At 45.2% G+C, this 144179-nt stretch overlaps 1 protein-coding gene and 1 pseudogene across 8 annotated transcripts; one reads left to right on the top strand and one right to left on the bottom strand.

Annotated features, from left to right (window-relative positions):
- Nucleotides 1–31528: 31528 nt before the first annotated feature.
- Nucleotides 31529–131926, bottom strand: PAX2 (paired box 2). 8 transcript variants are annotated; one of them, XM_051619380.1, is made up of 11 exons: nucleotides 118795–118897; nucleotides 114843–115011; nucleotides 113349–113546; nucleotides 85049–85134; nucleotides 82862–82981; nucleotides 61398–61573; nucleotides 59412–59538; nucleotides 46496–46705; nucleotides 42773–42874; nucleotides 37809–37895; nucleotides 31529–36463 (listed from the first exon to the last, which is right to left on the bottom strand). In XM_051619380.1, exons 1-11 carry the CDS (start codon nucleotides 118835–118837, stop codon nucleotides 36342–36344), a joined length of 1440 nt encoding a protein of 479 aa, XP_051475340.1. In that variant the 5' UTR covers nucleotides 118838–118897; the 3' UTR covers nucleotides 31529–36341. The 8 variants fall into 8 exon arrangements, with proteins under 8 accessions (XP_051475340.1, XP_051475334.1, XP_051475337.1 ...); XM_051619374.1 differs by having other exon boundaries at nucleotides 114843–115008; nucleotides 118795–118859; XM_051619375.1 differs by having other exon boundaries at nucleotides 36363–36482; nucleotides 118795–118859.
- Nucleotides 69676–69856, top strand: LOC127384990 (uncharacterized; annotated as a pseudogene).
- Nucleotides 131927–144179: the final 12253 nt, after the last annotated feature.

Genomic DNA, 144179 nt, shown 5'->3' with positions numbered 1-144179 from the left:
TTCTGTGTAGAAGGCCACATTAAGGTTTGATAAGGTTAACTACATTATTTTAGATATTACTGAACCTGCACGTTAAGAAATGGGGTTTCATCAGGAAAAAGAGGAAGATGAGCAGAAAGCAGGGGAAGGGAAGGGCACAGAGGCTTGAGTGACTCGGCCAGCGCTGCTTGCCAGTGGGGGGCGGACTCGGGATCACAGGCTGTGTCTCCGGACACGCAGGGAAGTGCTGAAGCCGACAGCCCGCGCTGCCTCCCTGTCAGCCCATCCCTGGGCTTGATGCCAGTGGTCAGTCTGGGATAGAAGCAGGACTGTTTAGAAGCTGTCATCGCCCTTACAAGTCAGTCTTGTGAGATGGAATTGGCTCTTTGCTAGAATCTAACACCTTTAGGTACAGACTTTAAAAGGAGCAGCTTTGTGGGCTGTAATTAAGACTCTAGAAAGGACTTTTTTCTGATGATTCTTACAGCTCACCCACAGCAGGTTAGATGAAGGGGTTAATAGGGTATTATTTCCCTACAAAAGCCCTGACGGTGCATTTCCTCACAGCTTCCCTGCCAGGCTTGGCCTAGCTCTGTGGATCAAAGGCTGGTTATCACTAATATTGAGCTGTTGTAACCTCTGTCCCCTTTGATTAAAGTGGTGCTGCTGTGAATTTCTCGGTTAATCATGCCTTGACTCACAGGGTCAGCTTGCAACTTGGCAAGTTCACAAAACTACAGTGGAGGACAGAAAGGTAAAATGTATTATGCAAATGCAATTACCATGGAGTCCAACTCCACCCGGCCCAAGACTCATGCTACTGGAGAGGCTGGAGGCAGAGAAATCAATAGCCCATCCTTTGACAAGAGGGAAAGGGCAATGGAAAAGGAGACACTTCCCTGAACTTCCTGCACCACTGAGGAGTTTAGAATTTTGAGAACTTTGAAGCCTCCAGGAAGGCACCCTGTGTTCAGAGGAGAACATGTTCTCCCAGACATTTTCCATCCCTGGGAGCTATGATTTATATTTTTTCCTTGGACTACATTGAAAAGGAAGCTGTCAATGGGTTCAGGACCACTAACTCTGCTTTCCACTCCACATCACTTTCCAGAGCCTGAGGATGAGAGGAATCAGCAGGCATTATGACAATGTGGACCCAATTTCAAAGCACACAGTAAGATAGACACCTAAGTGACAAGGTGTATATGCAAGGCTAAAGATGAAGGCTTGAGCCCCAGGAAGGCCATAGTGTGGGATGTGAAAATCAGCACAGTTGGCAATGAATTAGGTTAGTGAACACAGCAGCCTAGCCCTGTTTTGAGGCTGCTGAGTAAAAAGAGGTCAGGATTGTTGAGTCTCATTAAGAAAATAACTCTTTCCTGTTCTGTGCTTTGTTTTCCCTACCTGCACTTGGGTGTGATGGTATTGCCCTGCCTGTAAGAGATCCTTAGCACTCAGGATAAGGGTTAGATTTATTTTTTTTTTAGGAAGGTACCCTATTCTTAGTAGCATTTCCTTAGCCCCTAGAATTGCCTACTGGGCTGTCTCCAGGCGTATGGTAAAGCCATATGTGCACATGGAGATTTTAATGGTGTAGAGGTACCAGTATAATGTATCAGTGAGGCATTTCTACCATGACTGCAAAACTGAGCTGTATACTTTCCTACTTAATCCAAGTGAAACAAGCTACAACTATAACTCAGGTTTTGCCATTTTTACTGCATCTTCGGGTGGTTTTGCCAACCAGCTATTGATCAAGATGTAAACCTTAGCTATCCAAGTTGCTCCATGTATGTAGTCTAGGAAAGGTCTATGCAGAGATGTGAAACCACCATTAGGTGTGGCAAAGCAGTGGAGCTGTGGTTACAAACAGCTCAGCAGTGCAGCTAGGAGCAGAACTGTGTGCTCAGAGGTCCTGCTCCCCCGTGCCAAAATTCCTGCTTCTCCTGGCCCTGGCTGACTTTAGCAGTGGTACTCAGATTTAGGAGGTTCCCTACAGACAAAGGGAATTTGCTGTTTCCCCCGGCCTGGCAGAATCTTTCCTTATCAGTTCATGTTCTGTCTGTGTCCCAATCTAATCTGCGAAGTCATCACATTCCTACGTTCCTTCCTGCTCTCAGGGCGAAGGAGGAATTTCCCGGCACTGCTGAAACCTGTTGTGCTTTTCGGCTGTGATGGCGAGAAGAGGGACGGAAAAGAATGAGATGTTTCTAGGAAGACTGGTATTGATGAACGTGGGTGAAGGTGGCACAGAGGGATGTTTCAGCTCCGGCTGTGCTGCAAAGCAGGCAGGCTGAAGTGGTGAGCGGAGGTGAGGGAGCAGGCAGCGCAGGGCACGCCTCTGCTGCTGCAGTGCGGGTCTGAGCAGAGCGCCGAGCACAGAGGGGGAGAGGGGGATGCTGGGGGAAGAGTGAGCACGGCAGGGCATTCTTGATCAGACCCACTAATTAACTGCTTGTTCTCATTTTATTTACTCAATTTTTTTCTATCTTTGCATCATTTGTTTCCCTGTTCAAGTGAAACAGTGAGGAACTTTTTAAAATTTAAATTCAGAAGTGCTGGAACTGAGCTCCTGCTGGGGAAAAAGTCCTGGAGCTCTGCTGCTGGTGGCTTTTGGGAATAGATGGCAATGTTTTACTGTCTCTTGCCCTCTTCCAAAGGCAGGTACCATCCCCTCTGTTGGGGCACGTCTGTCATGATGTTACCAAAGCTCACAAGCATGGGAACAGAACTGCAGTGCCTGCTGCTATTTGAAAGATCCCTAAGCTTGAATTTTAGTAGGTAACACATACAGACATCTTCCCATCCTGGGTTTTTCTTCACTTCATATCTATCTTTTCCTTGTGTCTTCTCAATTATTTTACACTGTTTTGTTGTTTCAGATTCCTAACATAATTATTCTATATTTTTTGGAGATGCTAAAGTTATTATCTAGATGGGTCAAAGGTGTGATATGGTTCTGGGAAGCTTTTAATTAAAAATGAGTTACATGCCTGCAGTCTCTTTTTTTAAAAAAAAACAACAACAAAACAAACCGAAGCTAAATTACATCTCTTTTGTCAGAGTGCTTTGGGAAGATAATGCAGTGCTGCTCTCCACATTGCATGGATTGCATTTCTCCCATGTCTGGGAGAAATGGTTCACCTGAGGTCATGGGATAAGCTCGTTCTAGAGTTGGGATGTGAGTAAGCAATCCTGGTAGTCCATCTGTTGTATCTTATACCTTGTTTGTACAGCAAATGGGTTTTACTCCAGCTTCTTTTTTCCCCTCTTGTGAAACTCCCTCTGATTTCTTGCTCAAGCCTCCCAAGAGAAGAGACTGGCATTGTGCTGTGAGCTGAGAATTACCAGTGTGCTCAGGTCCAGAGTGAGTGCCTTCTGTGATTCAGTCTAAGGACGAGTAGCTTCACTGTCCAGGAAGGAGATAATGAAACACCACAGTCAGTAAGACTGCTCCCCTGTCAGGACTCAGTAGGGTTCTGTAGAATGAGAACTGCAGCTTGAAATTTCCCTGTAAACTATGAACTAATATAACTGAAAGAAAGGGTGTGATGGGCCAGAACCAAACTTCTTAAGTCTCTGCATCTTACCCCACAGACATTATGTAAGCAAAAGTAAGGACTTTCAGCCCAGATGAATCTTCCAGCACCCCTTCTGTGGTTTTCTTTGCAGAACTGGATCACTTGATCTATAAAGGACCTAAATGAAATTAGGCTCCCCAGTCCTTTTGAAATCCAGTGGAAGATGGGCATTGCTTATCCTTCACTTAGTTTAAAAAATCTCTAGCAGTGACATACAATGGGCTCATCAGGGCAGGCTTCTTTGAAACGCCCAATGCCATATTTCTTCAGTCATTAGTATCTGATCTGTGCACTACTGGATCCCCCAGTAGTGTTAATGTGGTTGATTCAGCTGCAGGTAAGAGGTGGAATTTCTGAAATGGCTGGAGCACATGGTAGGGTTTTTAGACCTGCAGTGGTTTTATGTATTACTAGACATGCAGGAGAGTTGTGCCTGGGCAAACAGAGGTCAGTGGGATGGAGCTGTGATTCAGGTTGTTACAGGCTCTTTAGAAAAAATATTCCTATGGACACTCCTTACCATAAAATACAGCACTCCCAAGGCTGCTCTGATTTACATTCCAGATTCCCCCCCCAACAGCTCAGTATCCTAAAGTTGCACAGGAGGTAAATGCTAACCCCCTTTAACTTAGAGGTCCAACATAAAAACTTTTTCTTTATTTGTGGCAGTTAATTCTTTCAGTGGTGCCCATCACTGTAATATCCTGCTTTGTCTCCTGCCTTCTTTCTTTCTTCCCCCCCCCCTTCCTTCTTCCTTCTGCCCTTCTTTTCCCTCCTTTCTTCTCAGCTCTCTACTTCCTTGTGCGAGTTTGCTGCCTCTTGATTAAAATGTTGACTTTAACTTGGAATTAACCTGATTAATGTAATTGAAAGTAAAAGTCCGCTGCTCAGCACTTTGGGTGATGAGTGGAGATGGATTGAGAAAGAAAGCTTTCAGATTGAATACACTTCTCTCCTCTGGCTGTTAATTGCACCGTTTACTGGTACCTGACTCACTGACCGTCAGTGTTTAGTCCAGTTAATGATGATACACAGTCCATACTTTCCAGAGATAATTAAAAAGCATTCCAGCACACACTGCTGTAGAGAGCTTTTCTATCTGTCGCAGTCAGCTGGCCCTGGGGGTTAGGGGTTGTAGTATGTGGAGACAGAGAAGGCTGTTCTCTGGGTGTAGAGTGGAGCTGGGGTTGGTTATCCCCATATTTCAAAGAGAAGAGGGTTGGTAACTTCTTCATGTGTTGGCTTCAGTGCGTCTGTCTCCTGACTGTATGATACTGTGCATGTGTGAGCAAGAAGGCTTGTTGGGGTTGGGGCCCATTTTTGTGCTTCCAAAGCACTTTGGCTAAGACATAGGATTTGTAAGTAGAGCTCTCTTCCCCACAAATTCATTTGAGCTCTTATCCATAAGGGTAACTCAGCACTGAGATCAGTGAGAATTAGGCATTTAAAGGCTTTGTGCATCTGGACATTGGTCTCTTGTGGCATACTTTTACATCTGCAAAATAGGAATGCTCAGACTTCCTTACAGATGGGGAACTCTCAAATGTCTGTGGATGGAGATTTAGAGAAAATGCTCTTGGCTGCCATATCCCAGAGACTCCTATGCACCAAAGTGTTAGTAGAAATTTTTTTTCTCCAGATATAAGAACCTCTTTGGAAGCAGCTTGGCAAGAGATTTGGTGAGAACTATAATGCTGAAAGAAGTGTTCAGGCAAAGCAGGCAATATGTACCAATGCCAGCTTTGGTTAATATATGTGCTAATGACCTGAAAAGGAAAATAAGAGAGGGAAGATGAACTTGTAGGTGTGACAAAGGTAGGTATGCTGATCAAGATCAGGAAAGATGACCACTTGTGAGGGACCTGACAGTAGAGGATGAGCAGGTAACAAAGAGTCAATTTGCACACAGAAGGAATCCTGAGATGATCTACTCTGCCCTCCTGAGTGAGGCACGTGTTGTACAAGTGATATTAACAGAGTAAGAACTCACTGTTTCAGTTGGCATTTTGTTCCAGTAACTAATTGCTGTAAATTAAAACTGTGGGTTGTATTTTTCATCTGAATTTGTCTGTTTTGTAACTTCCAAGCCACTGGTTCCTGTTAAGTCTTTCTCTGGAAGATTAGAAAAGCCTTTTGATACCTTATGTTTTCTTCCTATTCAGGTAGTTGGTGCAATGCACACCAAAAGCTATGATTGGCATTTCTTATGCTGTCAACTCAGGGGAAAAAAGCTAGGTGTCACTGTGACCAGCTCAACAAACATAAGTACTCAGCATGTCCTCATCCACCCTCTCTTGTCCTGCTGCCATTTCCCTTTACACATGGGCTATGTGCAGTGACCTGGCTATGAGCAGTGTTGAAGCTCTGGGGAAGAGGATGAGATTTTAATGAGAGGAGTGGGGTTAGTGTTTATATTACAGTAGCAATGAAAGACTCTCAGGAGATCAGAGCCCTTGTCATGATAGGTTTTGTGTTTTGTTTAAAAAACAGAACAGCAAAAAACCAAAAAAAACCCCAAGTAGATTATATTAGAGGCTTTATAATCCAAATGGTCTGGAATTTGGGAAGACTGTAACCTCACACAAGACAAACCAAGGTCTATATTTTGAAGCTGAAGAAGAGAGTCAAATGAGGACTTCAACCCTCACCTCTTGCCCCTTAGTCCAGCACTGGTATTCTAAGAGCCTCCTGCATCTTGGGTGACTTTTAAAATTGGTATCCTTTGCAAAAAGAAATACAAATGGTAGGACAGTGATTGTTTTATTTGTTTTTTTGTATGTCTTCTATTCCCAAGAGACTAAAAATCTGCATGTAGCTGTGCTGTGTTTCTATATATTAAAAGAAAACTTAAATAACTATAATAGTAAATGCTATTTAGCTACAAGACTCCTTTCCTCTGAGCTGGTAACTCCTATAGGGGATTTTTCAAGTATTTACATCTGGCCCATTCCAGAAACAGTCTGGACATCTGGTCAGGATGCCTAGCCAAAGCATCCAGAAATACTGAGTCCAAGAGAATGGTTTCTTGTTTGTCCTACTTCTTTGTCTAAAGGTGTGGGTTGGTTGGTTTTGTTGGGTTTTTTTTTGGCATTAAGTAGAATTTTTTAAAATCTGGTAAATCCCAGCTTTAAAAAAAAAAAGGCAAAACAAAAAAAAAAGCACAACTTTAGCATATGAATGAAGAGCTTTATCCTGGCTCTGTTCCACAGCCCTTTGCTTTGAATTTTTTAATTTCTGTAGCCTTTTGTTTCTTGCTCTTTTCCATGGTTATCCCATATTCTCTGGCCCTTCTCTCTCTGTTAGGTATCACATCTGCTTGTACCCTTCCTCACCAGCTCTAGGTTCTTTATCTTTGCCTGTAGCCCCAGGCTTTTATCAGATTTTACCCTCAAAGCCACCCCATGGAGTATAGGAGTTCTTTCATCTCCATTCAGAGGCAAAAAGAGCAGGACTTGGAAAAAGAAGGAATTTTGGTCAGGACCACCTGGCAAGTCTGTGGTACCACTCAGCTTGACCAGCAAGTAAGACTAGGAGTACTTAGTCACTGAAGAGCTGGGTAACCTTCCTCTTGGTTTTCAGTAGGATTTTTTTCATTGAAATTTTTCCCCATCATATTAGCAGTGCTAAGACAGGAAGAGGGAACGTTTGCTCACAGTGGGATGATCCCTGCTCTTGGCTGTCCTGTGCTTCTGAAAGTGGGACACAGATGCATCTGGGGACATAACTAGGGTCCTTGAGACCTGGCCTGCTGGCTGTTGTGTGAGCTCCCCAGGGACACTGAGCCATCAGAGTAGAGAGTGGCCCTGCTGTGGGTTGCCTTGGGCTTGACCTTGGTGCTGCAGTGAGCCTCTGACAGTGCCTGAATGTGGCTGGTGGGTGAGGCTCGCTGGGGCTGAGCACAGCAGGAGGGTGCTGCCATGGGACCAATTGTGCTGGCACCTGCAAGGAGGCCAGGCTGGCTCCTGTTTGCTATTCTCTGCACACATGCAGGGAGCCTCATGCACTAAGTGACATCAAGGCTCATTATTTTCATCAGATGCCACATTTGTAACCTGTTACCAAGTAAATTGTGATAAAATAGACTGGAGCAGCCCAGAGTCTGACTCTGTGCTGAGATGGCTGCTGTGAGCATAGCAGGCAGGTACAGAGCCTCACAGGGCTCCAGCACCTTAAAGGAGCAGCCAGCTCTCATGGGTAGTAGGGAGATGTCTGGAGAGGAACTGTGTTTGTTTCCATACTAGGAGGTACCAACTCTGTTTCAGTTGCTTTGTGCTTCCCTCCTAAGCCTCCCCCTGCCCCAGAGGTACAGATGTTTGCCCTACACCGTGTTGTCAAGCTGGATTAGTTATCATCTTCAGTTTGTATGTGAAGAAACTGAGGGAATGAGAAGCTAAGAAATTTCTGCAAGGATGCTTTTGTGTCTTGGGGAGTTAGAAGGCTGAGAGCAGGAGTCCCTCCAGAGTGCTCTCCCCTGAGATTTCCAGTCTTTGTTTCTGACGTATATGGAAGTACTTGCTGTGGTTTTAAGGAACAAATGGGACCTATAGTGGAGATGAGATCTTCCAGTGTTGTGAATGTATGTAATTGAACTTCACGCCTTAGCACACTTTATTTGGCTTCCAAATAATTATGCTTTTACAGGAATAATAGATGCTGAATAGCAAATACAAAGATGTTTCACCTGTGAACAGGTTACTGGTGGTGTTGCAGTGGAACATGCTGGAGATGATTATAATGATGGTTGTAAATACAGAGTTTCTTAGGAATTCTAATAAAATGTATGCTGTGATCCAGAACAATAATAGTTTTAGAGAAGTTTGAACAGAATGAAATAACTTTAAAAGCAACGTAACCATTGCAAAATCAAGATGGCATGATTTTTAGAGCCTTTCTGGGCTCTGATCTTTTACAAATAGAAGAAAATAAAGGTTGGACCAGATGATCCTTGAGGTCACTTCCAACCTGACATTATATGAGTCTATGTTGAAGTGAAAATGTTTTAAATACAAGTAAAAATACTTATCAGAATATAAACTGATAATTGTTGCTTCCTGACTTTTAGTTTAAATATACCTCTCACATAGTGAAAATATGAAAGACTTCACTGATACGAAAGTTGAGGGGTAGGGACTGCATAAGTGTTTCTTCTAACTTTAACTATGTGCATCTGGATTCTGGTTACCAACTTACTAGATCTTTACTGCAGCACTTCTTCAATGCTTACTGCTCCCTTATAAATATAATAGAAGGTGTGCTCTAGTCTCTGCCCCAAAGGTCTTACAATTTAAATTGGCAGTTCAGAAGAAATATCTCCCTATTTCAGGAACTGGAGCATAGCAAGATCAGTGATTTGCTCAAGGTGACATGGAAAGTATAAAAAAGCCAGCACCAGCTCATTCAGCTGTCCAGATAAGGTCCATCTTCCAGTTACCCCTCATTTTGGGAGCCCACCGTGATTTCTGAGCTGGCCCACTTTATTGCCCCAATGGCTTGAGATGAGGAGCTGGCCAGTGGCTGGGGAAAGGAGTGGCCAGCCAGCCCTGCTGCAGCTGTCACTGCTCTTTGCTGACAGTTGCTGTAATCCATGGTGCCTGCTTTTATGGTGCTAATTAATCTCTTTTAATTAATTAAATCCTTCTACCTCACGTTCCTCCCCTTCCTTTCCTCTTTGCCTCTCTTCACCTTCCACAGCTGAAACCTACAGTCCTCCTTGAGCAGGGGCTGATAAAATCTCCAGCCTTTAAACATCTCTGTGTACTCGTCGGTGGCAGTGCTGGTGGCTCCATTTGCTTTTCTCTTTTGGTGCAGTAGCAGCTAAATCTTCATGGCCTGTTATCTCTGAAGCACACTTTATTTCTCAAAAGAAAAACAGCTAAGCATTTTAGCACCCGCTGCTTTCCTTCACAGACTGCTACATGTCATTGCTGTTTAATCATGGCCTGAGTTTGCAAACACTGTGTATGTAATGGCACTCCTTTGAATAAACTTACAGGCTTGATTGGGACAACATGTTCAGATAATATTGCTTGCCAGCATCTTTGCACTTCAGGACTGTTTATCTTCTTTAATTCCATCCCTTAGCTCCTACTTATAACGTTTTCTCTCTTCTCCTTGAGGCGAAGAATCTAATTCTTGTCCTTGTGCTATGAAACATTGTTCTGTGATTGGTAAATCAAGGAGCAGAAAAGAGGCTTGGGAATTACAGGACTGGATGAACCCAACTTTTTGACCCCCACTCTAAGTTATCACTTCTGATATTCCTGAAAAAGCAAGTACCAGAGCCCTGCTGCACAAGCAATGCACAACACACAACAAAATTAAAAGCCCTGGTCCTGAAGTACATTCAGTTCACCTTGGGACAAAGAGCCCATTTCTGGACTCTCAGACACATGTCACTGCTTGGCTGAAAAGTGACAGAAAATCCTAGGGAGAAGAGCCATCAGCTTTACAAGGGGAAGTTTCCATACCTCTGCACATTCAGCTGCTAATCACAGTGTATTATTCCCCTTTGCAAACCCTGCCAGAACATTGTTCACTTTGTTACAGGTTTTTTTGAGCAGTTTCTTCCCCCCTCCTAATACCTAAGTTTACAGTGCCTTTTCTCTGGCTCTAGTGCCTGATTTACATACAAAAGGATGATCAGCTGTGGGAAGAAGAGTCTATCAGATCAAATACTAAGTGACATTAAGTGACATCTAAGTGACATTACTTCGATTCTCTGCTGAGCTATGAGTTGCAGTGTGACCATGCACACAGTAATTAATTCCTATGCTTCAGCTCCCCAGCTGTAAAATGGGCATGGTTCTGAGTTCCTGGAAGTCCTGTGTTAGTCTGAGGCCAAAGTGAGCAATGCCTGTGCACAGCTGACAAAGTGTGGTGGTGGGATCCATTCAAACATATCCTTAGTAAGCTGCTAGAAAGGCAGTTATTGTGAGTGGGAAGAACTGAATTGTGTCTTGTTTTTATGACAGAGCCACGCTTTTACATGGCACAAGACCTGCACAGGGACCCTCTAGTTATATAAACTTCTGCTTTTTCCTTCTCACCCCCATCCCTTTGGCTCAGAACATGCATATACAGGCCAGTGGAAGGTTGAACTGCAGACTGGCTCCTGAGCACAGTGAAGGTCCAGGTTTACACATAAATATAGGGTGATATATCAACATAAAGAAAACTTTCATGGTTCACGTAGTTTATGCTTTAGTCAGAGAGAGAGAAAAGCATGCCTTAAAGAGTGGCACAGGAAAGTTGGTGTATATGCATAAAATAATCTTTCACTCAATGCATCTGCTCAAACTTGCTCTGATTCTCACTTTCCTCATGATGGTGTAAATTCAGAATTGGTCTGTGGAAGTCAACATGAGCAAATTCTTTTTCACCTTATGCTCTCCATGTATGTGAACGAAATTGAGTCATTGGTGTAGCACCAAGTCACTGTTACACTAGAAACTGTAAATGCTCTACAAAAGACCAGATTCTTTTCCTGGTTGGGCTTTTGTAAATCACAGATGATCCTGTTCAGGTCACAGTGAACCATGAAAGGCTGAGTAAAGCCTGACTCAAGATGCAGAATGACCTGAAAAAAAGGAAAGGAGCAACAGGGAGACCACAAAGGCTTAGTAAAAGCTGTAATCACATTCTCTCAAGGCTGCATGCAAAAGGTCTAGTCCACCTTTGACTCTGTCCCAACCCAAAAAATAGACCCACAAGTGTCCTTTGCAGAGACCCTTGCCCCTGGATTGTAAGCGAGCAGTGTTGTGGATGTGCCGAGTTTTTCTCCCCAAAAGGCAATCTCATCCATCCTTGAAAGGAGAGCTGTGGAACAGTGTATGACCTCATGCCCTACCATGCTTCTCAAGTGGTAAATGAGTATCACACAGAAAGAGAGAGATTATGGAGTGTGAGAGGGCTATTGGGGGTCTCCGCTGATGCCAAACACTTCACTGAGCTGCCAATGCAGAGATCTGGGAGAGCTGCTGGCCTAGCATCAGATGTCAAGGAGAAGGGGCAGGAGGTGAGAAGTGTCTGGACTATTGCTTCCCAGCTGGCTCTGGAAACATTTTATTCCTCTCTCTGCACTCTCATCAAAGCCTCCCTGAATTATTCAGGTGCTCTTTGAAAACTCTTCATCATGCAGAAAGTGAAGGCAACTTGGCTTTGCCTACTGGAAAACAAGCACTCATTGTAAGCTCCAGGGCCAAACCAAGGTTCGTTGGTACACAAAATGACAGTGGCTCCTGCCTTTCCTCTTGTCATACCAGGTACTCACATACAGGCCTCAAATGTGTGGGCCTCCAGTCCTTACAAGCTTCACTAGGTACTTTGCATCTAATTGAGTCCTTCCTTGCAGTCCTTCACCAAAGCACTGATACTGCCTTCTCCAGAATTTTGGGCATGTGAATACACCTGCACTTAAGAACAGCTCCTGGTAAACCCAGCTGGGTGGTGTTGGGTGGTTCCAGCTGTATCAATTGGGAAGAACATTCAGTTCAGCCTAGAAGAATCAAGCACAAAACTGAGATTTGCAGGAAGGTGAGGGCAGTGTGCATGCTTTTGTGCTGTGATGCTGCAACCCCTCTTTTGAAGAGACAGGGCCCTGACACTGACCCCCGTGCTCTGCAAGCAGCAGCAGACAGTGCCACACAGGAGCTTAACAGAAAAAAATGACCTGAGAAGGGGAAGTGAGGCAGGGTCAGAGCACTCTGCTGTCCTTCAAGCTACCAGTAGCTTTCTTTTCTGGAGAATGAGTCCAACAAATCCCTATGTTAGAAAAGCTGTTCTGGTATCATGGGCAGATGCAGCTGTCTTATAAGGAGAAATTACATGCAGCCTTCATACTATTTGCTGTGTATTAAAAGCACTCTGCAGATCCTAGGCTGGTGTTACTCAGTCCAGCATTATCAACTGTGATGTATTTGTAATATTTTAGCTGTATGTTTTCTTTTAAATGCCATGCTAGGACACAAACTATTACATTAAAAAAATAACTTTCGTTTTTAGAACAGCACTTTGTTGACTAAGTTAACAGCCTACAGATTTATAGAACCAGGCTGTTCTTCCAAAAAAATCTACCAGCAATAGTCCACGTTGATCTCATAGAATCACATGACTTTTTTTGTGCGTGTCAGTACTAGATATATTGCAGGGTTTGTGCTCTTGATGTGCATAACTATGGATGATGGTGGTCTGTACCCACTGAAACCCCTCAGATTCATCGTAAATCATTATCAGCTGCATCACAGAGTAACTTCCCAATAAACAGTGAAGTGGCTTGACAATTTCATGCTGGGAACTGTTGTCCTGTTGCTTTCTGACTTAAGAAGGTAAGTTGCTGCATCCTGCCAGGAGAAGAACTTTGGAGAAAAATGTGCTTCAGAAAGGAAGTGATTATACAGAAACCATGTCCACAGCAGAGCTGCAGTGGAGGGACCTGCAAACTGAGTCCTTTAGCCTGCAGAGGAAGCTCTTTGAGGTGTTGCATGAACATGTAACAGCAGAATACAAGGTGTTCTTGTAATGGGTGTGTCTCTTGGTATAAGCAAATGGAAGCCAAAAATATCCTTTCATAGAATCATAGAATTGTTTTTTGGTTAGAAAATATAATAAAATTTAACCATTGACCTAACACTGCCAAGTCCTAGGCAGCTCATGCCACAGGGTGGGTTTTGTCTTTATTGCCTATCTCTTCACACAACAAAGCTCATCAGTCTCTCCCTGAGAAAGTCTTTAGAAAAAAGTAAATTTTCTGGCCTGATCATTATGATGTTCTCCACTATCAAAGCAATTTCATATCTGATCTCTCCTGTCATGCTTGCTCTGTGAAGGTGTATTTTATTTCTGTCACTGAGTAGGAACATTTTAAAATATTTCTCTGTTGTTTTGGTTATTTATAGCATCACTAGAGTATCTGAGTGACCTCAACATTACTTGTGGTTTCTCAGCATTTGTGGTTCCTGTCACAAAGTTAGAATCTAGTGAAAATTATGTTAATTGAATGTTTCATACCGAATATTGGCCATAACTTGAGAGAATTAGCTTCTAATATGATCCCCATTCTTAGTATCTAAAATACAATGTTTTAAAAGGCCAATAAATAGCAATTTTTTCTCTAAGTTTCACTTTTAAGATTGTTTTCCCCATCAGTTTTCAGATGAAACACAGGAATTAAATTAACAGAACTAGCAGGGATCTCTGGGGTTATCGAGTCTGGGTTTTTCCACAGGAAAATGACTGTTTTTTTCTGATACTATGTTGTAATGATTACAGAATGTGAAAGGAGTGGTTATTTCTGTATACATGTGAATATGTATGCTGCAGGCAGTTACTTGAGAGTCAGTGATAAAAATAACTTTAGGCTGTACATCCTGCAGATCAGCTAAAACCACCTTGCCTGTGTACATTACTCATTAGCTGAAATAAAAGGTTTTCTTCCTCTTCTCATGTGGAACTAAGGAGCAGAAAACATTTTTCATCTAAATTTCTCTATGAAATATTGGTTGCTAGCAAGAAACAAATGCTAACAAGTACACTTAAAGCCTGATTGAGAAACACTGCTACAGTTGTTCTTTGAAGGGATTTGTAAGGATCAACTGAGTTTCCTGATCAGGCTGTTTCTTCCATAACACACCAAGATTTATGCGTTACTGGGTAAATACTGAGAGAGTGGAGTCATAAATATATAGATAAATACATAAATACAGATTGTCATTGGATCAGATGTTTGCTCCCTGGATTTTGTTGTTCAAGATATGCTGTTTAGAAATATTTGTGGGTCTTGTGTAAAACATCTTTCAGAAAACTGGCACAGTTACTCCAGTTTGTTAGCTGGCCCGTGATGCTATAAGGTGGTTGTGGAATTGTGATCTTGGAAAGTTGCTGGTGGGTTAGGGGTGGGAACAATCTAGGATATCCCTCCAAGGTGTCCTCCAAGCATTGGAAGGATCTGACTAGTAGCTCCAAATCAGGAGGGTACATTTTGTTGTTTGTGGCATTAAACTAAATCTAATGTGCTATATGATGTGCTGGAAGGTTTGTCTGAACAGCTAGGTCTGTCCTCCATGCTAGACAGGGCAAGGATTTTTTGCCTCTTTCAAGTGGACCATGGTGGGATTAGGAGAGGTAAAGGCAACAGCTTTTTGCCAAGATAGAACTGTAATGATGTACCAACTTCTGCTATAGTTTGTATGTCCCTATTTCTCTAATAAGGATGGAGGGATGGGTGTGTAGAGAAATATCTGCAGAAGAAATGCACTTGAGCTCCATATTTGAAAACTTTCCCAAGTTTGGGAAAGTCCAGACCAGGAATTTAAATCTTTGAAGTATACCTCTGTGTCTCTAAGCACAAGAGTAAATAAAGTGTGGACTGGAAATGTTCCAACACTACAGTTCTTCACTGGACACCAGTAATTATGGGTGGAGGAAGAGCTGTCTCTTCTTCACTGGGCCAATTGAATCAGCAGTTGCTAGTGGGAGGCCTAAACTCTGCAGTGCCACTGCAGTATCACCCCTCCCAAGATTTCTTTGCGTTCTTCAACTTTTATATGGAGGATGAAGTTTTGGTTTTAGTGACCCAACTGGAAAATACGTGTTATATTGGATTAAAGTAGACACTTCCCATTGTTTTCCAGCCAGACAAGAGAATGTGAAAAGCCAGCGCGTGCATCATTTATACATCTCTGCTATATGGTAGAGACATATTTCTGTCTGGTGGAGATATATCCTAGGGCCTGGCTTGATGTTTTCTGTGAGGGAAGCAAGTGTTTTCAAATCTTAAAACCACAGCAGGATGGAGAGGGGCATGGGGCAGTGGGGTGCTGGGGTGGATTGCTTAGGGATGTTGTGTAACCTTCATTGTTGTTCTTAAAAATAGACTAGACAGAAAGGTGTAGAAGTACTTTAACAATGGTTGATCCTGCTTTGGGGAGGCATGGTCTTGATGATCTCCTGAGATCAACTCCAGCTTTATTTTCTGTGATTCTATAAAAGGATAGAATTGCTATTATTATTTCTGTTACTACCATTTGAGTAGATCAGAATCTGGGATGGCCCTGTGCTGTACTTGCATGCTAGAGAAAGATGGTGCTGCCCTCAGAGAGCTTACAAGTATGAGTCAAGAAGCCAGGGCTAGTATGGACAGCAGAGGGAATACAGTAAGGAGCAGTGAGACACTATTGATCAGCAGGATAGGCAGTACTCATAATACATCAGCAGCCTAACTGCTGTCAGATTTTTGCAGGCATCATGGCTAAGGAGAATTTGAAGGAGGATAATGAGGAAGCTTTGCAAATGAAATCTCCAGGCTCCCACCACCTCTGCTCCAGACGTGGCAGCAGCAGGATAATGGTTTGCCTCCCACTTCTGACTGTTCCTGTGTCCCCGCCTGCCGCTGCCCACTCTTGCTGAGGGCACAGGTGGTGCTCTTGCAAACTTGCTTCTAGCCTGGATTGTGGCAGAGTGGCAGGAGACAAAGCCAGGATAAGGTCTGGCCCTCTATCCCACATGCTGTGGGATCTCTTCCAGTGACAAGAAGTAAAGTTGATGAGTCTGTATCGAGACAGTGAAGTGACCCCCGTGCTGCTCCACATAATTAATAAATAAAGCACTGGGGGAGTTTTTGCCATGCTGGCTGCTATGACAGGGCTGTCTACGGTGCACTTAAGCATTAAATGACCAATTTCTGTCAGACTAACTTCCCAAGCCTCTCTCTCTCTCTCTCTCTCTCTCACAAAGCTAGCTTCCTCGCTCCCTGCACTTGGAGTTTTTCAGCAACTGATGGCTCCTGGTTCATTTCTGTGGAATTAATTGGTCCCTGAATGAATTCTGTTGACAGGGCAATTTATCATGTGTTTGGGTTGACAGTGTTGGATACCGGCAAAGGGGGGGAGTGGTGTGTGAGTGGGATGAGGGGAGATGGACATGGTGGGGGTGGGTGGGAGGATGAAGAAGAGGAGGAGTAGAAGAAAGGGGAGGTGGAGGAGGAGATTGTTTAAAAAAATAAAATGAAAGACAGAAGAAAAATTCTGTTCCTCTTTGGCTTCCTCCAGTCCTACTTATTGCTGTGGATAATGCACAAGAGGAATGGGGAGAAAAAGAGGGGAGGAAAGCATTGTCACTTGTCTTGTGATGGGAGTCAGGATACTGCTTTTCCACAATTTGCACCATGACTTTTGGGGAAAAATAACAACAAAAAAAATTAAATAAAAAATCCCTACAGTAAAAGCTAGTAGTTGTGTGGTATCTCTGGGACTCAGCCAGAAATCTTCATATGTAACGTCCACACCTTTTTCTCTAGTTCTCCATGATGCCAAAGTGAGTGGGAAGATAGGCGATAAAACTAGTTAACCCTCAAAATGCTGATACATGCTCAAATACTGTTTCAGTAGGTACTGAGTGGTGTACCTCTCAATGCATTGGTGTCTGCCACTGTGTCTACTAATCACAGACATCTCAGAAGGAATCACATCTTACAAAACACCATCAGTGATTTGGGTTCCCACTTTCCCCTCAGTATGTGTCAGAAAGGGGTGCCATGTCCCATATGTGCCTTTGACAATCTCAGGCTGCATCATTTCCTGTTGTCCTATATAGTGACAGAGAGGGATTTACCAATATAATTGAAATTACATTGTCATTAAAATGCATGACTTTGGCTTATGGATTCAGTTTCTAATCAGCACAATCTAGATGATCATTTTAGTCCCTCTGGCTTCACAAATTCTGAATGCAGAAGTATGCATGCACATGCTACAGTATGGATAATGTTAAAACCAACCAAAGACAGAAAGAAATTCAATTAGGATGAAACAAAAGTATTCAAATAAAGGTTAAATAGATTTTTAAAATTATGTCTTTTCTAGTAACCTTTGAGTGACCTAAAGAGGTGTGCTAAAGACTTACTCAGAGGTATGCCTGTGAAACGTTGTTTGCATGCTTGTGTGCATAAGGCTCCATTAGTGTCATCTTCACCTCTGTCTCCTCCCCCAGCCTTTCCTACTGCCAGTGGGTTGTTCCAAAATACCCAATGCTGAGATCAGTGGAAGAGTTACCAGTAACTCTCCTGCTGATCTCACTGGGATCAGTGTTAAGTCAGAGCTCATCATTTCTGAAATTGCCATCCGGAGCCTGTAGCTGCAGGCTAATGGGACCTAGCTTTGTTTCTCCAAGTACTGTTGCTGTGTTTACCAGCATTCAGTCATCTTCTTTGTCTTGGGACCAAAGGCTTCATTAATCCAGCTGAAAAAATGAGTGACCATACAGCCTGGAGACAGAGCTGAATTGGAGTGGCAAGCCCCAAACTGAGGGTGGTGAGACACAAGTGGTGTGGTGATAAATGGTCTCTCTCTTATTTTGTTCAGTCAGATACAATGCAAATGTAAATATAAATATCATATTGTAAAAATGGTGCAACTGAGCATCAAGGAGACTGCTTGTTTACAGTTGTCTGTATTTTCTTATTTTTACCGTGGGTTGCATCACACCTCTAGCCTGCGTCCTACTTGAGGACATCTGAGCATCAGATCTTAAAAAGTGCTGAAATGGTGCAGGTAGGGTGAGGAGATGCAGGAAGCAGGGAGTTAGTTAAACTGCTTAGGATTTGAGAGAGACTTTTTCTCTGGTTTTGTTTTCCTTGGGGGAAAGCTAAAGTTAGTAACTAAAGTTACTAAAGCCAGTTAAAGTTACTGCACTAAGAGCAAGCGTTGAGGAAAAGAACCACTGAAGGGCATACTGGGTAGAGGGAAGATTTATTTTCAAGCACTTTTATTTTCATTCTCTTGGTATAATAACTCCAAGGAAATGGTGGAGGCAGCTCCTTCTGAAGTCTCCTGTAACAGGATTCCTTTGTAGTTACTCAGGTAAATAAAGCTAAGATTCATCTGTAGTGCAGGGGATGAAACCTAGAAATACTCCCATTAGAGACGAGCAGATCCAAAATATCAGTCAAGACATGAGACAGTGGGTTTAAGGAGGAAATACATGAGTGTAGAAACTTCTGTGTGGGATTCTAAAGTGTAGTTTGTTTGGGGTGAAGACCTGCTCTTTGTTGTAGTTTAAACAGACATACCTATGGGAACTAACATATGCAAATTGACAATGCTGACAATAATAACCAGTGATTTTTCTGTGTAGAAGTCATGCAAACAGACAGAGCTTAATCAGAAAACTTGGGGAGATGTTGTGTGGTGCTTAGAAAGGACCAGTCTGAACTGGGGGGATCTGTGAAGGGAGAACCTGGTTGTTTACAGTCCCACAGAACAGAAACATCATTGATTGCTAATGAGAAGGTTCTTGTTTATGAGTTGCATGTCTTTTTATGAAGAGGGACACCATACAGAAATGTGTGGTATCTAGATACAGTTTATTTATGAAGGGTTTTTTTCCTCATTAAAAACAAGATTAGCTGCATTTCAGTTTCTATAAATAACCAAACTAAATAACATATGATTTGCTAGTAAAGGCTCTGCAGCACAGTGTACAAATATTTGACATAGCTGCAGCAGGTATGAGTTGGTACTAGGTAAACTCAACCCGAAATAATGTGCATATTTCCAACAGTGCAGGTAATCACCTGTCAACATGTTTTAGCTAGGGTTCACTGTATTTTCCAGCACTTGAATCTTTATACTTGGTAGCAAATGTTCCTCAGAAACACATTCCTCTAGCTCAACCCCAGCTATTGGACCTACAGCAGAAATTAACTCAAAGCAGCCCTATGGGTACCTCATATCAGAGGCCAGACAAGATGATCGCAGTGCACTAGGAGTCTCCTCTGGGGTAGCTGTGGCAATGAACTTGAAAACAGCTATCTTAAAAGTCAGTGCCTGATTCCAGATTCACTTACACACTGTTTACATGAGTGTAACTCTTTCGGCTTCAGACTTCGGATTGACAGTGGTGGATGCAGAAGGCAAATCAAGCTTCTGAGAAAAATGGTTATGATCAGGCTGTCCTGAGCCAGTCGCGTGAACAGGACATAGGACATACTAATGGAGTAAATGTGTGTATTTTCACTTATGTCACTGAACCTTTGGGGCAGAAAAGCAAACACTTTTATTAAAAAAATATCCCTAAAAATTGAAAAGAGAGAGTAAAACCTGAAACAATAGAAATCTATCTTTATTGTGAAATGGAGAAGAAAAAACTTTTGTGGTTGAAAAGATGATTCAAAACTGACGTCTGCATAAAATAGTGGAGACAAAATGGATCAGAAAAAGCTCCAAGTAGGTTGTATTTAGAACTAACCATGATACAACAGGTAGCTAGCTAACATGGCTAGACACCTAGACAGGCAACTTCCAAATGTTCAATATGCAGCTCCTGCAGCAGTGGCTATGATTAGAAATGTAGGCCAGAATTGCAGGCTGTTTCCTCACTCTTAATGCTAAATCTGCAGATTTAGGAGTGTAAGATTTGTAAGACCAGGCCAGGCTCATGTTCAGCAGTAGTCTAAACAGATGCTGAAAAGAAAGGCGGAAGAACTGTGCAATGGGCAGACATAGGAAGCATCTGCAGTTTGTTGGGAACACAAGTAATCTGCAGGTTACCTTAATACTAGAATTATTCATATGTCTCCAGAATGCTTGTTGAATGCTCATAACTCTGGCTATTTTTTAATCTATTTAACTGTTCCGTCTTTTCTGGAATTTTGGTAAATTCCTGTGGTTACAAATCAATTGGTCAAAATACAAACTGTTGGGGAAAAATTTTAATCAGCTCTGAATTTGTTGCCTTGTAATCTAATCAAGCATCATCTTTTTCTTGTATTCTTGTGACCTGCAGGGTCTGGTTCTGCTAAGGAAGCTTCTGGCTTGCCTTCTGGGGAGTGTTCAAGATCTATTTTGATGAATTCCAATTAAGAGTCTTCCTGACACCACAGGATGCAGAGGTCAAAAAACACCCTGAGCAGCACAGCAGCAGAACACATGGAGCGCAGATAAAGGTAAGAAAATGGCATAATTGTAAATCAGAACAGCAAGTTCCTGAGGATGTGAAAAGGATTTGAATTTGGAAGGATCTCAGAGTGCACGGTTCCATGCACTGGAGCCCAGAAGAATTTGTTAGAGATTCTCGTAATGCATGGTAGAAAAAGTAACAGTGATATTAATGCTTTGCCTTGTTAAGTGGTGATTAATCTGGAATGGAAATTTACAGAAAGTTGTAGACAAACTGATCAGAAACAAGAGCTTTTTACAGTCATGTGAGACTTGTAAGGAAGAATTTTTGTGGTTGCTTGAAGACAAGAAATCCCTGGGTGCCTTCTGTGTGGTTGTGGTTCTATTTGAAGCTGTGGGAAGTCTGTTGCTCCTAAAAATCCTAACAGAGGTGTTCTAAGACACAACATCAGCATCTGATCTTGGGCGAGAAGCAAGAGACCTTGATATGTTGATAGAGATGGCATTAGTCTGCATAGCAATTTGTCTTTAACCAACTTTGGCTAGTAAAAGAAAATTCAGGGGACTAACCTCCCAGCCAAGTGGATTCTCAGTCATAAGCAGAATTGACAGATTTTTGCTGACATTTGTAGAGTTGATCTCTGTCTTTAGCACAGCACAAGTAACTTATACCAATGTTGTAGCATTAACTGAGCTAGATAGGAGTTCTCCAATGAGTCTGAGGGACTTCACTTCAGTGTAGTTAAGCATCCATCTGGCTGTAGGGCTGAGAAAATGTAGTGACCTTGGACAGGAAGGTAAAGTCTCATTGCCTGAGTTGAGTACCATAATTTATTGCATAATCAAGTTGGTTGCTATTAGAATTGTGTATTTTTGAACACTGAAGTCATGCTGGAATTCACAGCGGTAACTACTGGGAGTAGTAGCCTACTAGTTTTGCAGCTCAGAGAAGCAGCATCAAGGAGCATTTTGGCACCATATTTATTCCAGGGACATGAAATTAATGCCTTATTAATGCCTATAAGTATCTAAAGGGTGGGTGCAGGGGGAATGGAGCCAGACTCTTTTCAGTAGTTTCCAGTGACAGGACAAGGGGCGACAGGCACAAGCTGGAGCATAGGAAGTTGCATTTAAATATAAAGAAAAATTTGTTTATGGTGAGGGTGACAGAGCACTGAAACGGGCTGCCCAGGGATGTTGTGGAGTCTCCTTCTCTGTAGACATTCAAGACCCTGCTGGATGCAGTCCTGAGTAATGTGCTCTATGGGATGTTGCTTTAGCAGGAGAATTGGACTGGGTGATCTCTAGAGGTCCCTTCCAGCTCTGACAGTTCTGTGATTCTGTGGAATCCCCCACAGGGGGAGGTATGGGTCATGATCACAAAAAGGTGATGACTAGTCCTTTTGTTTTCAGAGTGTTTCTGTTTCTCCTTCTAATGACCATTTTCTTCTGTCTTTGGCCTCTTTAGTCTGGGCTGTGTCTTGGCTCAATTGTTCAGTATTTGAATAAGAGATGGCTGAGAAATCTCACTTTGGGGGAAAAAAGTATAATGCAATGGGGAGAGATGCAGAAACAATAGATGTTTTTTTGGCCCTGCTAACTGCAACTAGAATCCCACCTATTTTTCTGAGGTTGATCAGTTCAGGAGTAAGCCATGTTAGGCAGACTACTGACTGGTTTTGAGTGCCTGGGGAAAAACGATGTCAGGAAAAACCTTCTCCATCTTTGCTAAGCAAACCAAGTGATCAGTGGTTTACAGATTCACCACAGTTTTGTCACTTTGAAATTGGCTTAATGGGACAAAGTGAGACGACCTGCAGTCAGATCATGTACATCTGAAGAGAAGGAATATAAGGAAGTTTGCAATTGTATGATTTTTGTCAGTATGTATCTCTTCTGTTGGCAGCATGAGAAATTTTAAATTGAGAAGTGTCTGTTTTGGCAAATTGAGAGCATGAGAACCCTTCTGCTGTTCTGGAGCATAATCCAAAGTCAGTAAGATTCCAGCTGCCTTTTGAGGCTGTCGGCTGTTGACATGATGCAGGCTCTGATGATTGCTGTCAGAGCACACAGTTTTGTTTCCACCCTCTCTCCCCTCCTTTTGGTGGGAACAACTCATGTGGCTTCTTGACCCAGAGCTGGATTTTCTGAGACGTCAGTAATGGCAGAGAAGTTGCCTCCAAGGAGGAGGAATTACCAGGATGTCTCCCAGGAACGACACTTTGTGGTCTTTCCCAAAAAAAATATTTTGCTGTTTACAGTTTATTTTTTGGTAGCTCTTTGAGATGTCTGATGTGGGCCAGGAGCCTGCTATGTTACCTGCTGTGCAAACACAAAGCAGTAAGAGAATTCCTGCCACAGACAGTAATAACTGCAATCCAGTGAGAGTGATCACCTGCCACAGACAGAAGGGGGAGCACAATGAAATAGTTGGAGCAGAGGGAATAATTTGAGTCCCGTCTGGTTTATAGTAGAACTTACAAAGAAGTCATATGTTGAGTATGTATCCGAGCTGGTAGAACAGGTGAAGCTTTTTTCTAATGAACTTAGAAAAGAGAATTTTCAAAGAAGTACAATTTAAAAATAAATTCACTAATTAAAGCTCAGGTCTGATTAGGCACAAAGAATGATGGATATATTTTCAGGGAACTTTAGCAACTGTTGTTACAAAAAAAATTTTGGAAAAAGGTGTGTAATGTACAGCTGAGTGTCCCAAACACTTCTTAAAGTCTTCTAGTAAAAATACTGAGCAGTAGATATTAGTAGATAGCTCCTCACATTTTGAGGAGCTGTTCACAGCTGTAGAACCTCAGCCTTTGGAATATTCTGACAAAGGTGAAACCTAGTGACAAAAGGTTATACCATTCAGAATACTGGCCAGTTTCTCATGGTTACTGTCCAGTAAATACTCAAGGCAGAGTACTGGGAGGGGGAATAATAATGGAAGGAAATCTCACTCTGCTCCTGAGTGCGTCTGCAACAAGCACAGTTGCTCATGAGCTGAGCAAAGTGCTGAGGTGATTTGGGAAAGCTGCTGTATTCAGTTAGATCCCTGAGTATGGGTTACATTTTAGAGAGCTGCTTTTGAGAATCTTGGCACAGTGTCTCCCTGTATTAATAGCTTTATGGCCTTTCTTTGGGCTATCGATGTCCTTCTGTGAGTTACCTTTTAGCACTTTCTACTATGTAACATAGTAAAGTTTCTCTTGTATTTTGTCACCGTATCTTCCAACTCATTTGCTTAGATGTTCTTTACATTATATGGATGTATTCCCCTGACAGAAAAGGATGGAGAGGGTAGAAAACCTGTGCTGAAGATTAATTATCTTTTCCTTAATTTACTTTCTCAAGAATCTGGCAAACCTTCCAAAGTACATCAGTGAGGGGGGTTAAAGCAGCCACCTTGATTCTTCCCAGAACGTGATTGCTTCCCAGTATCCTGCTGCTAGGGCTAATTGGCGGTGGTCTCTTTCGCTTTTATTCATACCTGCACAAAGGAGGATCAGATATACTGGCTTGGCTGGTGACGTGTGTCATTCCCTTCTTGTTGATGATCAGGTGAGCAGTACTGAATGACTCTTCCCCTCTCTGTTTTGTCTAATGATGAGTAGGTTGGTCAGGACAGGAATGATGGTTTACTTTGTACCTAATGCAGAGTCACTGTCTCGATATCTCCAGGTGATGTTGTAATATACTTTGTTATCACAATATATAGGGACTGTAATGTTTCTTTCCACGACTGTAGCCTGGAGCTGTGCTACTTTTTGTATTCAGTACCCCTTAAGCTGCCTGCTATAAGCAATCTTTTAGCAGTCTTGTCAAGATCCCAAACAGTGATGTACAGATTGTATTTTGACCTTACACACGTAGCCCAGTAAACGTGTATATGAATGCTAACTAGCATCATCTGGTCAATGATTTACCAGATTAATCTCTCACATGAAAATCAGTACTTTGTTTGCCCAGTTTGGCAAGGCTCAAATACTCAGTAAGCAAGAATTGCTTTCCTCCACCTGCAAGAATAATGACAAGGGCTTGAACGTCATAAAGAGCTTTTTTGATGATTGTTTTTATGCTCTTTGTCTTGTCTTTTTGAGCATGTAATTGAAACTGGATGGTAGAACCAAATGAACTCGCAACTGCTTTAGAAAGGCTGAGATTTTCATCTCACATCATATATCCTCTAACTGGAGCAAAAGCACAAAACTTTCATGAGACGTGTGAGGCAACTGTGAGAGTTTGTCATGTACTATATTCTAGTTTTGAGAGAACTGGCTGGCTACTGCACTGCCAAGACAATTACACTGATACCTGCAAACAATGTAAGTGACATATGATGGCAGAACTGTTCTGAGCAAAACTAAGTAGAGAGAGAAAATACAGGTGCCTGAGATGAGGTTTGTGATGAGGTGCTTAAGAGGCAACATAAATCTATCATCAAGCAGCAGCTCTGTGGAAGAACAAGTCTATTGAATGGTTCAGTGGCAACCTAATACAAATATGCAAATTTATTACACTTTGAGAAATTAGGTTAAATTCTCTGCAAAAGAAACAATTAATAAAAAATTGGCACCGTTTTTGGGGCAGACAGCAAACAGCAGAGTTTAGAATTTCCCAGTGGAAACTGGGTAAGTTGAGGTGTCCCCTGAAGTCTGATATCTCTGGAGATCATTCTCACAGGTATCATCAGCTCCTAAGTGCTCCAGCTTCTCTCAAGCCCCATCATGTGAGCTATTACTCTTTGCTAACATTTTTCTTCCTCTTTTATGCCTTTATAATATATTCTTTCTTTGACATTCAAGTCTTGTCCAATCTGTCTGTGATTCCCTCCTTTCCTAGAAGAAAGGTAGAAATACCCTCTCTGCTTCTCCTCAGTGTATGACCTGATAGGCAGGGTGTACACAGTAGCTTTGGAAAGGGGTTTGTAGTATGTCCTCTCTTTAATCTTTGGTATTGTGGCTAAGTCCTCAGAGCCCCAGGGATGTAGCTTGTCACATTTACTGCTACATCATTTTAGTCACCAGAAAACCTGCACAGTTTAAGAAATCAAAGCTTTGACTTTAGATGTGGAAAAAAATCCAAAACATATCCAGGACAAAAGGTGATGCCAGTTCCTTGCCTCCCAACAGAGCCATGAGGAAAGAGCCAAGCTGCAGATTGTATTGAAAGTGAGGAGGGTAAACTCCCTCTTCCTCCTTTCCTATCCAAGACCCAACCCAGCCCCCAAGGCAGCTTCATCTCTCTGTGAATGGAGTCCCTCTGAGCATGATGCTGAGCCAGAGGAGTGACAGGTGCCTCCTGATATGCCTAAATGAGAAGAGCCAATCGGAGGAACCTGCCCAGCTTTTGTTGTCATCTGGCTTTGCTCACGAAAGATGAGTTTGATTGACAGATGCATCAAGGTTCACAGTTTATTGGTTTTTGCAAAAGAGCCAGATCTGCCAATTTAGACAGGGGAGTGACACAAAACTTTCCATCTAAATGGACTAATTTTACCACAGGGAATTCCCAGGCAGAGCGCGCCAAGGCAGACGCAGTCCTGTTTTATTTTTTAACAAGGACTGAATGACAAATATAAACGACAGTTCTAGGCTGACAGAACATCAGCATTTGACACTTCACAGGGGAGCAGTGAAATAAACAATAGGCAGAGAAATTGAATTAGAATCGGATGAGAGTCAGCTAGAGAGGGAGAGGAGGGCCTGATTCTCTACCAAATAATTTATGAAAGATCAAACTGAATACTAAGTAGATATAACATGCTCACATCTTGGTTTATTAGCAAATTTAACCTACTATTGTATTACACTTGGATGATGTAAATAGATCACTGGACAATTGTGGGTGGAAGGGGAGATCAATGCACAGGGAACGGGAGGGTACTAGGGCTTTCTGTTCATAGCGCTGCAAACCTCTTGTGATAATCTTACCTGTGTTAATAATAGACTCTACAAAGTCAGAGAGCAAAAGTACAACAAGTTCATGTAACTTCTGTTCCCTCTGAGACATCCCTGCAGATTTCTGTCTGGTCTTCGTATATTAAGGCACTAGTTAAGTTTTGGGTACCCTGCTTTGCAGCTCAATTCTTTTACTGCTGTTTTTTTTTGTTTGTGTTTTTTTTGTTTTGTTTTGTTGTGGTTTTTTTGTTTGTTTTGTTTGTTTGTTTTTTGTTTTTTCTTCCCTCCTCTGGGACTTACCAATTTTAAACAGGCCACCTATGACATTTAGGAAGATTTATTCTGTGCAGAATATGTCTGGGACTTCTGGATGTGGACTGTGCCCACTTGAGATAAAAGGTTGTCTCAGCTGATAGCATTAGCAAGCTGTTATCCTATTTCTACTCAGCTTTAGCAGGGGGATAGGATATATAAACTTTCCTGATAGGTTAGACAGCTAATTGTTTGTTAGCTAAACGTTGCTTGGTAGAAATTTGGATTCCTAGATGTTATGTCATGCTCTGAGATTTGAAGCTTATCTAGAAAAGTGATTTTCAATCTTTTTCAATTAGCAAACAGTAAGAATAAAAAACAATCAGTAGAAGAATAGCTGCCAATGTAGTGCATCTAGGTCCATGAGCTCTCTTTTCCTGGTTATATTAAAAGCAGTTTCCTTAAAAATATAGATTTTAGAAACATAAGTTTAAAACGACTGGCCTTTATGCTAGAGAAAAGGGCATGAAAATAAGGGTCTTTCAATTGATTTGCTTGTTAATGGTGATTTGACTTTCATATACGAGTCTGAAAAGTGCATCTGTGGAAGCTGCCTTATTAGCTAGGTGCTATAACAGACTATTGCTGGTGTACCGAGGAGGAGCCAAATGCAGGTCTGTAGTTAAAACTGCATTCTGAGGGAGGAAAAATCCTTATTTCTCTGTACACAGGGGTACTATGTCTGTGTGAAATTTCACACTGTCCAGTCTTACACCCTTTGGGTTTTCTGTGTAGGTTTTGTTTGTCTTCCTTTCTTAAGTGTTCAACAGGGTGTGTTTGAAATTGGTCTCAGGCTGAAAGTCATTATGTTTGTAATATTTCATTGTCAGTGTGTCTCTTTAAAACAGAATTATTCATCTCCTTTTGAAGAGGCACAGGGGCAAAGCCAGAGTCATTCTGATGCAAATAGTGTGTTTTGAAAGGACACCATTTAGAATATAAGCCATTTTTATTATGTTTAATAACAGAAAGCTTATCCTTCAGCAATGACTGGTGCATAGTTCTTGGTGAAACCACAGCCATGCATTTCATTGTGTCAGGACAGTCCCTTACAGTTTTTCTCCCAGGGATGGAAGCCACAGGCAGTTTCAGTTTCAGCTGGTCAGTGTTTACTTATCCACTCTGGCAGCAGAAAGTTAGGCTGCCTGTAGGAAAGATGGATATTGCCTCTGTCCTGAAACCTGGTTCATGTCAGAGTAGCAAAGGGGACTGTGGAGAGCAGCAGCAAACAGTAATGCTAGAGAGGGTCCTCTGAACCTGTGTGAGCAAGGGGTGTGTGAAGAAGCCAATAGTGCCAACAGCACCCTGACAGGCACAGTGGGGTGCAGGATGGTCTCCCCAGTCCGTACAACAAGCAACGTGGGAGGTTTATACCTGAAAGGGTAGGAGGCAGAGAATGAGGAAGGGGGGTTACAGAGAATCCGTATTTTCCAAATGAGGACAATGCCAGGGGACAACTAGGCAGGAGAACTGGTAAGGCACTGAAAGGGATCTTGAAGGAAAGAGCAGAAGACGTGGCATGAAGCAGGGGGTTGCAAGAAGTGACCAGGATTAACAAGAGGAGTTCTACTGCTACAGGAATAAGAAACAGTGGACAAAAGTCTTCTTCAAGCAGCTGCTATGGAATTAATTTGCAGGTAGAGTTTTGAACCCAAAATGATCAAACATGATTTGGATGGGCAGCTTCCACCAAAATGTCACACAGTAGAAGGCAGGAAAATACCCCAATAATTGATAAGCTTTGGTATCGAACCAACTCTTGTCAGCCTTGCCACAAGTTGCAGGGCCATTTCCAGGTCTTGTGACATTTGAGCTGCTTTCAAAAGCACTAAACCACAGGGTACCTGCAATGTGGTGAGACTCACTTTTAACTAAAAGGAGTTTCTGACTCTTGAAGTGAAAGAAACACAGTTAATAACATAGCTATAGAAGCCTCGAGAACACTAGAATTAGAAGTCAAGTAAAAGTTTTTTTTGTTGTTGTGTTTTTTTTTTTATATATGTATATACGTGTATATAAATATACATATATACAAAATGTCATATGGTGTTACATACAAGTTACATGATTTTCAGTCAATCTTGTGATTTTTGTGTGTACTTGGTTTGTGATTTTCAAGTACAAGGGGCTGGCCTTACGAGCTCTAATAAATTCCTTTGGCTTCACTGCAAACAGCTCCTGAATCACATAAATTAACTGTCCTGATGATATTCCCAGCTTTTTTTCTAAAGCAGACAAAAGTGTATGTACAGCCTGCTTCTTGTGCATCTCTTCATTAACTGCTACTTGTTTAGATCCTTTCCTTAATATTTTGAAGTCTTTTTCTTCAGATACAAGTATCACTGTCTACACATACTACTTAATAGTTTTCAGGATCATTTTATTCCCTTAAAGCACTGGTGCCATGTTTGCTGTTCTTCCATTTTTGCCATTCCCCAGGTCCCTACAGTTTTTCAGTACTGATTGTGAGTCCAGTAAATTCATCCAGTAGCTCAATTAATACTTTCAGGTGTGTATTATCTGGAGATATGGATACAGTATGAATGCTTAGTGTTCTGTTTCCCTGCCTACACTATGTTTAAAAACATATGTATTTTTAAAGAAGGTTGTCATCATCTCAGGATGTTCAAGCTTTTCTTTATTTTTCTTGTCAGAATAATTATAAAGAGGATTTATTTACTTAGTGTTGCATAATCTCTTACAAGATAATTTTCCTCATTAGGAGACAGACTGTGGTGCTCTTTTTAGTTTTATCACACAACATTTTCACACTGAGAACTCGCATTGATTATGCAGGATTATTAAAGGAACAAAATACTAGTTGGAATGGTAGAAATAGTTCTTTCATGCAAGTATTTATTTTTGCAAGATATATAAGTTCTTGGAAGTTGCAAAAGGTTTGCTATAGTTCAACTATCAGTTATGGAGACTTACGCAGAAATGTCAAGGTGCAGTTCTCTGCGCTGTATTAGATGTGATACAAATGAGATGGTCATGCTAGCTCCTAACTCTTTCTTCTAAGATTACTTTACCAGGATAAATTTTGAAAATCCATTGTGCTTTCTTCTGGCACATCTGTCTGCTGATTCTTAGCCTGTCTTTCACCTCTAACAGCCCATGTACATTAGTGATTTGTATGGATTCCAGTCAATTTAACATCCATAATCTCATCTATTAATCCACTGTTTGATTCTTATCACCTAAATTTCGGTAGAGAAAGATAATTCTGATGCATAAAGGATTTCAGAATTTTGGAATCCAGTTTTGCTTTGATTTTGAGTGCAAGCCTATCCCTGCATCACACACCAGGCCTGTCTGTCTTGTACATGGTGGACCCTGGAAATCTGGGGTCTCTGACTTCAACATAGTTGCCAGGCAGTTTTGCTGCAGTGTTGTGAAAATTGAATTGCTTTTATAGACTGTTTGGATTTCAACAAACTGACTTTCACTTATGGAAAATGCCTTGTTGGAGGATTTTCAGTCTCTTCTGTTAATACTGCAAGGGAAAAATACAAACTGAAACAAAAAGAAATATTTTAACTGACAAGTAAAAGCTTCATGAAAGCATGTGATTTCATGACAGCATTTCTGCACAAGCTTTCCTTAGGATACATATGCACCAACAGAAAATGTGGCCCACTGGCTTTTCTGAGCTGTTGTGAAAATATTTTTAAATCACTAAAAATTGTAGAAGCAAAATGGATTTAGCCTAGCCTGACTCCTTGCTACACTTTTACTCTGCCTCTGTGACCTTAAACTGCATCTGACTTCTTGGAGAATTAATGCTTGGCTGAGGAAAAATTGAGTGAGTACCTCAGTATTTGGTATGTTTATAGCATACCTTAATATAATGCCTAGCTCTTTGTTAGGTAGACAATGAATAGCTTGGAGAATGGGTTATTAATGACGTTGCATTTGGTTTTGCCCCCCAGTTGACCAAGATAAATAGAGATTAAGAGAGAGCAAGCTATAATTAAATATCAGGCTAGCAGAATTCCTCTCCTGAAACTAAAACCAGGGTAGCAAAGAAGTGGGGTTAAGACCTGAGAACTCTCAGCCACCTTCATATTACTGAGACCTTGCACTTAGCCCCCACAGTGCCCTGATGGAATATCAGGGCTAATTCTGGAAGGCTTGAAATCCTCCTAGAGGCACACGGAGCAGGTGTTTGGGCTATGAAGAAACAGGTGTAAAAGGGAAGGGGACTCTGGGTTTTAACCCACATCTTCCTGATGTTATGGCTACCCAACAGCATTTTCATGTTCTGAACTACCTGGGGATATCTGATGTGTTACGGATCATTTGGAGTCAACTGAGTGAGATCAATAGAAGAAGGAATCCTGCTGGCACTGAATAGGAGCAGGATGGTGGCTGGTGGGGGCTCAGAGGCTGGATTGCACTGTAGGATGGTTGCAAGCACGTGTGGTGCCTTCTCTCACACGGTGTGGTTATTTTTAGCAATCATAGTATTGTTTATATGGTGCCTGAAGGGTGCTAGGTGGAACAAATGTAACATCCTGGAGACCTCAAGGGGAATCCACTGGAGAGAGAAGCACTGAGGGGGATAGAGAGAGAAGGAGAGGGAAAGAGAAACAAGCCAGAAGCCACAAAAATGACATACAAAAAAAAAAAAAAAATTGATTTTATTTCTCATGTGCACAAAAAGAGAAAAGAAAAGAGTCAAACAGAACTGAAGTGATGAGGAAAAGCCAGAAGTGGCCACAGTAGCCTAGGATGGATATAAACCTGCACTTGGCACTGGCCCCCTCCCTTCCACAGTCTCATGTCTAGCTTAGCCTGGAGGCACCAGCAAAGGTGCTTATGATTGGATTTGTGATCAGTTCTGCAGTTGTCATTGTGTGGTCCCTCCTTGCTTTGCAATTTTGCCACCATCCTAGGCCCAGCCAAGGAGCACACTGTGGTATTTGTGAGATCCCTCAGAAGCTCTCATTTTGTCAGTACCAAAAGGGTCAGCTATGGTTCATATTTCTTTTCCCAGAGGTGTGCTTTTTATTAGAAACAAAAGCGTGGGGGTTTTCCAACAGTTCAGCAAACCAAAAATCCCTTTAAGAAAATGCTGATGTGGATATATAATTATGTACTGAAGAGGAGAAAGAGGTGCAGGGTTTTTCATTTTCTTTTTGTTTAACATCTTCACATTCATGTTGTGATTAATTCTGAAGTCTTACTCAGTTTGAGTCATCGCTACTGATGGGTCAGAAAGCATGCAGACTTCTTGTTTCCACAGCAGGGCTCATTGCCACCAACCCTCCCCAACAGATTTAGAGGTCACAAGGGTGTCAACTTTAATGCACCCACCCTGTTCAAACCTCCCTCCTTCTTGCCCCACATCCCATTGGGCCAAAAGGATGTGGGAGCTTCAGAGAACAGGACTTGAAAGTGCTGCCCGGTTTTAAATGCCATGGTCCCTGTTGCTTTCAGTGAAGCATGGCATTTGAGAACTCACGAGATTCCTTCCCACAAAAAACTGGTGACAGAAGGAGATCCAGTCACATAACATTCCTGCTTGGTCCTTTAGATAAAGTAAATGTAGCAGCAGAGCTAAGAATGATAAGAGAAGAAAGAAGTGAAGGGAGAGCTAAGGAAGAAGAGTTTATGAAATGAATAATGATTTGTGAGAAGAAGGAAAAGAGAGAAATTAAATGGAAACATTCATTATTATTCAGAATAATACTGAACACTTTGATAGAATTTTCTTTCCAGGATCTCAAAGCACTGAGCCGGTGCTAATTAATTCAGCTGTGCAATCCCCCTGTGAATTAAGAACTATTGTTATCCCTCTTTTACAGAAGATTGGAATTGAGGCATAGGGGGGAAACTGGACTTGACAAAGGTTCTCTAGAGCCACAAGGAGAACTGGGGAGTTCGAGTTCCCAGATATCTGCTCTCATACCAGTAATGCTGTTTCCTCTATGGATAGAAAAATGCAGTGGGAATGAAGAATAATGAGGGAGCTAGAAATTGAAGGGAAAGAGGTGTGAAAAAGGGAAAAAACAACAAAATTGAGAGAGATGTAAGCCATTGACCTTCACTGGATTTTGCATAGTGACTTTTTGCTCCAATTATTTTTCATTTTTTCTTGTAAAACTTTAAAAAGAAAAATTACAAATAATAATAAAAAAAATCCACCTACAACAAAGCAACTGAAGCAACTGTTGGCCTGTTGGGGAAGGGGTCCTTTCAAGGTTTGGCTGTTCCCTCAGGTTCTGGATTTGTGCTGTGCTTTATTGAACACATTGTTTTGTTTTCAGTGAGCACAAGACTTGCACAGTACAGACAGCGTGTTCCTTATCTACAGGATGAGACGAGGCTGTTTTAATAACTACCATGATGAAGATGGAGATGAACTTATATACAAGAGGAATTGCCTTCACATTACACACATTATCTTCCTACAAAGCAGCAATTGTTTTTGCAAATAACATAATATTAAATAATTGGTAGAATTTTTGCGTTTCCTGCATAGTCCAGTCTAATGGAATCTATATGAATATTGATGGTTTTCTTCTGCATAATATTACCACATAAATCCCTGTGTCAGCTACTAGACTTTAGCTATAATACTGCTTTACAATGCATCCACCGACTGTAAATCAAAACAACCAACACAAGAAACTCTTTGGCAAATGTAATTCAGTACATTCGCATGGGGGTCTACAGATGGTGGTGGAAGAGGATTAGACTGCCCAGTCCTTTGCATAATTTTGCTTTCCTTTTAATTTTCCTGGTCAGACTACATGCCATACTTAGGAACATTCCAAACCAATCCAATGCCTGGTGGAAATCCTCTTTTAGCAGTGGAGTTACACCAATAATGGGTTTGGTGCTCTGAGGGTCAAATCAAGCCAGCCATGGGTGAGCCAAACAAATCCTGATTTCATACCCTAGCTCGTGTCTCAAGTTTAGTGAAACACCATTATAAAAATAAGCATTTCTGAGCTGCTAGCTTCTCTTGAGGTGGCCCCTGGGCTACAGGTTGCCAAGTGTGAGGTGTGATAGTCTCCTTTTCCCTAGCCTACTCAGGAGGTTGTCCTTGCTGGTCCTGTGATTTACTGCCTCTGCTCTAACCACCTGCAGAGTAAAACTGGGTGGGACATGAGTAGAGCAAAGGCCATACTGAGAAACTGAAAGGGAGACTTAACAGGGTCCAGCATCTATCTGGTGTCTGTGGAAGAAAACAGAAGGAGTGGTGAAAAGAAACTTTTAGACATTACTCAATTTTCTTCTCATACAGAATAAGGTGAAATAATGGGCGAAATTCTGGTCTTGGTGACAGTGTAACAACTCTGGTATTTGCAGCAGGTTACTCAGAGGTAAGATGTGTAGAATGACATTTTTAATAGATCAGGAGTAACCTCTTTGATTTTATTCTGTACAGGAACAGATTTTAGCTCTATATCTTCTATGTAAACACCCCGCCCCCAAATACCCTTACCATTTGGGCACCCTATTAAAGAAGACACAGACCTATAATCAGAGCCATGCAAGGGCTAAAAGTGTTAGGTGAAAGGGGCCTTGGGATTGACACAGCTGTTTACTGATGATGGATTTCATACATACAAGTTAAACTTGAAAATAGAATACTGAGTCCACAACCACATCTCCTCTGAGGCTGTTAACTTTGGATTTTATACATAACGTTGGCTGTACAGATTGCTCCACTGTTCATTTTTATGCCCTTCAGGGGTTTGATTCTCAATCCTGTCTTTGTCCATGGACAGTAGCCCACAAGTTTTATCTGAAACCTCTCTAAAACAGCAAGGATCGACTTTGGCAGACTTGATGCCCTGGGGACAGGCTATAGCTGCCTTCATGTTTTCTTTGAGTGTTTTTTAGGAAGTGTCAGTGCAAGAACAGTTTATGAATCTGCTGACGATACAGGAGTAATAAACATTTCTATTGACAGCCTTTTGCAGAACAGTGTTTGCCAGTCACTTGGGAACCAAAAAGAGCAGAGAACCCCTAGAGAATCATGAGATGAGCATTTGGTATAATGGGTAAATATTAGGGTGCACAATATAGGATTGAAGATGAAAAGATGGGGCTGTTTGTTTGGATTGGCTTTTAGGATGCAAGCATATGGATTTGAATGGAGGCCTATAATTAGTAGGTGTATGAGCAGGCAGACCAGGAACTGAAGGGAGCCCATATAGCAAGGCTACAGTGGTTAGGAAATTAGGTGGTGGGCACAGATAATGAGGCTGTTGTCACCAGCTGTGGGGATCTGGAGAATGGATGTTGGGCTTATCTAAAATTGTGAAAGTTGGGATGTGGGTGAACTGAAGTTGTCACAGGTACAGGGGTTAAGGTAAAAGGAGTGGCAGCTAAGGGCTAGGGAACCAAGCAAATAATCCCAGCCAATCCTGAATTTGTCCATCTCAGTCTCAGCTGTCCAGAGGGCAATCAGATGGGCCCACATGAAGCCCCACACCTTCCACCACACAGCGCAGTTAGAGCGCAGCTGGGCTTCTTTTCTTTGTTTGCCAACCAGTGACATGGAAAATGTTTGTTGACTCAGAGTGCTTTTTGTCGACTGATGTGTTTGGTAACTTTGTCAGATGTGACTTGTCCGCACTGCTCCCCAGAGACAGGATTTGGGAAAGGGAGAGGAGGAGGAGGCAACTGGGGTGGAGCTGGCATCCAATCCTCTCCAATACCACCATCCCATTGTAGTGCAAAACAGAAAGGAAACAAAACCCTAGAGTGAAAGAGGAGCATCAAACATCAGAGGAACTCATCTGCCATTCAGGTGGTGGGGAGGGATGGGACTTGGAGTTTTATTTTTGTAGGGTTTTTTAATTATTATTTTGGTTTTTTTGTTGTTTTTGTTTGCTTGAGTTTTTTAGAAAATTGGGGATTTGTTCTTTTTTTTTTTCTTTTTACAGACCTTCATGACAAAGCATAAAAACACAGTTATATTTATATATCTATTTATATATTTCTTCATCTCGTTGGTTGCTTTGTAAATGTTGCTCCATCCTCCTGTCTGAGCTGATTGTGTGTCACAGAAATTGTGGGTGTATGTGTGAGGTTCCTCTCAGCTCTGGCCTGCAAAGTCACCACGTGTGAGGTGCAGCCAACCATGGGGGAAGCCACGCTGGAGAGTGGGGATGAGGTGCACCGAGAACCCCTCATGGGGTGCAGACAGTTACTTGGTCCTTTTCTTCATTGCCAGATGGGCCAGGTCTCTGTACTGCCATCTCTGCTCTAGCCAGACTGTTCCCTCTGTCCTGGGAAACAGGATGAGCATCACAGGTTACACATGTTGAAGAGTCCACCACAGAGGAGCATATCTTTGGGGAACAGTGTTTCATGAGCAGTGTTCTCCCCTGCTTCCCCTGGCCCTTACCGCTCCCAGAATGGGGGTCCTGTGTTGCAATGGTTGCCAGCTGCATTGTTTTCCAGTCCCTCTGAAGTCCTGGAAGTCAAGGGGACTTTGTGGGGCTGAGTTTTGCCCAGGAGCGTTGGAGGGCTCCTGCAGGAGAAGCCGCTTGGCCGCCGGCTCTTCCCAGCGTCGGGGCGCGGTCAGGGCGGAGGGCAGGGGTCTCAGTCTGGTGTGGTGAGTGCTTGGTCCGGTGCCTTCGTGGTGAAGTGGAAGGAACTGGACTGTGGTAAGGAATGGAGGAGGTCTCTTCACCCTTCCCAGGGATGTAGGGAGGTGATCAGACAGGTACAATGTGGAGGCCTAAGCTGTCGCCCTGCAGTTTCATGTGGTTTCCATGGTAACTAGTGGCGGTCATAGGCAGTGGCAGCAGTGGGAGGTGCGGAGCCCCGGGATGTGGCACTATAATAATAAGGGGAACCTGAAAGTTAACACAGGAGAAGAATGGACTGGTTGAAAGGACAAACAGTAAAAAAAAAAAAATAAAAAAAATAAAAATAATAAATAAAAAAACAATCTAATTAAGAAAAGAAACAAAGGAGAACTGAAAAAGAAAGGAAGAAAGAAAAGGAAAGGAACCCAAAGAATGAACTTGAGGACTGAGCTTTTGATGGGATTAGGGAAAGGCAATCAGAGGAAGGCAGCTGAGGGCTGTGCCTGAGTGGAAGGATGCTGTCTTGGTCTCTGGCTCTGAAGTCCCCCTGTGGGAAGGATATCCTTTTGCTCCTTCTGACCATAAGCAAGTTGTCGAAAGGGAAGCCCATGAGCATGGCAGCACAAATATGCCACACCTGATCCATGGCCACAAGGAAAGTGTTAGGGCCAGATGTTCTGGGTATACCTGACAAAGTATAACAGGTCATTTTTAAAACCAGGAGAGAAGAAAAAAATGACAATGTTTTTATTACTTGGGATTTTGGCATGAGAGCACTCTAGGTGGTTATTGAATGTGTATTAAATAGTGATTGATTATTAAGATCATATTTACTGAGATTTAACAACACTGGAATAAAATGTACCTCTATTACCCAGTTGTAAAACCTCAGTAAATACATAGGTAATAACCTCAGCTGATTTATTTTGCATATAATAAATCTCTCCCTGTTCCCTTGCTAAGAAATGTTGTGTTAGAAGTGTTGTCCTAGGGGAGGCTTTTTCCCCAAGAGTCAAAAAACCTGGTGATTTCTGGGCATATTACTTACTGGAGACAGATATCACTGCAAGAAAACTCTACTGGCTGTTATAAACCTAGTGATCCAGCATATCTCTCACTCTGGACACACTGTTCCAACTGGTCTGAAGAGAAGAATTTCTATGGCATTTCCAGATCCCTGGAGTTGGCTCCAGCTTTAGCCTGGGAAAGGAGTGACACTTCATCTGGACTTCTAATCAGGCCTTGAACATATGCTGATTGCGGCCTGAGAGAGTAGCAGAACCTGAATTTAACTTTTGATCTAATCTTCACTAAAATGTGGAGGCAGCCCACAGAGAAGCCAGAGCTAATGTGGAATTCTGAACCATCTCAGGAGAGAGGAATTGGCTTCAGAACAGATACAAAAACACACTTGAGGTATATACCCACCTAGACAATGAACTGGAGAGTGAGGAAAAAGCCCTCGCGCCTGCCCAAATACTTGAAAACCCTCTTCAGAAACAAACAAACAAACAAAAACAACAAGAAAAGAAAACAAAGAGACAAACAGAAGGAGCGCGAGGCTGGGGTGTGCCGTGGGAAAGAGGTACTCACTTAGTAATGCAGGGTTGCTGAACCGCCAGGCCTCGTTGTAGGTTGTGTACTGAGGGTGGCTGTAGGGGTTCCCTGAGAACTCGCTCCCTGGAAGAAACCAAGGAGGGTGTGAGATACAGTTAGTAATGAAGCTTTGTGTCTGCTGTTTCATCAAGCCAGTGTCCATGCAGGAAAACTAGTGTATGTAGCTTCCTTGCCCAGCTGAGACTGTGTCCTTCAGGACACTGTGGTGTTTGTTCAGTGCAATGTTGCTTACCTGTATAATTAAAATAATAAGATTGACCTCTTCAGAAAAAAAAATAAATTAGTTTAAAATAAAATAATTAAATTCAATAATACAAATAAGCTGGTTTATTTTTCATTGCCTTCTGACTTCCAATTCTCAGGCTGCAGTAGGACTGCATATGCAAGCTTTTTCTGCAATTAGCTCTCAGCTTTCTTTTACACAAAATCTAAGGTTCTCCACTAGCATCAGGACAGCCAGCATGGAAGCTTGGTGGGACAAGCCCACAATAAACTCATTGGAACTAGCAGTGCTGTTGGTGGTTGCTAAGATTTGTTCACAAGGTGCTGAGGGTTATGTCATATTTGTGAAGGAGAGTATAACTTGGTTTTGGAAATGTTCTGAGAGCAGGGTCAGCTTAAATATAAAACAAAATGGAAAACATGTGAATCACTCTTTCTTTCTTACTCTTTATGATGATGTTAGTCAGAAAAGTAACTCATACATGATTAACCCCACCTTTATGCTTAGCTAATGAATTACAGAGAAAACTTGCTGTATTCCAGTTTCAGAAAATAATTTTCTAATGATTAGCACTTTAGGTACTATTCTGCATCTGAAAGACAAGCTAGACTACAGCTTCGTTTTTCACATTCAATAATAGGGGCCTAACCCAGAATATCTGTGATCTAGTAGACTCTGACACAAGATTTGAATGCTGTATAGTCTTCTTAAATATTCAGTTTTATTGTGCATAAGGAACTGAGCCTCCTTGTTTTATAGCAGGCTGTGCAGGGCTAAGGGAATTATATTTGGTAGCTGAGGAAGCTGCATTCAAAATAAAAAAATCTCCCAAAACTAAAAAATGTATGATTCTGGTAAGTAAAAACGTGCCGTTATCTGATCATAACCTTATTTTAATGCAGTACCAACAGACGGGGGACAATTAGTGTCATCTGAAAGGTATGGTGCACTTAAAAGTCAGTGGAAGAACAGTGTGACTATTAGTTTCCTGTCTACCTTAAAGCAGGGGTGGAATTGTTGCAACAGAAGTGTTTGGAAACATCTGGGGTTCCTGCTAGATACGATGGAACACGGAAAGAAGGCAATGCAAGATGTGCTGGATGCCTGTGATACAATTACCAAATAAATGTCAATTAATTATACTGTGATCTTTGCAAATCTCACATCACCAGAAAGTTAAAGTCAAAACCACAGATTTTCAGATGGTAGAAACGAAGTCTGTTGAAGTCAGGTGATTTGCACTGGTTTAAACTTGAGGAGAGCTTGTCCACCCAAGTTTTAAAAGACATTCACAGTAATAACCAAAGCAGTCAGTATGAAAATGTGTATGTATCAAAACTGATCACCATCCAAAGGTATTTTAGTCACAGCAGTTTTTAGTTTCAGCATAAAACCTCATTTTGTGTGACAGACTTGGCTAAGTGCTGTTTCAATGAAAATAGCTCAGCATATTTCCTTATCTAGAAACATCCTGCACTGAAGTTCCTGACAGCTAGCTGGGAAGAAATAGGTGAAACCTGCTGAGATGACCCAAGATGCTGTGGAATAGTATACAAAGGCAAAAAGCAATGCAGACTCCAGATTTATCTCTACTGAAGTGACTTATCTGCGATACACTGGAATGAGTTTGCTCCTCAAAGAAGGAAAACAACTACCCAGATGAGAATTTCTGCTTTGAAGTGCCTCATACAAACTTTCTGCATGGAAAGAAGTTCTTATATTTCAAAGCTTCTCTCTCACCCTCTTCTGAGTTGACACCCTAAACTGTTTATAGTGTTCCTAAAGCATGGGTTAAGTAGAGGAGAAAGAGCCCTGACTATGGAGAGCTGGGAAGGAGGGAGGGCAGCCAGTGGAAACAGTGTTTATTGACGAGGAGTGAAAGCATGCATGCAGCAGGATAATGAGCTTTTGAGCTCAACTGTGACCAAGAGGAACTGAGCTATCACCTTCCCCGATCACTAATGAAACAAGTGTAATTTCCTCATCAACATTGGATTCTGTTTAACGACTCCCTGCCGTTGCCATCACCAGCCCTCTGCAGGCTCGACGCTGCTCTGTGTGAACTGCAGTTCCCTTCAGCGGATGCTCACTTCACCAAAACAGTTTGTAGAAACTTGATGGCCTTTCTGGGAAAGAGGAAGAATTGATGCAGGGATCAAAGATGCTCTGTTATCTGGGCAGGAAACATCTCTCAGACGCATAGGTTAAGTGTAGCACAATACCCGATTCATCCTTCTTTGAGTGACTAACTCCTGCTTTTTTGAGTGTGTGCTCAGAGACAACTGACTTTTATCCCTGTCTGCAGCCAAGGATCTGAAGTTACAGGCAAGGGCAAATGCAGGATATGTATATTACCACTTCATCTGCATAAACCTCAGAGATATTTGCATGCATGACTAACCATGTTGCATGGATGTACTGCTACTGGAGACAAGCTCTTCTTTAGACTATACAAGTAGAAGTATAGTGAAAGGCTGTCATGGATAGAACAGAGCAGCTTTGGTTACCACTGGTCAAACAATCTTCTCAGAAACAATTTTCTACTGGAAAACACTATCTCATTGAAATGGAAATGTTTTGCAGGAGCTTGTCAGCTTCAATGGGCTTTTGGAAAGAAAAGTTCTGAAATGATTGCAAATTGAAACAAAGTATTATGTTTCCACTTTCTTGTTTTGTTTCATTTTGCCTTTCTCATCTCATTTAATTTCCTTTCAACCCTTTTATTATTTTAATATGTCTTGACATCTAGAACATGTTGATGTTATTGAAATGTTTCATCCTGATGTTTGCAAATTGAACTATTTCAAGACTCTGACTCGTCATCCCAATGCAGGATGAAAACAAATGTCAAAAAATCAGAGTTGAAATTCTGCTTTCTGAATAGTTCTACTTTTTAGCTCTGCACCTTTGTTTCGAGAAGACACAGTCTCTTCCTCATATTCACTCACATCTGGAAACTGTTTGTTTGCATGTCTGTATGTTTCTTAAAGAGTGGTCATCTTGCTGGCTTCTTCTTTGCAATGTACTTAAAGCACTGGCCCCTCATCTTTCTTGGCCTGGGGGCATGTAACAAACCACTGGTGACATCATATTTGTTTCTCGTTTAACCTGGACTCTTAACAGAGGTTGCAAGCAAGCACAGAGGATCGATCTCATGAGGCCTATATTCTGTGCAATCTGTGCTCTGGGAACCTTTACTAACAGTATTTCTTGGTATCTGTATTTAAATCTTGGCACGTTTAGTCTTCTAATACAGAAACCATGAGGCATGAAGTGAGCCTAGCAGGTGGCAAGTTCAGAACAAATAAAGGAGGTAGTTTTAATGCAATATGTAGTTCAGCTACAGAATTATTTGTCATAGGTTACTACAGATGTTAAAGGCTTATATGGGTTCAAGAAACACTGTTTAAGTTTGTGGAGAGGGAATTTATTGAGGGTGTTTCATATTAAACAGAAAGATACAAAGTCTGGCTTAGGAAGTGTCTGAACTGAAGGTTGTTGAAGGCTGGGACATCTTTTGCAAAAGTACAGATCCATTTGATCTGCTCATACCCTTCCCCAGGCATTCACCCTTGGTCCCTCACAGAGATTAGTGGCTGCAGAGATCTGCAGTGTGACCCATTAAAGTCAAGTCTTATGTTTCTTCCCAGGAAGCCTCTTTATCTCCTGCTTGTTGGCTTCAGTTGCATTAGAAGACAGGAATAGAAGGGCTGCCAGGCTGGGTCTGACCAGTGAGGTATGACTGAAACAGCCAGAACTTGATGCTTTGTGGAAAGCTGCAGTAACAACTGCAGGATCCCCAAGTAGCCCACTGAAAAAACTTCGTCTAATTGAATGTTGACATCAGATTTAATGTAAAGATATGCATTTGACTTGAATAATCTTTTTTGTTCTTTGAAGTATAACTCCACTTTATCATCCTATTCCTTCTCTTTTGGGAGGTATTTCTGTCTTTTTGGGTATACTGATGAGTGGCAAATAGAGCCTGGAGAAATCAACTTTTCAATTTCCCTAGGGTAAATGGTGAAATAGTCTCCCTATACAGTGGGAGAACCCATCTGCCAAGAGAAGGTATTGATTCAAGGGCATTGGGTAGCAAAGGAACAGTTTGCCTTTGAATGTAGGATCAGGTAGATAGTTTCTTGGATTGGAAGCACTATCTTACACACAGGAGGTGGGTAAGTAGTTGGTTTATAAAAATGAATATTTGGTTTCTCCTGAAATGCTGTTAATCATTGCTGAGTTCTTAGCTAGTTTAGGCTATGGACAGTAGGTCTCCAAAAACTGCAGGTGCTAAATTACCATTGATGATTTTTAGTTTGATGTCCTGGCTTTAGATAGAAGGCAAGTTGTTAGCCTAAGTTAGTGGATAGCTGAATATCCTGAGCCACGAGCAGTACATAATAATCTGCATGGGTCATTGGAAAATAATTACATTAGTTAATGAATACTAAGGTTAATTAATTACCAATTAATTGCCACAGGTTATAGATAGCTAGTTGCCCGTAGCAGCGGTGAATCAGTTACTAGGGGGAAAGCGATGCATTACAGAAAGGGTTGTTAGCTACATTGGTTATAGGCACCTGATAATTTCTGCATGAAAATAATAGTCCTTAATAAGATCAAAGCACTAGCAAAGCCAGCTGTGAAAGCACTTACAATGTTAGTGTAACGTTCAAACGTGTGTGCTGTTACTGAAGTCTAGAGGCTGACTTACCAGGAACCATTCCTGCAAGAGTGGAGGTTGGGTAGCTGCCTTGTCCAGTCGGAGGAACATGGGGTGGGTAGCCAGGCAAGGTGGTGCTTGCCATGTCACGACCTGGAAAGGGAAAGAATCAGGTGATCAATAGGGATAAGATCTTTCAGTATTGATTTGATATCACCTTTTGTCCCACTGTCACACGACTAGCAGCTTAATAGGCAAGTTCTGTGCTTCTCTTATGTAAGTGCTGACCAGCCACGGGAAATGTTGGGGGAAGATTGTGGCACTTTTGATCTCACACTGTGAGGATGGATGTTAAAAACTTTGCTTTGTGAGGCTCAAAATAATTTGCTTTGTTTATGGTAGACTTTAGATCTATTTTAACTAAGTCAAAATGTCCCTAAGCTGCACAGAGAATGGCAGCATATTCATTGCCAGAGTAGCTGAGGTCTTGTCTGTATGCAGTGGATGCAGTTCCAGAACTGTGGTGATGTTGCTTTGGGGAATGATCAATGTGCAAGGCATCGGAAAGTGATCCAAGAGTTTTCTGTGCTTGTCTCTCTTCCCACCTCTGCTGTTCACCTGCTGATGATTTTAGGCAAGTCACTTCACCTCTCTGAGCTTCTTTTTATGCTGCAAACTCTTTGGTGCAAGGGCACACTTTTAGTGCATTTGCAGTGCTTAGAATGAAATCAGTGCTGGTTGGATTCCTTACAGGGGCTGATGTAATACATATAAAAATAGGATCACGCAAATTAGTTTGAGTCCACTTCATTTTTATCACAGGTACATTTTTGTGTTAGCAATACTTCAAGCTGTGATATCTTTTCTCCACCAAAGAAGTAGAGAGGGATGTGGGCTGGGTGGATTATGGTAGTTTATTTTTCATCTCTTAGGAAGTGCAGCTGGAGGCTTCTTGGTTGATGCCAGAAGCATTTCCTCATTTGGACTGGTTAGCCTGAAAATGGGCCAGCCAGAAGGGTATTCTGCTGTTAGTGCTTATTGCATTTAAATGAACTAAAATAATCTCAGAAGCTGCTGGGAGTTTTGAGCCAAAACCCAAAAGAAAAAATAGAAAAAAATTAAAATAATCTTTCCCACACAACTGCTGGAAGGTTTAGAGCTCAATCTTCAGTGCTGCTTACTGAGATCTCAGCCTGTTCCAGGCATCCAAAGCCTTTCACATTTCCTAGGTGAACTGTAGCTCAACAAGAAGTTTGTGGCATTTGTTGTTCCTCTGCTAATTATGTCTTTCCCATCTAACTGGAGGGCTGGAGACTGACTGGTCTTTAGAAGTGACAGGTTAAGTATGGTCCATTAGCACCACTGGAGTCACTGGAACTGTTCTGGGATATGCCAATGAAAGAATTAGAGTTGGTTTAGCTCTACTAGTTCCAGAATGCTAACTGATAAAGTAGTCCCTGGAACAAGCATGAACCTTGGCTAGGGAATCAGAAATAAGTACGTTACACAGCAAAGCAAAAACTAATCAACATGGAGCTTAACCTGAAGGGAAGTAGTTTCTCTGGGATGAGGTAGGCTAGACCAGTGTCATTGCTTTCATAGGTCTTGACTAAAGATTATTGAGGTGATTTGCTCAGGAATAAAGAAATTCAAGCTCATTCTTTCTCCCTGGAGAGGTTCCTGATCTGTGGCTGAGGTTCCTAGCTCACTTTCTCTTAGATGACACATAGACTGAGCCATTTTCCAGCCACTCCCCAATATTGATAAAAATAAATATACAATTCCTCAGGAATTTATATTCTACACTCTTTTACTCTTTTATCAGCATCTTTCCTTTAGTGATTTGTAGCTATGTGTTAAGCTGTATGATGAACACCTATAGTTCGTTTTTCTTCCCTCACATCCTTTTAAGGCAAGAAAGTTTTATGCTTAAAATTCATGTTCTTTTGGTTTCATATATTGGCTGGACTGAGGAATAACAACAGGTGATGAGTGAGAAAACAGTGTCACTGAAAACTTAGAGAAAACAGTATGTAGCAGCAGGCAAAATGAATTCATTTTGAGACTTCCATTCAAGAGGGAATGCATACACATTTACTCTGCTACTCAATCTGTGCACGTATGCCCCTGTGTTTTTATTCAGACATGAGTGCACAAAGACTGATGTTCAAAACTCAGTGTGGAAAATTCATTGGGAAGTGATCATCTGTCAAAATCCCAGTCTCGAAAAAGTACAGTATCAGCAACATGAGTTAGAGTCCCACAGAGAGGGAATTAAATGTTGTTATATACAAGCACGACCCCTCCATTACCTCCTCTCATTACCAACAGGTAGACAGGATTATTAAATTCTTGTACTCCTGGGCTATGGCAAGGCTAGCACCTATCCTGCTCATAATATACTTCCAGTTCCAGCCATTCTCCCTTCTTCAGGAGCCTTCTGCATGAGGAAAAGCACCTTCATTGCAGTAACATTATCTGGGCTTTTGAACAATTTCTCCCATATCTAATTCTCCCTAAGGGTCCTAAGGCAGGTGCCTCCCCTGAAACACAGTGCCTTCTAGGCTATAGAGGGTAGTCATATATGACTGCATCCCCAGAGAACTGTATTGTTGGAGAGCATCTGTCAGCAGACTCCTTAGCTTAGGAAGTGCTCAGAGGCTTTTATTGGCTGCAGTAAGATTGGACAGTGTTATGAACACAAAAGTCTTCTCTGCTGTTACTTGCTGCTTTCCTACAGGGAGGCTTCATGCAAGTCTCACCTGACAAGACAAAGGGAGGATGGTCAAAATAAAAAAATAATACAGCAACATGAAGGAAGCAGAGGTAAGATGTGTTTCTTGAGTATTAGGAACTATGGTCTGCATTTAGACTTTGTCTGTTCTGAAAAGCCCAAATTACATTATTTGACCACAGAGTGGCAACAGCCTCAGCAGTCTCCTAAAATGATAAGCACTATTTCATCCAAGCCACCCTGATCTTCTGCTGCAATGTTGCTTTAGTTACCTTGTACAAGAGTTTCTCTGAATACCTACCTAAAACTTCTCCTTCCTCCATATCCTCACCTCCTGTCTGTTGCTTCAAAGTGCTGGCATCTTCTGCAACCTATTTCTTCACTTCTGTCCTCTTCTAAAAGGCCACCTACCTCTGGTCTGTATTCCTTCGGCTCTTAGATATAATAGTCTCTCAACCACCCTTCCTGGTCTTGACATTCAGATGTGATGCCCTGTTTCCTAACTGCTTGGTCTGCTACGTGAAGGCAACAGCTCCCATTGACACTCCCAAACCAGGTGACTCAAATATTGCAATATTATAATTATCTATCTGAGTAGTGTGTACAACCCATGCCAAACGACCCTGCCAATCCTCAAGCTGGCTGGGTTATTCAAGCTGCTACCATCTACCTTGGGCTAGCACCCAGCACCTTTGATGGGCCAACAAAACTCGTTATGGCTATTGAGGCAACATGGGATTTTGCTGCACAAGTGTTTCTATACTAAGTCCCAGCTACATCTGACTGGGACACTCCATCACTTCTAGGTGTGTACAGCTTCTTTTCACATTTTATTCTAGAAAATGAAGGATGGGCATGAAATCCTTCTGTGGCTCTCCATGGAGCTGAGAACTCATGCTGCATACACAGAACTGGAACGTGGTTGCTCTAGTTCCCACTTGCAGTCAAAGAGCTTGCAGCATTTACTGGTCTCCCCGTCAGATGAAACTGAACCCCTTGACTGCAGCATCCCCACTGAGTTTGTGGCCAAGGCCAGTTACCTGCTATCAGAGGCTGGCTGCTGGATTGCCCAAAGTGGGCACCATGATGAAGGAAGGCACTGTAGCAAGGCGTGGACGCATCGTCTGAAAGGGCCATGTGGAAGGGCTGAAGATCAGCCTGCCCAGAGCCGACCGGCGTGGTGGGGGTGAAAGGGGTGAGAGAGGCTCCATGAGGCTCTTGCTTTATACTGAGGGGAGAGGAGAGGTTTTCTGTGGTAGGGTAAGGGATGGACACAGACAGACAAAGGGAACAGGGGAAGGAAGAGGAGGGTGGGGAAGGGAGGAGAGGAAGAACAAAATGGGTAAATGAAAATGGAGTGGTTAAAATCTACAGGGAAATTAATTTAAAAACAAAAACTAAAAATAAAAAAGTTAGGAGTAGATCAGAGGAGCCAGTGCTGAGACAACAGCATTAATGCACCTGGGGGCTAGGCTCTGACTGCAGGGATGCCTCTGCAGGGGCAGCAGGAGATGAGGAGAATGGTGTGCAGTGGCAGATGGGAGGAATGGGATGCAGGAAAAGGAGAGGTGAGGGAGGGAACATGCAGGAGAGGGGGGACAGGAAGAAGCATAGGGTTGGGAAGGAGAAGAATGCTCTGAAGCTTCTGTGTTCCCTTTCCTGCTCTTTCTCTCACTGGCCGAGGGCATATGAGGATGCTACACTTACACAGTTTGACCCAGGGAATTTGACTCCTCAAACCCAAAGTAACCTTCCTCAGGAGAGCAGTATGGTTATGAGCATCTGTTAAACAGGATGCTTGCTGTAATGGCCAAAGCTTGTCAAGCCAAACTCTGTAAAAGCTTTGACAAAAAAGGCGCAGCTGAATTTCGAGGTGGTTAAAACGAAAAATGAGACTGTGCAATTAGTAGATAGATAGACAGACAGATCCATCTTACTCACAGTGGCACACTTTGGAGCTTTGACCATAAAAGCAGTCACTATTGACTCTGGTTGTTCCTAGTTTATGGTGTTGCCAGACAGATACCTTGACAAAGAGATATAATGGAGGAGAGGAAATGTGGGGGACTTGTAAAAGGTCTCATTTTGAACACCCAAAAGAGAAATATTGATGATGTGATCAGATCTGATCCAAATCATCTAGCAAACCATCCACCCTCAGGTAAACAAATTAAAGCCAATAAATGAAACCCATCTCTCTGCTGTGATGGCAAGTGTTGCCAATGGCCTATGAAATAAGTTAGTTCTGGTGGTTCTGATTTATACAGAGAAATATAAATGTGGCATATAATTAGGTCATAAATCTGAGTTCATTAATGTAGAACTGGCTTAATTAACTCTAGGCACCTTATTGTGAAGCTGCAATGCTCACCTAGACAATAAAGGGCTGGGCAGTTTCTAGCTGTGAATGCTGTTTATCCTGAGGCATTTGTTTCCTAAAGGTTTGCTACCTTGAAAAAATGATAGTTTGCCATCTGTGTTCTCCTCCAAGTACCTCTAACCTGGATGAGCATCAAAGGTCTCTTATCACTGAGACTCCTTTGTGGCAAAGACATATGCTCATGGATCAGTTGATTGTGAAGGATCAGTCTTGGCCAAAAGGTGTTCGGTTTCTCTTTATTTACTTATGTGAAGTCTCTGATATGCTAAGTGAGGACTGTAATTTCTCCTGCCTTTTTGCTATAGGAAGCTCTGTTTGGCAAGGACCTTTTGTGGAGGATATAGGGAACAGAAGCTGGATATCTGATTCTTTTTGCACAGTTAATTAGTCACTAGTGTAGGCAGTGAATCAGCGCCCAGCTTCTGATTTTTAAACTGTATCCTACCCTACACTCATACCAGTGAGCCTTCATGTACCAGTGCCAGTCTCTGTTGTAGATAGAGAACCTCAAAAGCTATTTTTCTCCTGCATCAGTTGTCATCAGGTGGCAAGGAGTTCACAGAATTACCTTCAGGCTAGACAGGCAGAGTCACCACCAGCAGTCTGGGAGTGCTGAAGCGTTTGTCCAGATAATGGTGATCCTAGGTAATTTGGATTAATAGATCTATCTGCAGGCAGAGGGCCAAAACTTCCTCCGGCTTTTAGGGGCTGCGAGTTGAAGTGATATTTTTCAAGAAAGCCAAATAAACTAGGGAAGTTTTGGTCCTGGGCATTCCCTGGGCTCCTTTTTGCAGCTGTCTGTACTATGAAAGAGAAGGCAGGTGTGGGGATCTGCTGGGGAGGAAGGCAGAGAAGAAGATAGATACAGGAAGCGTGGGTGGGCAGAAGCAAGAGGTGCTATGGGCAGAGGTTAATCCTGTTTGCACAGCCCCCAGGCATGTTAGGTTTCCTAGCCCCTCCCCTGCTTTATTTCTCTTTTAAAGCATGGAATTTTCAGCTATAATCCTTCCTAAACCACAGCATTTTTCAGGTGCTCTGTGTAAGTGAAACCATAATCTCTGGTAAAACAGACCACTTAAACTGCCGTAGTATTAGGCCAATCTGATGCAGCCCCTGGATTTCCGCTCTGCCCAGCCACCGCAGAGAGGATTTCAGCCTGAAAGACTGTCTAAAGCCCTTGCAATAGGAACAGCAGTGCCAGGCCTTGCCTTGCAAAGCTGAGAAGGGTTAAGGGACCAGGAGCTATTTGTCCCAGTGTTGTGAGGCTGTTAAAGGCCCTGTCAGACTCACAGCAGAGATGAACCCAGCCCTCTCTTGAACACATCAAGGCTTATGAAGAAAAATTCCTCACACCTTCCAGAGGAAGCACCACTTACTCAGTGCAGGGGGATAAAGAAGTCAACGGTAACATGGCAAGAGACGGGGACACAATAATGCCAAACACTCTTCTCTCCAAGAGTAGGGGAGAGGAGGCAAGGATAAGGTCAGACAGCAAATGATTGCACAACAAAAATGCAGACTTTTATGTGTCTATTTATCTATCAGTCTATCATTCCCTCTACGCTCTGCCACTGCACAGGCATAACTTATATCCCATGTATCTTTACTGGTGGATGGCTTTTACCAGTTTTTACTCCTTTGTTGTCCAACTCTCCCCTGACTAAAAGCACCTGAATTCTGTCTCCGATATAACTCCTGCCACTGCTATGCTGGAATAATTGCCCCAGCAGTGAATAATAGCTCCAAAGTGTGTCAGTGTAGACAAGATCAATTGATTGATCGATCTGTCCAGCTGTGAATGGCACAGTCCCATTTTTCATTTTAACCACCTAAAATTTCAGCTGTGCCTTTTTTGTTTTCACTTCTGATTTTCTCCACTCACTAATTCTTTTGTATTTGTGATGGAGAACTTGCCCCTTCCTATCCCAAGTCCTGCTAATTCCAGCAAGCTGTGGAGCAATGCCATACTGGCTTGCCTGTGTCTTAGGGGCTGTGCCTCTATAATGCTGCACCTGGGAGCCCCAAGGTATCTGCCAGTGTTTCATTCCTAAGGCTGGAATACCGACCTGTAATCAAGTAAGAAGCAGAATGAGTTTGCAACCCCATGAAGTGGCAGAAATCTATCCCTGTTCTAGGCCGCTTCCTCTTCTAAATGGCATACAATATCCTTGTTTATAAGCAACAAAAAATACCACCCAGTGTCATGGTGGGGGAAATCTGAAAGGGTCAAGTAGGGTGGGGATATAGCTGGAGACGTAGCAGAGGACTACATATTTTCTGCATCTCCTGCACCTCTCTGACTGTAATTGCTGAGTTATGGCTGTTTTTCTTCCTTTCTAGCCCTCTCCTCTATTATTGTGGCAGAGAGCTGGAACTGGTGATCTCTGGCCTAAATTCCCGCTGCGAATGAGGGGATTTTGGCCAGACAAGGTGAGAGGAAGATTCACAGCTTTGGGTTCCTATAGAGACTCATCTCAGCTTTTATTGTGCTCTCTGCTGCCAAAGGGAAGAGATGCAGGGGAGTTTGCAGGACTAGATAAGCTGCTTGTTTTTCATTGCTAGCTTCCTGAAGGATAAGTGACCTGCATCCACTGCTCCTTTTCAGTAAGTGAAGAATATCAAGATGGCACATCCCTGCATAAGGGGTAGCTTGTACACACCCACTTAATAACACTGCTTACCATCTTGACAATGTGTAGTGCTCTTCAGCTTTTCCTGGGGTCTCTATCAAATGTTTCTGTGACACCAGTGCCTCACTCTTAAGAACACATATTGTTACAGCATCCCTTAGGGATCACCATTTTATCTGTGAGGAACTGAGCCCAGAGAAAATGTATACATGTTCATGTAGGAACCCTGTGTCAAAGCTGAGGTTTATCTCAGGTGTTTTGAATCCTATGCTTGTACCCACCATTGAAACATCTCTTTCTGTTTTTGTGTTCTCCATTCCTTAGAAAGATTTCATTGTGGCAAACAGAATGGGCCTGGGTCCTCTGCATTTATAAACTGGTGAGCTTACACTGAAGCCAGTGGAATCACAGCTCTTTATCCCATGTGAGAATCCTGCCTCAGAAATTCTGTAAGTCATGCAAAGGACCAAACTGGACCAACACAGCATACATTTTACTTTTGCTTTCTGTTGTGTTAGAAGAACCACCACTGAAGATTAAGTTCATTGTAATTTTTTTATCCTCCTCTGTGATCGTAACAGACCTTTGCTAGAGCAACTGAAAAGTATGCAAAGACTAATCTGCTTCTCATTGTACCTTTCTTGTCTTCTCTTTGTATTCCTGCTGACTGGAGGAACATGAGCCTTGCATGTTCAGATTTATGCTCATGTTCAGGTAGCAAGTTCTTAGCCAAATTTACTTGTGGGTTGTTGAAATACATGTCTTAAGAAACAACCTGGGATTGCTTTCCCTTGAGAGTCAAAACTATTGTGACATCACTGATGTTAAGTTCTGAAATCCATTTGCCCCATTTTTTTATAAAACTGAATTTTATAAACCTAGATTTTATATCTGCTTTAATTAACTTTCCAAGTAAACTGATCTATCAACTTCTTATGTTACTTTGGAGAGAGTAAATTTTATACTCTTCATTCAGAGTAAAACATGGAGCTTCCAGTAGACCCATGATCTGGACTTACTCTTTGAAGTTGTTAGTGTTAGCCACTTGAGAACTCCACTGAAGTGAGCTTCTTGTGACTGCAAGTACAATTGTTTGCAGATGGAGCTGATGAAGGAAGATGTGCTTTAAAGTCTTGGGGGAAAAAAAAGATGTGCAGCTTGTGCACTGAGCACACAGAGGAGTTCAGTGGCATTCATATTGGCCCTTGTCTTAAGTCCCAGCCAATCAGGTTGGGCAATCACTTCCTGCCTTAAAGTGTAGTATATGCTTATTTCTTGGTGGGTTGGGACTTGATTGTTATCTCTTAAACAAAATGCTTTTGAAACATGTGCTGGGAAATGTATTTAGAACACATTAGTTTTTCACACAGTCCTCATTATAGGTGTCTCCAAGTTTTTATCACAATGACCTGCTGGAGAGCAGTGCAGGGGAAAGGGACCTGGGGGTCCTGGTGGACAGGAGGATGACCATGAGCCAGCAATGTGCCTTTGTAGCCAAGAAGGCCAATGGCATCCTGGGGTGTATTAGAAAGGTTGTGGTTAGTAGGTCAAGAGAGGTTCTCCTCCCCCTCTATTTTGCCTTGGTGAGGCCGCATCTGGAATATTGTGTCCAGTTCTGGGGCCCTCAGTTCAAGAAGGACAGGGAACTGCTTGAAAGGCTCCTGTGTAGAGCCACAAAGATGATGGAGTGGAACATCTCCCTGATGAGGAAAGGCTGAGGGAGCTGGGTCTCTTTAGCTTGGAGGAGACTGAGGGGTGACCTCATCAATGTTTACAAATACGTTAAGGGTGAGTGTCTGGAGGACAGAGCCAGGCTTTTTTCAGTGATGTCCAGTGACAGGACAAGGGGCAATGGGTGCAAACTGGAACATACGAGGTTCCATGTAAACATAGGGAAAACCTTTTTCACTCTGAGGGTGATAGAGCCCTGGAACAGGCTGCCCAGAGAGGTTGTGGTGTCTCCTCCTCTGGAGACATTCAAAACCCACCTGGACACGTTCTTGTGTGACCTACTCTAGGGGATCCTGATCTGGCAGGGGGGTTGGACTAGATGATCTTTCGAGGACCCTTCCAGCCCTTACCATTCTGTGATATTCTACTGAACATAGGATAGATCTTCCTGGGTAGCCCACAGCAATCCTGAACCTACAAAGAACGGCCAAAGATTGCTGTAAGATCTCAAAGACTGCAGTGGGCAATTTCAGTTGTACAAGCAGCCGAGCTGGTTAAAACCAGTACAACTGATGAAGATCAGAAGTTATTAACATCTGCTGACAGGTGTTGCTTAGCTGAGATATAAAGCACTCTTTGCTTTCAGTGGGTAAATCTACATCAGAAAGATTTTCATCACAGCCATACTTATTGTATTCTTCGTTTAGCCTAAGAAGAAAAGGCAAAAACTGAATTGTTGGGAAGACAATATAACTGTCTGGCAGCATAAAGTGTGGCAGCCTGTAATGCTGTCTCCTTGCTGAGGGAAATCAGACTGGGAATGCCAATTTACTGGTACTGTCATTACATGACATTATTGTCATTCACTGCTATTGTTCACTTAAATGCTAATTTTAAAAAGGTGGGGACATCTTTTTTTTCAGGTCCATCCATTTTGGGGTTGCTCACTTCACTATGCCTTTCAAGCCCATGAGGTGCCTTTTTCAACATCACAAAGTTATTGTCAGTGAAACTTCCACTGGATGCATAGAAATACATTATGTGATTCCTTTTCCCCCTGCTATTCCTGCCAGTTCCAGGGATTATTCATCTGATCATTTACCACCCTCAGCCATTTGGTCCTGGAGAAGAGTAGTAACACCTTTTGCCTTTCCAAATTCCTTGACTAGATAAGAAGATACTATCTCTTCTTAGGGATGGGAAACAGTTGATGAAATTTGGAGGTCCTGTGGGCTTCTACTTTTGCCAGTTCCTCATCTTAAACAGAGGAAGGGAGGCTTGCTCACAGAAAATACCTTCTTTGTTCTGATGAGGCAGGACAGTAACAACCTTGTAGCAGCCACATGAATGACTATCATGTCCCATTTTCAGGGCATTGGGGCATCCAGAGATGTGCCCAGCAGGCTGCTTGACTGCTGGTGCCTGCAGCCATGATGCTGTGGCTGCAACATTTGCTGCCACCAAAACCAATCTGGGGTCCCTAGCCGTTTGTTGAAGAGGTTCTTGTAATTCAGCTAAGTCAAGCCCTGACCAGGGCCATTGCTTGTTGGTGTCAGAGGCTAAAGTGGATTGGAAGAAGACAGGAAATTTTCACCAGTGCAAACAAGGAAAAGCAGAAGGAAATGCTCCCCCCTCTCAGCATGCCTACACAAGTACAACTGAATGTAATGGTCAGTTTTAATCATGATTCAAAACAGCAAGCTGGATTGACTTATTTTACATTTACCCTATGAGGATGTTTTCTAAAAGGTTGAATTGTATGGGTGGCAACAAATATTTTGACAAATTAAAAATTTACACTAAATGTGGTCATTTCAATTTTTGCTAAGTAGATCAACTGCATCTGTGCACATTTATTTAAGCAATTATGTTGTTTAATCTAATTTGTCTTTACATATTATTATATGAGAAAATAGTGAACGATGAGTCTATATTGCTATTTTATTAGATTATTAACTTTTTACTTGTGATCTGTGTCAAGTTATATTTGGATAGACATTAGAATTAAATTAAAACAGTATTTGTAATTATTCATGCTAATTAAATAAAATGACCACAAGTTCCCTGACTTCCTAAATATACTAGAACAGAAAAAGCAAGCTTTTCTAAGCAGGTTTTGCATTAAAAATGATTTATTAAACAAAGGAAAGGATATATATAAAAGGAGGAAATTGAGCTGATTTTAGAACTAATAGATCTCATCCTTTCACACCAAACTTAATTCACTCAATGACAGAGGAAAACAAATGTTCTTGCTTTTTCAAATCCTAGCTTGTTTCTTAGTTTTGAATGACCTGGTTATTGAACTGAACAAAATTCTCTTCAGTCCACTCACTAAGCTGAAAGGGAGGAAATAATATCTTCTCATCTTTCAGGAGGCTAAAGTTCTTGAGAGATTGTTTATAATTTCAGGAAAAATTTTGATCTAGGTGTCTAGTCAGTGATTTCTGCATGCTTAGTATAATAACTTTCTTGACAACTTTCATAGAAATCAGATGCTGTTTAAGTACATAGCAAGTAGTCTTATATATCTGTAACTCTACAATTTTTTTACATACATTCATGTCTGAACTAAAAAAAAAATCTTAGACTGAAAAAAAAAATCTGACCCTATGCCAGAGAGGGGAGGTCTGGAGGAAAGTGAGATTGATGCTGTTTGTGGTTTTTTGGTGCCTTTGTTTGACACATCATGTGTTGTCATTAGGACTTTTCACCCTGGATGACACTTCTTCCGTTAAGGAAAAATTCATTTCCCAGAGAGAAGGAAACATTTTCTACATAGAACATATTAGCTATTTTGTTGGGTGATTATGATTATAAAAGTTACTTATTCCTGTTGATAGGTGCTAGCCACAGCACAGAAGCATTCAGAAACCTCCTCACAGGAAGAGAAGGGGACACAAACTCCCATTTCAGTCAATGGTGGAAGTTGCTGAAGTGTTTTTCTTGGCCTTGTCTTTTACCTTTACTTTTTTTTGTAGATCTCACTGATGGTAGTGGGCTGACAAACAAGGTCTATTCAGATATAACTGCCTGGATTCAATTAAGGGAAGTTTTTCTTTACCTTTAATGTAATTTTACGATCTATTTAGTACTTTAGTAGTCTTTTAATAAGCAAGTTTCAAATCTTACATGAAAAATCCATTGTGTTTTATTTCCCATAGTGCTGCCTCTCTGTTCAGTAACTTCTGAGCTAGATAATTGAGTTGGAAAGGACTCTTCTCCCCAACTATTAACCCAAGTCCCCAGAACTCAGAAACTGGTTTGGAGATACCTTACTTCTTTAATGCATGCCTGTTCCAAAAGACATGACTTCTGATCGAGCTTAAAGAAGGATCTTAACTTTTTTTCTCAAGGGATGCAAAGCTTCTGTGAACAACCTTGTGCTTTTAAAGTACTCTTTTTGCTAGTACAAAAGTGGTTTTCCTCCACTGATCTTTCGGACATTAACTACTGAGTACCTTTCAAACTCAAAGATCTATGGAAACTACTGAATAAAAGAAAGCTATTGAGGTTTCCAGTGTTTACTTAGCCCTATACAGACTTATATTAATCTCCCTAGGCTGTCTGCCTTCAGTAGAAAAAAAAAAAAAACAAAAAACAACAAGTAGAAATTCTCTGAATGACAGAATTCTGGTCTTGATGTTCAACATGTTCTCACCTTATCTTGGTATGTTCAAGCTTGGATCTTTGCTCCTAGGAAATCTGATTGGTATCCAAAGATACTGTCCAAGACACTGTCATGTATCTATGCCACTCTAGCTATGATGTCCATGCAACATCAAAGCAAGATACAGCTGATCTACTGGCCTGTGTGTGAATGATAGGGTGAGGTGGTATTCTCAGGCAGCTCTTAACAGCTTTCTCTCTCTGTTACTTCACAACAGAGTTGAGAATTCCTACATTATCAGTTCTATATGAAGGACATTAGAAGCATGTTTCACCACGTAGTGCCCAGCTAGCCCCTACCTGTCAGCTTGTTCATGAAAATTCCTTGCAGATACTTAACTGGGAGAAATAAGGCTGACCTGTCTACTCTATTGTAAGCAAATGGTTTTGTTTACTTGCTTTGGACCATCTAGAATGTGTTGGATAGAATAATTGTCTGAAAGGGAGCTTTGATATTCGCAGTACTAGGCAAAGGCTGTGCTGTATGGACCTGTGATGCTAAGCTGTGTATTTGAAGCCCAAGACTTTGGGAAAGGCCTTCTGCACTTTGGGGAGGTGGCTGACTGTTTTGCAGCATTCTAGCTCTTCAATTTGCAGAAGCTTACAGACAGCTAAAGGGACTTCAGTAACAACTGTACATAACTATCTCACTACATTTCAAGATTGTAGGTAGTTACATATTGTTAGTGGTTTGATGTTTTTTGGAGGGTTGTCATCTCCGAATGGTGTGAGCTGAGAGAGCTTGCTGAGAAAAGCTAGTAATAGCCAGATAGAGGAGAAGGACTTTCTCTGAAGTCTTCAGAAAGAGCAAGAATCCAGTGCCAGATAACTTTGGTTTCGGAAGAGCTAATGATACTTTTTTCTCTCTGGGAAGACTGAGCTGGGGAGATGTTCTTCAAGACTGAAGCTAAATCTTCTGTCTTGAAGTGACTGCACAATGTGTTTGCACCCTGCATGGATAGATTTGTTTCACATTTGTTTCAGATATCACCTGGGTTCACAGATTGTCCTGGGACAAGAGCAAAGAGGCGTTTAAAGATGGCACTATAGCAGCAAAACAGGCAGCCAGCAGTTCAGTACTTGCTGTTACTCCAATATCCCCTCTTGGGAGAGGGATCCCAGTGATACCAAATAAATCTGCCTGCTCCCAGCCTCTTCCAAAATTTCCTAGCTGGGGTAGATGAGGAGGCAGCACTGAGTTCCTCACCTCTCTGGTCCTTCCTGAAAGGGTTGCCAAGCTCCATAGCAAACATGTAATGAATCATTCATCTTTAATAGATTATGCAAATTGAGAACATCAGATCAATGAAGATCAATAATTGCAACCATTTAATTGCCAGCAAAAACATTTTAAGAATGAGCATTATCTGAAGTCCTTTCTTGGGTAATGGCACCATTAATCCAAACATTGGATCCTGGCCTAAGTGTAGAGGAAAAATTCTCCACCCCTTTTCCCCTGCTGCCCTTCAGGGTGTTAAGGGTTTTTTTTTCCCTTTTCATTTCCAGTTTCTGAGTTTCCCCATCATTACCACCAGTGAACATCTCCCAACACTAATAGTTCTGCTTCTGTTACTCTGCACTGATTGAAATGTCGCATACAGATTGAGATGTTAGTGTTAAGTTGCCACCTGGGAGTGTCAAGCTGGGTCTGAAATGAACTTTTCTCACTCTTGGATCCAGATGGATCAGATGAGGATGTTCTCGAGCTAAGCTGGGATTGTTGCAGGGAACAGAATGGGGATGGCACAAGGTTGGGGAGGACATGAAGATGATTTTCTGCCTCAGCCCACAGTCTCTTCAGTGAGGCCAAATCTGCCTCTTGATGTCCCTTTGCAAGAGACATGTCCACAGCTTATGCTGTGTCCCCAGCCTTTGGGAATTCTGCTCTTCTATTAACAAGCTGGAATGCACCACCTTCACTTAGGCCGAAGGTCTAAAATTAATTATTTTAATGGCCTCTTTGAATCTTAAATTCTGATTTTAGGCCGCTTGTGTTTACATCCAACTGTGGGGATCTGCCTTCCATGAAGAAAGGACAGTATTGCTCTCCCACTGGCTTTGCCCCCCAAACACAGGAAAGTTTTGCTGTAAAAGATGTAGATCTGCTAAATGGTAGATGGACACCAGCTTAGTTTTTTCTTGCAAATGCAAAGAAAGGTGGAAAAATTTTGACACAGCTGAGCCATTTTTTTTCTGGTTGGCTAAGAAACTGCATGGCTACAAGGATCCTGGATCAAGCCTGGTAGCGGTCACAGCCATTAAAAGAGTCTGGGGATGTCACTCTTACTAGATGCTCTATAAATATGCAATTTGCTTCCCCTTGGTTCTCCATGACATTTTGCAGACCTCACACCCAATCTCCTCTGTATTTGGGGTAATTGTTACTAATCCTACCCTGTCCCAAAATTCCTGGTAGCCAAAAGGCAAAATTTGCTGTTGCTCAGTGTTTGCTGAAGAAGCAAAGACTGTCTTCCCCAGCCATGAACTGCTTTGACCTCAGGGGCTATTAGCTGGGGCTTCTGCAACAAAAAGTTGAGATACAGATTCCAGTGCTCTTGATTCTGTGCCATCAGAGGCCAGCTTTCTGGCCAAGAGGCAACAGCTCCTTCTCTTGCTAACAGGACTTACACCTCTTTGACATGCTTTATTTCTCAACCTGGCAAGTTTTCTAGTGAGGCTACAGAAGCTATAGGGAAGGGGGGATATACCAAAACAGGAGCAAGTGACTCAGGCCTTGCCAGCTGCTTTAGCTACTCAGGAGGAGATGTGCAAATCTGTGGTAGCTGTATGAGCAGAGAGCAGTGGCAACTAAAGTCAGAATATCTCCTTATGGCTGTAGACATGCACAGGGCAGGCAGTCTAACACTAGCATCACGGTGTGCCCTGTGGACCCAGGACAACCCCGTGCTGCTCAGGTTCTGCATGTGCCACCAGCAAAGAAATTTCTGTGGAGCAGCTGCTGTAGAAATTGCCTCCTGCTTCTGTACATCTGCTTTCTCTCTGGTCTTGCACTTGCTCTCATTTCCTCCTGACCCAATCACACTTCAGTTTAATGTGCCCATTGGTGAGGGAAGGGGAGAGACCATGAACAAATTTCTTTTGCCAGCTGCTGTTAGAGACTCATGGGCTTAAGGAAGAGGGAGTTTAGCAGTTCAGCAGACCTCAGTATTTAGTTTGAAAATCCCCTTCCACGTGGGGGCTGAATAGAACTTCAATTATTATTTCTCCCCAAGAAAACCAAGTGCAGATCATGAGTAAGTCACAACCCTCTTGTTCTCAGACACAAAGGAAAAAATGACAGTGCGTATTTGGACATAGTTGTCCTCCAACATCCATCCCTAAGCCCCATCTGGGCATAAATATTCTTGATTCATGCCTGGGTTTGTCTGCCTTTGAGTCACACCTGGGCACCTCTAGGCGTACCCAAAACTGCCAATAGTCTTCATTGTCAAGCTTCTCTTGAGCCCTTACATCCTCCACAGTCTTTCTCTCTCTTTCCATGTTTGCCACAGAGGGATATCTTGCATTAGCAGAAAAAGCAGAAGCTAATGGTGATGAGGGAAATAAATAAAAAGCTTGGTTCTGCTGTTTGGTCAGGCAGCTTACCGGTCACCACAGGGTACGTCTGGGGTCCTGACACATTTGTCCCCAGGTCTGGGTTAGCAGAGGTGGATAGACTTGATTTGACTTCATCGAGACCAGGGGTCAGAGCTGGGAGGGAGTACTCATTACCCTGGGGAAGAGAGGAGAGAGACAGCTTGCTATTGATGTGCGGGGAGAAAGGGAAGGGTGTACAGATGGGAGGGAGGAAGAGGAGAGATGCAAACCCCTGCACAGATGGAAGAGGAGGAGGAGGAGGAAATGGAGAAGATGAAGTGACAAGAAGGTTGCGGGGGGGTTCCTAGGATGAGCTATCCCACTTGCCTGTGTGCTGCTGTGAAAGGGAAGAGGAGTGAGGCCAGGTGTGGGATCTGGCCCCTAACCTGTGGTATTACAGAGCCTTGGTTCAGTGCTGTGGGGATGAGGACGGCTGCCTGTGCCAGCCCAGGGGAGAAGAAAGGGGAAATCCATGTCCCCTCCTCTTGGCTGAGCAGAGGCAGGAGGTGTTTGCCCTGATGACAAGGACAGCTGGGGCAGAGGACTGCAGTGACATGACTAAGACAGACAGACTGTAGCAAGCAGTCAGTGTAGGCCCTCTATAGCCAGGGTCGCTGCTGAGTCATTTGCCTCCTCTCCACTGTTACCTCTGTCCTAGCTCTTTAAAAACAAACAAAGAAGCCTCATCCCCTGCCTCTGTCACTCTGTGCACTGGGGTATGAAATTGGGGAGGGGGGAGCCACATGGATAACAGAAGGGTGGGAGGGGGAGAGCCATTGAATCTGAAAGGGTGTCCTGTCCGAAAGGCTCTGGTAATTGCCTTTTTATTGTGGTAGCCTCCGGACCAGACGCACTAGCTGGAGAAACCAGGAAGGCTACAAAACAGCAGGAAAAGTTGCTCTGATTAATATTACGTTAAATTAAAACTGATTTTCTGCTCTTTCTGCTCCGTTTTTTTCCATGCACTTTCCCAACCCCCTCCTCACATCTCCCCCTCCTCCAGCGGGCTCCCTGCTTGCTGCCCCCTCCCCACCCCTGTCCCTGCTTGGCTAGGACTGCCTAGTCATTTCCAATTCCTTCTCGTATTGATCTTCCTGTAGAAATCAGTTTTGTAATTAGCTGCAAATTAGGCCTTCTACTGGGGGTGAGCCTGCCCCCTGATTTATCACCAGAGTAATTCGCTGTGATCGGAGAGAAATTAAAATGAACTCAATTAGGCTTCGGATTTGCTTTATGGGCCCTGCTCAGAGTTTCAGGGGGAAAAATGACTGTGCTGGTGCTTAATAGTCTAATGAAAGTAAATAAAGGTTATTCATTGTAATAAACCCAGGGACTCTGGGATGAAGGGAGTCCACAGCCAGCCTCTCCTTCTCTTCCTTTGTTGGTTTATGGCTTGGGGCGGTTTAAAAAGACTTTTGATTTTCATTTTATTAAGACAAACAGCTTTTGGGATAAAAGGCCAGGGGAGTGGGGGAGTAAGGGAAAGGGGGGCCAGAGCTGCAGAAGTGCAGAAAACTAGGTTGGAGACGGGAGTAAAGTCTCAGCTTTGGACCATGAAGGAAAATGCTTCATTAAAGCCCACCCCTGTGGCTCGTTGGTCACCGGCATGATCTGAGAGTGCAGGAGTTTCCATGCAGTGCTGTGTGCCAGCGAACATGCATGGCAGTGTTTGTGTGTTCGTGGCAAAAACGTGCCCACATATCTGCAATTGTGTGTACACAGGGAAAGGCAGACATGATTTTTTAAAGACAAAACAGTGTGCATGTGTACGGCAAGTTCATGAGAGGCAGAGCAGGTGTATACATGTGCATCAGCACAGTCATACATTTTCAGCTAGAAAGTGCTGTAAAATATAAAGGTGATGTATGTGCAATACAGGTCCATGTGAGAACAAGGAGTGAAGAAGGTGAGAGTGATTTCACTTTCACTAAGGGAATCTCCCTGCCATCATCCTATGGGCACCTGTGGGTCCCCATGATCAGGCTGGGCCCTCACCTGCTCAGATTTGATGTGCTCTGATGTTTGAAAGACGTCAGGGTAAGAAGGACGCTCAAAAACTCGATCTAAAGCTTCCAGCTGCTGCTGGGTGAAAGTGTCGCCACGAAGGTGCTTCCGCAAACTGTCCACGCTGCTCTGGGAATCTCCATTGGGAACTGAGCCCTCGGATACATCTGCAGGGCACAGACAGAGAAAACAGGGAGTTAGCACCACCCTGGCTCAGATTAGCAAGGGATGCAGGACAAGGACAGAGTGGGAAAGAGCAGGGCCCTCCACCCCAGGAGCTGTGCCACTACCATGGGAAGGGGAGGCTGTGAGGACCAGAGAGAAGCCCCCTTCTGTCTGCTGGAGTGGCCAGGCTGCTCCTGCGAGCTCCATGGGTCTCTCCTGCCCAGGTGAGTGAGACTGTGGAGAATGGTGCTTGGCTCAGAGATGCGTTTCAGTTCCGCTGATTTTCAGGGTTAAAAATTGCCAAATCTCCATTGCTGAGCATAAAATGGGAGCAAAGCACAGCAATTAGCATCGCTAGAAGGCTACTGGAGAGGCAGCTCACAGAGAAACCAGAGTGCTGAGGATGGACCTGTATTGGAGAGAGCTGAGGAAGCCTGGCATGGAGAAAGGGCTCTCTTACAGCTTGGAAGGGAGTCAGCTCTGTAGTAGAAGTTATATCTCTGTTATAATTTCCTTCTCATCTGATCTTGTCCTGTTGTACCCCAGATGAGTCTTTCATCTGCCTCAGATAACAGGAACAATCCTGTTTCTGACTCCATTTTTCACCAGAGACAAGTCTCTCCCTGTAGATTGTCTGTCCCATCCAATTGGGACAGCCCATACATTGCCTTTTGTTATGATCTCTGTCCCATTCTTCTGTGTGTAGCTCATGATTTATCACAATCCCTATATCTGTTATAAAACTCCCTCCAAAACTGAATCTTTATCTGTATTGGTCCCTCTTACTATCCAAAATGAATTACTGTATTACAAAACCTAGTCCTACTCAGTGGGCATCAGTCTTCCTGGTATTCTTTTATTCTTACTAAGAAAAAAGCCTTTTTCTGGTAGAAGTATCACCAGAAGTGCATCTCTATGCCTGCAATATAATATAATCCCATCTCACTGCAGTGCCTCCTGCCATGTTCTGGCTGCCTCTATCTCTGCTGTGCCATCCCACATCTCTTACAGCCTACTCAACCCCTCTGAGGTGAGTCCATTATAAATGCCTTGCCCCATACAAAGTGAATATTTTTTGTGATAAACAATCTTATCACCCACCTGTTTGGGTTGGTTTTTTTTTCCCCTGTTATGCTCCAATTCAAATGAGGTGCATTTATCTCGGTCATAACCCCTTTTTATCTGAATTGAGTGAGTCTCCTGCTATTAGCATCTGTCACATCCAAGGTGAGTCTGTCTGTTATAACCTCCTGTCCCAGCTGAAGTGAATCTTCCTTTGTCATAATCCCTCATCTCATTGGAGGCAAGTCTGCTTATTATAATCTTCTCCAACTGTGCTGAGTATCTTTCTGCTGTCACCTCTCAGCCTAACTTTGGTGAGACTAGTTGTAATCCCCTGGGCTCATCCATGCTGATGTACCTTCATACTCCCCATGCTGAATCTCTGCTTACTGGGCTCCATCAGAAACAAGCCTGTCTCATCACCCCATCTAACGTAAGATCTGGTTCTCTTGCACTGTGATTACCTTCCATTTTTCTCACTATTATTCCTCATACTTCACACTTTCTTGATGGCTTCCAGTCTGTGAATTTCAGAAACTTGCTGTCTTTCAAGAAACTGGTTAAGGGATCTGTTATAGACCTTCTCTCTCCTCCATTGTGAGTATGTCCGTGGGCAGGCAAAGCTTCCAGAAGCCTGGAGTGACATTCACTCTGCAACAGCCAACACCATGCCACTCCACTGCTTCATCTTTTAGCTCATGGATGGTGCCAAGATGGGTATTTTCCTGGCACAGTTAATGCCCAACTGGTGGCCCAGAGTTATAACTGATCCTGCTGCCTTCTGGCTATGAGATATATCCGTTTATAGGTGATTATACGATATGATATAATCAATAGTACATTATATACAGTAACGTAGTACTGTACCACTCGCAAGACCATAGAAAATATTACATATTGATTTGTCCCAGCCAGCAGCCTTTCCTCATGCAGCCCCTTATCTCTCTTTCTTTTCCACCCCTAGCCAAAGCAGAGCTGTTTAATGGCACTGATTCCTGGCCTTTTCTCCTCTCCTTGGGCTTATTCGCACAAGGGAAAATTCTCAGGTTCCCAAAAGCTGGAGTTCTTGACAGATTTGACTAAGAAAACAAAGCAAAGACTGGGTTTGGTGGACTGCACGCTGTGTGTGTCACTGCAGTCTTCGTGTTTTAGATGGACTGGGCGGTTCCTGCAGGGAGTGGCTTTCAGGAGGACTGGGCTAGCGCAAGGCTCATGCTCCCAGTTCCAGTAGTTATTTCTCTCTGTTCCTCCCCGCAGAAAGCTGGCACAAAACTCCTGGGTCCAGGCTTTGAAAAAAATTGTGTGTTTCTGTATCAGCACTTGTCTCAACCTGCCTGCAGCCTGTGAAGCTGTTTGCCTTTCAGGATTTTTCCACGTGTCAGTCAGTGTGCATGACTCTGCACACTATGATGCTAATACACATGGGTATTTTTGCAGTAGATCATTATTCTGGTATTCTGTAGATTCTGCATCACCATACGCGCCTTAGCAACCATTTGTCTAGGATGGCAGCCCTACCTTGTGCACGGTGTTTGGTGTAAGTGAGCAGGTGTTCACAACTACAGTTAAACTTCCGTTGATTGTTATTAAACTGGATTTTACCCTTAGTGAGTTGCCTTGGGGGGTTGCACAGATTAGTGCACCCATGCACATGTATTTGCAATGCCTGCCTGCCTGCAGAGCTCTGTGCACGCGTGTCTCCCATGTGTGCACAGGGCACGCCTTTGTGTGAAGAAGCTGAAACCACAGCTTTCCCAAGTCACTGTAGGAGTCTCTTTTCCTTCATTTATTCAGGGGCCCTTCAGATCTTGACAAATCTGTCACTCTAAATTTGCGAGAGATTATGGTGCTCTCTCTCTAGCACAGAGAGAGGTGATATATGATATCTGCTGCCCCTATTGATTGCCTGATCTGGTGGCAGAGGGCTGGCGAAATGAACTTGAAATGAACATCATGCCTCAACTCATTGTGCGTATAATACACTACTTAATCCCACATTTTTCAGCCGCTATGGAATTCAATTGATCAATCATGTCCCTCTGATAGTACTGTTTTAGGGGTTATTGCTGCTCTGCTCACTGACCTATTTATTTATTTATTTGTGCCAGTGTGTGTGTTTGTGTGTGTGTGTGCACCTAAGTGCGTACATGTATTTGGGAAAGTCAGGACCAGCTGATAAGAAAGGACCTGTATAGTCAGTGGGAAATGAAAGAAAAGCATGAAGGGAGGAGAAAGGGAAGGAATGGGATTAGATAAGAAATCAGAATGATCAAAGCAAGCAAACAGATAGGGAGAGGTGGAAAAGTTGTAAGGAGAAAGGCGGTGCTTTGGTTCAGGTGGGAGTTCTGGACATGGCAGGGCAGGGGCACTCTGCCATGGCCTAGACTTTAAAATCTACAAAAGAAAATAAACTTTTGACAGAGGTCTGTAGGCTACTTCGAGGTGGACCTTGTCTAAACAGCTTGCAGTAGTACTGGATGTAATGGTAAGGCACACAAATCCCAGACTTGACAGAACAATAATATGAGCTGTGCATATGATTTTTACTTACGAAGAGGAGAAAGTTTCATGGAGATGATCTTGAAAGACAGATTTATATGTCTTGTGTTGCTAACACTGAGGCATTCACAGTCACAGATCACTATATTTTCTTCAAAACCAAAGGATTGTAAATTCCCTGTGTTTGTTTTCTGGTGTCAAAACCTATAGAGGATGTGTTTTGCTTTCTTTCCTGAAACTTCAAGGGACAGACACTTATCTCTGGTTTTAAATCAAGTTGCAGTTCTCATCTAGGCATATGACTCTGTGGGCTGGACTATAAGGAAAAGCCTCAAATACTGTAATACAGAAAGCATGGGAGCTGACAACTGGACGGGTATGAGCAAATGTGGCAGTAAGGAGCAGGGAGGTCTTTAGGGAAGAGATGGGGTCCATTAGAGGGCTGCAGGTAAAAGCAAAGGGAGAGGTCATTGGGAAAATTTTAGTTGAGAAAGACTAGCAGATCCCATGAGGAATGGCACTGTGGTGGGCAACAGTCACTTCAACTGATGAAGAGTGCTAGGAGTAAAAGCTTAAGGGATGGGGATTTGCCAAAAAAGCAGCTCTTGAAAAAGAGTGCCATAGTGAAGCAATGCTTCACCAGCAAGATGAGTCTGCGGATGCCACCTAGGTAACTGCACTGCCTTACCATTAGGAAGTACCATCACCTTTTTACTGGTGAGGGAAATTCTGTGTTAGTGTGACACAGGGACACGTCTCTTAAAATCAGAAGGATCTTAGGCAGCCTCAGAGGTGAACCATGGCCTTGGTCACTGTGTCTCTCACAAGAGTACATAGTTGCTGTCAGTGTGATCAGAACTGGCCTTGCACATCTGACAGGAAACATCTCGCCTCCCGAGGGGCTGCTGAGGGAGCGTACACAGCCTATGTTCAGTGGAAACCTTCAACACAAGACACAGAAATGCTCCACAGGTGTTACAAAAGTATCCTGACATATACCAAGGAAATGCTGTGCCAGAGCACACAGGAACAACCTTAACTACATCTAACACAGGGAATATGCCTATTGAATAGCTCCAAAACAGAAAGACATTCCCAGGTCTGGAAGCCACAAAGACACCATAATATGCAAGTAAGACAAAGCAGCATAATACAGTTACTTCCCTGGCTACAGCTGACAGAGAGCACCCTTGCTCAAGGTGGGACATGGCCATCTCAACAAATAACTTACAGACTCAGAGAATTGTTTTGGTTGGAAAAGACCTTTCAGATCAAGCCCAACCATTAAACTAGTACTGCCTAGTCTATTCAGAAGTACTGCTGACACAGGAAGACCTTTGTGAAACAGAAACCTGTAGAAGGGTCATGGGAAGCTGCGCAGCTGGGACACAAACATGGAGATACTGTTCTGTTTTGGGGCTGGGGCTATTACCCCCTCCATGTCATGTCTGCCTGCTGCCTCATGGGGCCCTCATCTAAGCTGGGGCTTCACAGCACTACCAATACAAATCACAGTCATAATAAAAGCGAATGTGACTGGCATGAGAACTGACAGCCAGGTGACACAGCAGAACCCATCTTATTGTCAGAGCCTCTGAGGGAAACACATCTGTCTAATGCAGCAGTGCTGAGCCAGCTGCTGAAATACCATCCCTCTGCACCACCAAGGCAACCTTGTCCTCTTCTGCAGCTTGCTTTTGTCACTGTCCCTGCTGGGTTGCTTAACTCAGAGCAGCCCTGTCCCACTCTCCAGACACTCGGTTCTGCATGTGTTGCCCTTTCCCAAGTCACCCTTTGTGTTAAGACTGTTCTTTCCCTTTATCCGATTTCCCTTCTCTTTTTTCCCCCTCTGATGTGTTCCCGTGTTCCCGTGCAGTTCAGGCCTGTCAGGCAGCTTTCCAGGACATCCCGGGGGGCCTTTCCCCACACTGCCAGTTGTTGCAGTTTCAAACTCAATTGTTCTCCTCGGTACTGAGGCAAATGGAGTCATTAATTACCTTCTATCGGCTGGGCTGAGTTCAGAACGCGATCAATAGGCAGCACTTGTCATTCACGGCAGCCAGCCCTGAGCAGACCCTTGTGCTGCATTCGGCGCAGGGCCAGGAAGGAGCCCAGTGCTACCAGACCCGGGCTTCAAACCCTGGCTTCGAGCTCTTCCTGGGAATAGCAGACCTCCTGTGTCTGAGCTGACCCTCAGCCAAGGGAGAGATCAGCGAGAAAGTACTGGATCACACATAGTTTCAAATGATCAGAAGTGTCTGGTACTGGTGTTCTGGTCTGCACAAGCTGATCCAGTCTGGCAGTCAAGATGTCTCTACAGACTCTGTTCGCATCCTCAATTATTATTAAACTGATACTGTACTCCTCACAATAGGGACAAGAGAAAGGACTCACAACCCCAGTCTGGCAATCTTTCCCGCTGTGCAACTTCCTTGCCTTACTCAGTCAAGTTTGGAAAAGGAAGAATGTAAAATTTGCTTTACATTTCCTCCCAGGAGAATTTTTGCAGCCTTTTGGGCAGCATGAAAGAAGGCATAATCTAAGTGGGTCAGTTCTGTATTTCAGCACATAGTAGTGCTGCACTAATTTTCAGAGCTTTGATTGTGATGGCTGAACTGATGGGGAGAAAGATGAATCTCAAATTCAGGTGAAAAGGACCGGGAAGTGAGTGCAGGATGGAGATGACAGAACATGGAAGGGGCAGGCAAGGTCCAGCAGTGCATAGAGAAGGGATGTTATCATCCCTTCTGTCAGTACCTGACAGCTGGGGGGCTGCAATGCTTTTAGCACAGGGGTTGTGTATGACACAATATCTCAGATGGAGAAGGGCTAGGAAGTGCAGCAGGGCTTACATGAGCAAAATGGCAATGCTCAATGAGAATGTAAATTAAATGAATTGTGTGTGCAAATGTGTAATGAAGTGTGTACTTGGATCTGTCTTGGATTATCATGGGAGCATGCAAATGTGCATTTAAGGAAGTGAGTGTGTGTATGTCTATGAAAATCATATGTATTTATTACAGCATCTAAGTGTATGGTTGCAAAGTCAGCCCAGAGTACCTGGGAAACCAAGTCTGTACAGACTTAGGCTTGTGCCTTAGACAGTAATAATCAGCACATCCAGCCTTACTGAATACACCAGTAAAGGCCTCTCCAGGTGTTAGGCTGCAAGCAGCTGCCTTAGATGTGTGTGCAACATGTACTACAGCATGTGTGGGACTGCAGATGAGGCATGTTAGCCTGGGTAGTCAAAGCTGGTGGCTTCTGTGTGAGCATCAGTAAAGCTCTGTGACCTTTGGGAATGCTGGAGGTGAGTGGACATATTCTGTTCTCAGTCAAGTTGTTGCAAAATTCCCTTACCCCAGAAGAGGCACTGGGGATTTATACCATTGTAATGAGGGTCAGTATGTGGGTCCAATATCTCTTACTAGCACTATTAGGCTTGACTGTTAGCCAGATAGAAGTGCAGCTGCCTCCAGGGCCCAGTAGACTCACTATGTTTATGTTGGCTGAGTAGCAAGCAGCACTATCACACAGCAGTCCAGCTCCTCTAGTTAGTGTAAGTCTGTAAGTCTCTTGCATTCCATGGTTATACTGATTTACACATCCTGAAAGTTATCAGAAGGGTTATCCTGATTTATGCTGTGGTGGTGTCCACAACATTACCTTTAGTGCAGAGCCCTTGCGGAGAGCTGCTGCCGCAGGAAAGCAAGGCACCAGGAGCTGTGCTGTTTCCTCTGCCAGGACAGATGATGTTCTTAGCACCATTAGCATGACCTAGCTCCCTCCTCTCATCTACCTAAGTGCATTTGTTGGGGAGCTACTTCGTGGTAGGATCCCCCTTGGTGAGCACATAAAAAAGGGAGGCTTTTGTTAGCTCCAAAAGACAGAAGCAACACAAGAAATTACATCACATGCAGCCCTAACTATGCTTGTTTAGAGAAACTGCTTGCATTTATGAAGTCTTTGGTGCGGAAAGCAGGGTTGCAAATGACTGCATCAGAGCGACAGTAAAGGCCATTAATTTCCTGTTATGTTTTCCTGTGTTGGGGGCTTTATTAATTTAATTTTACACTGTCGAACAACAGCGAGCACTGACACTGCCACACTCAGAGGGTTTTTTTTCCTCAAGCAGTGCTTTGCCTGACATGCAAATCAACAGTGCTATCAGCACTGCTAGAGACAAGGGAGAGAGAACAGAGCTGGGCTGTCCCTATCCAGTCCCATCCCTGAGATTCCAGAGGAGGACACTGGCACCTGAGAGGCCACCAGCACTAAGGCTCAGCAGATCTGGATCAGGTCATGGACTCCTCTACTGCATAGGCTAGAAAATATCAATTCCTCTTTAGTCTGCTGGATTCCATGGGCTTGGTCCCCCATTAACATGACTCTTAATACTTCCTTTCCTTCTCATTTCCCCTTGCTCTGAACTTTTCCTTCCTTTCATTCCTCCTTCTTTTCCCCTGCTACGCACTTTTACCTTAACCTCACAAGTCAAAGAAGGCTGTGCCTGCCCCTGAGCCAGATGCTAGCGAAACATGTTATCGCTTCTCGGCCTTTTGGCTAAGATCATGTGTAGTATCAAGTGTAGTGTAGTATGTTATTGGAAGCTTTTCTGAGTCAGCACTAAACCAGCGCTCAAGCAGAGTGTTTTTAGAGCTGCCATTTTTTGACATGCCATAAAACAAAGGCTCCAATCACTCAGAGTCATTAAAATTCCCATGGCATTTTTTTTCAAGAGTGCAGACATTAACCTGGCTGTCCTGAACAAAATCCAGCCTGAGTGATTACCCACAGCATATCTTAACTCTCTTGTGGTTTCCTTTGGACATGGCACAACAAAATCTCACTGTTGATACTCTCTATTGTTCAACATCTGCCATGGTCCACCCGAGAGAAAGCCACATTTCAGTAGTAAATGAGATCTTCAGAATGGGAAGGTTAATAAACAACATTATACAGGATTGGTAATTGCAAAATGCCATGCAATGAAAGAGCTACAGGCTTGTGATATACTGCAATCTGTTTGGACTGTCACCATGCAAACTCTCCTTTTGAATGCTTATGACTATAATAAATGTAAATCATTAGTAGAGTAATTTGGAATCTTTCTGCTGTGAACTCATGTAAAGGCCCTTACTGATACATGAAGGATCCTATAGTAATACAACCTCTGTAAGACGTGTGTTGGAGAGATGTTCCAAATGGTAAGAAGCAGTCCCCAAACTAGAGGGGAGCCAGTCATGGGTAGCAATCAGTTTCACAGACAAGAGAGGACTGTGCAGAGAAAAGCTGTAAATATCTTTGAGGATTAGCTAGTAGGGTATTTTTTAATTTGCTGGGATTTAGTAAAGTTGTCCCAAAGGGTAGGATAGTTCTGTTCTGCTTTCAAGGTCAACTCTTGTGTTCAAGGCCCACCTCATCCCGCACTAGATGCCAAAAGTCAAACCAAAAACCATCAGCTCTGTTGCTAAACCAAGCATGGAAATGTACCTGTCCTTTGTAACAGTTTTTTCTAAAACATCTAAGAAGACTTGATGGACATTTCATACTCAATAACCACCTCATTAAGCACTAATCAGATGCCTTCAAGCCTGTTCTGATGCAGATCCCCTAGCTTAAAAGCAGAATAACACCTCTGAGCTCCCAAAAAATTCAGAGGCAGCGAAAGAAAGAAATCCTGATCTACACCACATCCCAATGGAAACAGTAGTACCCATGACCTCGCTCCTGTTCCAGCACTGTGTTCCTCTGTGTTTTCCTGCAGTTGTTGACCTGTGTGGGAAGACTTTGTACCTTGAACCTAATGGAGTGTAAGCAGTAGGATGTTTGGACAGATGAAGGAAATGCAAAGGAGAAATATGGATCTAGGCATTATTTTTAGGCTCCTTGATAAAACTTTGACATTTTAAAGGGCCTTAATATAAGAATGAATTGCATTTGACACTATTCAGTGTCCTTTATCTGATTGATGCATGGAAAAATCACCTTCAAAGAATTATGGAAGGAGGCAAACAGAAGACAGACAGCCATGTCTGCTATACCTCTGTAGATAGATATCTGTATCTGCTTTTTCCAAGCCATCTACTGTCCTCCATATGCAAGGTCTTAAAGCTTAGCCTAGCCTCTGCAGGCCAGCACAAAATGCTGTTCATTTCAGGTCTTCCTTGGCAGCCACACAGGTAGTGGAGGAAATCTGATAGTCCCTGGAAGGGTCTTAAAATGTTCACAAACTGCCTTTTCCTTTAATGCAAGTTCTTGTGGCAAGATGAAGTACACTGTTTTTTTCTCTCTCTCCCTTCCACTCTAGTCACCTCCCTGTCCCTCATCTGTGCAGACAGGATTCTCACAGACTAATCACTTGGTGAGATCTTGTTGCTTCCCCTTGGGATCCTCTGAAACAAGGCTGGAGGATCTGATGCTATTGCTTAGGGAAGCACAGAGCTCCTGCTTTCCTTCCAAACAGCAGCAGGCCCCATTTTGGGAGCAGGGGGGGTTCTCTCTGGCTCTGACTGAGAACAAGGTGCATAGTGTTTTCCTTTAGCACAAGAAGATACCTCTCTATAGGAATTATTTCCTTCTATGAACGACAAGCAATGCTTAACATTACATCGACTTAGAGTTGGGAGTGCAGACATAGCCAAATTAGGAGCTAATTGGTGCACTGGGGATTGACTGTTGGGCTCCCTTAGCTGCTGGGATGTGACTGAAAAGAGAGAGAGACAGAAAGGGAGAGAGCAGGAGCCATCCTCCACGAACACCTCTCTAAAGGTTGGGATTCCTGAGGCCGCTGCTGTCTCTGCTGTCAAGGTCAGCAGGTTCAGGTTCACTGAACGGTCAGGATGGTTTGAATTACTGGCACTGCCTGCCGATTCCTCTGCTGATCCTGATCTGCCTTCCAGCGCTGGCTGCAGGATGCTGCTCCCTGGCTGCGCACGGTGTGGGACACAGGGAATGTCAGAGATGCTCTTGTCAAGAGAATAAGTTTTTAGGAAGATTTAAGGAGCCAAGGCAATGCCAAAGAAAGGCACATGCTCCACACACTGAGCACATGGAGACCAGGCTTCCAGAACTAGCAGTTCTGATCCATTTTCCTTTTATCTGAATAACTGTCCCCTGCAAGTGTCTGTCTCTCATGAAGGTTAAGAGAATGGCTTGAATAGGGCCTATCACACTGTTACGGGGTGACAAACCTGTTGGTGAAGATTTCTGTCCAATGCTATATATAGGTAGGAAGCCTGGTGAACAAAGACTAACATGCGAGTCTTTATGTAAACCACGCTGGTAGGATATTTTCTCCCCAAAAAAACATACCTAGGTGTGTGACCAGGCTAAAAGGCAGAGGTAGCTAAGCATGTTTCTACAAGGTTGTCTGCAGAAGGTGCTCAGAAAGCTGCCTGCCAATGTGCACCCCAGCAGGCAGGCTTGGAGCCACTAAAAGGGACCTCACCAGAGCAGATGTCAAGAAGCCATGTCTGCAGGGGTATGAGTATGCAAGGCAGGCTGCTAGTGTCATAGATATGAGCTTCAGTGTGCAGCTGAGTGCCGAGACATCTGTCTATACTGTACACATGTGCTGTCCAAGCATCCATAGCAGCAGTGATAGCAGAAGTAAGCATGTGAGAAAGAGCATGGCAGGAGAAAGCAACAAAAGGGAATCAGAAGAGGACTGGGAACTGTGTGGAAGTAGTGTCCGGTGTTTGTCTTTGACAGGAACATCTCCACAGGTGTCATTGACTGGCTTTCGGTGGAGCCCTCTCAGTCCATAAAATAGAGTGCTCATTTTTGCTTATTATTCAGAGGTTTGTTGTGTACCTCTGTGAGGCAGTTAGCTCCTGGGTGCAATCAGCTACATCTGCCTATAGTTATGTAAACATAGCTTTCATACCTCTGCATCAGCCTGCCATTTCTACACATTTCTACACCTGGAGGAAACTCAGGGTAACACTGAGAATGGAGCTTCAAGGGGGTGCCCACACCTGGTGCCAACACGAGACTTCTTGTGCAGCGCTCTCAGTGCTCCCCAGGACAGGGAATAGATCAGGGTGAACATCACACAATGTCCTCTGTAAATGGGAAGCCCTTGTTGCCTCTAAGCTCAGGACGGGTATTCTGAGAAGGTTCTCTATGTGGCCTGGTCCCTATGAATTAGGAAGTACATTGTGCCTGCCATCACCTCTGCTCTTGACTCCTTTCCCAGTTCTCTCTTCCCACTCAGAGCAAGGAGCTCTGGCACGAAGCATCAGGGACAGTGCTCAGCATCGTGCTGGTTTACATTAATGAGATACACTCAGTGTAATCCTGCAAAGGATTCAGCTCTACAAAAGGAGGCAATAGCAGGCTGCCATGAACAGAGTAGCTCAGGTAATTGGTTTATCTATCTAGAAGCAGTAGTAGCAATCTCTGCACAGACAGAGTAGCAGTAAAGTCTCTTCCTTAAGGCTATTTCCTTTGTCTTTTCAATTGCTTGCACATCCATGTGAGAGAGAGAGAGAGGAAGAGAGAGAGCTAGAGAGAGGGAGAAATGTTAATTTGTGAATTAATGGCTTTTCTCAGCGGAATTGTAAATTCAAATGTCACCTCACAGGGTGACACTACGCTGGGCTGCTGAAGAAGCAATGATAAGATCCCCCTCCATCCCCATGCCAACATAGACCCATGCCCCTCCCCTCCCTGAAAGATAGCTACGGAGTGGAACATGCTACTTTTAATTTGCAATAACAACACAGAAGAGGGACTCAATGACTGCTTTCTGACCCTCCCTTCCACAACAAGCCAGGCCACATCTTTTCCTTTCCACCTCTACCTCCTTCCACTCCCTGTTCAACCCCTCCCATTTTAAACTGGGTCCAAAACAACACTATCTCAACTCCCCCCACCCCAAACTAATCAAAGGATGAGCTAAGGGAGGGCTTTTTAGAATGGATGCCTCTGCAACCTGCTCTTCTCCTGCAATAATCAGGTGAATTAATGACCCTGAAGTTAAAGTGAGCGCTGATACTCAGGCGTTGTGCAGCGTAGGGGAGAAAGCCTTCATTGTTTTCAAGCAGGAGGCGGGCAGCAGCAAGGGAGATTCGTGGATGGAGATTGAATATGCAATTTTCTTTCACCTTGCCAAGAGCTGCCCCTGGGCTGTGCCTGGCCTAAATTTTTTTTTCTTCTTGCCGTCTCTGCCTTATCCGGCCCTCCCACCTCCCTTCCATTCTTTCCAGAAAATTACCTTCAAAATTGATTTCCACTTTTACAAACAAATATAATGGGAACATGAGGGGGAAAAAAATCTTGGGCTGTGATGAATTAGGGCTGTCAGGTGCTTCCAAGTCTCCTTTGTTTTTGTTTTACTGCCCGTTAGGTTCTTTGTTTTTCCAGCAACTGGGAATAGTGCCCCTGCCTACACAGTCCCTATGGTCTGTGGCTACCGTCACAGGATATGTCCATCATTTGATGTCATCACTGTGTTATCCCTGCTGTCCATCGCTGTGATGCAAACAGACTCTGCTAACAGGCTGCCCCAGCTCTTCACACCAGGATGCAACTGATCTCCTCATGGAGACACTCTGTGTCCCACGCTGCCAGTGACCTGGCTCCTGCAGCCACTATACAGGTCCATTGAATTGTCTCAGATCTTCACCCTGCTCCTTCAGCTCCCCTTTGATCTATTCAACTGATCCTTGATGGAGGTCTCCCAGCCCTCCCTGTTCTGATAGACCAGCCTGGGTCATCATCATGTCACCTTGATTCCTGCTGTGCCTCAGTGCCACCTGGATTCCATAGCAGTATTGCCCTTATGTCATATTGCCATGCTACTTGACCCCAAAACAGTGTCTTCTCCATCTCCCACTGCCATTTGCACCCTGATCTACTGTTATACCTGTCTCATGTCCCATTGCCACATCACCAACAACCCTCTAAAAACATAATTTGCCTGTACTTTGCCAGCTATTCCTGATCCTTTTTGCACTTTATTCTGTCATTATCCTAGGATCCTTGTGGATCCAGGCACCATGACTCCCATACTCTTTCAATCCATGAAAAAATGTCATCTCCCTGAATGCAGGCAGAAACAGTGTACAACTCATCTAGAGTGAGCAAAGTGAGCAAGAAGATCCAGAGAGAGACAGGCACCAGCAAAACTAGGGAGCAGGCTCTGCACAGGGGGACACATGGAGCAGACAGAGATACAGGGATGACTTGCAGCTCTCTGACTCTTGCTGACACAAGCTGCAATAACCCCTCCCAGGAATGAGTTGAAAAGTGGAAGGAGAAGATCTAAGCACAAACTAAATACCGGTAAGCAGTCAGACAAGCACACATTCCCAGCACTCACACATATAAACTTAAAGAAAAGCTCTAACCATAAGTAAGACTCACAAAATGTAGCCAATAACATTTAAAGACACAAGAATGCAAACTGGAACACAAGGAGGTACTACTGCGGGTCCATGTCAATTAAATGTAATTTCTGAATAAACAAATAACTTACAAAAATGTACATACACTAAACAAAAACCTGGAAGTCAAAGGAATTTCCTTAAATTCATATATGCAAAATTAAATCATATAAAGAAATACAAACTATTTGCATAAATAAACAGCCTTCACACAGACAAGAACAACCAATACATATATATACACACAACATACACACAAATATATAACCTCAATGCAAATACACATCTGTACAAACTGTATACAGAAGTGTACAGCACTAACAGGCTCAATATTCATAACCACACCACAAAGATAAAGTGATAGTCCAAGTATGTAGCAACACATACACACAGAATATACATAGATATATACAACATTCACATATATGCTCAAAATGTGAATACAAATACCTGGCATTCATAGGAATACATAGCACTAATGCTGAGCCATACATGCCCAGACATCCATATGATCCACAACATGCATACTCCTACTAGGCAATGTTATACACAGCTTAACATTCACATTTTCTAGGTCTCCATAGGCATGCACAAAAATACGGGTCCAGCCTGCCACTCACCCCAGTATATAAGCACAGATAAGTAGAAACCAGTAATCCTAACACAGAAATACAGAAAACAAACAGTTGTGCATTCCTAGAGACACAAATACACAAGCAGAGACACACACAAATACAGCTGAAGCCAGACCAGCTTGTCTTCAGATAGTACCAAACCCTGCCCAACTGAGCAGCACTGTAAGCTTTAGTAGCTGCAGATTTCTGTCCAAACTGCTTTCTGTGATGTAAGCTTTTAACTCTCCCTTACCTGAAGTCCTCCTGGGCAATGTATACCCCACAAGCCCTCAGGGTGTGTGCAGATACACACACACATACTGCCTCTCTTGCTTCAAGACTGACCTCCAGATTCGTGGTGCAGCAGCCCACATTTCTGACAGTGCTGTGCTGCTTATTCATTGCCCTTTATCCAGTTTTCCCCTCCTCTCTTTTTCCACACGTACTCTCCGTTACCTGACCATCCTCCTACAGTTTATTTAGAGAGGTGCAGGATGAGGAGCAGGTGCCTTTCTTATGTCCTCCTAGGAGTTTTGGTAGCCAAAGACCCTCAGGAGGGATAGGTGAGTGGCTGCTGAGAATAAACTCCCTCTTCGATTTACATTTTTACCTAGAATTGAAAGAAGTGTTACCTATACTTGCATGTACAGACCCAATGAGCCTGAAGATCCCCCATGACCACTGCTGTTTGCAGTGATACACCATTGCTGCAAGCTGATAGCCCTTAGAAACTCAGCCACACTTCATGAAACAACACAGTCCCAGGGAAAAGAAGAGAAAGACACTGTCAGAGTGTGAAACACTACAGAAACTGCTCACCCCATGTGCACAGCCATAAACTGCTGGGCGCACACCCCGCAACTACATGTGATGGTTGGAACATGGAGTGAGCACCTGAAGCAATGTAAATGCATGTGTCTCTGGTGTCACTAAGACTGACCTGCAATAAAGCAATCATACAGCGTAATGCAAACACATCAGCTGTGGTGACAAGAAATCACAGCATGAAACAATACAGCCACAGCACTGACAGTAGTGCTGTCGTGTCACCTGCTGCTGTCCAAATACACTCTGTTGTCTTCAACAACACAACAGTTTTGGGAGAACAGAAATATACCTAATATGCCCAGAGATGAACATACATAAGGTGCTGTGATACAGGCAAGTGGAATGACTCACACATATTCTTTGTAAACATATGCAGGCAGCATAGGAAAACAAATGTATTTCCCTACAGAGCAGTTAAGGGCTAGACCTCTCTGCACTAGAACAACTACAGCACTGGTAAAGCATCATCATACTGCAGATGACAGCATAAGCACGTGGTATGTCCTGAAATGACCCCAGTATGCTGTGGAACAATACAGTCATATTTTGTGAAAACACAGAGTTCTCAATGCAGCACTGCAGTGACATAGCCGCATTGACTTCGTTCTCATGGCCAGTGACAGTCTGTTGTCAGTCAACATATACATCAGCTGCAGTAACAACTATATGAATTTCAATGGCAGTACAGTCTGTAGTGAGATACCAACAATTACCACATTGAAAACAACCTTACTGGATGGAATGATGCAGACGTAGCACCAGAAACAATTCACAGCTGCCTCTGTGAAGAGTGTAACAGCCTTGAGCGTAATGGGGCAGCATAGCAAGCAGTGATACAGTTAATCCCATCATTAGTGTCTCAAACACACAACCTATATTGATACAGCTACAACAACATGATAATCACAACCAAACTACCTGCAAACACATACCGAAGACAATGACACATAGTCACCTGAACTATCACAACCACATCTCCCAAATTATATTATCATTGCCACTCTGAACAACACAAATGTGATCCTACTTGCAGTGGCACACTCAGCTGCTGCATATCTACTCAGAACTCAGACATTCTTAAGCACATTATATATCTCTCCTCTCTGTGCTATGTTCCACTTAAACAATTGAGTTAAAAATTTTCTTCATGACAGTTTATGTCCCAGGGCAGTATCTAAAAAAACAACTTCCAGAACTGGGACTGTTACAGATCTCCCTGCCGCACATTTCACCAGAAAGAAGCATTTCTACTTTCCCAGCAGGAAAATGAGATCATGGTCATGTACAAAAACCCCCAAGCTGAATGCTGTGAAAACCCTGCCCTGCAGTCAGAGTCTCCCACTTGGAATAAAGGAAGAGAAACAGTCAGAAAATTATGCATGCAGCACCAACGAGAAGTGCATAGGTGCTGCCCATCCTGTAGCTACAGGATTAACAGTGCAAGTGCTCCTGCTGCTAAAAGACAGCACCCTGTTCTGCATATGTAGCTCCACTGCATTTTGTCGAGTACAGTTGATCACCTGCACTGATGCAGCTAATGCTCTTTGGAAAACACGTCCGATCTGCTGAAATGTTGGTGACCCTTTACTGTTCCCCTGCAATGACACAGCTCTGTATTGCTTACTTCAACGTAAATCACTGATAATCAAAATGACAGCTGAAGAAGGGAAAGGAAGAACTTCTGCCTTCTCAGGTTTACTCCCCAAAGTCTGCTGGGGGTTCCTTTACTGCAAACAGCCTGAGTGTTAGTGCCATTTACAGAAGCAATCACTCCATCCCCTCCTCTCCCACAAACCTACTGCTGATATTAGCAATGATCATACTAACAAGCCTGTGGGTTTTATTACTACTGATACTAATAATACTGGATACATTACGTCTGCTCCCGCCAATAACAGGCTGCAGATATGATCCCTGCTAATGCCGATAATACTGGGGAATATTATCTCTGCCATTGTCAGCACTGCAGATGTTATTGCCAGTAATGCTGTCAAATACTACAGATGTTGTCAGGGACCAAGATTAATAATGCTGAGATTGTTACAGCACCAGTCTCACTGGAACACAAATCCCAAATGAAAATTTGGGTCTATAGAGGAAGTCCATTTGTGGCCCGCTATGGAGAGAAAGAGCTATTTCTAATAAGAGTGGTTTTGTAAAGATTCCAAAAGTTTCACCCAACTGGACATGCTGTGGCATGCAGGGAGCAGTTTGAAATAATGTTTTCATATTATCTGCCTACTTATCCATCTATCTATCCATCCTTCCCTTTCTCTCTCTCCCTTTTTCTCTTTATACAGTGCTCCAGACTACAGTATGAGTGATATTAATTTTTTTTAGTGCCTTTGAGTCACCCTAATTCTCATCCTTTAGGCTATCAATCAGGAGATTATGAAACAATGGGAATATTTTCTTATTATTTTTCCCTTTTATCCTTCTGGACTTCTTATTGGTGCCTCATGGTCTGACAATGACCCTGCTGAGCCTGGCCTGCCATCACAGGATAGTGCGATATTAGGATCATGAAGACTTAGGAGTTCCTGTTTCCAGCTGCAGCTTGATACTGAAAGACCCTCAGTGGGCTTGGAAAATTCATTATATGTTGCAGGTCCTCTTCTGCCTCTGGGATGTGATGGGTGTAAGTAGTGGGGAAAGACAGAAACTACAGCAACATTGGCTGTGCCCATAGACTGCAAGAAATGGCACATGCTCTGCTACACAAGTGGTGGTGAATTTTTTAGCCAAATTATTTTAAAAATTGTAGGAGGCCAACTCTCTGCTTTGTCCAATCTGTCAGTGCAGTCAGGGGGTTTACAATCACAGTTCAAAACTGAAACAAAGGAATTAATGATCTTAACAGGGCAAATCCTGACCATCCTTCCTAAGTGATCACATGAGGAAGACACACTGAGTTTTGAGGGAAGACTTGTGATCTGACGGTTCTGTGTTTTCACTAGTAGACACTCAGAACTACCTCCCTGCTAGCTCCATCTCAGTGCCCTAGTCTTTCCAGGCCACCCTTGTGGTTGCAACCAGCACATTTAGTAGCTTGGGATTTCCCCCTCTTCCCTCTAACTCCCTGTGAGGGACACACCTGGCTGTCAGCGTCCATCGCTGAGCCCACCTCATGCATCCGTCTGGCTCCTTCTGTCCAACTTGGGAGTTCTGCTACATCATCTTGACACATAATTATCTCTCCTCTTCTTAATCATCTGTGCTACTGCCTAATGCAGGCACCAGCTGCAGCAAGGAGGACCTGGGGGAGGGGGTGTGCTCAGATAGAGGCTCCTCTATCTTTTTCCCACCCTGTTCCCCCCAGCCACCACGGAAGTTGCTAACATGGTTTTGAGAGCTGGGGATTCAGGAGCAGCTTGGTACTTCCCCCCCTTTCTGCTGAACTGCATTCCTCACAGAGGAATCCTTGCAGCAAAGCTGGTCCAACAGAGCGGAAAGGAGAGAGCAGTGCTGCTTCTTCTGTCTCCTTAAGGGAAGAGCCAGCTCCAAAATGCTCGGTGTCACGGTTTGACAAACCAGGACACTGGGAAAGTAGATGTGCATTGGGAGATCATAAAGGCTTTTCAACATGAGAATAAACCCTGCAATTAAGAAACTGCAATAAAACAGTGCTGAGAATCTCTGGGGAATACTGAGAAGGTGTATACATCCGATATGATCATGAAAGAAATACCTGCACTGGATTTCTTGCCTGTTGTTCCTAATCCCCACCTCAGCTAGGAACAATCAGATCCTTCAGGAGCTAAAGCGGGATTTCCCAGGAGTGAATGCAGTCTGTGCACAACCTCCCCTTGGACTCTTCTAGCCTTATGATCCAACCCTATTCAGCAGCTGGCAGGGGGTCCCACACAAGGTTTCTCTGGGACAGCAATGCAACATCTCCCTGCAGGAGATATCTGGGATGGCAGCATGAAGGCTGTTCTCTAAGGCAGTGGCAGCTGTGTCATGTGACTTCCACCTCAACTCTGAGAGCTAAAGACAAGCAACATCTCCAGGACTGTCTGGTACCTTTTTTATTCCAAGTGGAATATGTAGGCTCTTGGCAAACAGCAAGGAGTTGCAGTGTGTTGGTTGCCCTTCATAAATTAAAACTGGTATGAATTAAGGACAAACACAGACAGTTGTTCTTACTGTCAATCTATTGTGAAGTGTCACAGTCTTAGACGGCTGCTAGGCTGTTTCTGTGTTTAATTGTACTGCTTCAAAAAAGTACAGGTTCTGAAAGTGACTGTGTAGCTGCATCTGAAGTGGTATGATCTTTTCAGGTATTTGGAAAGAATAGCTACTAGAGCCAGACTGAAATGCTTCATTTCAAAATGAGATACAGAGGCACCATGTTGAGTGCTGGTGATCAACAGACTTGACTATATTGAGAACAAGGGTTCAAAAAAACCCCAAATAACTGTCAAGAGATTTGCACAACCATTAGAGAAACTTGTCACTCTGTTTGAAATGTCACTATTTCCTGTATATGTGATGATAGGAAACGCTGGAGGGATTTGCAGTGTTTGCAGTCTCTTATTCCTGATATTTTTTTACTTTGAGGCATTCTCTCAGTCCTTCCATTCCTATACTTTTCTCTTAGCTGGGCCCTACTGCCATCTAGCTGGGAAATGGATCTTCCTCTGGGGCCTGATCCAATTGCCAATGACATCAGCAAAAATCTTCCCATTTACTTTAATTTGTTGGATTGGGTCCTCACCTCTAGGTTTACTTTGCAGTAAGGAGAAAGGGGTCACGATGACTGCCTTTTGTTCTTGGAATTAGTATGTTTATTTGGATCAAAAGCTTACAGATGTGAACCTCACTAGAACCAATGCTGAGAAAATTACTGTCGGAACCCCAAAATGCAGCATCTGCCTCAGGAGAGTTTTCTCACCACATACCACAGAGAACCCTCATGTTCTCTTGCACCTCACAACCTTGGGGTTAGAGCACATGCAGCTCACTTAGCCACCTGTACTGCTCAGAGGTTCCTCCACACAACAGACAACAGTGCAAAACAGCATACTGAAGGCAAGGCTGAACTGAGCAAACTGGTCAGGTACTACTGTTGGAAAAGCTCATTCCTGACCCTCAATTTTTTAATGCATCAAATTAAAGAGCAAGATTTAAGACAAAAATCACAAAGCCACCATAAGAACATCAAGACCTTATCTACCCCTCCTAACTCAGTCTATCTAGACCCCAGGCTCCAGCTTTTGGCTCATTTCAGGATTCACTTTGCCCTGCGTCCTTTCCAGCAGTTAGGAAGGAAAGCAAGGTATCTTAATCCTGATTTCTTAGAGCCATAGCGAAAGGCTTAGATAGCAACCTTAGGGCCACAGTACTCAGAAGACCTCCTGTTCTGCTTTCAGACTGTTGCAAGCATGGCAGTTCTGGTGTGGTAGATGCTACCCATTGGAAACTGGGCCCTTAAGATCACCAGCTAATATAGCTCAGAGCAAGTCACAAGGTAAGAACTTGTTTGCAAGGGGAAAGAAAGATAGCTCCCACATTGCTGGTGCTTCTCTGAGATGACATTTTGTTTGAAACTGTGTGAGTCGGGGAAACCATGTTTACCCACAGTTCAAAGTCCGGGCACCTGCTGGCACCTGGGGAGTTCAGTTCCAGCCATTTCCAGCAGTGAATGAAGTTGGGATCAGCTCCAGCAATGGAGATGGCTCTCTGCCTGCTGAGCAGATGTCTGGAGACACAGCCTGTCATGAAAGGGCCTCGGAAGAAGAGCATTCCAAGCCAGCAGGGCAGTGGCGAGGAACTGGTCTCTGTTGCTAAAACTGATCTAGCCCCTGGAGCAGCTGCAAACCTTGGCCTGAAATTGGAGCCTGTACACGGGGACAAAGAATATAAAAGGGAGGATGAGCTTCTCCCTTCCCCCTACCTTCATCACGTTTCCTCTTCTCGCCATTCGACCGAGGAATCCCCAGGATCCCGTTAATGGAGTAAGAGCCCACTGGATCATTGGAGGCACTGGAGACGGGAGGGGATGCTGTGCTGGGCACTGGACAAAAGGAAGAGGGAAAAAGGGCCATGAGGAGAGCAGCACAGCACTCAGGGATCTCCCAGCTGAAAGCTACGCATGCCACCAGTCTCGTAGGAAAGCCTAGGAGGCACTAAGCAGACTCCCAGTCCCTCAAACTGAAGAACTCATACTTGCTCTACGCTCATTTTGCGGCATCCCATCTTTGCTACTCCATTCCTACACCAAACTCCACAGCCTTCCAGTACAGGGCCATTAATAACAAGTAAAGTGTATTCTACGAAGAAGCTAAATGCTGTTGTCACATCCCAGCTTAACGCAGGCTTCCCAGTGCACACCATGGTAAATTATTGCAATGCTGCATAGGCCACATTCTCTAGTGATTTCCTAGTCCATCTGTGTTTTGCCAGATCGTTTCCTCTCAGCATTTTTCCCCCAGAAGTGCGTATGTTCTGTCTTAGTCAGACCAACCTCTTCCATGTCCACCCAAAACACTCATTGAAAATTACCTTCTTAGCATAGGTCAGAAGCACTTCAGTGTTGAGTCAATAAATTCAGTTCCTTACTAGAACAAATGGTGAGTTGGTGATACATACTCCAACCCAGGTTAGTAAAAATCTAGTGTCTTCCTTTTGCACTGACCAGTGTCAACAGGCAGACTCCTCCTGCCACTCAGAGATGACCAAGATTGCTCATGAGTTTCCAGTATATCAGAAATGACAAGTCATCCAGATTAGAAGTGATAATCAGTGCCTTAGAGTATAGAACAAGTAGAACTATGCATCAAGTGGCACGCCCATTATGTCCCAGTGTGTCCCAGTAATGGAGAGAACATCACAATTCTTATGGGCCACTACCCATCATTCAGCTCATAAAGCCTGAAGCAGTCAATACATCCAATACAAGCCTTCCAGGATGGAGCAGAACCTGTCACCACAATCCAATGTAGACCCACACTTCCCAGTACATCCCAGAGCAATGGGAGACTCCAGTAGCAGCACTCACAATCACTATCCCAGCTCACCCAATGCATTCCCTAAACATTGCACTACTTTTCCAAGAATAAATAATATCTGCCAACTCCATCTGTTATGCTCAGTGGTTCCCAGACCAGTGAGAAAGTCCAGATTAAAAGGGCATCCAGAAATGCTCTTCCATACTGGCCCATTAATTTAATTGTGTTCCTGAACATAGTTCACGTACAGGATTATTTTTGCCAGCTCTGTCTTGTGTAGACGAGAGCTTTCCAGTAAACCTTTGTATAGCAGCTGATTCTCAGTAACCAGTAGTATCTAAGAGAGCATCTTGGACCAGGAATAAGCCACTGTATTTCACAGTATCCCAGAATACTGCAGGTTTTTTCCTCCTCTCAATTGTTAATGGATAAAGCTATGCTAGCAACAGCAGACCATACAGCCCACAGAGACATCAGTGAAAAGTACCTCATCACATATCTAGCACAGTACCTTTAAACACAACAGACTAGGAGACATTTGGTCACTTTATTACAGCCTTCATCTTCTGCTCACCTCAACAAACCCATCTCCCCCAGCAGAAAATGCATTTTCTCAGTGAAATACACCCATTGGATACCTAACTGCAGAGCTAGAACAATGAAGAACTCAATTCTGAGGCATCAGAAATATCTTACCCTGGTCTGTGCATTACTAGCTCTAAGAAATGGACCAGTTGCAGCAAAGGGAGAGAAGAGATATTGAAAAAGAGACAGAGAAAGAGAGTCAGAGTAAGAAGAAGAGGAAGGTGAAGACTGGTGCTTAGACAGGATAGTGGAAAATACTTCTCTAGGGAGGCAAAGGAGAGAGCATGAATGTGAAACAGATGTTAGGGCAGAATGACTCTGGGCAAATCCCTACCTTAGGCTGGTATTTCTGCCATGATTCCCTTCTCTGCAATGCAACAAGGGAAACGAAGAATAGGAACCTTTGATTTCCACTGAGGGTTTTTTTCTCCCGCCCCCTCCTCCTTTTTGCTCTGCCTCACATCTGCTTTTCAGACTTTGTTCCCTCGACTAAGCTTCACCCTCATTTCCACTTGTTCTCTCACCACCCCTCATGCCAGTCTTCTTACCAATAGTATGTCCTGGTGCAGTTACGCCTGTCCCACTCCCATCCGGTGTTGGGTGAAAAGGTTGCTGAACTTTGGTTCTGATGATCCTAGAAAAGATCAAAACAAATTCAGAACTCCACTGCAACTTCTTGGTGCTTTTGCATACCCATGATCCCAGCTGTCAGAACCTGAAGCCTGATTTGAGCTCTGGGTGCAGCAGAGTAGCTTCATTTGCCTTCTTATGATCCTGATTCGACTGCTTTAATGGTCCAGTTTCCAGAGAGTTGTCTTTGCTCTGCTCTGCCATCTTTTTCCCCAAACCTGGGTATTCACTGTGTTACTATGGTGCTCAATGAATAAGGTAGGATCTCCTGTGTGTTGGCAACTGCATTATCATTTATGATCTCATCTACCAGCATGAGCATAAGGCAGTCTTTGCAGCTAACAGAGCCACTGATGCATTTACAAATGGTGTAGATTTAATTTTGTTGTGTACCTAAAAAATACCTTTCTGGCATAGAACTGAACGCTTTGAACTGATGGAAGCCTTGCCCAAAGCCTTTGCATTTCATAAATGAGAAAGTGGGAGCAGAACACATCTGTAGGAAGTGCTGATATGCATCACCAGGAAAAAGAAGCTCCAGCAAAGAGGGCAAAAATGTGTTTATCAGGTGGTGAATGAACACAGCATGGGAACACGAAAAGATGACTCAGTGAATGCCACCAAGCTCATAATGCAGCTCAGAATGAAAATAAACTGAACTGTAATTGTCAGTGCTCCGTTTCTTGCTACATGAAATCTTTCACCTCTAGGTCACTGGTTTAAATCCAACTGAGGTCAGTGGTGAAAGAAAATCACTAGCACCTAGTACTTGACTGGTAGATGCTGGGTATCTGTGACTTGGGAATGACTGTCTCACCAAGGAACTCAGCAAATAAGCCATGACCTGTGAAGGCTATGGAGACAAAATTCCTTTCTGAGATTAAAACGAGCCCCTCCAGTTAAGGTGAGTGCTGCAGATGGCCTTTGTCCTGAGTTTCTGGGACTCTCAGGCCTGCATTATATAAGCTTTAACTTCTCCTAAAAAATGTCTCCAGAAAGAGAAAGCAAAAAATACATTCTCCCTGCCCACCTGAGAGCTTCTCTTAAAGAGTCACTGTAAAGAATCTCTTAAAGATTCATTGTAAAGAATCAATTGGCAAAGCTTCAACCAAAGAGCAAATATATGGCTAGTGGGTAGGGTGACAGGCAGAGTGGTCGAGAGGGTATTTTTGAAAAAGCACAACTCCTGAGAATGAAACCTTCTTAGGAAAAGAAAGATATTTCAGAGGGTATCACCTCAGCATATTAGGAAATACTGATACACACATGATGAAGCCTAAGCAGTAGCTGGAGTGGCAGAGAGGCACCTAGGATGTAACTGGAGACAGGGAATGTGAAGGTTCTGACTGGGAATGGAGAACTCCACTACATATAAGTCACTGGTATAAGGGGGCCCTAATCTATAGCTGCTGAGGACCTATATTGAAGGTGTCTGAGGGCCTCACGGCCAGATTCTGAGGTCATGCTGACTTGCACTAGCTGAGGAGCTGATCCAAGAAGTCTGTGCTAGGGCAAATAATATAACTTTTTTCTTCTTTTCTGTTTTTTTCTTTTCTTTTCTCTCACATTCCCCCTAAAGCCCCCTGAAGTGCCACTCTGGTTGTGTGAGTTTATTGATTTCCCTCAGCCCAGAGAAACAGAAAGAGGGGATGGGGTGCAGGCAAAGGGATGGAAATAGAAAGCTATAAATTATTTGTGACAGGAAAGCAATAGTGCCAGAGTGCTGAGCACAAGTCCCGTGTCACTATTAGATTCCTTTTAGCCTGATGACACTGTAAAAGAGGTTAAGTGTCTGATGGAATCGTACACCTTGGGGGCAGGGGCAGTCCAGGAACAGAACAAGCCACAGAGAGCGGGTATATCAATTCTCCAGGCCAATAATATTCCCTTCATTGATTGCAACACAAAGTTCAAAAATCTCATTATAGCCAGGCAGACCTGCAACTTTTTAAAAATCAATAGAGTGATATAATGTATGTATACTTTGTATAAATGTATCTATCCATCCATCTATCCAAAATCTGCCTGAGACTGTCTAAGTTAACCTACACGTTATGCTGTGTTATGTTCTATTGTAGTGTAGCATAGTGAGTGGATTACAAGATTTTCCCTGCAGCCTTAGATGACATATTATGAAACAGCCTGTTAGCACTGAGGTGACATCAGATGGTTCCATTAAAACCATGATATGACATCAGATTCACCATTTGTACTGGGAGGTGGCATCAGACAGCTCAGCTTCTACTGAGGGGAACCATAAGATGAGCCTAATTATACCAAGATGGCCGAGCAGGCTGTGCTGAACCGTGCTGCTCAAACACTGCAAAGTTTTGAAAAGCCATTTAGAATAAAAACAGCCTGTGAAACCATAGTGGTGTAAAATGCCTGTCAATAACACTTCAAAAACCCAGGCAGGGGATGGAGAGGAAGGTTCCGTTTCCTTCCCTGTTCAGTTTCTGGTCTCTCAGCTGAGAGTGCCAGTTAGTGCCAGTTGTGACTGTGTTTATTGAGATGTGTCCGTTAGGAACTGGAATGAGACTCACCAGCTCATTTCACCAAGTAGCCGTCAGCTGGTAATGATTTTCGGTCACTACCAACCAGGGCCAGATTTCAGCTAGTGACCTAGAGGCGAAAGGCTCTATTCAAAAACATTCCCCTCCTACGAATGAAACTGGTTTTACGTCAAGGGAAAGTGTCTGACAACAGTGAGCAAAAGGGAGCTGTTCTGGTTGTGCAACCTCCAGTGGCTTCGGTCAAATAATCATTGGCATCAAATGTCCAGCAAATCTAATGAGGTCTCAGGTAGAAGGTATTTCCTATGACTAGAAGATGACGAAGAAGCAGGTCAAGAAGAGACTCTCTGTAGCAGTGCTCCTTTGCCCTACAGTAACAACGGAACTCTAGCATTCTAAGGAAAGAGGAGAAATTTCAGGATCCTAATGCTCAGCACAGAATACAGCAGCGTGTCCCCCTGGGACAATTCATTTAGGGACAGAGATAAACAGCAGGATAGCTAGGCATCACTGCTGCTGCTTTAAAAGTCTTCAAGTGAGTTTGTCTGACACAAGACCACCAAATGAAACAGCAGATGAAAGATGAACACAGCTGACCTGGTCCTGTAGCAACAGATGCAGCATAATAATGCTGTCTTAACATTTCAAGATTGCTGAAAGCTTCTCACCCTTACCAGAGACTGAGATACACTGTAAGCCAGCTCTGCTGCTGCAAACCTAGGATTTCTGGATTACTGCTGTGTAAAAGGTGATCAAAACCTTCATCACCTCTTGCTGCTTTTGATGGCTTGTTCTTGCCTCTAGACACTGAGGAAAGGCAAACCTTTTGCAGAACACTTCCTCAGCACTTCCCAAGAGCAGAAAGGACACAAATCTTGGCACACCAGTCAGCAGTGCTGATTTTTTTAAGTGTCAGTATTTTCAAATGTCTTTCTTTTCTCCAAAGGAAATTGTCACTTTGGACTAAATTCATCCCTGCTCTAATTCCATCACAGTCAGTGACTCCAATAACGGCATTTGTGTATAATTAGGGGAATAAACTGTTACTTACTGTAAATTCCCATTTTTCATTTTACATTGGGAGGTTTTTGCACAAGTTGCCTACTTTGAGTTTCAGAGGATATACCCAGATTTAATACATAACCTTCTGGAGGTTCAGCAACAGGACATTTATAGATCTTTGATTGCAGTAAAGCAACTGAACTTCATTTCACAATCTGAATTTAATATGTGATATTATCTTAAGTAATGGCATATAATGTCATTACAGTACATAGCATCATACTGTGAATTATACATCCATTCCTGGAATTCATGAGTTACCATAGTTAGCTTGTAGTAACTCTTTCTAGAGTTAATACTGCATACAGCTCCAGCAGAAACCAACTGCCTGTTTCCAAATGCCTTTGACTTTCTTAAACATTCAGCATTAAATCATGAGTTAGCAATGTTTGATTTCTCTTTTGTTATTTTCAGCAGTTTTAATGCAATTCCTTTTGTTGGTTCTGAATCTAGCTGCACAGGCAAAAGTAATCTCTCCTAGTATGATGATTGTAACAAAGTGTAATCAAATTTGGTCAAGAACATAGAAAGAAATATTAGAAGCTAAAATTAGCTGAGGCATAGTCCTTTCTGAGCAGAACTTTCTTTTACTTCTTGTAAATAAGCAAGTGAAAAATCACTTCTAAACCTGTCCAGAAATTATTTGCTAAAAGAATGACAGATTGTAGGAAATATCCCTCACTTCTCTGACATTTCTATCTAAACTCTCTTATAGCCTGACATACTCTGTAGTCTCCTCTCTCTCACTATTGCAGGCAGAGTCTTTAGACAGTATCTCAAATAAAAAAATCATGCTAGGGCTGATCAGAGGGAGATGAGGTAGGTCTGAATCATCTGGAGTCCCAATCTAACAATTCTTGTAATCCTGGAAGAACAGGTTGAAGTTGCACTAAGGGCAAGAGTGGCGTATCCTGCCATCCCAAGGAGACCCTGACAGATTTCAGAAGGCACTCCTATCCTCACTTTGATCCTTTGTAAGGGATTATTTTTCAGAGTGAAAGGATACACTCAGAAGAGCACCAAACTCCTTGTAATTGTTTGGAGTATTCATATTTTAAATGCTCTGTATTAGAAGCACATTACAAGACCCCAGGGTGTGCATTACTGGGTAATTAAAGCAGTTCTTGGAAGGCTAGCATTGTGAAGCTTCAGCCTTTTCTCTGCAGCATGTCCAAGGGAGGCTGTGATGGCCAAGGAGCACACACCCTGCTGTGCTGCCCTGCTTAATTAGTGCAGGGCTGGACTGCCGAGCCACGGGCTGTGCCGGCGGGGTAGAGACAGGGCAGCCTGCAGGGGACTTGGTGCAGGGCTCGGTGAGACACTGATCCCTTCTCTGCATCAGATTGCTTCTTACAAAAGGGCTTGTGACCATCCCAGTGATGTTGGCATCAAAGCACGCCTGAGGAAAAGAGGAATGAGAAGAGGCAGCTTTGGGGTCCTTGGTGACAGCCCCCATGAAGCAAACAATAACTGCAGATGGGTGCTGCACAGGCAGGCGCAAAGAGCTCTGAATATGTCTTTGGTTCAAATAAGACAGAGTCTTACGTTTCTGTGCACAGGTTGAGACACAGCTGAATTCACAGTTGAGGAAAATAAAGGCAGGGGGGAAAGTTTGCGCAAAGTTCAAAATGGAAAACAAGTTTCATAGCGTGGCGAGGAAAAAAAAAACAAGGGATTTAGAGGGCAAAGGAAGGGAAATAGAAAGCCTGATAGTTAGGGCCTAATCGGATTCTGGGAAAGGGCTTCAGTTCCTTGCTCTGTCGTATACCTCTCATCAAGACTTTGGACAAATGGCATTTCTCTCTGTGCTCTGTTTCCTGCCTGAAGTGTGAAGATAGGAGCATTGCGGTGCCACCTGGGGCACAGTGAGGACAGCTGGAAGAAGGAGTGAAGGGTTCAGACTCTCTAATAACAGGGGCCAAGTAAGTGCTTCAGCGAGCTGTAGCACAGTATTGGCTTCGTTCCCCTGCTTGAAGCAGAAGTGACATGTACCCTGCTGACAGTTACTGTACGTGAAGGAAAGAGAGGTAGGCAAAGGCAACAGGAGCTGTATTTCAGCTGCACTGGCTTTGGTGGTAGCATTTGAATTGGAAGCAGAAGATATAGTTGGAAAGATCAGGGCTTCAGTTGCCCCCCAAAAACCACAACATAATTTCCATACCCACCTCCCCCGCCAGTGGGGGACAGTAGCTTCTTCTACTGCTCTCAAAATCTACTTCAACACTTTCAACCCTCAGAACAACTGCTGACATTGGCAGGAGTAGCAGACTCAGCTTCCTTGCTAGCTGGCCTCAGGCTCTGGTGCTCCCCGCCAAGACAGCAGAATGCCTTAAAACCCTGCCATATTCAGGGCCCACAAGCAATATTCACACAGTCAAACTCTCTCCTGTCATGAAAATCACATTTCCTTCTCCCTACCTTTGGAAAGGGAGAAGGAAGAAGGGCGATCATATACTACATTAGTATAGAAGCAAAAAAATGACAGATTAATTAGATTGTTTAGATACATTGATAGTCCTAAAAGGTGCCTGAAGAGGGATTATCTATTTTCCTGAAGCTTCTAAATAGATGAGATGTCAAAATGGAGATGCCTTACATACCTCAAAACACAATCCTAGCCCTCCCTGAGAAGATTTGAGTCCTTATCTGCTGTTAAATCTGTGTAGGTCCATCAACCGAAGCTATGCTGACATCATGCCTGAAGACATGGGAATAAAAGGGCTACTTGGTTCCAGGTTAGCCTGCCCACTCTAAACACAAGAGAAAGCCCAGTACTGCCCTTTTCTCTCATTGCATTTCTTGGCTGCACTCTGAGGAGTGGCAGAATTCACAGCAGCAGTTTTACTATCTGAAGGGCTTAGAGAGGAGCTAGGATTTTTTGTTGTTTTAAATCAGTGACCCATGATGACACCATATGGTTTTATTTCATTTAATTTGAGCAGAGCATTAATGTTCAGCTTCTAGCAGATCTCTGCCCATTCCAGTTCTACTATGCTACGTGGTACAAGTCCAGACCTAAGCAAGAGGGGTAGAAGTAAAGGAAGGTGAAGGTGCCTGCCTTCCAGGAGGGGGAAGCTCTGCCAGGCAGGGGGATGGCCTGCCAACTCCTGCTGCTGAGCAGTAACACACCACTTTATGCCACTGGTTCTGATAGGGTTACCCCCATCAGTCCCCTTGTGGATAGGTTGCCTGTCCTGACTTCCCAAAGTAAATTGCTGCATTAGCCTGTAAGAAATATTTTCTTATTCATCCAAGTGGAATTGTGTCGGGGTGCACAGCCCACCTGGGTTTTCAGAAGGTGCGCTTGAATAGTTGCTGTGTTCTGTAAAGCTGTGGTTACAGAGCCATCAGGACCCAGGCTGGTTGGTTTAAAGCTGGCTAAAGTATATCTACATGAGCTGTAGTCAAGCAGTGTCTGCAGCATAGAAATGTCCTGAGGCAGGTGTTCCTACTTATATTACACTCAATGCACGTTTGGAAGGCTTTCTTTGCAGTCAGGAAAGCCAGAAATTCATTAAAATCCAAACATCTAGAAGATGTCATACAGTTTACGAAGTATTGGAAGCAAATTTGATCCTGGGTGTAAATGTCTCACATCCCAGGTTTAAGGTGAATTAAGAAAATCTTAAAGGATAAAAAGGGTTCTCCTGGTCTTGGATGTAGAAACACAGGCATGGGAGGAACCACCTGGGTCATCAAGTCTATGATCATATGCAACCAGGACATTCAACTCGCTGCACTTAGAAGAGTATCCGTCCCTGCAGCTACAAACCTATCACTCCCCCTCAACAAATACATAATCTCTGCAACAAAAGACTAAAAGCTTCAAAAACAATAAACGACAGGAAGAAAGCAGGGGAGAAAAATTGCTGGTGGCTAGGTCCCCTTCAGTAGCAAGAGATTTCTGGCATGAAAATGCCCAGAAATATTTGAGCTCTTAGGAATTAAGCACCTTCTAAGAGTACATCTGCAATGATTGCAGTTCAAAGCAACATCTTCAGTTACCTATGGACTGGCCAGCTTGGGTCCTGCTAGCAGCACTGCTGCAGCAGCATGGAGCTGGCATAGGGCACAGCCCCACGAGCTGCCAGCACGCCGGGGGCTGCCACGCAGCAAGGGCTGGAGCTCTCAGAACAGCAGCTGTGCCAGCAGGTGAGTTAAGAAGACCTACAGAAACACATGGGCTTGCCAAGGTTAAATATCTTAATCTGGAGCATGGGAACTTTTAATTGAAAGCTCTGCTTTGAGCCTGTTTCCAGTTATTAAAATTCAGGAGTCTGTGTTGAATTCCTTGTGGACATTAATTTTGATTAACAGAAGACATGTGTGTAGTAGGAGAGGAGTCTTGGACTGGGAGGAATCAGATAAATGTAGATAACATTCTCAACTCTCTTGCAAGCTATGCCATACCTGGTATTTTGTGTAAAACCTCAGATCTTGGAAGATAAGAAATTTCACTTTAATATCAAGGTATTTCTGGCTTTCATGGCTGCAAAGACCAGGTGGAAGTGGGACTGACTGCCTCTCAAGGGGCCAAAACTGAAGGCAGAGGAAAAAAACTCAAAAACATTTATTTACAGCCTTGTGAATTTTATGCTGGTCTCTCAGTTTTGGAGGGTATTGACTCAGGACGTTTTAACTCTTGGGCTTGGCAGCACTCTACATTAGCTCTGTGTTCTCTGTGTATTCTGCAGAGTGCTCTACCACAGCATGTGCTTGAGTGCGTTGGCTGAGGAAACGATTCTCTTTACAGGGTTGTCATTGTGTGTGCCCCCCTTACATTGTCAGAACTGGTGAAAATTTTATAGTGGATCCCTTACCAGTAGAAAATGTTTGCCGCAAATCAAAACAAAACCAGTTCTGGGAATGTGTCAATTTAGATGCTATTTTTACCTTGGGTTTTAAATAAATGAACAAATTTCTGAGAAAAATTTAAGCCTTATCAGAATGGAAAAAATGTGGTTTTCCCTTTAAAATGACCTTTTTTGGGGTGAATGAGAGACTATGCTAAGGAAATTAAAATTAGGATAATATATTTAGATTTTATTGAAACAGCACGTTCCAACTGCCCTGCAATGTAGCTGTAGAATTTTAGTAAAGTTGTGATTCCAAATGAAAACCATGTTGAAAAGCTGAAAATTTCAACAGAGTATCTGTACCTTTCCCTTCCTGTTCTAGTTCTCATTGTTCTTGGTGCTACTTATTTTTTACTTTATCATGCTCTTATTATGTTATAATTTACCGCACATTGTGCATGCTTGCTTATCCTTGCCTATGGGTCTGCATTTATAACTGCGACTTATGGAGCTGGACATTTGGGTCACATTTTATATATTCAGAGCCCGTGAAGAATTGTTGAGCATTTATTCAACCGTTACAGTTTTTAACAGAGTTTAATGGGAAATAGGCTGTTCATATCTGTGGCTTGTAACCATAACCAGCTAGCTGTATGGATGTTGCTGTACAGCACCAAGCACAGCTACTGCAAATAATAACTCATAACCACCTGGAATGCATCCATAACAAGTCTATAATATCCATTATGTAATATCAAACATATCTGAATACTGATGCATCATTAATGTGGAATCTTGCTTATAAGGCCTATATTGGTCTGTGCATTTGCATAGTTGTGTAAGTTTGTGAGTGCAGGTCTGCTCTATTTCTAAATCACATATCTGGCATCCATCTGATTAACTGCAGAACTACAGGTTTCTGTGGACCTTCAAGAACCTATTATTTCTATCCTTTTCTGTTACAATCACAACAGCTGATACAGAGTACACTGGACTTTTGGCCTTTCTCCTGGCCTCTGTATAAATACAGTTTCTGTCCATAGGAGTTAGCAGTCTAAGGGCTTACCTACATATGGCTATGCAAAATAACTAATTTGAATTAACTGAATGTGTGAAATTGAAGTGGTCTACTTAAACTACATTACACCTCTGACTCCCTTGTTTAGAATTAAGGCAGCTTTAATTTAGTTTAGCTTAATTCACTTTGGAAATTAAGCAAACTAAATTCAATTTAGGACACTCAAATTTTGAATGAGCATCCAAACAATGTTTTAATGCTTTTAACCAATGCACTTGCAGAGTTAATTCAGATTAATTTTCTCATTTGCCCCTGTGTAAACAAGTCTGTTGCCTATTCCCTGTCAATGAAACCATCTCAGCTGAGACTCCTTCAACAACTCCAAATTGACAAACAGCCTCCCAAGAGCAGCAGTTTAAATGATCCTCCCCCACGCACAAATGTTTCCTCATCCCGGCAACTTTTCTCCCCATGAGCTTTAGTGATCTCCAAGACTGACTTGTCCAGAGCTTGACACACTGAGCCAAGCACTATCTGGGGCAAATGTAGAAGAGGAGCAATTGTTTAACACTGTGTAAAGGCCTGAGTTATAAATATTTAACTATTCAAATTTTACAGTTTAAGCTTTTGCAGTGGAATACTGTATTGCAAATTACAAGATATACTTCCTGAAAATCACAATATTCTAGAGAAATTCTCAGTGATTTTATCCAGTTCTATGATTTCAAAACTTGGTCCTCTTAATCTGAATTAAGTACTTGTTCACCTAATGAATCAGAATACTCTAGCAGTAAATTAGCATGTATTTAATTTTTTTGATCTAACTTAGATTGGAGAAGACCAGATGCAATCAGGATTCATAGGCAGATGAGTACAGATGAATATATGTGATGGTATTTATATATTTTGCATATATCTCTGAATATACTGTAGTCTAAGAAGACAGGAGGTAGCGTAAGGTGGCCACAGTAATGATCAAAACAATCTTAGAAATAACACGTAAGTATTTTTTATGCAGAAATTTTTATCTGTTTAAAGCATCATTAAGGAAATGTCAAACTTTTCATTACTTTGCTTAATTTTAAAACCACACTGTGTATATGGTCTAAAGATGTCTTAGGAGGAAAATTAATTAAACATTATTTTTATCACAATGCGAAAAAGGCCTTGAAATGTGGCCTTTTGCAAAATCCCAGCTCAGAGAAAGCACCTGCCTTAAATCTTTGCTAAAAAGTCAACCAGACAAATAAAACAACAACAACAAAGCAAAGAAAGCCCATTTAAGTATCCCAAGTCATCAAGTACTATTTGATCAGATGGTTAGGCTATATTTTTGTGTGCTTGTTTTTTTATAGTTAGTTCTAATGAATAAATGGTGTTTGACAGGTACTACCATCTCAGATCTTTGGTAGAGAATTAGCATGATTTCACGGAAACAGTTATGAGTATAACATAATAAGGAGACAGTCTATAGATTAATATGCTTGTGCAGAATTCATTTGGGGGTGTGTGGGCAACCAGTTATGTGCAGCTAGCTAAAAAGATACCCCTGTAAGTAAAATCTAGGTTTGTAGCAACACATCCGTTTGTGTGAATTTTTTTGTGTGGATATACAGACATACGAGGCTGTGCTGGTGTATTAGTGTGTGCATGTGCTTGTGCATTTGTGTGCACAGTCATCTGCATGTTTGTCTGTCTGCAGGTATGTTTCTGTGTGTAACCTGGCTGTGGTGTTTCTTGAATAGCAATGAGCTCAGTAAAAGCATGTATGTATTTGTATCTATGTATGCCTCCGTCTGCATACGGATGGGCTTGTGTGGTGTCTGTGGATGCATTTCTTCTTATGTAGTTTGTGTGTCCCTCCTGTGAGATGGATGCCTTGTTGTGGTATGATCTTGGTCACTGTCTGTGCTTTCATTCCCATAAAAGACAGCATCCTTCAGCAGCAAAAAAAAAAAACGCACTGAGCATCAGGAGACCTGAATCCTGACCCAACCTCCCTGTTGATGGGCTTTGTGACTGAGCAGGCTCTTTTGATTCCCTCTGTGCCTCGGTTTCCCCTCCCATCTATTTCACTATTTTTTACACAGGCTGTGGATATATACTGTCTACTACTACATGGGCATATGTAATGCCATATGTGATGGGCTCTGTCTAGCTCAGTCAAGACCCAAGGTTCTGAGAGGACCTCTTGATGCTATGCCACTGCCTTACAGAAATATTCATCCCTGCACACACCTGCCTTCCTGTGCTGGCATTTGGGTGTCCATCTGTGCACTAAGTGGCTGGCTATTTGCAGTTTTGTTGAAGAGTTTATCTCCCCCGTGTACATACAGAGCAGGGGGAGGTGGAAAGGAAGGAGTTATTAAATGCCAAGCGGATATGCAATAAATCCTATTGATTTTACAAACTCCAACTTGTCTTCAATCTCTTTCTGTTCTTTATCCTGGGGGCATTGAAACAAAACCCTATTTTAAATACCTTTTCTTTCCCTTCCCCCTTTCCCCTCCTCCCACTCCCCAAAAAAGTGTCAATATTTTATTTGGATTTTTAACTTCGCTCCATAACAGTTGTTTGACCTCCTGACTCATGTGAGTCACATAAATTCTAGGACTTTATTCAGGAGCCATGTTCCTGCTATTGAATAAGCAATTTGGGAGGGTGAATTAATGACTTGTGCTGTTGCTGGAAAGTCCCTGAAGAAATATTAAAATTGCTTGCAGACTGAATCAATACTCACTGAACACCCAGCATGAGGACCTGGGCTTTTTAATGGCTACAAGCAGCAGCACTGGGTAGAGGAAGGGGAATTCCTGTACACACAGCACACGCAGACACACCCAGCCAGCAGCAGTCTTCCCCCAGCCTGACTCTCTTTTTCAATAGCAGCATATTCTTGTGCATGCAGCCTGGTACAAGCTGATGCCTGCTTTGCCAGAGAAAGGACTTAAGAGTCTGGTTCCCCTGTCTCCCTCTCAAGAAGATCACACAGGATTTGCAAAAGCCAGCTGTTCAGGCCTTGTGTGAAGCACCTGGGTTGGCCTGTTCTGGCACAGCCTGTGAGGTGCAAGGAAGGTCGATCATTTGTGGTGTTATGAACACGTGTGATGTGTCCACTTTGCTGTTTTCCTCTCTGAAGGGTAAAGACACTAGCACTGTGATAGATTTGGTTGTGCTGCTGTGTTTTGGGAAGAGGTCTGGGGTGTTTGGCAGAGGCCCATCTGTGAGATGGTTCTGTGGCTTTGGGTACTGAACAGTGTCAGCATCCATTCACAGTGCAGATGTGTTGTGTTTCTGATATTCAGTAGGTTTTTCTTTCTTACGTTGGCTTGTGTCACGATGAGTCTTTTGAATGTCATGCACCCCTGCTTGTGTTAAGAGTAACCGCGTGATGCTTTTGGTCATTGAACAAAGATGTCACTTCACTGGACCAGTTTATTGTGATGGCTGCAAGTGCAATCCTGCATGGTACTGAGTGCCCTGGGGGTCCACCAGCTTCACTAGGACATGAATGTGCCCAGCACACTTCTCACTGAGGCTCTTAGTATTTTTTACTCAATAGGCTGACAGCAGCCAGATTTTGCCCACACCCTGAGTTTAGCTCTAAACGCCCGCTGGCAAGAGTGGGTTTTGTTGCCAGAGTTTTCAAGTCTCCTTTGAGAATGCAGCCCCATGTTTTGCCATTGTGGTCGTGAATGGCTGTTTTGTATTCGCTTGTTGGGCGGCTGTTATTGTGTATTAACACCGGGGTGGGTGTGCTTTGTATGACCGCATGTCTGTCTCATTGATTCCATCAGTATTATTTAGTAATCGTGTGTCTCCGTGATTGAGTTAGTGTGAATTTCAGGGCTCCTGTGTATTGAATAATGATGTCAGGGATTGGGTTGTTTGACTGGGTAATGGCCTCTTTTCAGTGTTGTAAGTGAATGTGTCCTTCTCCTGTTTCCCTGTCTCAGCTGGAGCAGGATCATTTACACTAGGTGATTCCTTAAGATGCTTACAGGCACCAAAAGAACATCCCTTTAGCTCCTGAGCTCTCCCTGCCAGCGAGGTGTGCCGAGGGTACACTGCGCATATATGTCTGACACACAGGGTGGCACAACTGGCTGGTTCTCAGCCACATGCATCAAGAAGCGGTCTGTGGCCGCTTGTGAATAATCATGTGGATGTGTTGGCATATTTCTAGGGCTATGTGAATGTGTTCACATGTGTGTGCACCTTCAGTGCACTCAGCAGTTTTGCTAAGACTTGTAAATTATATTTTTAGATAAATCTCCAGATCTGAAGTTTCTTCACAAATATATGCAAGGCTATACTGTGTAGTTTTGAATAGATTTGACTGAAGCTGTGAAGGGATCTATAAATGACTGCACTTGTCTGTAGTAAAGTACACACTTGCCTTTGCAAGGGTCTTCTTGTGTGACTTTCTGTATTAATGCATAGAAGGGCATCCGTGTCAGTTAGCAGATGCCTCTGATCTGTGTCTGACTGCCTGATGAAGTCTCCGTGTCTGAACTGACCTGGGTCTCTTATACATGTAAGAAAGAATGGAATTCTATGTCAGCAGCATTTAGCAGTAAATATATGTGCTAAGAAATTTTAAACATACAATGAATCTCTGGGTTTGTGCGATGGCTTCTGACTTGTGTGAATATTGTGCTCTAATGCCCTGGGATAGTGTAGCCACATTTGGTCCCTTGGAAATGAACAAGAGAGTTCAGTTATTTTTCAGCTGATGATTATGTGTCATTGCCGCACAGATTTATTTGCTCTGTGCAGGCAATGTGTCTGGCATTGGGCCTGTTCTGTGCTTCCTCAGCCATCAGGATTTGGCCCAGCAGCCATTGCATCCAGACAAAATCTATGAAAAAGGCTGTGAAAGATCCAGAAAACTTCCAGAGAAAGCTCTCAACTATACCCTCTCACCAAAATACCCCATTAGGTCACAGACCTCTCTCAGTCAGGTCCTCTACATGGATGGGATTGAGCAAGTCAAGGAGGTTAGCATATATTTTTCAGTAACATGGCGAACAGGTAACTCTTTACTCCTCCTTGCATTAGCTAAAGCCTTGTCACTTTCCTTGCCTCCTTGATTGTGTTCTCCCACTTTTTTGTCCTTCCTCCTTTATAGTCCTGCCTGCATTTGACCTTGAACAGACGACATCATCCTTAGCCCACCAGCTTTACCAGCTCCCACCCCTCACACTGGGGTAACGGCATCAGGGTAATAGGGGGAGGGGAAAAAATGAAAGAGTGAGGAAGGGAGAGAGGGGGGGAGAGAAGGAGAGAGACCTGTTTGAAAATAATTGGAGGCTGTTAAACAGAGGAGCCCAGCATATCACTCTAGTAATGGAAATAAATTCCATTGTATTTGCATTTTAATTTTCCACATAAACAAAGGCCTGGAGTGTGCTGGCTTTGCCAGAATCACAGGCCAGAATTTAATTAGAAATGAAAAGTTTATAGGGTCCTCTTTAATGCGATTAATGCACAGTTAACATTTATCACATACATATGCTGGAATCGCCTTTTTTAAGCAACCACTGGCCATGAAATGAATTTCTTTTCAACTTTTTTAGCGTGCGTGAGGAAGGCTGTCTCTGGTGAGGCGGTCCAGTGAGCACACTCCTGACAGCTTGGTAAACTGCAGCCCACAGAGGCTTAGTAGCCCCCATCCTCACTGAGGAAAGTTCAAGGTGGCTTAGAGGGAAACATGGTCTAGTGGTTAAAGCCTGAGGTTGGGAGTCAGGGGATCTGGGTTGTATTCCCAACTCTGCCACATGCTCACTGCATGACTGACTTGCTCTCAGCATCTGTTCTCTGGGTGTTAAAAATAAAAGAGAAATCAGCTGGAAGAAGATATCTCAGCCCCAGACCCCTCTGTGTCTCAAGCTCTCCAGAAGCTTGCCCAACCCTGTTGCATGGGATCTGGATTGGATCCTACGCTATGCTGATCCCTCAACTCATCTCCCCATGCCCAAGCATCCCTATGCCAGCAGCAGGGACAGGGAGCTTCCACAGCACCTGCCTGGTGTGAGAGGCTTGATTCCCAGAGGGACTTCTGTGTGCTGTCCCAGCTGCCTGCACGCCAGGCAATGCCGATCCCTGCATATGGGTTCATATGGCTCTCACATTTCTTATGTCATACACACACCCTCCTGCCAAGGAGGATCCACACACAATTCTGTCTGTGCAGCATGAGACCCCTGGCAGCCCCTGCAGATCCATCTTTCTTAAGTGGATCCTCTCATTTGGTTTGGTCCAAAAAACTTTTAAGAATCGCTTGTCAGATACTGGGGCCATCAAGCCTGAACCTCAATTCCTAACCTAAACCTAATCAGGAGCAGCTACGAGCCCTCTCTGTGGTACCTCGCTCACCCTGAGGGCCCTGAGAGGTAACCCCATGAGTGCTTATAAAAATATCTAAGCTTGTCTGCACAGGGACACTAGGAAAAGCGAGTCTAAATCTAGACAAATTATCAGTATTACCCTTCCTTTGCGGAGTGTGATGCTAAAATAAAAGGCCAAAGGTGAACACCCCCCCTATGAGTCTGTGCCCCTGCCAGAGCCAGGAGGGTATCAGGCTTGTCACCTCCCTGCCTCCTCCTGGCTCCCAAAGGGGACCATTTTGCTGCTAGTGTCCCCACTGTCTCTTCCTCATGTCCCCTTCCCTGCTCTGGCTGTGTGACAGATGGGGGCTACAGCTTCCCCCCCCCCTCGCATGCTTCCTTTCCAGGCTTACAGACAAGCAGAGTAAATAAACCAGGCCCATGGACACACAGTGTTAGCGTGTTAGGGACACAGCAGGGGAAGAAGGAACATGAAACCTCTATTGATCCCTTGAGGAATGATGTCCCTTCCTTATCTTATCAGATTCTCTTCACTCTTCAATTATAGTCTGTTGAAATTGGCCTCTTAACCCAAACAAGATAACCTGGGTAATGAGGAGTGTGAGGGGAGGGGTGGGGAGAGGAGTGGAGGGCAGAGTCTAGTGCATTGAACTGTGGCTATCATTAGAAATACTTCCTTTAGCGTAACCCCCTCTGCCCACACTATCCCCAGGTACCCCCTTCTTCCATCATAAATCAGATGAACTAGCAAACATCCACTCTCTGACAAAGCATTGTGCTATACACACCCCTCATTCCTTCTGATGTGCTAGGTACCCCCAACAGACAGGTCCCCACATTCCTGTGTGACATCTCTGTGCATATGTGTACCCCCTCTGCCACACACCTTCTGCATTTACAGCTCAGCAGATGCCACTCTGCCACACACACACTCACACACGTGTTTATGTTACTGATACTGCCCATCTCACCAGCTGCACTCTGCACCTTGGAGGCATGGCTGCCATAGCACCTTATCCGCAGCTCTACCCAAAAGAACTTCTGACAAGACACAGAGCACTGCTAGGTCCCACAGGCACCCATTCACAGCCACAGTTCATCAGTGTGTTCACACAACTGCCTTGCCATTGGGAAGCCATCACACAGAAACCTGTCCAGAACCCCACAAAACTGGACAGGCTTCCCAAGACATGTATTGCCATGCCTTTGCTCACCCCTATGACTCCTAGCATGTAACTGCAGAGTTAGAATGTCGTTTCCATGAATGAGACTATTCTTAGCTCTTACACATACCAGTGATACCTACTTGCTTTAAGTCTATACTCCCAGCTGGACATGTTGCCCTAGTGATATGCCCACACTCCTCCTCATACACATGTCATGGGGTATAGGGCATGTCTTGCCCAAATATCCATTACAGAGAAGATTGTCTGGTGGAACAATAGAGACTCAGCAGTCTATCTGCACAAATGCACCTGGGTTTCCATGCTCAAATTACTTCACTGTGCACAGAATGATCCAGGAACACATTCAAATTGTGTAGAAGGTGCTTTCATTTTGGAAAGGTGGTGCTCTGAACAGTACAAAGGCTTCGTTTACAAGGCTGGCACCCTCCCCTTGCACTCTTCTAAAGACTCTGTTCCCCAGGATCACTTTATCCTCTGCCTTTTTCTGTGCCAGGGACATTTCCATCCATACACATCCACCTGAAATGGGCCACACTCCCTTCCATTTCATGTCTCCCTGTGCCACCAGCTCCAAGTCCCATAGATGGGTCATGCATAGGCATTTATTTTTACTATTTGGAGGGTCACAAAAATTAATGTAATCTGCAAAAGAGAGTTAGGATCACCACAGTCATATTTTTACGAATTTACACATTATCTCTCATGTGTAAGCATGCAAATTCACCCAGGTAGTCCCTCCCTGATCTCCAGCTCATGCACTTCACAAGAATCTGCGCACAGCCAGACACACTTAGTCCATTCCTATCCTTGCTGCCTCCCATTTGCACAAACCCCCAGCTCAAGCACGCATGTAGCCTGAAATTGTTAAAGCCATGCAAGGGAGTTGGATGTCAATAATGGATGACCCTCTGCATCTTGTTTGGCACAGTGGCCAAGACTGCCTCTGAAGGACCACAGCAGGTCTGGCTTTGACACTATCCAAGACAAATATGCCTTAGAATTCATGCCATCCTTATCTGTTGCCTTTTCTTTCCTCAACCTCCCCAGCTGTGCTCTGCATCCATTCTGGAAGCTTCATGTTGTGGCTGGCTGGCTGGCTGCCAGAGACAGCACCACAAACATTGGCTCTTTAAAACTCTAAATTTGCTGTTTCTTCCACAGGAAGAGGGAATTTGTGATGTTTTAAAATTTATTTTCCACTCTGCCTCTGCTTACATTGCCTTGGCCCATTTGTACACAGAATATCCCAGAAATACGTATGTGCTCAGTGTGCAAACTTGATCTTTTCTTTAGAAATATTATTCCTTCCTTTTCTCTTCTCTTTTACATCTCCTCCCTCCTCTATAGATTTTATAAATAAGTGTGTATATATTTTTGTATCTGTATAATCCATGTATAAATGCATAGTTTTTTGAGCTTGAAAGTCTAAATTTAAACCACCAAGAAAGGGCCTAAATTTAGGCAAGTATTAACAGCGGGCACTATTACATAGCTACATTGTGCTGCAGTCTTTCTTTTTAAAGGCAGATGACCCAAAATTGTTCTTAAAAGAATTTTTAGAAAAGTGTGAGTACATTGAAAAGCAATTGAACCTTTAAGATGTAGCCAAATGTTAGTGCCCAAACTTTCTATCATAATTTTAAAGTGAGAGCTTGAAAATGGGTGGTGACATAATGAGGTTGCCCTCAGATTTCAGCCCAACTTGAAGAAAATGAGTACTACTTCCAGGAGCCAAAGGTCCACAATATTAAGCCTCTCTGACCAAAGAAATGGGAACTGTTATTGTTGCCAGAACCATCCAAACTACTGAAACTAAAGGTGGCACCCTTTCTGACAGATATATCAGGGTTTCTTTTGTGACTTGGTTGTCTGGTCTCAGACTCTGCTTTTCCTTTTATGAATTAACAGACATCAATCTGCCTCTTGAAACATGGATACCAACCCCCCAGCTGAAATACAGTGATGGGGATTCTAAGCAGAGCTGATAGCTATTCCTGATGCAGTCTGCCTCCCAGCCAGAGACAGAAGTTTAATCCTGTGCCTTGGACCCTGCAAGATGGGAGGGTGCTTACCTTGGAAGGAAGAGGAGCTTTTCAAAATGGAGTCAAAAGAACAAAAACTAAATTGGCCCCCAGGAGAGAACAATTAATAGAGGCAAGCTCCAGCATATCTGTGTGTGTATGCATGCATGCATGTGTTGGGGGAGTTGCTAGAAGCCTGGGGAATGATATGCTGTGCAGATTTTAGAAATGCTACAGGAGCTGCAGAGCTAGGGGTTGACAGCGGCAAGAAATGTCCTACTTCTGTTATTCAAACAGGCAGAGACAAGCCGCCAGAATCTTCCTTCCTGATTTAACAGTGAGGTTTGGGTAAATGTTTCATACATAGCATTTCCTGGGAAGCGTATCTATGAACTCCCAGTCTGTTAGCTCAGGCTTTTGGCACATCACTCTTTCTCCTCTCTGTCAAAACTGCTACACACATAAATCCCAAGCCAGACAGAGGACAAAGGGATATCCTTCCCTGACCACACCGAACTCCTGCAAATTTTCCTTTAGCCTTCCTAGGCTTCCTTTAGCCAGCCAGCATTTTGTGTCACTGTCTACATGCCTGCCCAGAGATACATGTTCCCTGCCATATACCAATATACTCATATGTAGTATCCAACCAGCAAGTGCATTTCTCCAAAGGTACCTATCAGCATTGCACTCACAGTCCCCATGTAAATGTCCTATTAAAAAAAAAGGCAATATAACTCTGCTTTTTTCCTTCCCCATACCAATCTCTGAACACATCGACTTTTCAAATTTGACTACTGTATATATAAATGTACCCTCTGCGATCATCTTATCCCATCACTTCTCAATATGGACAGACATATTCTGTCCATGTCTCTCAAACACTTCATGCATACATTCCGTCATTCTTCACAACCCAAACACAGCTATTCCTCTCCTATGGCTCTAGGATTGAACTGTTGTGTTGTCCATTTCCCAGCGACAAGGGGTCTAGTTACAGGATTATTGATTGGTTTTCATGCAGACAGATGAATCTGCCTTTGGTCTCACCACCAAAATCCACCTCTGTATGGGCTGATTGTCACTGCTCCAGGGATAGGATTTCACCAGGAGACCACCCTCCATGCAAACATCCTTCACCCAGGCCACGGATGGTAATAAATGGAGTCAGGCTGAGCCATAATAAAAGCAATTGAGTGGGTTACCTGTGCAGACATGAGATTTATACCTCCTCATATTTGATGTGATTGTTTTATTGAGTTCTCAGTGCAGTTAGGATGCCGTTTATTTATTTATTTATATGCCTACTTATCGGGGAAGAGGGGGGAGGCTGTCACAGTCTAGCTAGTGTTCCACCTCTGTCTTGTCAGATGTGAGGAGCCCAAAGAAGAGGGCTCTACAGTTTTGCTCTGCCTTTTACCTAGACCTGGGCTTACTGGGTGAGCTCTGGCCAGATATCTCATTTCCTGTAACAGACAAAGATGTTTGTTTCTGGATCCTGGAAACCTTGAGGACTGCCTGAATTACAAGCCCAGAAGAAGCTAAGGGGATGGCGTAAAGAAAGACGCGTGTATATGCTGATTTTCTAAAATAACCTCTTGAAAGAAATTCCTATTTACGCTGCGCCTGCTTTGGACAATGGGCTATGATCTACGCACAGAGCCTCTTTATGCTATTGCAATAGAAATAGTAAGCACCCACATTGCTTCTGACTCTGTCATCACATGTAAGCGTTCAGAAATATTAGCAGGTGCAAATTGATTGGAAATGAATATTTGTAAGTGCACTCTGAGGAGTTTGGAAACCAAGTGATTAGATTTGTGATTTTCAGCTGGGTAGATAGCCATATAAGTGCTACAAAATCAGCTCTCGGTTACTGGCACTAGAGAAAATTGGAGGCTAGAGCTGAATATCATACTGTCTAGTATTTCATCACAAGTCTAACGGTGTTTGTTGTGGGTTTTCCGGCTTCTATAGTCAAGTGATAGCATGAGAATTTCAGTTTTCATTTAATAAAGTGTGTTTCCCATCCTTGTGGGGCTTGAAACAGGGCCTGTCGGCCCTCTGAAGACTCAAAGGGCTGCATTGTTAAGGTGTTTTTAAAGTAATTTAATGGGAGTCAGATATCCAAATCCCTTTAAAAATGTAGGGTACAAAAGAGAAAACAAGTAAAAATAAATACACGTTGTATTACAAGTACTCGTTATTTTTATGCCAGTTGCATAATTTAGGCTCTGCCTTGGCATTTTTAAACAGTCAGGACTGGAAATATGGCCAGTCATTATTCCATTCCAGTTTAAAGAATGATTGGGAGAAAAACTCAAACTTTTCTCATGCTTTCAGGAGTAGTAATCATCATCAGAGCCATCAATATACAGATGGGATTTCCTAAATCAGCTAAAGTTAGCTGCATGGACATAAGGCCAATGTCAAATGCTTTTGAACATTTATAGAGACCTTCCCCAAAAGTGGGATCCCTAAAGATCCCTAAAAATTTTACTGATTTTAAGAAGCAAGGGTAAACTCCATTTGATTTTCAACATGCCTTAATTAAAGACCACAGCAAGTTCATCTAAGTGAAGCTCAGCCTTGCTCAAGTGTTCTGTAGTAATATCTTTTAATTCAAGTAGTATGGAAATCTTTTGTTTGAATAGGCTTTAGAAGCAGAGGTGGGGGTGGGTTTTTTATATTTGATACACTGCTGGAAACACGACTTTGTTTTGTATGCTTCATGTCATCATATCATAAAGGATACAGCTGGCCTGCTAGAGCATTATCTGTCTCTAGCCAACGCAAGATTATTTCTTACTGTATGTTTGCTTGTTATGAATACCATCTAGTTATATATATATTCCAAGAAATCAGGAATTTCTGTGGGATGCAGTTGCACAACTTAATGGACCTTCCTATCAGGAGATTCCTTCTGCTACCATTTAAATGTTTCCTTTCTTATTTCCCTCCCTTCATTTCTGGTTATACTGCTTTGTTTAAACATGAATAATTCCTCTCCTGTTGGACAGACTGTGCCCTTCGGATCACTATATTGTTCTCACCACTTCGTCATTGCTTGGCCAAGCCACTTATATTTTCTCCTCTTTTCTTGCAAAGTCAAATTAGTTTTTTCACATAATAGTGATTCCAGTAAATGAGGTTTAGCTCTGTAAGACTCATTCACCCAGCACTGAAATTAAGCTACCTCTATGGCAGAATGCAGCAATTATTCACTAAAGGCAAAAGCTTGAAAATGTTTGACTTCCAACAAAAATCAAGCTTTCTGTATGTCTATACAAAAAGGAAGGGCTGGGATTTTTAGGTGATAAAGAGACCAATGTGGTACTGAACTTCGAGGTTCACGGAACTGGGAGCTCAAAACTTCCCAGGCACAACGAATCTTACTTGCTAATCACCACTGTTGAGCTAATATCTCTGCAATATGAAAATAAGAAAAAATGTGGTTAGCTTATTGTAGTTCCCACCATGTAACCTTGCAGTGGCCAGATATGAGGAATAAGACAAAGAGAAATGCTGTGCGCATTCATATACTCTTTCAGCTGCAGTAACATTGTCTGTAACCTCTGCTTTATAAGCCTGTCCTTTATTTGTGATGATAAAAAGAAGATAATACAGGTTTGTGTCTGATGGAAAAATAATCTGAATTTAAAGGAGTATATTTCTTATAATGAAAGCCTGTGTGACCCGATCACATTAATTGCTCAGCTGAAAGCAGCTGACAGTAGAAGTCTTCTACCTTGAGAGCATGCCCTGATGCAGGAAATTGTATGGGAACCTTAGACTCAGCATGAATATAGTGAGATGATCCCTGTTAGCATCCCAAGTTTCTTTTATGTGCGCTAAGAAGTGCCAGGTTATGAGACCTGTTAACTACGTTGAGTACTGTCAGACAAGTTTTCTTCACCTCTGCTTTGCACGAACTCATTGTCAGTCAGAGGCTAATCCTGCCTGCATGGCCAGTCTAATTGTTGGCCTCACTATTAAGAAAACTGACACGTGGTGGTGATAGGTTTGCCAGTTAACACACCAGATAAAACTGTGTTGTTCCTCCTGTGTTCTCTGCAGACCATGTAGTTGTTGCTACTTTTGGTCACTATGAACACGCTGCCCTTAGAGATACTCTGTACTCTTCCAGCTTCTCCCTAGGTTCATTGTTTGTCCTTCAAGATTCCGGAGTGGTTCAGAGGAAAAGACAAGGAAGAGTTTCACCAGTGACTTTGGCTAGAGTGTCCTTTGGGGAAATTTTCAAGCAAGGCTAGCAAGAGTGACTCAGATAGCTCTGTTTGCATAACATTGATTTCTTCTGCATATGACACAGCCCCTGCCCTAATACGGCCGCCTTTTGCCAGACTTGACTGTTTGTCTGGAGACATGATGTTTGCCTCGATCGAGATTCTGTTCAGTCCTGCCTCCCTTATGTGGGCTAAAGCCCCCGCTGATGTAAAACAACTCAGCACCAGTTTTTAACCTTTTCTCGTTTTGTGTTGAACACCATGGGAATTTTACTGAAAGATCACACCAAGTTTACAAAGGTAGCTAAATACTGTTAATTTCATTTTACAGATAGTAAAGTAGCCTCATAAGGAATTGTGTGACCTGCCCTAGATCAACCAGAAAGTTAATAGCAGAACTGGTAAGAGATATCTGATCTCCTAATATGCTATTCTTCGCTCTAAACTACAGGCCTGCCCACGGCCACTGAAATTGACCACATGCTCAATAACATTTCAATGCACAAGTATATTTCACTGGTTGTTACAACCTGAAACAATGTTTGTGTCTTTCCATATGTATTATTTAAAAGCTCATAATTATTGGGGATTTTAACTAGGAATCATTACCCAATTGCTCTATAATGAAACAGAAAACATCTGCCCAAACCAAGTGCTTAACACTATAAATTAACATATACCAAATACTTAAGAGAAGACTGAAAAAACATGTAATGGCTTGGCTAAGATAAAATATGCCATGAAGTATTACTTAGGTCTGTTCTCAGGAACTCAAGGTCTAAAATATATCCAGAAGGCTGACTGAACTTGGTAATGCTTTATCTTCAGCATTCCTTGGATAAGGATTAACAGGGAATCCCTCAAGCTGAGCCCCACTGCAGGAGAGCTGGGATAGAGGAACAAACTGGGATGGGGGAGTTGTTTTTCTTGCCCTTTCTGGACCTGTAAGGAATTCATTAATCTAAGAGAAGCAGTAAATCATGCTTAAACTACAATGTCCATTGCATCACTTGCTGCTTAACCATGAATGTGTGTCCATGATGTGCTCCGTCCTGTACTAAAGTACATTGTCTAATTCAAAAGATTTTTCTGGAGTGATTATTATCTCCTGAAACATGTGTTCCTAGGCTAACTGTACGTGCCACAAAACAAAGGAAAAATGTTCATTAACATTTGCCTCCAAGTTCATACTTAGGAGATTGCTGCAAGACTTACAGCAGTGCCTAAATCTAGTTGAAATATTCTAACCTGATTGACTAAAGATAACTCATATGTAGTCATATTATAGATGGAAAAATTTGGGCTGGCAGGGTGCTCAAGAAGCAAGGAGCTCAAGTGATTTAAAGTAAGCATTAATTACTTACCAAAGAGCCTGCTTCTCAATTATATGCACGGTGTATATGTGTGTGGTTTTAAATATATGCATGTATATATGTGTGTATACCTACACCTACAAGTAGGTTCATACTGTATAGAACCTGAAGTATGAAATGGGAACAGGAAAGCTCCCGGTACAGAGACAACTGCTCTGTCTTGGTTCTGTCAGTTCTGGTGCACTTTGCTTATTAACTAGTATACTCTCTAGAGGTTTTGTTTGTTTTTTCTTTCTTCCTTTTTTTTTTTTTTCCCCCCATAATTATAGGAAAACTACTGCATAGCAGACTTGATTTTTTTTTTTTTTCCTGACTCTTCACAAGGTAGTTAAGTCACATTGTTTTCACCAGAGTTTTTATCTAGACTTAATCTATATGAGTTTGGTATTAACAAGTTTCGGGTAAATCTTAATGCTGAATAACATGACATCCCAAATGCATCCTGATATTCTCAGTACAATACTGACAGCTCAGTGCAATGCAGACATGCAGAATTCATGTATCATAAAAAATTATTAATAGAAAATAGATGTTTATAATATTTTAGGAAGACTTTAAAAATGGAATTGAAACAGTGTGGTTTTATATTCTCTCACCCGGAAAACTTGTTAGACTAATCTCCAGAAAGAAAGAAAATAAAATGTAATTAATATGTTTTTGGAAAATCTTCAAATAACTAGAAGTGGGTTTTTTCCACTTACAACGAGATGTCCATTTTGAAGCGCGGTATTCACAGTCTTTCTGAGGATATAGATAACTTCTCCTATTTCTGTAAATGCCTTGTTTATAGTCTCAAGATGTTAAACCTCTCATGGATGTTACCTCCAAGACTTCTGGATGCTGGGCCAATGCAGTTTTTGCTTTGGAAATCCAATTTTGGGAAAATACAAAGACAAGTATTTCTAGAAGGTTGGTCTTAAAAATTGCATTTGTCTGACGCTACTCAGAGAGTCAAAGTCTTAGCTTAGCTCCAATTTGTGATTGTACTGCAGGCAAGGGATATGTTACAAAGGATTGACCCAATTCTACATGTGTATTGTGACAGTGGGAAAGAGAAAAACGTATATTTAAATTGTGAACTTAGTCCTCTCTTTGTGTTTTGTGCATTTTGTGAGCTGAAGTCGCTAAAGTCACTGGATGAAGCTCACACTAGTCTCTGCGGCACCGGGATTGGGCCCTTAGATACACTCTCTATTTCCTATTCTGCTGCAATATTTTTTTCCCAGTTTGCTGTCCTGTTCTTGCCTAGGACAGACTTGCAAATTTCATGATGTTTGATATGATGGGCTCACTTCTTCATGCATGTGAGTTTTGAGGAGCCACATACAAAGGTGAATAGTGAGAAGTGGGGCCTGAATTTTTAAAAGGAATGGGGAAAGACTTAATCATATGAAACCACAATGCTCTTGTGCTTTGGTAACTACACACCCAAATGCTATTGCAGCATGAAGCAAATGTAGTGGGTCACAGCTGAGCCTCTTTAATATAATCATACTTAGCAGCTATAAAGCACTTGTCCTTCTCAAAACATTTTATAAGCACAATCTGACATGTGTACCCCCCTCCTTCTGAGAAGGATCAGTCCTCTTTCCATGGTGGGGAAACTGAGGTACAAAGCCCACAGAGTGTCCTGCTGAAAACTGGTAGGAAGGTGGGAGCAAAACCTGGTGCTCATCCTTCTGCCCGGGACATTGCAAGTTGGGCATGAATCGTCAGGTCTGGCAGGTGTAAGGCTGAGACTGCAGTTACATCTGGATTCTAAGGTCCCTTGAGCGAGAAGTGTAACGTGAGTGTTGGCTTCGTATATGCAGTTCCTCCAAGGAGCCCACTGCCTTTCCTCTGGAGTCCTGTACCACCAGTTTAATTTCTCCCAGGGATAGCTGGCTGTCCTTCCGCAGCTGCCTTTGTAAGGTGTCTGAATGTCAAACTGTTATTATTTCAATACTTGACTGAGAGAGTAACAGAGACCTGGAGGTTTTTTAGGAGGGTGTATAATTAGCCGATCAGTATTATGTTACCCTGTTCATAACTTAATAACCATTTTAATACAGATGGCACACACAGGGATAATTTCCTAGGGTAGCCCAGCAGTATATTACAGAGACAGTGTGTCTGAGGGAATCTTTCTTAGCCAAGGTACATTCCACTAGCTAATTCTACCTGCTGTTTTCAAGATGATTTGGGATAATTCCATATCATTTGCAAAATATTAAAACCCATTTATATAGAATGCCAGATTTAGAAATACACAGTCTGAGTTATTAGACATATTTTGATAAATCTGCCATGAAAAGTGCAAGGCAAAAAAGACCACTGCGTTTTGCCTGCCATTTATTTTTTGCTTCACTTGCTATAAATACACCAGGTATATATATATATATATATATATATATATTATCTGGCTAAGCTTGTCAAAAGGGCCAATATACTGAGTTGTGCATTTTTCACTGTGTGGACACTACAAAAGCCTATGTGTGTATTTACGTATACCCTATATACATTTATTTGAGAGGGAAGCGCCATATATTTGGGACTGCGTACAAAATTTCGTGTATTCTTATTCTGTCGGTATTTTGTGCCTACCTATGTACCCTTTGCAAATATCCCTGCGTTACTATGTTTCTACAGCTTGTATATCTGTGGGCGCAGTGAAGGCATCTGTACATACATTACACTAAAACAGGGTAATATACTTTTACTGTGTGTGTAAGAGTGTTGTGTGCTGCCAAAGTGTGAAGATCTGATACGTGTTGCTTTTGGACGTGAACAGTCTGAGCGCTTTGTAGTGTGTTCATACTTGATTACACCTATCACCCGCCTTTTTCTCCTGCATCGATCCTTTTTTTTCCTTTTTTTTTTTTTTTCCTTTTTTTTTTTTTTTTCCTGTCAAATTGTTATTTTTGTCACCTCAAACCTGAGATCAAATCTGAGTCCCTCCACCAACAAAAGTCGCACCCTAGCAGCTGGGGAGGAATGGGGGGAAATGGTTCTCCGTTACTGAATCTACCTTGCTGCTCTCCAGCCCCTGCTACCCTGGGATGAGCCCGAGCAGGGAGCCGCTCGGGCAGCGCTCCCCAGCCGGGGGAAGGCACCGCCTCGCAAGATTAGCCATTCCCTCGGGCTAGCGATGAGAAGTGAAGCGGGGGAGCAGGAGCAAGGGAAGCCTTCCTCCAGCACTCCCCAGCTTGGGGCTGTGAGCCCGGCTTGGCAGCGGACGCGACAGCTTTTCGACTCAGAGCCCTAAGGCTAGGCTGGCGGTCATTTACACCTCGGGAAGAGTATTGGACGGACAGGGGAAAACCCGACTCCGCCGCCTGTCACCCCACCCGCCCGAAAAGCCCCCAAACCTTGTTGCACCGTCGGGCTGCTCGGCTGGAGCTCATCTGCTCTCGCTGCAGCGCTGCCCGGCCCCGCGGCATTCAGCAGAGAGCCCCGGGGCAGACCCGCTGCCCAGGACTGGGTTCGGGGGATCCCCTCTGGGCCGAGCCCGGCAGCTGGTGGGCCGTGCCCAGGGGTCCCACTGAGGGCGGGGGGGCTGGAGCAGGCTGGTTCCAGCCTGGCCGCGGTTACATTGGGCCGTCCTCGCCGTTGAGAGGCGTTTTATGGGGCCATAAAAAGGGGATTGGGCCACAAGCAGAGCTGCGGAGTTGCTCTTACCTGTTTATGGAGGAGACGCTGGGGACCGTGTCGTTGTCGCAGATGCCCTCGGCCAGTAGCCTGTCCCGGATCTCCCAGGCGAACATTGTCGGGTTTTGTCTCTTGTACTCGGCGATTTTATCCACTACTTTGGGGGTGGCCACTTTGGGTTTGGAGCCGCCGATCACGCCGGGCTTGATGCTCCCCGTCTCGTAATACCTGCACAAAGAGCGGTCAGTGGCCTGCCGTGCCCGGAGCAGCCCCGCCGTCCCGAGTGCCCGGTGCCCCAGGGTGCCCCTGGCCCCGCGCCCCACCTCGGCCTCGGCCCCTCGGTGCGCGGCGTGAGGCCGCGGGGGCTCGGGTGCGGCATGACGCGGTTCTGCGGGGCGCCGGGCCGCTTGGGGCTGGGGGAGTCCCTTCTCTCCCGGGCTCGCTCGCGCTCTCCTTTTATTGTGGTTTTTTTTTAAACTCTTTTAAATTATTATTTTATTATTTTTTAATGTATATGTGTGTATGAAAAGCGGGGGGCGCTGGGCTGTTCGCTGCCTCCCCCTTCCCCCGCCTTACACACATACACTCGTTTCGGGCCCGGGGATGGAGAAATACAACAGAAACCTTGGTCCCGGTGCGCTCGGCCGGAGGCGAAGCCAGCCGACCGCGGGGCCGTGCAGACGCCCGGGGAGGGGGCGTGAGGAGCGTGTAGTGCTGGGCTCACACACCTCCCTTCCTCCCCCGGCTCTCCCGGTCGGCTTCTCCCCGCCGGCGCGCTCTGCTCGCCGCGCTGGCAGGGCTTGGGGGTGCGGGACCGCGGTGCCTTTCCCTCCCCTCCCAGGTCCCTGAGAAGCGGATGCTCGTACGGGGCAGCTCCAGCCCATCTCCCCGCTGGCCATTAGCTGTGCTGGCGGCAGCGGTTCTGACCCGTCCTTTGCAGAGGGCAGGGCAGCGCACACGCCCAGGCGGCTGGGGCGCTGCCGCCTGCTGACACCGCTGACACGGCTCCGCATGCGAGCGGCCGGGCCCGGGGTCGCCGCCCCCCCAACCCGGCTTTCCTCTGGGGATATTTCACACCACGTTTGGCCGCGATCGGTTACGGCGGGTATTTATTTATTTATTTGGCCCGTTGTTTGTTTATTTACCAGTGTATAAGGCCGCTCACGGGCAGTTGTGAGTCGGAAGATATTTTTGTTTGTTTGTTTTGTTTGGGGTTTTTTTGGTTGTTCTTTCGTTCCTTCGTCGTCCCACCCCGTTCCAATTTTCCCGCCCACCCTTCGCAAATTGTTTTTCTTCCCAGGAGTTTCCAAACACCGCCGGGGGAGGATGGCGGGGAGCACGTCCCTGCCGGCTGGAGGAGTGGGCCCTGCTCAGCCGCGGGCTCCCACGGCGAGGAGGTGCCGGGGCCGCTCGGGAAGGTGCCCGCGGGAGCTCGGCGCTGCGGGAAGGGCCGGAGCTCACAGCGGAGCAGGGAAGGGATGCACCGTTGTCGTCCCAGGGGAGGGGAGCTGCGTCTTTCCTTACCTGCCCAGGATCTTGCTGACACAACCGTGGCTGACCCGCAGCTGCCTGGAAATGTCACAGGGTCGCACCCCCTGGTGAGCCAGCTCCACTATCCTTTGTCTCACCACATCAGGTAGAGGCCTGCCGTTCACAAACACCCCCCCGAGCTGGTTCACACCCCCGTGCCCTGCTGGGGAAAGAGAAATAAAAAAACCACAACAACCCACGCACACCAGAAACACACCGTTAGTCGTGGGTTCTTTACCACTCGTGCTGCAACATCTCCAGTTACTAGAGATGTGATGGTGGGGGGTCGAGAGGGGGGGGGGGAAGCAAGGCGTGGGGAGGAGAGAGGAGAAGAAAGGAGCGAGAATGAAAGGAGAACATGAGAAAGAAAGGAATATAACGAGAAAGAAAGGTAGCAAGAGAAAGAAAGATAGCTAGAGAAAGAAAGATAACGAGAGAAAGATAAAGACAGAAGGGAAGAAAAAGAGAGAAGGAAAGATAAAGAGAGAGATAATAGAAAGAGGAAGAAAGATTGTAAAAGAGCAAGAGACAGAGAAGGAAATAAAAATATATATATGAGAAGGGAAGAAAGAGAAAGGAGGAAAGATGGGAAGGAAAGAGAAGGCGGAGTGCATTTTCCTGAGCCGGATGCCAGCCGGGAACTGTCCCCCTCGTACGCCGTCTCCCCTGACTGGGCCGGGGAGCATCTCTCCCGCCCACGGTCCCCTCCCGGAACGCCGAAGCGGCGGCTTCTCAGAGCCACTGTGGTAGGGCGAGGATGTGACCAGCTCCGGCCCTTCTCCAACGAGTTGGGAAGGGATGCGCTCCCAAACTCCGGAGCTCAGCTGCTTTACAGCTCCGTGCGGACCCTGCCGCAGTCCCCCTTCTCTCTGCTCTTGGGCTTTTCCTCTCTCCTTTCATTTTCTTTCCACGATTTCCTATCACATTGTCAATTACAGTTACTGGCGAACCCCGCCCTCTCTCACCCCGCGGCGTGTCCCCCATGCAACGCGTCGTCTCCCGTTATTTTCTGATGAGAGTTGAAGGGATTCAGAGAGCAAAAGAGAAGGGGAAAGAAATGTAGGGAGAAGGAGGGAGGGAGAAAGATAGAAAATATTTTGTGTCCCGCGGTCGGTGTTCGTTTACAGACAGACCCTCTCTCTCCTCAGCTTTCGATCTTTAAAGGAAAAATCCTCCACTAAAAGCAAAGCAAAACAAAACAAAAACTAACAGACTCGCATGGTTCTTCTCCACCTCAATCTAATTCAGAGAGAATTTTAAATGTTTTCCTCTGGTCCCTCTTTCTACGCGATCTCTCAGATAAGACTGCTAGGATAGCTTTTTCCCGAGCTTTCTCCATTTCGAGAAATAACTCGGGGGGGAAAATAAGTATGCACCTGCTAAGCATGGGCAGGAGGAACGGAGTGATGGGAAATAATCTTTTTGGGACTGAGCAAGGCAAGCGGTTGTGAGCGGCTTGCACCTGGGGTGTTCTGGCTTGGAGACGCGAGCAGTTCGCCTTTCCCCGGGCTGCGAGAGACGCGCGCTGGCAGGCGGCACAGCTTCGCTGGCGCTGCTACCTGCGTGTCTCTATCTCCGGATATATATATCCAGCTGATATAGCTGTGGAGTGCACACTGTATTTAAGCTTTCCTTTCACACAGCCCTAACCTTCTGTATCTTCCTCGCCAAGAGATCTTAGTTCGTTTTGCAGTTTGCTGAAAAATGATCTGTTTGTATTTTCGCTGAGGTTTTTTTTCTCCCCTGCTTCTGACACTGACTTATTGGCTCTGAACTTAGTGGAAACTCTCATTGCCCTGCGATCGATCCAAGTCCTTTCGCACAAATAGAGTTTTTTCCATCTCCCCCACCTCTTTAGTAACACCTCCACATATCCCCTCCCAGCCGCCTCGACCGGGGCGCCGGCTGACTTCCCGTCCGTTCCCCGGTGAGCCGGCGCTATTTGTTGCATTCTTTTGTTGGCCTTTCTTAAAACATATTTAGGGATTCAGAGGGGGTGAGTGGGTATTTATCTTCCTCCACTAAAACCCGCGGGTATGTGTTGCTGTGAGTATTTTTCAATTGTTCAGAAGCTCTTCTGCACATGTTGCCTCTAAAGTTACAAGACAGCAATTTCTTCGGCAACTCCATGATAAATAATTCAAAGCACCTTTTATAACTCGCATTACAAAGTACTAAAAGGCAACAGATGCAAAAAAGATTAAAAATTAATAATTCAAATTATTGCAGCCGGATATTTTTCACATGAGTTTGTTTTGCTCTGCCCCGTGCTTTTCTAAGGTTATTTCTGTCAGAGCAGTAAGATATTTACATGTATTTATCTGCATATAAATGCCGGCGTCTATATATACATATACCAAACCGGTCGTACTGCTTTCGTACAGATCGTATTTTGCCCTGTGTGTGTGTCAGGAGCCCGCGCCCGTATGCTTTTTGATTGCTCTGTAGCTCTAGAAACACATTTTTTGGAACAAATAAAATGCTGATTTAATTAATTAATTTATTTTTTTTAAGTCGGAAGCCAAAATTGTTGACGAATCTCACTGTAGTTTTTTTAAAAATCAGCGACAGTGAAACGCCTCTTTCGGCTGCCTGCATGTTCCATGTCGTACCGCAGGCAGATTAGCTGCAATCGCCTCTAAAAGAAGGTCGCAGCACTGAACACTAAAAATGACGTCCAATGCACAGACTATTTTCTGTCAAAAGTCTTCGAAAATTAAGCCCTATATTTTAAGCAATGTATCTTAGAAATTATTCATTTGGAAACAGGAAGACTGTTACCTACATCCACCTTTGGGGATCTGATCATGGGTTCGTATTTCTGCGTCTTCATTCTCACGGCAAAACTGGGATTTTCTAAACTTCAAGCATTTCCGTTTTATATCTTTTCGGTTTGCTTTTCTGCAGCGGGCAGGGCGTGTCCCCAAAAGTTTCGGTGTCAAAAGTTACAAATTGCTCTTAATTATTCATTTCCTGACTCAAGATGCTCTCAATCTCGGCTTCCTGTTCGTATTTTTTTTTTTTCCCTTTAATTTAAATATTGGAATTCTTTTCATTCCGTGCAGTGAAATTAAAATCCCTGAACATTCCTTGTCACAGTCCCTGTTAAAGGGGTCCTTCCGCTTTCCTTCGTCCCCGTTTATAAGAAAGGTTATTTCAAGTGAAAATACATCACCAAGGCACTTTCCACTGTGCCAGGAATGAATTTAAAATGCACACCGGGGATCTGGTAAATAAACCAGGAGTGATCGAGACTTCTTGGCAGCCTCCGAAGCTGCCACGTCTCCCAGACATACAATTGTCCTAATTTTTCCGCAGTCCAACCTTTCACCAAAACGAACCAAACCGAAGCACGGAACTGCCACGGACCAACCCGCCATTAATTTGAAACTGGCGTCTCCGCTCTGCCACTGAAATCCCAAATCAAAGCAAACAGTACCGGATCGCGGGGGGACCACGGGGTTTGGAGCTGCACAGGGTTGCGGGAAACCCTGGCCCGGCGGGACAAGGACAGGGCCCAGCCCGGGTGCTGACACGAGTCGAAAAAAACTCGCGTTGTCTGCAGAGCGATGGGGAAAGTGCCTTTGCGGAGGGGCGGTCTGGTTCCGGGAGTGTTTTCCTTCGCGCACACACGGCACGCAGCATAGACACAGCCGCACACAGCCCCCTGCCCCCCCAGCCGGGGGTCCTGGACCCCGCCCCGGCACCGGAGCCCTGCTCCCCTTGGGCCCGGGGCTGCCCGGGACCCTCGCTCCGCCGCTGTTACTGGCGGTGCCCGTCCTGCCTTCTGAACTCCTCTATAAACCCGGGTTTCCAGGGGAGAAGAGGCTGGCAGTGAAAGGATGGACCTGGAGGAGGATCAGGTGAGGAAGAATGGTTGGGGAAGGAGGAATGGAGGGATGAAAAAGAGGGAGAGCAGTGGAAGGAGCCGGGCTCCAGTACTCACGGTGCATTGCTGAGAAGGGGTCTGCCTTGCAGTGCATATCCATGGGGAGGCAAAGGAAGGGGAAGAAATCGGCTGAAGCCGCCGTGTCGCCTCTAAAACTCAACTTCAAGACTTAGGGGAGAAAAAAATAACAAAAAAACAAACCAAACCAAAACCAACAACAACAACAAAAAAAAAAAAACCAAACCAAAACCAAACAAACAAAAAGAAAAAAAAACAACAAACACACAAGGAGAGGAGACGAGGGGAGTAGCGGGGTGCGCTGGCCCCCCTGCCCGGCGGAGCGGGGAGCAAAGTACTTTCCGGGGGGCGGGAGGGCTGCGCCGGCTCTGGGGGGCCGGGGCGGCGGAGTCAGCAGAGTCCGTGGGAGCGAGGGGCTGGCGGCGCCGAGGGGCAGGTGGGTGTCATGGCTGGGAGGGCTCAGAGCATCCCCGGCGGCGGGGAGGGGGTGCCGGAGCAAGGTGCGGCCGGCGGCCAGGCGGCAGAAGGCGCAGGAGGACGCGGCTCTCCCTCCTCCTCCGGCGGTCCGGGGCTAGTTCATTTAAGTTCAAAGCGGAGTAGCAATCCCCGGGAAAGCTGCGAGCGGCGGGCGGGCGCGCCCCCTCCTCTCTGCCGGGCGAAGGATCCGGCGCCCGGCGGACTTTCGCCCGAGGTGGGAAGTGCTTGCGAGGAGCCGGGGCCGGAGACTGGAGCCTCCGCTCCCGGTGTGTGTCTCTCTAAAAGCCGCAGCGCCCTCAGCCCCCCGCCCGCCTCCCCGGAGATGGATGACTTGTCAGACAAAGGCAATAGATTCCGACACTCTCTGATTCGCCAGCGCGCCGAGCCGAGCGCGGCCAGGAGAGGAGAGGGGAGAGGAGAGGAGAGAGGAGGGCCGGGCCGGCTGCGCTCAGCGCGGGGGGGCTGCCGCCTTCGGGACCCGGCAGCGGGGGAGCCCCGGCCGTGCGCCCGGGAGCGCCCCGGGCCACGCGTGTGCGGGGCGGTGGTGGCCCTGCGCGGCCCGCGGAGGGGACCTGAGCCCCGCTTTGTTGTCACTTGCGCCTCTGGATCCTTGACTCCTTTATTTAACACAAGCACGCACACACCCAGGGTTTGGTAGTTTCATCTCTCTTCTCACGCCCCGCTCTTTTTTTACCGGAGACTTTACTCGGGGTGAAACGGGGGCGGGGGGATTCGATACACATCAAGGCTGCCGTGGTGGGCGCCTTAGAGCGGGAGACCGACTGGGAAAGAACGAGGGAAAGGAAGTGAGGAAAAGGAGAGAGACCGAGAGCGAATATAGAGATAAAAAGAGAAAAATATAGGGAAGAAAAATAAACAAAAATAAATAGAAGCTAGAGAGACCTAGAGGAAGAGAGAAAGAAAGAGCTTTTGCACCTCTTTGCACCGATAGGCTGGGCCCGTTTCAGTCACTGCAAAGTTTCCCCTCATGCGCATTTGGGGAAATATAAGCACATCCAACCTCCCTCTTTCCACATCTCTGCCTTTTTTTGGGGTTGATTGGTTTGGTTTGTGTCTTTCTTTCTTTCTTTCTTTCTTTCTTTCTTTCTTTCTTTCTTTCTTTCTTTCTTTCTTTCTTTCTTTCTTTCTTTCTTCTTTCTTTCTTTCTTTCTTTCTTTCTTTCTTTCTTTCTTTCTTTCTTTCTTTCTTTCTTTCTTTCTTTCTTTCTTTCTTTCTTTCTTTCTTTCTTTCTTTCTTTCTTTCTTTCTTTCTTTCTTTCTTTCTTTCTTTCTTTCTTTCTTTTGGAATTTAATAATTATTTCATAAATAAGTCTGTGGCTAAAAATTAATGTGGCTTTGACCTAGCAGAGCAACAGAAAGCAAGGCAGAAACGCCTTCTTAGGGTAACAACCAGGGATAAAAATTGTTGTGATATCAATTTTGATTTTTAGATTGCGAGTTTATAATCACCGGAAAGGTACTTTCATCTGCTGCTCGTTTCCTCCTTCATCCTGCCCCATCCCTCTGCTCCTCTGTCACGAAACAACCCCTTTGTTTTCTAACTGGTTTAAGTAAAGAATCTCTGAGAGATCTTTATGAAATATTTTCCATTGTCTCATAAATCATCTTGGCACTTCAGCTGATGTTTTATCTTTCTCTCTCCCCACTTCCCTCTCTGTTTCCCTTGTGTGCAAGAAGAGTGATTTGAAAAAAATATTTATTTTTTTTTTTGGTTGTTGTTATTTTTTGACTCCACCGACGATTACCCGCAAAGCCATCGCTCGGCCTCCGGGGCTGCGCCGCGGGGAGCGCAGCGGGCACAGCTGGCGGGCAAATGCCCGCCCGGGACAGCATCCCGCGCAGAGTGCGCGTTCCGCCGCAGCTGGGGCTCTTCGCCTCCTGCTCCCCAGCGGCGTCCGCTGCTGCCCGGCTGGAGAAGCCGCCTTTCCGCCCCGCCCGGGGAACTCCCGCCGGCTGCAAGTTTGCGAGCTGACAGCCCCCTCTCCGGGCCGTGGGTACCCCCCTCACTGCCGCGGCACCCGGCCCTGTCCCGCCGACCGCAGCTCGCCCACTCGCAACGGCGCCCGGCCTGCGGGGCCCCCCACCTACCGCGGGATCCCTTTATCAGCCGCCCCCAGTCCCCCCCATCCCCGCTGGCGGGGCCGCCCCCGCACAGGGCGGGGGAAGGGGGCGGAGGGCGCAAGGTGCGGGCAGCGCTCCCCACCGCGGCCCCTAGATGGCGCCCTCCGGTCGGCTTGGCGGCGGGCGCGGGAGCGGGGCCGAGCGATCCCCAGCCCCGGCCGCTCGCACCGCACCTGCCGGCGGGGCCCGGTGGGTATGAAATCCCCCAACAATTCCTGTCCATGGCGGGGCTAGGAGAGCACTGATCGACGCTGCCATTAACCCCTTCCGCCACTCAGCTGTTCCCGCGCTGGGCTGGAAGAGGCCCTTTCAAGAGCTCTCCTCCGCCGACGGGTCTAGGTCGCTTCTTGTCTTCCAGTAGTTCCCTTTCTTTTCCAGCCAAGCAGCCCCGATCGCCCCGCGCCCTTCGAGGAGGGCTCAGGCACGGGAAGGAGCCCGAAGGCAGAGGCTGGGAGGCCGGGGTGGGAGCCCTCAGCAACGCCGGCTAGAAGGGAACAACCTCCAATGTTGTATCTGCCTCATCTAACTGCCCCATTCCCAGGGCCTCTGTTTTCCAGGAACTTCGTCATTGCCTCCCTTCCCTCTGCAGTCGTGAATACTTGGGGAGTTCATTTTGTCTCTCACAAAGATGCTCTGGGCCTTCATAACTGTTGATTGTATAGCGAGGAGATAAAAGCTGGGTGGTGGGCCGGGGAGTCGGCGGACCCCAGATCTCCTGATAATGTATTTTGGCGTAGTTTACCCACTCCCTATTGCTGTTTCCCCATCTCAGTGAGGAGGAAGACAGGAATAGGATACTCGAGAAATACACAACGTGAATGCCAAACGACGCTTGAGTCCCACAGCGCAGAGGTGGCCTTTTAAACGGGGGAGCCCCGATTCTGGTAAAATAAGACTGCTTTATCAGGAAGGAGAAAAAGAAAAGAAAGGAAAGGAAAGATTAAAAAAAGGAAAAAGTTCCCTGCCCACTGTCCCCTTCCCCCACTACACATACCACAATATCACCTGGTGCCCCTTCCCACACCAGACTTCCTGGGAGAATTGCTTTGTCAACATTTAAATCCACTGAACAATTTCTGTCTGTCCAAATTGTAAATACTGGCCTGTCCCCGGCCCCGTGTGCCCTGCGGGGCCGGGCGAGGCTGGGACCACGGGCCTCTTCCCACTCCCACGGCTCCACACGCATCTCCACAACCTATTCCCACTTCATCAGCTCTGGGTTCTTTTTTCTCCCGTCCCACTATAAATTAACCTTCTCTTCTCTTCTCTTCTCTTCTCTTCTCTTCTCTTCTCTTCTCTTCTCTTCTCTTCTCTTCTCTTCTCTTCTCTTCTCTTCTCTTCTCTTCTCTTCTCTTCTCTTCTCTTCTCTTCTCTTCTCTTCTCTTCTCTTCTCTTCTCTTCTCTTCTCCTCTCCTCTCCTCTCCTCTCCTCTCCTCTCCTCTCCTCTCCTCTCCTCTCCTCTCCTCTCCTCTCCTCTCCTCTCCTCTCCTCTCCTCTCCTCTCCTCTCCTCTCCTCTCCTCTCCTCTCCTCTCCTCTCCTCTCCTCTCCTCTCCTCTCCTCTCCTCTCCTCTCCTCTCCTCTCCTCTCCTCTCCTCTCCTCTCCTCTCCTCTCCTCTCCTCTCCTCTCCTCTGAGGATCTGAGGATTTCCTCCTTCTTCGTCAACCCACCTCCCCCCCTCAAGCTAGAAGCATTTACACTTCAAAAGAGGCGTCCGCCTCTCTGCGGAAATTTCAAGAAAAATAAACTTTTGGGGGGAGTTGCGGCAGTAGCTATCTTTCCATCTACTTCATTAGCCAGCTTTCTCCAGCTGATCAGACTGAAATCTTCTGCATTTATCCTGGTTCCCACCCCAGACCAAATACACAAGACCGCGAGGGTCCTGTCAGCTCCGCTCCGTAGCCTTTTTCGTTCTCCCGTGCTGCCTTGGCTTTGCCAACTCCCCGAGCTCGCTTTGCCTCCGAGAAACGGGTTTAACAAACGCAGCACCGGCATTGCCTCCTCTGCCCCGCTGCCAGCCGGGGAAGGGCGCTCGCCGGGGAATGCGGAGAGTCGGGCAGCGGGGGAGCCCCTTGGAAAAGTCAGGCCTGGAGCAACGTTGTGGTGTCTGCGATGGTCGTTGCCTCCAGAGCCGGGACTTGCGCCCACGTTGGCTCCCAGTTTTCTACGGGTTGCCTCCAGCTGATTACACTAGAAACCAGTGGAAGGCGACCTATGGCTAGCGGGACGGAGTGCTGTAGGGGCACAAGTTTTATGTTTAACTACCTTGAGATGCTGCTGACTTCTGTCCGCCTGTTTCCTTCCCTTGCCGTGTGTGCCAGCGATTTCAGCATACATGTTGGTAGTTCGGAGGTGGTTTATCTCTGCCCTTAATACTCCCCAGCACCGTATTTGTAAATTTAGAGGATAAATCTGCGCTCACCTTCCGTATGTATTTTTCTAACTTACTACAACTAGTTTAACCTCGGAGGAAAGTCAGGGACCTGGTTGTGAAAATATAAAGAATAACAACCACAACAACATCAGAAAGCCCAGGGATGTGAGCGTTTAAGGGAAGGAATCAGCGTGGGTGTGAGAGGGGTCTTCAAGGAAGGGGATGCTTTGGAAAAATCTTCCTGAGAGACTTTTGGGGTGCTTTGTCTGAGGACAGAGAGATTATTAGCCTGAGGGGATAACCTTCTGCGTCTCCCCAGACAGCATCCAGAGGAAAGGGAAGTCCAGGCCAGAGATCACTGTAGGGGTGCTTGGGTCCGATTTTCCCCGGAGGGGGAAGAATAATTAGGCAGGGCAGGAAGCACGAGTAGAAATGTGGATATGTGTGTGTGTGTGTGTGGGGGGGGGGGTGTTGTTCAAAGGTGCCTAGGATTTTTTCCCTGGGCTAGGAAGGGCAAGGGGGTGCAGACAGGGCCCTGCCGCCCCTCTCTGCCTCCGTAGACACTCTGCCCAGGAAACCCGAGATTGCTCTTGGCCGAGTTTAACAAATAAACACAAAGTTAGGTTTTAAACGAACAATAATAAGAAAGAGAGCGCGAAAAGAATAAAAGACCCACAACCTTACCCTCCCCCTGTGTCTCCGAGCCCCTCTCCCCCTCTTCCTCTCTCCCGCTCTAAGCACCTCTGGTCACGTTGGAGGATGAGTTTTTGGAGAGCTTCTGGTACAATATGGAGCACCACGGGCTGCAATTTCACACTCCACAGCACATTTCCCCTAAAGCTACTTTCTTTTTTTTCCCATCTAAGACCCCCTCATGTCTCCCCCTCTCTCTTTCTCTCGCTCTTTTGTGAGCCATGGGTGGGTTGCATGTCTGGGGGGCGCCGGGACCGCACGGAGGCCGGCGGACGGGCCCTGCCAGCGGGGCGGGTGAGTGTGTGCGCCAGGGGGGCCGCGCTCCCCCCTCGCCCTGCCTGCTGCTGGCTTTTCCCTTCTCTGCATTTGTTTGCCCTGAATGGTAATAGCCCACGTGTGCTGCTCTTTATTCAGTCCCCGACACTTTAACCTCTCCTCTTTACAAGAGAGCGTTTGCGACAAAAACGAGACAAGCTGGAGACCTTTTACAGCCTCATTGAGGGGGGGGGGGGGGGGGGGGGGGGGAAGAAAGAAAGAAAAAAAAAAAAAAGAGGGGGGAAAAGCCAACAATGTGAAGAGACACTTCTGTAACAAAGCCGCCCCTTAGCGCACCGGGCCGGTCGGAGCTGGAGCGAGTCTCCAAGCCTCCCGGGCCACAGACACACGGGGACGGCCACTGCGCTGGCCGCCCGAGCCCCCCCCCCGCCTCCCCAGGCAGGTAGACAGGAGCGGGCACACGGATCCTGGTGCCAGGCTTGGGCCCCGGTCCATCCCTGCCCCCGAGCCTCGCACCCGGCTCCGGGCTTGGGGGGAGCCCTCGCTGCACGCGGAGTCCCCCGACCTGGTTCCTGGTGAAGCGGCCTCCGCGGGCCGGCCTTGTCCTTTTGCCACAAAACCCCTGGCACGTATCTGTACTTTTTTCTGTTCCCCGGTCCCGGAGCACCGCTGCTCCTCTGGCTGCTCATTTCTTTGGCCCGGAGTGGCGGGGCGGGGGTGTGGGTGGCTCCGTGCTTCTCCTCCGACCCAAAGGAGCTAGCCCAGATGTGAACCCTCCTCCCTTTCCCGTGCTGGGAGGCGGTGGCACTGGCGAGGCCCAGCTGCTTCTTCCCTTTGCCCTGGACTGCTGCTGGGGTAGAGGCGTGGGAGCCCCCTCTACTGCCTCCTCCCCCCACGCTAGAGATGTCTTTTTTTTTGTCGTCCTCTAATTTCTCCATAAAACTCCCGATGAGTGAATTAGACGCTTATTAAAGTCTCCTTTTAATCAGCAGTAATGGGAGACCCTCCCTCCCTCTCGCTGCCCGTCCAAGGTTAGTTTGCCTTCGGGCCATTTGCAAATGTTAGGATTTACAGTTATCACACGCAAAAACATTTATATAACCCCTAACTATAATACACCCATAAAAACGGGGAGGGAGCGAAAACTGCTGCGGATCAGCGAAAAACCCTATGGCTTGCCCATTAAAGTCCCCGGAAAGGGTAATTCCAGCAGTCAGAGGGGCCAAAGTGTGGTAATGACTGCCTGGGATTCACATCTCCAAAAATGATCGCACAAAGAGTCCTGCCGGGGAGAGGGGCGTCCTCTGCACTCTGTTCCCTCCAGGGGGCCGGCGAGGAAGTTCCGAGCTGACTTCACACACTTCTTTCCCTCTTTATCTTCTTTCTTTCTTTCTTTCTTTCTTTCTTTCTTTCTTTCTTTCTTTCTTTCTTTCTTTCTTTCTTTCTTTCTTTCTTTCTTTCTTTCTTTCTTTCTTTCTTTCTTTCTTTCTTTCTTTCTTTCTTTCTTTCTTTCTTTCTTTCTTTCTTTCTTTCTTTCTTTCTTTCTTTCTTTTTCTCTTTCTTCTTTCCTCTCTCTTGTTCTCTGTCTTGTTCTCCTTCCTTCCTTCCTTCCTTCCTTCCTTCCTTCCTTCCTTCCTTCCTTCCTTCCTTCCTTCCTTCCTTCCTTCCTTCCTTCCTTCCTTCCTTCCTTCCTTCCTTCCTTCCTTCCTTCCTTCCTTCCTTCCTTCCTTCCTTCCTTCCTTCCTTCCTTCCTTCCTTCCTTCCTTCCTTCTTTTCTTTTCTTTTCTTTTCTTTTCTTCTTTTCTTTTCTTTTCTTTTCTTTTCTTTTCTTTTCTTTTCTTTTCTTTTCTTTTCTTTTCTTTTCTTTTCCTCTCTCCCTCTCTTTCTTTCTCTTCTCTCTCTTCCGCTCTTCCTCTCTTTCTTTCTCTTCCCTTCTCTCTTCCCTTCTTTCTCCCTTCCTCTCTTCTTTCTCTTCCTCTCTCTCTTTCACTCCGTCTTTCCTTTATAGCTTCCTTTCTACCCCTTTCTCCCCCTTCCCTCGCTTTTTCTTCTGTCCTTCCTTTCCCTCCCCTCCTCTTCTTTCCCTTCGCAGTCAAGCTGAGCCCGGACAATTTCTATACGCACACGAACACACCTCCCCAAAGTTGCCCCGGCCGTGCTTCTGGCAGTGATTCCCCAGCCCAGTTGTGAGCCCTGCCTCTGCCCCCGCTTCCCCTCGCCACGGGCGGCTCTCCGGTCCTGGGGGCTGCATCAGGAGCTGGGCCGGGGAAGGCAGGCTCGCTTCCACAGCTAACAAAGGCTGGGAACCACCAACAAAGGGCCTGGCGTAGCCCCTCCGCCCGGTGCGAGAGCCGCAGGTGAGGGCCGGGGCTTGCCCGGCCAGGCGCGGGGGGTCCTGCTTGCGAAGCAGTGCTTGCATCGGCGGGGGCGGGGAGGGAAGGCGGGGGTCTGCAGGGCTTAGGGAAAAACTAGTCGTAAGTTGGTGGGAAAACTTTTTCCCCTCCTTCCGTCTTTCTGGGAAAGCCGGAAAAGCGGGCTATTTCAGTTCTCTCTCCGCCTGTCCGCTTCGCTCAGGGGAGTTCGCTCCCTTCACCTGACTGGGAGCCGCGAAAGCCCAAGTTCGGCACCTAATTAGAGAGTGGCAGGAAGAGTCATCCCTCTTTAACATCAGCCGTTAATGGCCTCGGGATTTAGTGCATCTGAAAAGGAAGACACGGAGCGAGATACAGGGGGGTGAAGTGTGCAGGGAAACGGAGGGGCTGAAAGAAGGGGTGACTGAGCTTGGTGGAGGAAGAGAAGAAGAGAATAAAAGAAGCAAAGAAAGGGAGAATTTTAACTTAAAAAGAGGAGCTGCAAGGTGGAGGGGGCGGGGAAGGACTGAACTGTGAACCGACAACCTCATCTTCCCTCCAGCTCCCCTGGCTGCCTCAGCTGGGCAGGCTCGGGAGAGGGAAGGAGTGAGGGAGCAACAGAGCAGGAGGGGGAGAGCGGCGCGCAGCAGGGAGAGGACGAGTGGATCCGGGATGGAGCTCTTCCGAGCCGCGGAGCGCTTTTTCTAGATGCCTGTTTTGCCTTCTCCTGTCTTGCACCCCGATCCCTTCCCTCCTTCCTCTCCTCTCTGAGGTTTGAAAACCAAACGTCACCAATCAATACCAACCCCGGCTCTGTGGGTGCGTGTGTGCGTGTGTGTGCGTGGGTGAGCGCGTTTGTTGATCCTGACCTGCTGGACTTCAAAAATCTGCCGCTTCCGACTCCCTCCCAGCCTGTAAGTTCAGAATTACAACCTTCTACATATATGCAAACTTTTATTTATCTGCAAATTCCTTTCTCTAGGAGAAAGAGAAATTGTCAACATGTGATCGGCTAATTTCTGACACACGGGGCTTTACCCCTCCCCCAGCGTGGAGAAAAAATATCTCCCGTTGATCTCTTTGAACTGTGCACAATCCATAACTTTGGCAATGTATATACAGTGTTATTTCTGCAAGGCAGTTTTCCAGAGTTAGGGGAGGTGGTTGCATTCTGCTAAATGGATCCTTTGTGGTGAGTGCAGACTTATGCCCAGCTTTGATTTATAATTAAATTAACTTCTAATTTGCAATATGTGTGTGTCTGTGTTTAAAACGTATCTAATCTGTGAAACTGAGGACGGGGGCACTTTAAATGAAAATCTACCTTTCACCTCAAGGGTTTCTTTCTGAAGGGATAGCCGGGAGAGCAACTTGCAGCAGGGAACCGGGGTTGTAATTTCCATTAGGAGATGTCAATCAGTCCTTCTTTTCAATACATCAATTAATAAATCCGTTAGGTGCTGCAGACTGCTCTCCCCGAGCACTCTTTCTGGCTGGGTGGGGAAGTGTGAGGGGAAGACAAACTTTGGCAGGGAAGTCCCCGCAGGCAGCGCCCGGCCCGGCACGCCCTCCCCCTCCTCCTCCGGCCCTGCGCTGGGCTTCGGGACCGGCTCCAGCCCCGGCAGCCCGGCCCCGGCCCGGCGTGGCGCGGCGCTGCGGGCGGCGGGCGAAGCCGGCGGGACTCTCCCCATCGGCTCCCGGGCTTTGGCGGCGCGAAATTAGCACAACCTGGTGAGACACGATAGATGTTTTCGCCCCCACACGCGCGACACAGAAACGGCGCGACGGCGGGGGTGTGCACACGCGATAAGAGTCGGGCCTGGGACCCCCTGTCTTAGTTGATTTATATTTAGACTTCACTTATTTAAACGACACCCCCGCCCCCCGCATTCTGTCCCACCCCACACAGCTCTAACCCGGACAACAAACATAATCGTTTTGTTCGATTATGTTCCAACGGCACCGCAGCATCTAGCTTTCATTTTTCACAATTAAAAAGGGGCCGGGATGGTGGGGAACTCCTTCAGCCTGACAGCTCGTCCTAGCTCTCTCTGCTGTCAGCATGCACTCTGCACCTGCAAATCAGCAGGGAAATGGGGGGGAAAGGGTATTTCTTTATTACTATTATTTGTCTTAAACGGGCAAATACAGGAATTCCGTGGTGTCTCTCTAATTTAGCAATGGCACCAATTCTCCTTTCTTTTTAAGTGGCGCTGGTAGTTCAGCAGCATGCCACCTCGGAGGGCAGGCGGGTGGCTGTGGGGGCCCGAGGGGAGCCCGGCACAGGGGTGCTCGTACCCTCCCGGGAGAGGCGGGCAGGGATGGGGAGCGGGCCGGCGTCGGAACAGGGCGGCACCGAGGTTCTCCCGTTGATTCTCTGCCCTTAGAGCTTCACAGAGTCAGAAAACACCCGACAAATAACACTAATTCCGTGTGTCGCCTGTCCCCGTCAGCGTACAAACGGCATTTTTTAGAAATCCTGCTAAAGGAACTAATGATTTTTCTGAACCCCAGACCGATGTGAAAAACAAGCTTAGAGGAAGAAAAAGTATCCTCAAACTACTGCGTAGCCATCATCATCATCAAGCCTGTCCACTTGATTTAAAAACAGCATGATGGGGAACACGCTGTCACTGAACGCTGCCTGCTCAGCTTCCCTTTTCACTCCCCACCACAACCACACGGCTTTTTTACCCTCAAATTTGCGGGCTGCTGTTGTCGGTGTGAGTTGATCGGCACAAAGGCTGTTTGCGTGTCTCCAGCGAGCGGAGTAACGCGGGGTAAAGACAGGGCTGAGAACAGGAGCACGGACAGCCGGGGCTTGCGGGGCTGAACTTCGGGAAGGAAAGAAGTGAAAACAAGAGCGAGATTGAGTCTCCCAGGCAGCTTGATCCCATTAGCTCCGTCCTTGGGTTGCATATTTATACGGTCTAGGAGGTGAACAGATGGACTATCAATTTAATTCCATCTTCAACACCATCAGAGATTGATTTTCTACTCGCTTTTAATTTTGCCATAATTAATTAGATCATTACAACTGTTTTCTATTGATCTCCCTATTTAAACCTCAGATGCAAAGGGACTTCGGCAGATCCTTTAAAAACACAGAAGGGAAAAGAAACAGAGGGGCTGCAAACTTTCTGAAGGTGGTGGGGTTTTTTTCAGCTTCGCCCTAGAGGATTTTCGGTGCAGAACAGAGGAAGAAAGAAAGAAAGAAAGAAAGAAAGAAAGAAAGAAAGAAAGAAAGAAAGAAAGAAAGAAAGAAAGAAAGAAAGAAAGAAAGAAAGAAAGAAAGAAAGAAAGAAAGAAAGAAAGAAAGAAAGAAAGAAAGAAAAGCAAAACTGTTGTGGCCTTTCCTTTAGGAGGCCTTTTTCGTTGCCTTTATATTTTTCCTTTACGTTTTGGTAAATCCGTGTAGTGTTTATATATAATATACTATATATATATAAAAAATAGATTTAATTGGCTTAATTATGAAAATATTCGCTCGCACGTGTATGTGTATATATGCTCATACACACACACACACACAAAACGTTTTAAATATTAAGATGTACTGAGGTGATGCACATACATTTATATATGGGCAATCTATCGACAGAAAAGAGATGTGGTTGTCTGAAGGGCGGCTGTTTTTATTTGCCTCCCTTACATGTCTCCGTTTGTGCACCTGAATCACACTGTAGACGGGGGATATTTCACCCTGCGACTCCCCCAGAAATGACAAAGGGAAGCTGGAGCTGGCAGCCCTGGTTTCCAGCGCCCGCCGGAGCCTTCCTTCCGAGGCTTCCCTTTAGCAGACTCTTGGCAGCCGGGGCAGTAGCATGGCTCTGTGCTGACACTCGGCGAGGTTTGCATTTTAAACCTGAATTTAGGTTTCTGTCTTTTCTTTTTGCCGAAATCCCTAAATCAATAGCTCTGTTTATATACGCAATTCGAGGGAACCAAATCGCGTAATTGTGCATTTACTGCGAGCGGCAGCGCCGAGGAAACCCGCTCCTCTCCGGCGGGCTGTGTTTGAAGCTTTGTTTGCAAATCATAAAATTGACAAAGGAGAAAGGGGGGGCGATCCGGAGTCCCGTCTGTCGGCTGGGCAGGTTTCGGGGGGCGCAGAGCCCCCGACCCAGTCCCACGGGGGTGCGATGCTGCCCCGGCCCCTTCAGCTCCGCTCCCGGGGCTCAGCTGCTCCCCACCCCGGCTCCGCCGGGACCCGCCAAGCGCTGGGCTGCCGGAGAGCCCTGAGGCGGGGACAGGGCAGGTCCAGAAGCACAGGAGGCACCACAGCGAGCAAAGTTTCACGGGGTGGGGAGAGAGTCCGTGGGGGAAGAGTTTAGGCCATGCCCTGAACTTTCTGCGAACGAGAGAGACCTCCGGAGCTGGGGCACGTCGCCAAAACCGGAATGTAAAATAGGCCGGGGGCTGAGAGCGGGTGGCGGGGTTTGCACGGCCGGGCAGGGAGGACACGGGGCTCGGCCCGGCTCCCGCTCGCGTCTGGAGGCTCCCCTGTCGGTCTTTGCGAAGCTCTCACGGTAAACGCGGTGGGAACCCGGCCCTCGAGGGGTCTGGAGCGGGCGCCCGTTATGAAAGGGAGACGTTTAGCAGGTGAGATGGCAAGTATTAGAGAGGATCTGGCGAGGCAAGGAGGGTGTGTATGGAGGAGAGCAGAGGCAAGCTGCCTCCTGCCAAAGGAGGGAGTTGGGGGTGACTGTCTCATCCCTCCCTGCTGAATATTCAGCGGCGCCCCCCAACCCCCCCCTTACCTGCTCTCCCTGAGCTCTGAGCCATGGCTCCTCTGCCTAATGGCCCGTCTCCCCGGGACGGCTGCAAACCAGTAGATCCGCCGCGGCCTTTTCTTCGCTTCTCTCCTCCCCGCTTGGGTGTCTTGCTTTCCCCCGCTGACTTTCGAGATCTAGGCGCAACCACCCAAAACTAAACGGTTTAGATAACAACACACACACCAGAGCACCATCACCACCAAAAAAAAAAAAAAAAAAAAAAAAAAAAAAAAAAAAAAGCGCCAGATAAAGAACCGCCGCTCTACTGAGCCGGGACAGGCTAAAAGGAGGGGAAAATAAATAACAATCAAAGGAAATGCAGCGCTGCTGCTTATAAAAGTGGAGAGGGACTCACCTGCTCCAGTGTAGCGGGGCTGTACAGCAGGGGAGGAAAGGGACTGGGGGGATCCCGCGGAGGGGACAGCGCCTGGACTTTGAATCTGCTTCCCCTTGCCCCCCTCCCGCAAATTGGCTACCTGTAGGGAAGCCTTGTTGCAACAGCAGATTAATTTGTTGTCTTATTACCATAAAAATGTGCTCGGAAAGGGGCTGGCAGGGAGAGGGGGACGCGGGACAGAGGAGGAACTTCCTCCAAGTTGAAAAGGGAGGCGGTGGGCTCTGGCTGCGGGGGGAAGCGGGAGGAGAGCCCTGGGCCAAGGCTGGGGCAGGAGGGGGATCAATGCAGTGGCACAGCCCACTCGGGAGCTGGCAGCGCTCAGCTCGGGGACACAGACAGCGTACAGGTGGGGTGGGGGACGAGGACTCCGCCGTTTACTTTGGAGGCGGTGGAACGCAGCCCTCTGAAGTCTGCGCCTGTGAGCGCCTTGCTTTGTGCTTCTGAGAGATTGTCTGTCTGCCCACCCATCCATCCGTCCATTTATCTGTCCACTCGTCTTTTCCTTGCTCCCACCGCCGCGTTTTGGTAAAGACTTCGTGACTGAAAATAAATAATAAATAAAACAAAGCTCCAAAGAGAAGAAGAAAAATCCCTAGTGCTAAAGACATCACTGAGTGAATATTTTTCTTTCTCTCTTTCTACCCCCCTCTTCCATCTCCCCATTGATTGAAAGTCTCTCTCAGCTCCAACAAGGAGTCCCAGAAAAAAATGAACCATTCTGCTATCGATTCTTCATTAAAATTACATTTCTGCATTTGCTAAATTGGTTTTAAAAAGCTTCCACTGTTATTATTGTCTTGTCAGAGCCGGCGGTGCTGGGCAAACAGTATTTAAAAGCTTGGGACCTCTCCAAGATGAGATTGCTGGGGTTTTTGTGTGTGTTTTTGTCTCTTTTTCTAAAGTGTTTAGGAAAATGTTAACAATGCGAACTGAGGAAAGGCATGCCCCAGACAAGTGGATCATTGTAAAAACAAAGAAGGTGGAGGGAGCACTTTCTTTCATAACACTTAAAAATAATCGATTGTCGCTTCAAGCGAGGGAAAAAAGTTTCATTTTAAATATTAAAATGGGACGCCAAAAGTCAATAACGGCAGCAATGAGCATTTTTCGTCTCCAGCCCGGTCTGCAGTAGCTGCCAGATCTGTCTGGAGCGGTTCCTCGCCTCGCTGCAGCCTGAGCCCTGCTCGCAGCCGCAGGCTTCTGCCGCTGTGAAACGTGATTCCACGGAACGATGTTGAAATAAGTCCAGCTAACCCTCACACACGCACCAGATTCCTCCGACCTAGCCCCAACAAACCCCACGGAATCCCCCTCCCCGAACTGCTGTGGGAAAAACCCAGGAGGAACCCTGGGAGATTTACTTTGAATTCTGCAAATCTCTCTCGAAAGAGCAGGGAAGCAGAAATGTCTTCCTGATGTGTTTATCCCCTAATCAGTTCATTAGTTATAAACAACATGACATTAGAAGTTAGGAGGCAGTTGATATTAATTTTTATTTAACTAGTTGATGTTTAATCCGTCACGCCAGGCTGCTTAGAGAGAGCTGCCTGACACAAACCAGTTAGAACTTCATACACCGCGATGATCGTCCGGGCACCAGGACAAACAAACGGCGGCGGGGCGGGGGGAGGAGGGGGGGGAGCGGTGAGAGGGGTGGGTTGGGACACGGGATGGGGACAGCGAGGGGCAGGGAAACGGAGGGGCATGGGGTGAGGGGCAAATCTAATAAAGATGGGAAAAGCGCAAGGGGGACTGGAAAATTCTCCCCTCCCTGGAATAAAGAGAGAGGAAGGGGAGGGAAAGTAAATATGTGGCTCGGCAGAGAGAGGGAGGGAGAGAAAGGAGCATGAAAAATATCGCCGGGAGGCTGAGCCGAGCGGGCCGGGAGAAGGTGCCCGTGCCAGGCACTGCTGCGGGGAGGGGGGAGGCCAGGCGGGCTGCCCGGGGGCTCAGGGTGGGCTGAGCAACAGGGCTGAGGCTGCCCGGGGCCGCATTAGGGTCCCCGCCCGGCCGGGGGGTGGCAGGGCGCCGCCGAGCCAGTCCTCCTCTTAATTAAAAGATGCGCCGGGTAATTGGAAGAGGGTTGGCCGAAGGAAAACAACAACACATGGTAGGGCCGCGATAAACGGGGACCCGGCTTCTCCCGGCTTCCCGGGGTGTAACAGTTCCCCTTGGGGTCAAACTGAGACCCTTAAGCAAAGAGCACAGGTGCTACTGCAACTAAAAGAAGTGAACAGCTGAGGTGGGTGTATTTACGGACCCAAGTCTCTTCCTATCGGAAAGCCGTGCTGAAGTCTCATCTAACTCCAATCTAGAATTGTAGCCTTCCTTGCTGTAATCTCTCACTTCTCCCCTTGCAGCAAACTGCTACCCTACAAATGGGTATAAGGTACCCGCTTGGCTAGACACCGTCTTTATATACGTGAATCTCTACTCTTTACCCACCGAACCTGCCAGCATGCGGGACCCACGCCCCCGCATTTTCTCCCGAGGTGACCACCGAGCATTGTACCAACACCTCCCTCTTCTGCGGCGGGACTCCCGGCACTTCTACCCCCTGTGAGTGCTCCTGTGCCCACTCCGTGTGCCTTTTCACTCAGCACTGTTCAGAATGCATTCATGTGAGCTATTATAATTATATCCGCATGTATTTCACAATTAAAACATTTCTTGGCGAACCAGGAAAACCTTTGGCAGTAGCTCGGTTGCCCCGGACGCCTGTTCCTCCGTGCGGCTGTGACTACAGGGAAAGTGCTCCTGCCTACCACTCATATTTTAATATCAATTTCCATATTAATCAATCACCCCATCTATCTGCTGGATAAAGGAAATAGTTCACATTCCGAAGAAAATTGCCTGCTTTCCTGCAGTTAATAGTTAACTCCGGAACAGAAAGTTCCCAGGGAAATGAGGAGGCAGAGGGAGCGGGGCTCTCCCCGCTCTCGGCGAGCATCAGCCACTTCTTCCCCACCCGGCCGCGGGAGCTCAGCTGTCCCTCACCCCCCCGGGAAAACCTCCGGCCTCCTCCGCTGCGGGCTTGGGGCTCCGGCTCCTGCGTGGCTTAGGAAACCGTGACTGAGTCTTTTAAGGAATAAACTCCTGATGGGAATGTGGGATGCAGGAGGGGGGCAGGCTGTTTCCCCGCAGACCGAAACATAAAGTGACTGCAACAGGTAATAGGGCAGACACCAGTGGCACGGGGAGCAGAGGGCTTTTCAGTGCCAAGGGGAAATACGCACTGCTTGCCCCTTTGGCAGGAGAGCATGGTAAGGAAATGGGTGCCTTTCCCTTTGCTCAGCGCCTCCTCTCCCTTGTCCGAGGTAGGGTTATTTTGAAAGATAGAGAGGATGTTAAGGACGGGACCTGCTGAGGAACGTGCGAGGGAGATGCAGGGGCAGAGGCGAAGTTCGACCCTAGCCGGGGGGCTGCGGCACTCGGAGGCCGCTGCCTAGGGTCTGCCCTTCCGGTAGCTGAGCCCAGGGCAGACCTGGCCCTTTCACGAGAGTTTCGGGGTGACTTCAGAGGTGCGGGGATGTCCGTGTCGCTGCCGCTGTGCCCCGCACGGTTGCCTTAGAGGTGGGCTGGCTACCTGGTGCCTTTTGGCAGTGATGGTGGAGCTGGGAAGGGCTTGGGGAAAGGGAGAGGAGTAGAGGACGGAGGGAGCCTCCGTTCCGGATCGGAACTCTGTAGAGGATGTGGAATGAGCAGGAACACTTTGAGTTACCAAAGTTGGACCAATGCTGCTGGCAAGGGGAGAGGCTGCTCTTCTGGGGGCTGCGTTGGTGGGAGAGCAGTGGAGTGGGAAGGGTTTTGCCAGAGTTGCGGAGTGGGGGTGAGTGCCTGGGGGGCGTTGGATTCAGATTGCTTTGGGGTGGGATCCGCCTGGCTACCCGCGGGACGCACCCACAGCGGCTCCCGCTGCCTTCGGGTCTCTCGGGCCGGGTATCGGCGTGCTGGCGGGGTAGACGGACAGGCGGGAGCTGGCGAAGATGGGTCAAGCGACGCCGGTATCGCGGCCTTGGCATGAAGTTGCCGACGGGACTGGGGCAGGGACGTGGTGCGGAGACGAGCGGGCTAGGCGGCCTCCCGATACCACCCTGGCGCACCAAGCCCGGCCGCGGTCGGGTCGGGAGCCCCGGCACTAGCTCGCAGGGAGCCGTGGGGGCCGCATCCCCGCTGGGCCAGGGCTCCTGGCGCCCCCCATAGCGGAGCGGCCCCCGTTCTGTTCCTCGACGGAGCGGCCGAACTCCTCGTCCTGCCAGAGGGGGCAGTGCAGATCGGCAGGGCCGGGCCCCGCCGGGCACGGGCGGGGGAGGGGGCTTCTGCTTCAGCCCCGGCGGTGCACGGGGTTTCTTAACCCCCCACTGCACTGCGGTGAGGCTGAGATTTAAGAGCGCTTCCCTAAATGTTCCGTCCCTTCTCCAGCCGGCCAGGGGCAGCGGCTGGCCAAACGGGGCGAAGCCTCTCTGGATCGCGACTACCGCACCCCTTGGGAGCTCCCAGGGTTTTGGGAGGCGGCGGTGTGATGATCGCTTCTTCTTTCCCTCAAGTTTCAAGCCCGAGGAGCTGGGTGCCAGGTGGCCCTCGCTTGCCCTGTTCTTAGAGATAGCCTGGGGTGGCAGGGCCTGCCGCCAGGGCTCGGGCAGTCGCTACGTGGATTAGGGTGGGAATGAGGGGAAGGTACACGCAGGGGGGGAGGGGTCACCTGGTCGTCGTTGCCAGAAAGAGAAGGAAGGGAAAACTGGAATATCATGTAAAAAAGCCGAGAGGCTGGAGAGGCAGAGAACACCCGGTCCTAATGTGCAAAAGGAGGGGAAATAAAAGAACGATGGAACTAAGTGAGAAGACGGAAATCAGGATAGATGTATAGACAGAGAGACAGGCATTGATTTTCACTAATATTAGAGAAAAAAGATCTGAATAAAAGAAGGGGAAGTTTAATTTGAAAATGAAGAGAGGATAGATGGATGGATGAATTGAGATAACAATTTAATGCGAAAAAATATAAAATATGAGGAAACAGAAGACGAGGGGAAAAAAACAAACCTAGCATTTGTGAACAGAAAGAAGGGAGTGAGCGGGGAGGAAGAGAAGAGAAGAGAAGAGAAGAGAAGAGAAGAGAAGAGAAGAGAAGAGAAGAGAAGAGAAGAGAAGAGAAGAGAAGAGAAGAGAAGAGAAGAGAAGAGAAGAGAAGAGAAGAGAAGAGAAATAAAAGAAGTAAAGATAAGATAAAAGAGGTTTTAAAGAGCCGTCAAACAGTTGGGAGACATCAGAATTAGAATATAAAAGCAGAAACATTTATGGCAGCCCGCGCCGAGGCGATTTTCCCGTTGGTATTTTATGGTGCTCCTAAATCTCAGACTAACGCTGTTTTGAGCTGTAAGAATTATTTCTCCCTGCACTTTTCTTTTTAGGTTCACTTCCAGGGGGCCTCTGGGATCAGGGGGAACAGGCGCACCCCCTCCGCTCTCCGCCGGCACAGGAAGTGCCTCCTGCCCAGCGGGGGGGCAGCAGCCCCTCGCCCCTCCGCGCTCGGGGGTCACGGAGCTCCCGGCCCTGCCCTACTGCCCCAGCGTCCCTCGGCAGCCCGGGGCCCCGCGGAGTTGCCGCGGGAGTCGCTTCCAGCGTCCCCACAAGCGCTGGTGTGGGCCGGCGGGCAGAAGCAACAGTTCCCTGGCACTTCGAGGGAGAAGGACCTGCTCTTCCCCGGGGAACTGCTTTCCGACGGGGGGGGAGGAAGGCGGCCCTGCGGCCGGGCGGTGGCACGGCCAGACTGCCTGGCTCCGCAGCTCTTGCCAGGTTGTGGGGCGAGGGCTGAGGAACACCTACAGGAACAACAAAAGACCTCGAAGTGTGGCAAAGTAAGGAAATTAAGTGGCTCTCCCTTTACAGGCAGCCTGTCCTTACGCGCCTCCTCCACGTCGGTGGAAAACTCCAATGCCCCAGGCATTAATAATGATAAGAACAATAATGACAACAATGATAACGCGTACCCTTATGTTAAAATATAGGAAGCACATGTCATGCTACACCCCTTGCCTCCTCGGATCTCTGGGACGCGCTGAATTTTCAGAGCGTTTCGGGGGCTGGGGTAGGTTTGGGAGAGGAATATTGACGGAAAGTGCAAAAGCCTGGAAAGATGTAACTCGTGTGCCTTTCACCTTATCCCAGGAACACAACCATTGTCCTTGTGACAAGAATCTCTGTTATGGTCTGGGAGCCGCAGAGAAAAGGGAAGTTTTCGGGTCTGTCTCCTAACTCCGCTGCGGCCAGTGTCCCCCAGCCTTCCGCCAGCCTGGTCCGCCACCCCCAGCAGCTCCCGGACTCTGAACCAGTTGATATAAAAGTGTGTGCGAGGGGATCCAAGTTTCAGTCTCTCATGAGGGGAGAAGGTTGCAGGGGAAAAAGCAAGTTAATTTCCAGCGGATTTCTCATTACTTTTCTCAACGCCTATAAGGAAGAGAAAATTAGGCACACAGCACACGTTTTGGCCACTTCATAAAAAATGCAGATTTGAGAGATGATGTGAAATGTGCCCTCGAGTCAATGATTAAAGATAGCTGACTACTTTTTTTTTTTTTTTTTTCCCCTGTTTGGAGTTGAGATGAGAAATGCCCCTGAGCTATGTAGGTCCTGGAAAGGTCCTTTAATAACTAATAAATTGGCCCAAGAACTCCTTTTCTCCGCCTCCCTACCCCCTCCACTATCACACATTTTCGGCCATCAGGGGAGAGATGCTATCCTCTCCTTTTCGCACGGCAATCCATAGGAAACGCTCTCGGGGGATTATTCCCCGAGCGGTCCTCGAATGCGTGGACAGGGCCGGCCGGACTCTCCAGAGGGTGGGTACGGAGGGCTGGAGCCGCTCCTGGCGTCTCCCACTCGTGTCAGTTACTGTCCCTCCCCTCATCCAACCAACCCTTCGGTTGTCAACTTTGCCTCCGAGCCGGCCGAGGGAGGGAGATCCTGCTTCAACAGCATTAAAGATCCGCTCTTAAAAATAATTGCGGGAGGAGATGGGCAGCCTGGAAATGGGGGTTCTTCAGGATTATTTTGGAAGCGGCTAAAGTTGCGGATGTCTGATGGCAACGGGCGCCTCTGGCAGCTGCCATCTTCCCCCTGATTGCCAGGAGTACCGCAAGTTTCCTAAGAAAGTTTTGCCATCGACGAGTGTTCATGTAAATGGGTGACACCCTCCGCTCGTAAGCGGACACAAAAGCATTTCTCGAGCCCTGTCAGGGAGAAATTTAAAAGCACAATGAAGGAAAACTGTCAGAAAGAGTCCAGATCTGTCCCTTTTCCCTGACTGGCGTCGGAGAGTGCAGAACGCCCTGGCTACTGGCTTCCAGGACTGGGATCATCGGTGGAAACAGGAGTCATGAGTACTGCGGGCGGGGCGGAGTAGAATAATCCCCTCCAAAAAAGTGTTTCAATTTCTGACTTTCTCAAACGCATCCTTTCCTGCAGTCCCCCCTGCAAACTTCGGAGGAAGGAAAAATAGAAAGGGAAGGAAAGATAAGAGGAGAGGGGGGGAAATAAAATCAAAGCTTTCCAGCCCGCTGGAAGAAGAAATGTGAATTTCTTTTCTCTAAACACTCCTAATTTTTCAACCCAATTGAAAATAATAAAATGTATAAAGAAAGCAGGGATGCAGTTTTCCAGAGCTCAGCTGCTGAATAACTCCTCATCAGCCGCACCGATTTCTTTGATTAATCCCGAGGTCTGAAGCAGAAGCAGTTCCAGTGTGATACCTTACACGCCAAGCTGCTTCTGCTTCCCTACTTTGTTAGACTCGTTTATGCGCATTTAAAAAAAAAACCAATAATTTCAACTCCTTTCCCCCTTAATAAATCCGTTTTTTGAAGCGGTACCTGCTTTCTAATTGCTCTGCATAAATGCCTGTTCCCCATCTCCGACTTCCTAAATCCCTCAGCGTCCCAGCGGGAAGGAGGTCTCGGGCACTGGGCAGGGGGACCGGACCACCCCATCTTCTGACAATTTCCTCCTGCTCTGTACTCAGGAACTTATAATTGTAATTTCGTGTGCGAAACGGCGCAGACTGCCATTCACTCTCTTAATGGGACTCAATGTAACTGTACACGATCCTTTATGCAACTATGTATCTAACGAGTTCTCTTATTGCTAGATGTATTGCCAATTCTCAGATTCCCTGCGTAACTATAAGTATATATGTTATATTCACAACTACGCTCATATACCCGAAATACATTCGACTGTGGAGAGAATGGCAATATATACGAAAGGTATAATATAAAAACGAATCTCTACATCAAAATGAGGAGACTTTAATTTATATATATTTTATTGCACATAACCACTTCTTTGGAGACAGCTAGGGAACATTTAATGTGTGGAGAGATGCACCTGTGCAGAGATTTGAAAGGGAAGGCTCCCATGTGCTTGCACAGCCTGTGTTTATGCCCGTGTATTATATGTATCTCTCTCTCTCCTCTCTTGTGCATGTATAAAATATCAACGTGATGCTCTAGAAAAGCTGTGAGCTCTGCACAGTTCTTTACCCTTTTGCCAGATGATGCTGTTGTTTATAAAATCACACTTCTCTGCGAGGCGATTTGCGCCCTCCACACTAATTTACACTATCGAGTCATTTATCCAGCTTTCTTTTCTCCCTGAATTACCCAGCTCGGAGTTAACCAGAAGCACCAAATTCCTGCCTTTCTGATGAATGGACAATACTGTCTGCTTCTTTCAGGGCGAGAGAAAAATAGCTAGGGCAAACGAGAGCGAAGCCGGGGGCTGCTTGGCGGCTGCCCCGCAGGGAGCGGAGCGGGGCCGGTGCCCTCTAGCCAGGCGCGGGGGCTGCGGCCGAGCACCCCCCCACAGCTTCTCCCCGCCGCGGGTGGGTGAGGTGGGAGAGGCAGCGGGTGGGAGAGGCAGCGGGGAGCGCTGCGGCTGGAGCCGGGGTCCCTGGGCGAGGGGACCGCGCAGCCCGTGTCTGCCTCCCGCTCCCCACGGTGCGCGTGTGCCTGCCTGTGATTTTCCTGGGCTGGCTTTGGGCTGCTTCGCAGGAGGCGCTAATTAGAGTGTAACTGCCAGGTCATTGATTTCATGTTACCAGAGTTGTTGTGGTTTTTTTTTTCCTTTTTTTCTTTTTTTCTTTTTTTTTCTATTGTTTGTGACATGAAATATCAGAGGCAGTAGGAGCTGGGTTGAGGATGGTCTCCTATGAAGTCCTTCAAACCCACAAAACCCAATTAACCTAATACACGCATACTGCTGGCTTGGGAGTTCCAGCCTGCAGACCCGGGGATCTGTCTGTTTTCCCTTTGTTGCTTTGTTGTAAGACTCCTCTGAAGCCGAGATCTGAATGCAGGGAGCATTATCAATGACTTTTAAATAATAACAAAGGGGGAAAATAAAAATAATTAGCCCCGCCTCTTCTAGTTTCAATTACTCTAATTAAAAACCCGAAAGGCAATTCCTAGGCAATATCTAATAATAGAATTAGCAATCGGATCCATCATTTCACACGGGGATTTACTTGCAGGGGTACTGTGCGAGCTCTATTAATAATAATAAAAAATCCTGCTAACCCTCTTTTTAAAATTAATAACTCTGTAATTATAATAATTTTATGTGCCTTTTTATAAGAAGAGGTTAATGTTGCCACAGTCTGGGGATGGGAAGGATGAAGTGAAGCGAAATACTGCTGCTTAAACTGACACCTTCCTATTTTATTAGGAGACATTATTATTATCAGACATCTGCAGGTAGAGAATTAAAATTAAAATCGCTTTCAACAATTCAATACACTTTTTATCAGCCATCTATCTGAAAATCATGAACATTCATCATCGGAGGCATTCTCCCTGAAAACAAGAACCCATTCAAATTTTATACAAATTATCATATTTATCATAGTCTGAAACTCTGGAGTAACATCTCCACAAACTGTCTGCTAACTCCCCAGGGAACTGAATTCCACTCCGCAGTCGCTCAGAGCAATCCTCGCTCCCTCTCCTCTCTCCCCGGCCCTTCCACACTCTCTGCCTCCCGCGGCTCCGCAGCCCCAGAACAGAGGGCGCAGAAAGCGGGGGGAGAAGGATGCGGCGACAAACAACATTAAAATAACACACAACAAGGCGAAATGCCATCCCCGCCTCTTGCAAGGGAAAGAAGTTTCGCCGAGTGTAGCGAGACTTTAAAGCCAGCCGGCTCTCAGTGCCGATTTTGGAAGGGTGGTATCAGCTTATCTTTAAGGTTGACGTCCTTGCATGAGAACATTATTATTAGAAGCAGCGATAATAGTAATAATGATAATAATAGTAAAGTCTGACTCCCCTCGATTTTTTTAAATTTGAATTTTATTTTATTTTTTTGTAAGGCGCTGCCGGTGTTTTGCCTTGCAGAATTCAGCCGGCGCAGGGAAATATTGGCTGTTATTTATATGGGCACTTGGTGCTGGTGACAAATGACATGAATCGGTGTTTCCTGTTTGCGGGTTTGGATGAGACAAATCACTTCCCACGCTTTGCTAATGACAAAAAGTTCATCAGCGCTGAATCAGGGGCTGGATCCGCGCCGGCTGCGCGCCTTTATGGATCTCCGCTTAAGATCGCGCTTCTCCGGGGAGGGGCCTCCCGCCGCACAGGGCTCTGCCCCCCCCAGCTCCGCGCACTTCAGCACCGCGGAAAAAGTAGTTCCAATACAATGTTTGTTAACTAGGTTATCTAGGCTGTAGAAGATTTTAATGTTGAATTTTATAGCTTTACCACGCTCTACCGTCCTTGTGAATATTGTAATATTGCATTTTTTACAAGTTACTCTTCTGTTAATGTTCCAGCTAGTAACTTTTATAATCCTCCTCAATGAAATTTTTTTGTATTCTTCCGCACCGTTAACCTCAATGGCGGCACCTCAGCCCCTGGCAGGAGGCAAAGATGAAATGAATTCCTCTTTAATCAGAAATAATAATAATAAAAACACACACAAGGCTCCCTCTGCCTTTTACTTCAGCTTCCCTTTTCAGGGAGGGTGTGATGTCTTAGGATCCTTCAGGCCCCTTCCCCATGCTGTGCCTCTGGCAGGGCCAGAGGTGGGTCAAGGACAGTGCTTGTCCAGCCCTGATCATTCCCCTGAGGATGGGGGGCAGGACCTGCCCAGCCCTGGTACCTCTGCTCCACCCCCCACCCCCTGCCCCGCCAGCCTTTCCTGCTGTTTTCTGCTGACAGCCTGGAAGCTGGCTGTGCTGCAGGCATGAGCTGCCAGCCTTCTCAGAGCTGCCCACCAGAAGGGAAAGTTAGGCACTCATTTTCCTTCTTCTGTAAGTGGATTGATTGAGATGCTCTGCAGAGCATCCTTAGAGCAAGTCCTGCCAGCTTCAGTCAGCTGAGCTTGACTCACTCTCTGATTTCTGTTGACCTCAGCTGGGCTCTTTGTTTTGCTGGGTGGTCTGAGATGGGTCTCGAAGAGATCCATATGTAGGAGATGCAATGAGATGGACTTTTAATAAAATACATCCCTTTAGATGTAAACAAGGCTGGAAATCACCCGCCCTCCTGCCCCCCAAACTCCACAACCTCTAGATGCCCTTACAAATGAATTAGACTTGCAAGAGCAAATGATCAACACCCAGCAGCAAAAGGAATCATACAGCAGCTGTGAACTGAGTGCCCTTTAGTCCAGGGAGTGTGTTTTGAACAAGGATTGGATGTTATTTCCCTTGGTCATGGTTAGCATTTAAGAACTTTGTTCTCAGCTTCAGCCTGAGTATTGTGTGAATGAAATATTGGAGGAGTTTGTGTATTTGTTGCATGGCATTGGCAAGGGCTGCCTCTCAACTTCATCTACCAGCTACCTTCCAGAAGCTGCCCAGACAGCTCTTAGGGTATTGTCCCTATGATTATCCTAACAGCAATTTTTCTCAGTCCCAGCTCCTGGAGTCAAGTGATTATACAC

The sequence above is a fragment of the Apus apus genome, chromosome 4 (genome assembly GCF_020740795.1).
Source record: "Apus apus isolate bApuApu2 chromosome 4, bApuApu2.pri.cur, whole genome shotgun sequence".
In the NCBI taxonomy this organism is placed as follows: Eukaryota; Metazoa; Chordata; class Aves; order Apodiformes; family Apodidae; genus Apus; species Apus apus.
The sequence above is the reverse complement of the archived record's forward strand: the minus strand, read 5'-3'. Positions and strand labels throughout refer to the sequence as shown.

Bases quoted from the DNA above. Each gene is read 5' to 3' on its own strand.
- PAX2 (XM_051619380.1), bottom strand. From the start codon at position 118,837: ATGGATATGCACTGCAAGGCAGACCCCTTCTCAGCAATGCACC. The intron at 85,135-113,348 runs GTAAGAGCAACT...GATCTTTTCTAG, and splicing joins AGCGTCTCCTCCATAAACAG to GATCATCAGAACCAAAGTTC. The intron at 82,982-85,048 runs GTAAGAAGACTG...CCTTTTGTCCAG, and splicing joins TGCACCAGGACATACTATTG to TGCCCAGCACAGCATCCCCT.